The 144,179-nt window shown below is 39.8% G+C and overlaps 2 long non-coding RNA genes across 3 annotated transcripts; both read left to right on the forward strand.

Annotated features, from left to right (window-relative positions):
• The first annotated feature begins 11,670 nt into the window (after positions 1-11,670).
• On the forward strand, positions 11,671-44,110 carry LOC137501888 (uncharacterized). The gene is made up of 3 exons (XR_011018675.1): positions 11,671-11,993; positions 18,453-18,656; positions 43,736-44,110. It is a non-coding gene; the product is annotated as an uncharacterized lncRNA (long non-coding RNA).
• Positions 44,111-44,204: 94 nt separating this feature from the next.
• LOC137501887 (uncharacterized) lies at positions 44,205-101,408 on the forward strand. 2 transcript variants are annotated; one of them, XR_011018673.1, is made up of 4 exons: positions 44,205-44,278; positions 67,568-67,953; positions 68,042-68,115; positions 101,048-101,408. It is a non-coding gene; the product is annotated as an uncharacterized lncRNA (long non-coding RNA). The 2 variants fall into 2 exon arrangements; XR_011018674.1 differs by lacking the exon at positions 101,048-101,408 and adding an exon at positions 90,867-90,932.
• Positions 101,409-144,179: the final 42,771 nt, after the last annotated feature.

Below are 144,179 nucleotides of genomic sequence, written 5' to 3' on the forward strand. Positions count from 1 at the left end.
ATATAAGTATCCCCATAAAAGTAATTTACTTTTTTCACTTCATTTCACACTACTCCCCCCCCCCCTAAATGAATTTTCACGCAAAAAATACTCGTTTCTTTAATAGTAAAGGATCTTCTAAATACCAATTAGCACGACTCTAACTTCTTCAGTTTTTGATTTATGTGTCCTCATGAAAGGAATTCAACTCCTTTACACTCCCGCCCTCCAAGATGGTTTCCGCCCAAAACGCGTTTTTCTTTGTTTTTAAAGGAGATCCAAATACGAATTTTGACGTCTGTAACAACTTTAGTTTTTATTAGATGTATGTATTCTCATTCAATTAATTCGATTAATTTTTCAATTCTTTCACCCCCCCCCCCTTCATTGGATTTTCCGAGAATACGTGTTTATTTACTTTTAAAGCAGATTGAAAATATCAAATTTCACGTCTTAACATCTTCATTTTTGATATATCAGTAGCCTAATTAAAAGAATTCAACACCATTTTCAGTCACTTTTACCCCCCTCCCCTCCACCCAAGTGATATTTCCGAAAACTAAAAATACACGTTCTTTATGTTTAATAGAGAAAAAATTACCATTTTTCACTTCTGTAACATGTTAAGTTTTTTTTAGATATACTGTAAAAATTCTCATTTTAAAATTTCACCCCTTTTGAGTTCCCCTTAAGTGGAGTTTCCAAAAACAAATCACCTATATTTCTTTACATTTACAGGAAATTCCAAACACCCACTTTTTACGTCTGTAACATTATCCGTTTCCAAGATATTCTGTAGATATAGTCTTTCAAAAAATTCACCCCAATTTGTCACTCCTGTTTAACCGCCATTAATTGGATTTTCCAAAAACGAAAAAATACGTGCTTCTTTACTTTTAAAGTAGATCCCAAATACCAATTTTCAGGTCTGTAATCTCTTCAGGTTCTGAAATATAAGTAGCCTCGTTAAAGGCATTCAACCCATTATTCACCCTTTTACACCCTTCCTATTGGGATTTTCCGAAAACAAAAGAATACATGTTTCTTTTTTAAAGGAGATTCTAAATACCAATTTTTACATCTATAAACTTTAAAAGTTTTGAGATATAGATACACAAATTTTAAAAAATCACCCCCATTTCACCCCCCCCCCATTAATTGGATTTTCTAAAAACAAAAAATTTACGTGTTTCTTTTTTAAAGGAGATCCCAAACACCAATTTTCAGGTCTGTAATATCGTCAGGTTCTGAAATATAAGTAGACTCATGAAAGGCATTCGACCCTTTCTTCAACCTTTTCCACCCTTCCTATTAGGATTTTCCGAAAACAAAATATACGTGTTTCTTTATTTTTAAAGGAGATTCTAAATACCAATTTTCACATCTATGACCTTTAAAAGTTTTGAGATATAGATACACTCATTTTAAAATATTACCCCCTTTTCACCCCCTCCCTTAATTGGATTTTCCAGAAACAAAATAATACGTGTTTCTTTATTTTTAAAGGAGATCCCAAACACTGATTTTCAGGTCTGTGATATCTTCAGTTTCTGAGATATAAGTAGTCTCATTAAAGGCATTCAACTCTTTTTCCACCCCTTTTCACTCCTCCTATTGCGATTTTCCGAAAACAAAAAAATATGTGTTTCTTTACTTTTAATGAAGATTCTAAATACCAGTTTTTACATCTGCAAACTTTAAAAGTTTGGAGATATAGATTGACTCATTTTAAAAATTCACCCCCTTTTCACCCTCCCATTAATTGGATTTTCCAAAAACAAAAAAATACGTGTTTCTTTATTTTTAAATGAGATCAAAAGTACCAATTTTCAGGTCTGTAATATCTTCAGTTTCTGAGATATAAGTACCGGTATCCTGATTGAAGGCATTCAACCCATTTTTCCCCATTTTCACCCTTTTTCACCCCTCCTATTGGGGTTTTCAGAAAACAAAAAAATACGTGTATCCTTATTTTAAAAGAAGATTCTAAATACCAATTTTTACATCTGTAATCTTTGAAAGTTTTGAGATATAGATACACTCTTTTTAAAATTTCACCCCCCTTTTCACCCCCTTAGCGACGAAATATCCAAAAATCCTCTCTTAGCGAGCACCTACATCTTAATATGAATATGAATATATACCCAAAATTTCATTTCTTTATGTCCAGTAGTTTTGGCTCGGCGATGATTAATCAGTCAGTCAGTCAGGACAAGTTATTTTATATATATATAGATAAGAGAGTGAATCAAAGTGAGCAGTTAGTTTTATTCAGAAGAAGAAAAGCGATGATAATATGGATTCTTATACCCGAACTAGGAATGACTCCGCATTGCATCTGGATTGCAGTACTAAATTATCTTCTTATCTTTGTGGAGGAACACTTTCATCATCATCATGTGAATGGAGATAAGGTAAGAAGTAACCCGCAATAAGATATGTAGTTTAGTGATGTGGAAGAGGAAATAACTATTTTAAGAACATCATCATGCGTAGAAAATGTTTCCTATTTCGTTATCAAACAAATCTCGTCCCTTTTAGGAGGACATTTCAACTGCTGTACCTAGGAATTACGTAACAATGTGTTTATCATTATTACTACTGATACTGTCTCTGACTACTCAACTACTCCCTTGGTAAGTTATTCCAGTCCCTCACTCCCCTTCCTATAAATGAATATTTGCCCCAGTTTGTCCTCTTGAATTCCAACTTTATCTTCATATTGTGATCTTTCCTACTTTTATAAACGCCACTCAAACTTATTCGTCTACTAATGTCATTCCACGCCATCTCTCCGCTGACACTCGGAACATACGACTTAGTCGAGCAGCTCTTCTTCTTTCTCTCAATTCTTCCCAGCCCAAACTTTGCAACATTTTTGTAACGCTACTCTTTTGTTGGAAATCACCCAGAACAAATTGAGCTGGTTTTCTTTGGATTTTTTCCAGTTCTTGAATCAGGTAATCCTGGTGAGGGTCCCATACACTGGAACCATACTCTAGTTGGGGTCTTAACCAGAGACTTATATGCCCTCTCCTTTACATCCTTACTACAACTCCTAAACACCCTCATAACCATGTGTAGAGATCTGTACCCTTTATTTACAATCCCATTTATGTGATTACCTCAATGAAGATCTTTCCGTATATTAACACCCAGATACCTACAATGATCCCCATTACCGGGCAAGTTGGCCGTGCGCGTAGAGGCTCGCGGCTGTAAGCTTCCATCCGGGAGATAGTAGGTTCGAATCCCACTATCGGCAACCCTGAAAATGGTTTTCCGTGGTTTCCCATTTTCACATCAGGCAAATGCTGGGGCTGTACCTTAATTAAGGCCACGGCCGCTTCCTTCCAGCTCCTAGGCCTTTCCTATCCCATCGTCGCCATTAGACCTATCTGTGTCGGCGCGACGTAAAGCCCCTAGCAAAAAATTAAAAAACAATGATCCCCAAAAGGAACTTTCACCCCATCAACGCAGTAATTAAAACTGAGAGGACTTTTCCTATTTGTGAAACTCACAACCTGACTTTTAACCCCGTTTATCAACATACTATTGCCTGCTGTCCATCTCACAACATTTTCGAGGTCACGTTGCAGTTGCTCACAATCTTGTAACTTATTTATCACTCGATAGAAAATAACATCATCAGCAAAAAGCCTTACCTCCGATTCCACTCCTTTACATATATCATTTATATATATAAGAAAACATAAAGGTCAATGTCTTGGCCTTCATTCCTTGGGGCCCCAGATTCAATTCCCGGACGGACCGAGGGATTTGAATCTTTAATGTTTAACTCCTTTTTCTGGGAAAGTGGAGTTTTTACAGTTCCCAACACTCCTACAACTCACACACCACCCACAGTAACAAGCAGTTTGCCGCACACAGCGAATGCCATCCCGAAACTTATCTCGTCGGAGTTTCTGCCTTATAAGGGCTATTAATATCCGCACCGTATTATTATTATTACTACATGAAAGGTTGCGTTCCGTTCAGCTTATCCGAAGAAAATTCCCACGCACCACCACTGTACGTTGGTGCGTGCTACACGAGTGTGAGACGGTCAGGTTGGAGCGGTGTCTTCCGCCATCTGCTGAGTTGATGTTGTCTAGTTTTTTTTTTTTTTTTTTTTTTCAGGCATGTGAATGTCCGGAGTTCACTGAAGTGCGTGCATGAGAAAAAATTGTTGAAAGAGCTGGGCACGACGTTATCAGATACCGCAAGCCTGGACTAGTACACATTATGCGTTCAAAATTGTAATACTCCGCGCAAGACATGTAAACCACACAATTAAAATTATTCAACTCGGCTTTTCCATAAAATGTTGTTTAATCAACGTGTACCAGGAAAATGAATAATTACTGTAAAGTTTGGCATAGCTATGAAGTACAAAAAAAAAAAAAAAAAAAAATACATGTTTTATTTCAGGGGTTCAACATGCTGAACTCTCCCGTGAAAAGTTATGAAGCAGAATAATGCCGAATACTTTACCGTTACTGTATAGCGTCTGTTGCAAAACGTCATGTTTTTATAAACTTGAAGAAAATAGACTAACCTTCGTTTAAGGGAGCGTTCTCTCAAGCAACCATGTCGATACGGAAGTATACAAACACACCCTAGCAAAATTACTGAGTCAATTCTTATGCCATAGACTATATAGCTGTGTGTTTCAACCATTACTTGTAGACCAAAACAAGTAAATGACCGGGCGAGTTGGCCGTGCGGTTAGGGGCGCGCAGCTATGAGCTTGCATCTGGGAGATAGTGGGTTCGAACCCCACTGCCAGCAGCCCTGAAGATGATTTTCCGTGGTTTCCAATTTTCACACCAGGCAAATGCTGGGGCTGTACCTTAATTATTACCACGGCTGCTTCCTTCGCATTCCTAGGCCTTTCCTATCCCATTGTCTCCATAAAACCTATCTGTGTCGGTGCGACGTAAAACAAATAGCAAAAAAAAAAAAAAAAAAAAAAGTAAGTGGTGTCTGTCATCGGTAGGCGAGCACAGTGTGTTGCCACTTGCAACCGGTACCACTGGCTATCGTATAATCTGTAACAGTGGCGGTTGCGACCAGCAAACCGTATACACAGCTTTGAGGAGCACCCTGTGAATAGGCTAACAATTGTAAATCTTTAATCAATCAATCACTCAATCAATCAATCAATCAATCATCTGCATTTAGTACTGTTGCCCAGGGGGCAGATCCCCTGTCAATTGTTTATCTGGCATTTTTCTTAAATATTTTCAACGAACTTGGAAATTCATCGAACATTTTCCTTGATAATTTATGCCAGTCCCTTACTCCTCGTCCTATAAATGAATATTTGCCCCAACCTGTCCTCTTGAATTCCAAATTTATCTTCATACTATGATCCTTCCTACTTTTAAAAACTACACACAAGCTTATTCGTCTACTAATGTCATTCCGCGCCATCTCTCCACAACATACCACTTAGTCGAGTAGCTCGTCTCCTCTCTCTTCCCAGCCCAAAGTTTGCAACATTTTCATAACACTACTCCTTTGACGGAAATCATCCATAACAAATGGTGCTGCTTACTTTCGTTAACAAACCAGTTATTATGATAAATTAAAACAAGATTTGGCTGGTAATTGTTAATCTTTGTTGACAAACCAGTTTTGCTGAACATTTTTCAAAGCAAAACGCAAAAGAAAGGAAGAGAAAAACTGTGGCTACTGAAAGGCCGACGCCGAACCTCCTCGTGGTAGTAGGTGAGAAATAATCCCTAGATTAATGTAGGGCTTTCACAGTTCAAATGTAACTTTTGTTTCGGAAACTAATTTCTCTTACCAGGGACTCCGAAATTGTGGTATAAACCCTTTAACAAAACCAATGGTGGCTTGCGGCCCGATGCTTAATCCATGGTGTGGGGAGGGAGGCACGAACATAGGGCTTAACTACTAGTGTTCCTTGTCTTCCCTTCCAATCATTCCATCCTCACAAGGCCTCTGTTCAGTATAGCAGGTGAGGCCGCCTGGGCGAGGTACTGGTCATCCTCCCCAGTTGTATCTCCCGACCCAGAGTTTGAAGAGTTTGAGGCGGTAGAGGTGGCATCCCTCGCTGAGTCCGAGGGAGAAACCGACCCTGGAGAGTAAACAGATAAAGAAGAAGTAAATCACTCCCTCCCTCAGAAAAATGTAAATTTTAAATCTGATTGTTTGCATGTTGTTGTCAGGTGGTGGCGGTGGTGGTGGTGTGATTATTGTTTTAAGCGGAAGTACAACTAAGCAGGCATCCTCTATATAACACTAATCAGAGAGAAAACATGGAAGGGATCCGACACTTCGAAAAAAAAGGTATCGGCCAAAGGAAGACAAGGGCCACGAAGGGCGTGAAAATAAAAGACTCTCTAGGTCTCCATACGTAATACAGTCGGAGTCGGAAAAGAACAAAAGTTGACCAAGAGTGGTCGGATAGGATAGATGAAAGTGAGGAGCCTGGCACAAGTAAGTTGAAGGAATGCCAGGACTCAGTTAAGGGGCCTCTGGTCAAAGGCTCCACAGTTCAGACCCCTTGGGGCCGCTTTTAGTCACCTCTTACGACAGGCAGGGGATACTATGGGTGTTATTCTACCACCCGCACCCACAGGTGGACATTTTGTTGTCATAAAAAGAATGATAAACATTAGAATGTTATTCTAATTAGCTGAGAAGATTATCGAATCTGTCCAAGGCCAGACGTGGCGCGATTTGTTCTGATTTATTGCTTTGTTAGAGGAACCTTCTTCTACCAGGGCTTTGTGCTGACTGTACAAATCTGTTGGTTTGTACACACCTTAAATGAACATTGTCCTACTAGCTGCCTATCGGAAACACACCCTCTTCAAAAAGTAAGCTCGAAGAGAAGAGCTTCAATTAATTTACAGTTTTGCCCGGGGTTCAGTTGGACTTGCCAGACTGAAACATAAACAACAGGCTGCAGGTTCGTGGTTACTTCATCGCTCAAGGTCTGGCAGTCATTTGAATTATCGATGATGTTTCTATGAAAATATGCGCAGTGAAATCATTAATTTGAGTAACATATTCGTTCTACACATCCCTCGTTATTTTACAATGAAATAATCCTCCCGTGCAATTTAGTGAGGGAGGAACCTTTAAGATAAAATCGTCGGGGAGGGTGGGGGGGTGTGTGCTGAGATCTCTCCCTTCTCCCCTCCGGCTATTTCGCACACTGATAATCCATTCGGTCGTTAACTGCACGAGTTTGGCGTGATCGCGTCCGGGACGGTCGCTTCTGGTACGTAATGGCGTGGAGGCGCCTGAGTCAGTAACGTGGGAAGTGAAAGAGACTTGCGTCTGCGTGTGTAGGCGGGAAATGTTTGACACCCCTGCTGGAAACGAGGCGGGTTTAAATAATGAGGGCCGTTCACATTCCAGCGGGCGGACAAACCGGTCCACCGACTAACGCCGCACCTTGAATCCTTCTTCTTCTGAGGAATTTCACCTTGAACCCGACTGGCTGGATAGTTTAACACACGCACACAATCTACGCAGTACACCGTCGTCTGGAAATACACAGTAACGCATCTGTTACCGAGTTGGCCGTGCGGTTAGGGGCGCGTAGCTGTGAGCCTGAGTTCGGGAGATAGTGGGTTCGAATCCCATCGTCGGCAGCCGTTAAGATGGTTTTCACAGGTTTCGCATTTTCACATCAGACAAATGCTGGGTCTTTGCCTTGATTAAGGCGACGAGCGCCACCTTCCCAGACCTTTCCCGTCCCCGAAAACCTTCGACGTGTTTGTGCGACGTTAAACCAAAAAGTACTCAAACGTTTTCTTTCTTTCTTTCTTAACCCTGGAGTGGTCGCATGGGTTTTGTCAATATTAATGGTCGCACCGAGTCTCTCAGACCCATTTTTCTCAGAGTTTTACCATTAGATTGTTATACTTTATTTCCAATTACAGTATTGTAGGACATTATTTCGTTTATTTTAATGCAGTTTACATGACTACATTATTTACCTATCCCGTTTCTTAACCAAAAATGTATTTTAATAATTACACTGAAAAACTGATTGTTTTCTGTTAACTTGTGAAAGATAAAACATGGTAACAGTAAAATGTATTTCACATCATTTCTTTCACTTTTTCCTGCATCTACAGTACATGCATAAAGCAAAACTTTCATCTATTTTCTACACAGTCTTAATAAAACATATTTTGAGAATTTCACACTTGAACTATTGGTACAAAAATATGGATTTTTTTAGATATGTGTGAATTATGTATCATAATTCATAACATTAAAATCAAATTAGTTTTAGAAACACATCTAGGTACATAGAAACATCACTTTAATCAATTGCTATGCACATTCTGCAGATAAATTGTCCATGTTCTCCGCAAATGAAATTTTGGCCCTCGGGGCAAATGAAGGAAGTCCTCCTCTTTGTTTGTCAGGCAGAAATGACTAAGAGCATCTTCAGATTCCTCCAACATGTAACGAATCCAGGCAGAGTTAGCTTCATCCATTGTTACACGGAAGAAAAAGTGTACTAAACTAACAATGCGAAGTTTGACAAAAAAGACCAACGTTAACAGTCGCACAGGGTCTGCGAGACCCTGAACAGCCTGTACAATTAGAGTAAAAAATAACATACCCTTGGCTGTATAGTCGGGGATTTCTAAATTCGCTGGCCTGGAAGTGATCTGAAGAGATCTTATAATAATTACTCAGGCGTAACATCCCTTCTTTCTTGTATACCTTTTCCAAATAATTTTTCTGACATTTCAAAACCCTCTGATCACACCTCTACAACACATCGGTACTGAAGGTTAACTGCTGCACTACACAATAAAATAAACTTTTTTATATTTTAAGCCAGTTAAAATAAGGGTCGCACAGGTTAGAAGTTTAGGAAGTACTATACAAATCTCTTTGTCACTGGAAGAATATATATTAAAATACAATATTTGCCTGGTGAAAAAATGGGAAACCACGGAAAACCATCTTCAGGGCTGTCGACGGTTGTATTCGAATCCACTATCTCCCGAATACAAGCTCTCATCTACTCGCTCGGTGGCATCTAATTTGGCAATTGGGCCTAGCGTGAATTAATAGTGGAATGAGTTAGTTGTTCGAGGCACTTACTTAGACAAGGTTGTGTTGCTCATAGTTTACATGGATCATCCACTGAAAGCATAGAGTGGCAGGAAGGGATTAATTTACGTGGAAATGTAGTAAGCACTTTGGCCTATGACGAAGTAGAGGGAGTCTAATTAGTGTTGCTCTATCTGAAAGCTTTGAAAATCAAAGGGAACATACAGCACACAGAATGGACAGCGCCTACGTGCTTCGTGTAACTGACGCGAGCCCCAGCATTGCCGAAGTGGGACGAAAATAAGTAAATTGGGGAATACGATAATGTCATGAATATGGAAATAAGACGTAATGTTCTGAAAAATAATTGAACTAACTAGACAATATTTCGTTCACAAAATGTTGAGGGTACACACTGTCTACCCTGTCTCCCCTGACGCTACGCCCCTGCTTCATAGACACCATTACGTTTGTAGTTAAATGTACACATACATTTCAAAGGCTTAAGATGATGGCACAGCAGCCGCACAAATAAAATAATCATGTCACCGTAATGTAGAACACATATACACTACACCATAATACAATTCATGTTATCCAAATTCAGAGATGTAGATAGTACGGAGTGCAATGCCTGCGAGGCACACGTGTTGGAATAGATGACCGACCTTGAACCGGTCTTGACAATTACAGACAACAGAACAGCTAATCCGTTCTTCAACAATCCTCAGGTATGCGCACATCAGTATATAAGATGCGTGATAGAGTCAGCGCAACATTTAAATGGAATAAGAATTCCAATTTAACAATATGTAGATTCACATAAACAGTTTACAGTAGTTATCATACGAAGAGAATTCAGTTCAAGAAATAACGTAGAGAAAGATTAATGAGAAGATGAACGCAAAATTCCAGAGTACTCCAGAATGATAAATTAATTGTTATTCATGTCACAGAGGTCAATTTAGTAGAGGGGGTTTCGATTCCCACCTCAGCAATCCTCGAAGTGGTTTTCCGTGGTTTCACACTTGTGCTCCAGGCAAATGCCGGGATGGTACCTAACTGAAGGCCACGGCCGCTTCCTTCAGCTCCTAGCCACTTCCTATCCCATCGCACGCCATAATACCTATCTGTGTCGGTGCGATGTAAAGCGAGTTGTAAAGTTTGAAATGAATTAAAGATAAGAGATTGCATCCGGGAGATAGGGAGTTCGAATTCCACTGTGGCAGCCCTGAAGATGGTTTTCCGTCGTTTCCCATTTTCACACTAGGCAAATGCTGGGGCTGTACCTTAAGAAAGGCGACGGCCGCTTCCTTCCCACTCCTAGCCCTTTCCTATCCCATCGTCACCATAATCAATCACCACTCATCTGCATTCAGGGCAGTCGCCCAGGTGGCAGATTCCCTATCTGTTGTTTTCCTAGCCTTTTCCTAAATGATTTCAAAGAAATTGGAAATTTATTGAACATCTCCCTTGGTAAGTTATTCCAATCCCTAACACCCCTTCCTATAAATGAATATTTGCCGCAGTTTTTCCTCTTGAATTCCAACTTTATCTTCATATTGTGATCTTTCCTACTTTTAAAGACACCACTCAGACTTATTCATCTACTGATGTCATTCCACGCCATCTCTCTGCTGACAGCTCGGAACATACCACTTAGTCGAGCAGCTCGTCTTCTTTCTCTCAATTCTTCCCAGCCCAAACTTTGCAACATTTTTGTAACGCTACTCTTTTGTCGAAAATCACCCAGAACAAATCGAGCTGCTTTTCTTTGGATTTTTTCCACTTCTTGAATCAGGTAATCCTGGTGAGGGTCCCATACATTGGAACCATACTCTAGTTGGGGTCTTACCAGAGACTTATATGCCCTATCCTTTACATCCTTACTACAACCCCTAAACACCCTCATAACCATGTGCAGAGATCTGTACCCTTTATTTACAATCCCATTTATGTGATTACCCCAATGAAGATCTTTCCTTATATTAACACCCAGATACTTACAATGATCCCCAATAGGAACTTTCACCCCATCAACGCAGTAATTAAAACTGAGAGGACTTTTTCTATTTGTGAAACTCACAACCTGACTTTTAACCCCGTTTATCAACATACCGTTGCCTGCTGTCCATCTCACAACATTTTCGAGGTCACGTTGCAGTTGCTCACAATCTTATAACTTATTTATTACTCTATAGAGAATAACATCATCCCCAAAAAGCCTTACCTCTGATTCCACTGTCTGTGTCGGTGCGACGTAAAACAACTAGCAGAAAAAGAAAAAGATAAGAGATACGGAAGTAGACGTGATCACAGAGCTAGTTACAAATAGAGGCTTGTGGTGGCCTTTAGCAAATACACAGAGGATCGCAGACTGAATGTTGAAAGGCATTATTATTATTATTATTATTATTATTATTATTATTATTATTATTATTATTATTATTATTATTATTATTATTATTTCAAGAAAGGTTGAATTCCACTGATCCCTCCAGGTTGGCCTCTTACCGTCGTGCGTAGAGGAACCGGTTCCGACTCTACACCTCGCTGGGTCCCCCTCCACTTGGGGCAGGTGCAAAGGTGGGCAAACGCAGACCACTGGAGCCATTGCTCCGTCCAGTCGTGAGCCAGCAAGCAGTTTGCTCCTCGGTGCGCTGTTACAAGAAGTCATAAAAGTGGATTCCTTATCAACATTGAATTAATAACCTACTGTTCGCAGTATCAGAATTAATACAGGGTTGAACCAAGTAAGGGTTTCCCCTACAATGGATATAAGAAATGCAAATACCATTTTATACAAAATTAATAAATTTCATTATGATGGGGATGTGATATACAATTACCTATCATATTACTGGAAACTACGAAGATATCACGACGTAAAGCGAAGTTTTAGTACAAAATTATTAAAGAAGGAACACTTCTATGTCTCTGGGAAGAATATCTATGTAAGTACGTTTAGAAAAATATTATTTTGTTATGTGTGTGTTAACTCGAGATTCCAAGTTCGATTCTGACTGGATAGTCGTCTATTGAGGGACGGCCAACAATAATTATAACACTGTATTACTTTGATGTTTGTATTTCCTTCGACAAAATAATAATAATAATAATAATAATAATAATAATAATAATAATAATAATAATAATAATAATAATAATAATCCAGCCCAATTTTGGTCAATATATTTTTTAAGTATTTCTTTGTTTGGCAGTGCTAATTTTCTACTTCTCTCGTTGTCCAGAAGTTAGTCAAGTCTGGACGAATTGATTGTTGAACTGGTTAAACATATTAGTAGTGGAATATTACGTATAGGAGGAACATAGAATTATCAAAGTTTTGAAAGGTCTGTGTTTATTTAAAGATCTGGGTCATGTCATTTATAAATAATTTGTAAATTCCGCATAGCATTTTGTTTGTTATGACTTTTGTTTCCATAACTGACTATCTGTAGCGGTGGAACTTCGTATTATCTTTCAGTATTACTATATACGTCAGCCTCTGTGGTGTAGTGGTTAGCGTGATTAGCTGCCACCCCCGGAGGTCCGGGTTCGATTCCCGGCTCTGCCACGAAATTTGAAAAGTGGTACGAGGGGTGGAACGGGGTCCACTCAGCCTCGGGAGGTCAACTGAGTAGATGTGGGTTCGATTCCCGCCTCAGCCATCCTGGAAGTGGTTTTCCGTGGTTTCCCACTTCTCCTCCAGGCGAATGCCGGGATGGTACCTAACTTAAGGCCACGGCCGCTTCCTTCCCTCTTCCTTGCCTATCCCTTCCAATCTTCCCATCCCTCAACAAGGCCCCTGTTCAGCATAGCAGGTGAGGCCGCCTGGGCGAGGTACTGGTCATACTCCCCAGTTGTATCCCCGACCAAGAGTCTGCAGCTCCAGGACACTGCCCTAGAGGCGGTAGAGGTGGGATCCCTCGCTAAGTCCGAGGGAAAAACCGAACCTGGAGGGTAAACAGATGATGATGATGATTACTATGTACTTCAAAACTTATAATAATAATAATACTCTAAGAGTCCAGCAGCGATCTATCGTTGTTTGAACACTGAGACGTACCACCCGCTTACAACGTGGTTGTATCTCACGGATCTTTCATATTCCATGTTCAGATGTTTCCGCGCAACAAGTGTGTAAACATAATGTGTTTACTTTCCAAATAGAATACCTACATTATTGTCTACTGTGCATTTCCGTGTGATATTTTCTATGCTTACTTTCTTAGATATATGCATTGCAGATACATTGGCATATTTCATGTAGAAATTATATTTTTATAGGCTATTAATTTTTTCGACATTTGAAATTTGAAATATAATTTTTCTTATCAGTAGTAAATTCATGTATTTGTTAACGGGTGGATAGAGTTTCACGTCAATGTATTCTTAATTTGACAACTTGGCCTGTCCAAACACTATACTGTGAAATGTTCTAGATCCGTGTGATATTCTAACCCCTTCAGACTCGGCATTAATTTCAGGTGGTTTTTTTTATCATAATAATTAGAGCTCTGATTTTTTTTTGCTAGGGGCTTTACGTCACACCGACACAGATAGGTCTTATGGCGACGATGGGATAGGAAAGGCCTAGGAATTGGAAGGAAGCGGCCGTGGCCTTAATTAAGGTACAGCCCCAGCATTTGCCTGGTGTGAAAATGGGAAACCACGGAAAACCATTTTCAGGGCTGCCGATAGTGGGATTCGAACCTACTATCTCCCGGATGCAAGCTCACAGCCGCGCGCCTCTACGCGCACGGCCAACTCGCCCGGTAGAGCTCTGATTTAGAGTGAAACCTATTTAATATGGTTTGTAGAAAGCATCATCTAGCCCGTTATTGCGTAATGTAGCGAGAGTGACATAAATTCTATGGGAACTTAGTCCGACTCGTTGGCTGAACAGTCAGCGTACTGGCCTTCGGCTCAGAGGGTCAAGGATTCGATTCCCGACCGGGCCGGGGATTTTTAACCTTAATTGGTTAATTCGTACGGCACGGTGGCTGGGTGTACGTGTTGTCTTCATCATCATTTTCATCCTCATCACGACGCGTAGGTCGCCTACGGGCGTCAAATAGACAGATCTGCATCTGGCGAGCCGAACATGTCCTGCGATATCGCGGCACTAAAAGCCATACGACATTTCATTTATGGGAACTTAAAGGTCGTTTGTACAAACCTCATAGCAGAAGCGTTCGGCTACAGTATAATTGTTACTCGCCTCAGTAAGATTCCATTCTAACCTCTTACTGCCTTATTACAATATATTCTATACAATGCCATAAAGTAAGGTACAGTAATTCCATATAATGACTGAACCAGTGCCAAAATATGGTCTACCTCAGAGGCATCCAAACCTTCTTCTTGTTCTTCTTCTACAGCTTCTCGCACATCTGTTAAACACATGTCGATATGGCGATGTTTTACGGCAGGATGCCCTTCCTGACGCAAACCTTATCTTCAGGGATGTGTCCACTATTACGTGGAGTGTTGTCTGAATATTAAGTGGAGAATGTTGAGAGAAACACAAACACCCAGTTCCTGAGCCTGAAGAATTATCAGAAGTGATTAAAATCCCCTACGCCTCCCGATATCGAACCTGGGACCCTCTGAACTGATTGCCGCAACGCTGATCTTTCAGCCAACGAGGCGGACATCCAAACGTTCTTCTTATGTAGTCTGTTTCAGACAGTGAAAACCTACCGTAGCTTTTTTTATTTTTTATTTGCTAATGGCTTTACGTTGCACCGACACAGATAGGTCTTATGGCGACGATGGGATAGGAAAGGCCTAGCAGTGGGAAGGAAGCGGCCGTGGCCTTAATTAAGGTACAGCCCCAGCATTTGCCTGGCGTGAAAATGGGAAACCATGGAAAACCATCTTCAGGGCTGCCGACAGTGGCATTCGAATTCACTATCTCCCGGATGCAAGTTCACAGCCGCGCGCCTCTAACCGCACGGCCAACTCGCCCGATCGTAGCTCGTTTAGTAATATCGAAATATTATTTCATTATTAATTATTAATTGTTTAAAAAATACTATTTCATGCATAAAGATATGCATATACAGGTAGTTAAATTAATTTATTTGTTATTAATGAATTTTAATGAGCTTAAATATAATGTACACTATTTATCTATTTATTTATTTATTTATTTATTTATTTATCCTTGCAAATATTATAATATACTGTCAGTATATTAACATATTAGTAAACGTTTATATCAGTTAAAATGTTAAAAAGACAAAGTCACCTCCGTACAGGCCATGAAGGCCCTTGGAGGATAGGAAGGTAAAGGCTTCCACTATCCGCTACCTCGGCGCGTGATGGTGTAGAGTGGTTGGCTCTACGCCCGGCCGCCTTTCCCCGCAGGAATTAACCTGGTACTCATTTTTGGTGTAGGCTGAGTGAACCTCAGGGCCATATCCACCTCCGGAAGTGGAAATCTCGTTTCTTAAATTTTACGACTTCCTGACGGGGATTCGAACCCACGTCCTTCCGGGCGAACCGAGCACGCCTTTACCGCCTCGGCCAGGCAGCCCCTGTTAAAATGTTAATAACAAAGTAATATTTTATCACTGAATGTAAAGATCGATAACGTTGAGAACATTCCTTAGCACACAAAGTAAAATTATGCAGTTTCCTCAATTTTGCAGGAAGTTGAAGGGCTAAAGGGGCCGGGAGGGTTTCAAATTTTGAATCTTGGATAGCTCTAAAAAAATAAAAATTTAAAAAAAAATCGAAAATCACTTCCTGCCTAAATGCATTTCCGAAAAAAAAGGTCTTAAAATCGCTTGTTTTGTTACTCGTATTCTTTTTTTTTTTATAGAAATCCAAGCCAAATTAACTTACTTACATAATTCTTTGTGTAATGTATTCCTTGTTTCAACACTCTCAGGCGTTTTCTGATTTTTGAAAATGTCGGCACCGAGTGTAGTTATTAGGGATAAAGTGATACTCTGCATTGACTCACATTAGCGCCCGTAGTGGCAGTAAAAGGCAAAATGCTAATCTAATGGACCGTATAACCATGATTACGAAATGGATTGTATTATTTAGGAATAAATCAAGAATATGCTTAATATGTTTCATTTACCTAAAATTCGTAGCTCATATACCTAGGATGTTTTCAACATATGAGTTGCTTACCTCAAGGATTTTTTTCACTCAGCGTAAACCATTATTTTTAATTTATTTTTCTTTCCAAACATAAACTTTGGGAAGTACCGGAAAGGCAGTTAGCATCGACTGGCTCTGGTGTATCTGATGTGCAGAATATTGCGCAAAACATTTTCAGGCTTTTAAATTATCTCTGGAGACAAACACAGGATTATACACAAGAAAGGGTTCGGTACATTCCAGGGATCTGAGCCTGGCAGTAAGGGAGTTAAGAAACCGAGGAAACACACTAACTTACATAAAGTACTAGCTGATGTACCCGTGCTTCGCTACGGGATTCTCAGAAAGACTGACTTTGTGGTTTACCTAACTGAAATTCCATAGGTCATTACAAAAACGTAAGTATGAATGTAGCGATTAAAAGCAATGCTATCATATCAAATACTCGATCAAATGGAAAGCCGCACGTTTTATCACTTTTAACGAACAGTGCTGCGGTTAGATTGCGGTGCCAATCTAATAGTCCAAACTTCCAGAGCTGGGATGACCAGGCCGCAGATTGCCATGAATACACATCTGCCATTATTCTGCTAAATATGCACACTGTTCATTCCAATCAGTGCCTCAGAGTAGGGATTGAATAGCCCGAATGTTATGATGATCCAGTGTGTTACGTACCAGTAGTATCAGAAAATTTATAAACCAGAGGAATGGCATGCTAAAGAAAAAAGTTACCTAACTCCCCAGCTACTTCCCATCAATATTCAGGCAGGCTGTTACACTCTGTACGACTGGGCGAGTTGACCGTGTGGTTAGCGGTGCGCAGCTGTGAGCTTGCATCCGAGAGATAGTGGATTCGAACCCCATTGTCGGCAGCGCTGAAGATGGTATTCCGTGGTTTCCCACTTTCACACCAGTCAAATACTGGGCCTGTACCTTAATTAAGGCCTAAGGCACTCCTAGCCCTTTCCTATCCCATCATCGTCATAAAACATATCTATGTCGGTGCGACGTAAATCAAATAAAAAATACTCTGTACGCAGCAGTAATCCTATCTACCGGAGATGAGGAGCAACAGAAGACACAAAGCACATCACGACAAACAATGGTCAATGTAATGTTATTGTTGATCAATGTTATGAGCTTTCTATATTGTAGGCCTTCACATTTAGTTTTCTTTCGACTCTGTGATTTGTAAAATATTTTATGCCGTAAACTGTAGTTTCTTATTCTCCGACTTTACATACCGATTTACATTAAATACTGTTTACCCATATTCTCGTAACTCGGCGCTGATATGGACTTAGTAACAAAAATCCAAATTCATGAATATCTTTGTGATCATAGCCAGTACGGTAACAATGTATAAGACATGAATAATAGGAAATTTTATACTATATAACCTTAGTTATGTAGCATTCATCGATTACACCTATAATAAGAAATATTTGAGAATTACATTTTAGGCCTTCCCCTAAACTACCATTTCACTCAGCGTGAATAAAATAATTTACAGCCTAGACTATAGCGACTTATTTCCTGACTTTGCATACCGATTTTCATGAAGATAGGACTACTAATATAAAAAATATTTGAGAATTAAATTTTAGGCCTTCCCCTAAACTACCATTTTTCTCAGTGTGAATACAGTTATTGATAGCCTAGATTGTAGCAACTTATTTCCCAACTTTGCACACCCATTTTCTTTAAAATACGACCACTAATAACATAAATAGTTGAGAATTCAATTTTAGGTCTTCCCCTAAACTACCATTTCACTCAGCGTGAGTAAAATGATTTATAGCTTAGATTGCAGAGGCTCATCCCCCGACTTCACATACCAATTTTCATTAGACCACTAATGACATAAATAGTTGAGAATTCAATTTTAGGCTTTCCCCTAAACTACCATTTCACTCAGCGTGAGTAAAATGATTTATAGCCTAGATTGTAGAGGCTCATCCCCCGACTTCGCATACCGATTTTCATTAAATTCTCTTCAACCGTTTTCTCGTGATGCGTGTACATACATACATACAGACAGATAGACAGACAGACAGACAGACAGACAGACAGACAGACAGACAGACAGACAGACAGACAGACAGACAGACAGACAGACAGAAATTACGGAAAAGTATAAAGTGCATTTTCTTGTTACTATGGATATGACCGATACAGAAAGAACATTATTTTCAGATTCTGAGCAATGTACAGACAAAACTCTTATTTTATATATATAGATATAGAAAATAAATGAAATAATGGGGATATTTCTGTTTGTTTTATAGGTTTACAAGAGAATACAGCAAAGCGAGCAGCTAGTTTTATATAGAATAAGGAAAAGAAGAGGAAGAATAAAATTAACTACAATAATAATAGCGATTTTTATACCTGAAGTGGAAATGAGTCAGCATGGCAGCAGGAGTACACTACAATATTATCTTCTTACCTTTGTGGAGGAAGACCATTATCAGCAAGCGAATGGAGATAAGGTAAGAATAAACCAGCAATAAAGTAGTTTAATTATGTGGAAGAAAATTTAACCATTCTCATAAAAAATCATGTATAGAAAACTTTTTATAACAATGGAACTCCATAAACATTTAAATGGAAAATTCTATTTTAAATATTTTGTTACCTTGTTTCGTTTAACTGGAACATTCACTTATACAAGCTTCAGCTACTGTAGCTGGGAATGATGCTCGGCCACTGATTGATGGATGCAGTACTTTAGCACAGGCCAGAGTAAACTGTAGCTTCCACTGAAGTCTCAGTCTTGTCCACAGCTGGGGTACGGGTGGTGCTGCACGACCAGTGCGTCTGAGTTAGTGATGGGATAATCGAATACAAAGTAATAGCTTATTCGATTATTTTTCAATTATTTATTCGAATCAATGAGGCAGTCGAAAAGTGAATATTTTTTCAACCGGTTATTTCTTCAAATATTCATTCGATACTCCATTCGAATCAATGAGGCAAGTGAATTTTTCGATTCGATTATTCTTTCGGAACTTTATTCGAATGAATGAGGCAATTGAATAGTGAATGTTTTCGAAATCATCGAATTAGAAGTGACGTTAGTAAGACAATTAATTCAGTCATTTAGTTTCAACAGTTGAAAATACATTTGAAAAACAAGCGTATTTCTATTTTTCATTAGAGTTCATTTTATCACTTCCTTCAATCGATTATCGATCCGACACACTTAAACCGAAAAATTGATTCATGACGCATCCGAATATTCTGTGCGATACAAGTGTGTGATATTGGAAACTTATTCGATTTTTTATTCGATTATCTAAATAATCGGATAGAGGTTATTCGATTATTAAAAGTACTCGATTATGCCATCACTACTACTGAATGCTATGCCGAATACAAAGTATAGAAAAACATATTTAATTCATCATCATCATTTGTTTACCCTCCAGGTTCGTTTTTTCCCTCGGACTTAGCGAGGGATCCCACCTCTACCGCCTCAAGGGCAGTGTCCTGGAGCTTCAGACTCTTGGTCGGGGGATACAACTGAGGAGTATGACCAGTACCTCGCTCAGGCGGCCTCACCTGTTATGCTGAACAGGGGCCTTGTGGAGGGATGGGAATATTGGAAGGGATAGGCAAGGAAGAGGGAAGGAAGCGGCCGTGGCCTTAAGTTAGGTACCATCCCGGCATTCGCCTGGAGGTGAAGTGGGAAACCACGTAAAACCACTTCGAGGATGGCTGAGGTGGGAATCGAACCCACCTCTACTAAGTTGATCTCTCGAGGCTGAGTGGACCCCGTTCCAGCCCTCGTAACACTTTTCAAATTTCGTGGCAGAGCCGAGAATCGAACCCGGACCTCCGGGGGTGGCAGCTAATCACGCTAACCACTACACCACAGAGGCGGACACATATTTAATTCAGTAGTCAAAATTAAGGTATTGTATGGAGCGGAAATTTGGGGAAAAGATCATGGAATTGTAGTCTTAGATGTAATCGTTAGTAAATTTTCCACAATAATTATGGGATTGCCAAACTGTACTTCAAATATTGGAGTAAGAATGATGTTTGAAGGGGTGAGTCCAGTATATGCGCTGATATTGCGAAACGAATTGTGAAGTGTTGGTTGAGGCCAAAAACGGGCCGAGGTGGTGAAATTTAGGCATAGCTTATCAGCACCAAGCGAAACATCAAAACAGCAAAATTATTTAATATTATTAGAGGTATTTGGGAAAAGAAATGTAAAGAAATCTGAGAAAACTACATGTAATTAAGGAAGAGGTATCCTCGATTGTATAACTTAATTAAAATCCAGAAAATACCTCATAAAGATCTTGTTTTTGTTTGTTTGTTTGTTTGTTTGTTTGTTTGTTTGTTTATAGCACGTTCAAATCTAGCTACATGCAAAGTTTTGCATTACAATATACGAATACGGTCTCTCCAGTTGGTGTTCATCCGTGACTGGGAGAGAAGTGTATTCATTCATTCAAAAAGAAAGTGGACTAAGCAGCGAACTTGAAACTCATTCGATTATTTTATTCGATCATTAATTCAATTATGTAAACAATCGGATGCAGGTTATTCGATTATTAACAAAATTCAATTATCCCACCACTAGTCTGAGTGTTATGAAAGGTGTTGCTCGTAAGGTCAATCTTGCTCAAAACCACTGTCTGGCGTAGTGAGCAAAGCAATGGCAATCTACCTCATTCCTCATCTTGCTTAGTCATCATCATCATCATCATATGTTTACCCTCCAGGGTCGGCTTTTCCCTGGAGCTTCAGACTCTTGGTCGGGGATACAACTGGGGAGAATGACCAGTACCTCGCTCAGGCGGCTTCACCTGCTATGCTGAACAGGGGCCTTGTGGAGGGATGGGAAGATTGGAAAGGATAGGCAAGGAAGAGGGAAGGAAGCGGCCGTGGCCTTATGTTAGGTACCATCCCGGCATTCGCCTGGAGGAGAAGTGGGAAACCACGGAAAACCACTTCCAGGATGGCTGAGGTGGGAATCGAACCCACCTCTACTCAGTTGACCTCCCGAGGCTGAGTGGACATCGTTCCAGCCCTCATACCACTTTTCAAATTTCGTGGCAGAGCCGGGAATCGAACCCGGGCCTCCGGGGGTGGCAGCTAATCACGCTAACCACTACACCACAGATCTTGCTTAGTACGCCTCGTTTCGGTGCAGCCGTCGGTCTTTGCGGTTTTCTAATAAGCACATAAGCTGTGATGGTGCTTTGGGGATCCAACTGACCTCTGGGCTGATGACCTAACAGATATCAACATTTTATACATAATACAAAATGTGTTGATAATAATTGCTATTGGTATCGTCTCTGACTAGTCAGCGTCTTGGCTTTTCGTTCCTTCGTGGCCTAGATTTGTTTCCAGGCCCGGTCTAGAGATTATAATCTTTAATGATTAATTCCCATGGCTAATGAAGTGGTATTTCTGCAGTTCCCAACACTCCCACAACTCACACATCATCCACAGTACTATCCTTACCACACTAATAACCATTTGACCACTGACAGGAAATGGTGCACCCCACCCCACCTCTTCGCGGTGTCTGCCTTACAAAGGCAGTAACAGGTTACCAATGGCGACACCGAATTATTATTATTATTATTATTATTATTATTATTATTATTATTATTATTATTATTATTATTATTTCTGTTTTATTGTACTAGATAAACAATTATTATTTGCCGTAAGAATGTTCAAAATGCACAAGTAGATAAACAGAACATGTAATGCCTAAATCTTCTTATTTTGTACTTAACAGCGATTTTTGCAAACAATGACCAGAGCAAAGTACGTGCATGCACTGTCCATGCATGTTTTTTAACCAACAAGTTCCTTCTGGATTGCGTATTCTTCACTAAATATCATCGGTATTTTAAGATACGCTAAGACGCAGCCTACGTGATGTGGGTCAAGTTTGTTGATTGAAATTTGAAAGTACTAAAGACTTTCTTAGAGATCGCTGGTTCTGACCATCTTCAAAGGTTCTAGGGTTCATTAATCTCACAGATTAGAAAGTTACTCATGATATAAATAAGTGTTATTGATTTCTGAGCCTGTCTCCACAACCATGGCATTGTTCTTTCTTCGATTTCGGCCATCTGTGGGTTGCGTAAAAAAACTTCCTTATGTATCTGTTTCATTTCGTGATTTCCGGTCACTCCAGTGTTTGTTTACACATTTCAGTGTGTTCTTTTCATCTTTCTCCCTCCAGGCAGTTGCACGCTTTCTGTCTTTTTCTAAAAAAAAACCGACCTACCTAATCTTATTGTGAAATGTAGGCCTGTCTATAACCTCAACTTCGTTGGCAGTGTTGACTTGTAATTTTCATCGTTGTCCAGAACTTAGTCAAGTCTGGATGAAGTGATTGTTGAATTATATAAATATGTTACAAGTGGAGTACTGTATTGCTTATAGAAATAACATAGGCTTTTCAATATTTTAAAACATCCCTGCTTATTTAAAGCTCTGAGTCAGGTATTTATTTTTAAACAATCTGTACATTCAGGATAGCATTTTGTTTGTTATGGTATACTCGTATACATAACTGATTTTCTGTTGCTGCTGTTAACTGCGTATTGTTCCCCTATTATTGAATGTCTCAATCCTTTTAAAAATACCCCCCCCCCGAGGGAGGAGCGGTAGAATAATGCCCTTGGTATCCCCCGCCAGTCGTAAGAGACGATTGAAAGTGGCCACTTGAGAGCGCGGGTTTTTGTTTACGGAGCCCATAGTTGAGTCTCGCATTCTTTCCACTAATGCCAGGCTCCTCACTTCAATCTATCCTATCCGACATGACTTGGTCAACTCTTGATATTTCCCGACACCGACCGTATTAGAGCATTCGAAGCCTAGGGAGTCTTTCATTTTCACGCCCTTCCTGGTCCTGGTCCTTCTTTGACAGATATCTTGTTTCCCTCTGATCAGTGTTAATAGAGGATGGACCGAGCTCGATAGCTGCAGTCGCTTAAGTGCGGCCAGTATCCAGTATTCGGGAGATAGTAGGTTCGAACCCTACTGTCGGCAGCCCTGAAAATGGTTTTCCGTGCTTTCCCATTTTCACACCAGGCAAATGCTGGGGCTGTACCTTAATTAAGGCCACGGCCGCTTACTTCCCACTCCTAGCCCTTTCCTGTCCCATTGTCGCCATAAGACATACCTGTGTCGGTGCTACGTAAAGCAACTAGCAAAAAAAAAAAAAAAAAAAAAGAGGATGGTTGTCCAGCTGGACTTCCTCTTAAAACAATAATCTTTAAAACTCATATTGTGTATACGTAGAGTAACTTCTCTAATTACTGTACATGTATTGTACCAGGAAAAGTTTTTGGGTAAAGGGCATGAGTAGGACCTCAGGGAGTGGAACTTGGTTTTGAAGCCGATACAGAGTAGGATAGACTCGCAGAGCGAATAATAGATGGTTAAAATTTTTTTTTTCAAAACAATTTATTAATTCTTCACCCTGTAATATGATTATTGGACTCAAATCTGGCATTGAAATTAAAAGTTTGAACGTAATCTTCCTGAATTATGTTCATGAAAATGGAATAAATATCACTGATTCCAAAGTCTTTCATATGTGAGAATATGAGGTATTGAATTTCCACCTAAAGTCTTTCTAAACCTAAGCACACACTTGTAATTGTAAGTTGATATGAGAAATTAAATTTCTGTTAAAAGTTTTCAATTTTCAGTTTGTAAACCTTGATATATAGCACACTTGAAAAGCCTAAAGTCTTTCTGTGAGATATAAAAATGAAATTTGAAATTAAATTAATCACTTCTGAGAAATTATGAGAACTCTGAAATATTTGTTCACACGCGGCACTGAAGTTTCCACTGTTCAAAATTAATGAGAAAATTTTAGTCAGTTTGTTACTACTCACTTACTGAAAGAAATGTTGCTACAAAATGTCGAAGGATGGACATCTGGAATGTTCCGTGGAGAATCAGGGTCGGCGATGTTCCCTTAACACACCATGTTGACGTTCCCGATGAGGTGATGACGGCTGGAACTGGATCATGTAGAATTGCAGCTTGTTAGGGTGATTTTTCGCACACGAAAATTCACTTAGTGCGAGTAGTTATCACTGACACTGTCATTTACTGTTGAACACTATTTATGGCGTATGAAGAATCACAGTCCTTCCTGTATGACATACTATTTAAAGTCGTTACTGAAACGTTCATAATTACACAGTTCACACTTGAAAAGGCAAATCAAAGTTTATGATCACAGTCTTTGAACACGGTCATTAAGTCACTAAGGATTATTTTCTGCTTATCTTGTTATTATAACGTCATATTACCTCAGAAAAGTTCTTAGTTTTCATTCAAATTACTACTGTAAGTCGTATACTGATGTGGCGTAAATAAAGAAATACAGTTCAATACTCGAAAAGAAATGAGTTCTGGTGATTCTACACATTAGTTTCTGTAGAAGTTCAATATCATTTGAAGTAACCTAAGTCTACACGTAATGATATATTCTGTGAACGTTAAATATTTGATATTTGCACTTCAATAAGTTCACTCGTATTATATTCTCAAATGTCTTTAGAATTAGACTGTAGTCGCGACGCGATGTACTAAATACAGTGCGACGTCTTTTATAATTCTGTCGGCGATATAACTTCGTGTTCCGGAAATGCGACGGCAAGTACTTTCACCGTGACTGCGCGAACATACTGTACGCGGATCGGTCTCTCCTCTGTCTCACTCACACACATCTGTATACTCGTCCTTGTACTGGCTGCCTGCTGGCTAGCCTTGACATATATAGATACCAGCGCTGGGAGGGGTAGCATTTCTTGGCCATGTGACCGTGAGTGCGTAATTTCTTTTAGACTTTAAATTATTATAACTCAACAACCTTGGGATGAATTAATTCGAAATTCACAGGGATTAACTTTTATGACGTCCACTACAATTCAGCGTTTGTCCCGTTGAAATTGGTTAAGGCGTTGAAAAGCTGGCAAAAGAAAATTCTTTTCGAGAAATATCTCTAGGGGAGGTGAGCTTCGAGCGACAGGTGACGTCACTTGACTCCGCCTAGTGTACTCGTGGGGTCTGGCACATACTGGAACATTCTTTACATAGATGGTCGTACGTCGGTCGGATCTTTTATGCTGGAATAACGTTTCTTTCGATTGATATGGACCAGGACCTAGGCTTTCCTGGTACATCTTCCCCTTGGTTGGACGAAAAGAAAATACGCAGGATTTTCTTTTCCAGGCTTTACTCTTCCTGTGGTACATATTGTCATTTTATGAATTAAGTTACGAACTTCTTCTCGATATTTCTCGGGGACGGGATATGGTTTCTTCTGATAAGGGGACAAGTCATTTACATCAAGATGATATTCATAGCCAGCTATCTCTCCAGGCTTGTCATCGAATACACATGCAAATTTTTGTAGAACGTCATTTTTAGCCTCCTCCAGTTTCAATTTAATTTCCGGGTCTTCAACCACACTGGCTATTGACATTATATAGTCCGGACCTATGATGGAGTTCTCATTGAATAGGGACTCTGCATCGTCCTCACTTTGGATTCCCTTTCTACTTTCTGCTACGGCTGGCGCAACCTCGCTTACAGCGGGCTTAATAATGTCACCACCGGCTTCTTCGAAACGGGCTCCCTTCTCTTGAACTTCCAGGTCACTTCGTCCTACCAGCTGTAGTCCTACGGAATTATTCTTTAATCTTACGAGGTTGGCATCATAGTCAATGGTTCCTTTGTATTTGATCATAAAATCTGATCCAAGTATTAAGTTGAAGTTAAGACGTGATACTACCAAAAATATGTGTTCGAATGTCTGACTGTTAATTTCAAACTCTAAAAATGCCTGGGATTTACATTTAACAATTTTATCAGGAACTATCCCTCTTACTTTAATCTGAGCTGCAGGCAATTACAAAACATTGTTCTGATTTTTAAGCGAGTCTACAAGCCTATCAGAAATTAAAGAAGCTTGCGCTCCAGAATCGATGAGCGTAATCACCTGTAGGTTGCCTGTGCGTACTGTTATGACAGGTAATGAACGTGTAATAATTGGCCTTAGTGTTTGTGCGTCTTCGAATAGTAATTCGGAATCGTCAATATGCCAGTAATTGATAACAGCAGTACAATAATTTGAAATCTCGTCCTCATCGTGTTCTGTAGTTAATCTCCCTATTGCGAGATCGGCGTTTTTTTATAGCGCCTGTTGGTTCAGGATCAGGTGATCTTTGTTCTTTTGGTCCGAATTGACGTTGGTATTCCAGGGACGTAGCTCCAAGCTCATCAGGATTACGATTTCTCTCCCTGATGTATTCCCGTGTATCCTTCCATCTACTTTCGAGTTCTCGTCGTCTGGACTCACGATTTTCTTCAGGAGTGCTTTCGCGCTGTCTCCATAAATTCCTAGGTTGGTAAGGGTGTCTATCCTGATTCCTCTGACGTCTAAAATTCCGGAATCTGGTTGGGTTGGTAGGGCTTAATCTGCCTTCTTCACGTGTCCTGGGTTCCTCTCTCTCCGGCGGTTTTATTTCCGCAGAGTTCGTATTTATTTCTCGACTCCTGTTAGTTTTCGGACTAGATTGGGTATTAGCCGTATCTAACCTACGCAAAGTAGCGTCAAAATGCTCCAATGTTTTAATGTTGGCAGCGACTAGTATCTCTTGAACATGAGGCGGATATTGAAGTGTCAGGATCTGAATAAGTTCGATATCTGGCAAAGGTGGATCTAAAAACTGTAGCTTCTTTAATTGCATTAGGCAATAATCGGAATATCGGGAAGTATTGACTGAAGTATTGTATTTACTAGAGTAGAGTTGCATCTTGACAAGGTGCTGTCTTTCTGAATCCCAAAAGCGTTTAAGAAGTGCCTTTTTGAAGTCGTCATAGTTTTTAAAGTTGCTCTTAAAAGCTATGAACCATGATAAGGCTCGTCCTTCTAGAAGTTTGGATACTACTCGAAGTTTCCTATCGTCATCTACCCTATTCTCTTCCAGGTAATCATCGACATTTAACAAAAATTCTCGAGCAGTATACTCGTCACGTCCTGAAAATTTGACTGGTTTGTCATCTGGTATTTTATTAAGGGTTGTTGTGCTGTGTACTTCCCTCGACGAACCAGGAATTGTGACGTCAGTTGTATGTTCTTTGAGTTTAATTTGATTCATTTCTTCAGACAAACTTTTAATTTTAGAATTAATTGAGGAGTCTAAATTTTTTATTTCATTTCTTAAGTCAGTTTTAATGACTTGTACGTCTTTACAGAAAGCAGCTATCTGGGTATGCGTGCTGTCTAGCTGTCCTGTAATACGCTTGTCGAGTTCTCCTTGCGTGCTCTTAATTAATCCTATCTCGCTTCGTAATTTACCCACATCGTTCTTTAATGGATCTCGCAAGGTTTCCTGCACCTGAGCTAGCTTTACTTGAGTTTGTGAGATGTTACCATGGGATTCTTGAAATTCAGTCCTTAAATCTTTGAGTTCAGTGGAAAATGCTTGAACGGAAGGAAGAACATTGCTAAGATCTTTGTCTAAAGACTTGACGACCTCTGTCTTTATTTCTTCCTTGATAGACTCTAAGTTTTCAACAAACTGATCCCGCATGTTTTTCAATGTGGCTTCGACTTGTGCACTAGAATCAGTAAGTTTCTTTTCGAGGCGAGTTCCAGCTTCACGGAATCGTTGCTCGATAAGGGCACTGGATTCAGTGAGCCTTTTATTAATGACTTTATCCGCCTCAGCAAACTTAGTGTCCAAGGTCCTGTCAATTTTAGAAGTTAAGTCTTCAACCTTACTATTTGACTCAGTTAACTGCGCTTGAAGTTGAGTATTTTGTGCCTGCATTTGTTGTTGAAGTTGAGTATTTTGAGCCTGCATTTGTTGTTGAAGTTGAGCCTGCAACTGGTTATTAGACTCTACCATTTGAGTATTAATTCGATCTATTTGCGTGTTCATTTGAGCCTGCATTTGTGTTATCTGGTTATTAGACCTATCAATCTTGGCATTCTGATCGTTAATGCTAAGCCTGAGAGCTTCGATTGCTGCAAGTAAGTTATCCATGTTTCCGGAATATTCGAATAAGTCAAATACAACAAGTTCTTCGTGTTCGTAATAGTTGCAGTCGGATCCTGTGCTCACAATACAATTTATTATGACTTGAATCGAACCCTGAATGTTGCGATTATTACAGGCGCATCATCTATTATTATGGCACGGCTCCAAATCGAGCCCCACGTTGGGCGCCATCTATTATATATTCTATCCTCTCTACCAGGAAACGTTTTTGGGTAAAGGGCATGAGTAGGACCTCAGGGAGTGGAACTTGGTTTTGGAGCCGATACAGAGTAGGATAGACTCGCAGAGCGAATAATAGATGGTTAAATTTTTTTCAAAACGATTTATTAATTCTTCACCCTGCAATATGATTATTGGACTCAAATCTGGCATTGAAATTAAAAGTTTGAACGTAATCTTCCTGAATTATGTTCATGAAAATGGAATAAATATCACTGATTCCAAAGTCTTTCATATGTGAGAATATGAGGTATTGAATTTCCACCTAAAGTCTTTCTAAACCTAAGCACACACTTGTAATTGTAAGTTGATATGAGAAATTAAATTTCTGTTAAAAGTTTTCAATTTTCAGTTTGTAAACCTTGATATATAGCACACTTGAAAAGCCTAAAGTCTTTCTGTGAGATATAAAAATGAAATTTGAAATTAAATTAATCACTTCTGAGAAATTATGAGAACTCTGAAATATTTGTTCACACGCGGCACTGAAGTTTCCACTGTTCAAAATTAATGAGAAAATTTTAGTCAGTTTGTTACTACTCACTTACTGAAAGAAATGTTGCTACAAAATGTCGAAGGATGGACATCTGGAATGTTCCGTGGAGAATCAGGGTCGGCGATGTTCCCTTAACACACCATGTTGACGTTCCCGATGAGGTGATGACGGCTGGAACTGGATCATGTAGAATTGCAGCTTGTTAGGGTGATTTTTCGCACACGAAAATTCACTTAGTGCGAGTAGTTATCACTGACACTGTCATTTACTGTTGAACACTATTTATGGCGTATGAAAAATCACAGTCCTTCCTGTATGACATACTATTTAAAGTCGTTACTGAAACGTTCATAATTACACAGTTCACACTTGAAAAGGCAAATCAAAGTTTATGATCACAGTCTTTGAACACGGTCATTAAGTCACTAAGGATTATTTTCTGCTTATCTTGTTATTATAACGTCATATTACCTCAGAAAAGTTCTTAGTTTTCATTCAAATTACTACTGTAAGTCGTATACTGATGTGGCGTAAATAAAGGAATACAGTTCAATACTCGAAAAGAAATGAGTTCTGGTGATTCTACACATTAGTTTCTGTAGAAGTTCAATATCATTTGAAGTAACCTAAGTCTACACGTAATAACATATTCTGTGAACGTTAAATATTTGATATTTGCACTTCAATAAGTTCACTCGTATTATATTCTCAAATGTCTTTAGAATTAGACTGTAGTCGCGACGCGATGTACTAAATACAGTGCGACGTCTTTTATAATTCTGTCGGCGATATAACTTCGTGTTCCGGAAATGCGACGGCAAGTACTTTCACCGTGACTGCGCGAACATACTGTACGCGGATCGGTCTCTCCTCTGTCTCACTCACACACATCTGTATACTCGTCCTTGTACTGGCTGCCTGCTGGCTAGCCTTGACATATATAGATACCAGCGCTGGGAGGGGTAGCATTTCTTGGCCATGTGACCGTGAGTGCGTAATTTCTTTTAGACTTTAAATTATTATAACTCAACAACCATGGGATGAATTAATTCGAAATTCACAGGGATTAACTTTTATGACGTCCGCTACAATTCAGCGTTTGTCCCGTTGAAATTGGTTAAGGCGTTGAAAAGCTGGCAAAAGAAAATTCTTTTCGAGAAATATCTCTAGGGGAGGTGAGCTTCGAGCGACAGGTGACGTCACTTGACTCCGCCTAGTGTACTCGTGGGGTCTGGCACATACTGGAACATTCTTTACATAGATGTTCGTACGTCGGTCGGATCTTTTATGCTGGAATAACGTTTCTTTCGATTGATATGGACCAGGACCTAGGCTTTCCTGGTACAGTATGCATGATATTTCCTGCGCTTACATTCTTATGCATTGCAGATAAATTGAGATATTTTCTGTAGGAATGGAGTTTTGATATTATATTTTCGGCATTTGAAATTTGAAATATAATTTTTCATGTCAGCACAGTGTTTGACGGAAAAGATAAACAAATTTAGAAGTACCTTTGTGGATAAATTTTTATTAGTCGTAAATTAATATCTTTATTAACACGTGGAGAACGTTTCACATCAGTGCATTCTCATTTTCACATAAAATATCTTTTTAAGGGGAATCTTGCGAAATGCTGCAAACCTGTGTGAGATTCTAACCCCTTCACACTCGGAATTTTGTGTGTTATATAAGGGTCATTCAATAAGAAATGAGTCGGAGGCTATAAAATAAAAACCTGTACCGTTTTTCAAAAGTATTGCCCAGGACTTTTGAGTCACTTGTCCCACTGCGACACAAGGTGATCAATGGCAGTCTCGTAAAATTCTTGTTTCGAACGTACTCTTGACGTCGGTGACCGAGGTAAATCGTTTGCCTCTCAGAGCCTGCTTTAGCTCAAATGGTTTTTTTGTTTGTTTTGTTTTGGGTGGCGCGACTCTGCCTCCACTGGAGACTTTCTTGTTTTGACTCGGATTGGTCACCGGGAATCACTGGAGATAGGAACTCATTCCCTTCCCGGGAACAGCACAGATGATATTCAAGAGGGAGGTCCACTCGATATGTTTCCTGTGTTGGTTGTATACTGTGAGGCGCCCAATGGGCGCACTTTCAGCGAAATTTCGATCTGTCATTAATGATGGCCTGAACACTTCCGACCTCTGCAGCAGTGGCTGCTACCGTAACTCGCCGGTCTTGCATAATGAGGGCATCCACCTGCTGCACAATGTATCGGTAGTTCGGTGTGGCGCTGAGACCGTGCATCATCTGTCATCGATATCCGTCCTTCCCTGAATCGCTTGAATCACGCCTTGACCCTTGCAATGGACATGCAGTGTTCTCCGTACATTTGTGCCATTCTTCGATGAATCTTCGTTCCCCCCACTCCTTCTCTCGTCAAGAAACGGTCTGCGTTCCTTTGCTCTTCTTTTGAAGCCTCAATTTCAATGTCAGCACGACTCGGTGCAGTGGGCGATGAACGGGTGCGCGTCCTCGCTCTGTCGTCACGTGGTGTGCACCCACGTCCCTCCAGCGGCGACTTTACGACCTCAGCGCTCTTATAGGGACCGCACCTTCATCTGCAGGCAATAGCATTACGATCCTTTCAGCGGTTTTTTTAATAGCTTCCGGCTCATTTCTTGAATGGTCCTCATACATAAAGTATTTCAGGTATCATAATAAATAGCACTCGGATTTACAGTGCAACCTAATTTGGCTTCTGGGAAGTGTCGTCTAGCCCGTTCTTGCATAATGTAGCGAGAGTGACATAAATTCTGTGGCATCTTAAAAACCGTACCCCTAACGCTTATGCACACCTCATAGCAGAACCGTTGTGCGGCTACAGTACACTTGTTACTCGCCTCAGTAAGATGCCATTCTAACCTCTTACTGCCTTATCACAATATCCCCATCTTCAGGGATGGATCAACTATTGTGTGTTTCTGAGGTCGTGTGTTTTCTGAATATTAAGTGAAGAGTGTTGAGAGAAACACAAGCATCCTGAGCTAGAAGGATTAATCAGAAGCGATTTGAGTCCCCCACGCCGCCCGGTATCGAACGAGGGACCGTCTGAAACGAGGACCGCAACGCTAACCTTTCATCCAACGAGCCGAACATACAAACTTTCTTCTTATATACTCTATATCAGACAGTGAAAATCTGCCGTAGTTCGTTTAGTACTATCGACATGTAAGGTAAGGGTGTGTTCTGCCCGAAGGCAGGTCCGAACCTCCGCGGAGGTGTACCTGAGCCGGAGTTTACGTACGGTAGGGTGGCAAGTTCCTTTCCGCTCCTCCATTCCCTTACCCCCCACCAACAGCGCGTGGTAACCCATCCACTTCTCGACCACGCCCAATGTTGCTTAACTTCGGAGATCTGACGGGATCCGGTGTTTCAACACGGCTACGGCCGTTGGCACTATCGACATGTAATTAATTAATTAACCAAACTAGGGGCTGCCTGGCCAAGTCAGTAAACGCTTGCTCGGTTCGCCCAGAAGGACGTGAGTTCGAATCCTCGTCAGGAAGTCGTAAAAACTTAAAAACAGAAATTTTCACTTCCGTAGGTTCATATCGCCCTGAGGTTCACTCAGCCTACACCGAAAATGAGTACCAGGTTAATTCCTAGGGGAAAAGGCGGTCGGGCATAGAGCTAATCACTCTTCCCCAACAAGTGCCAAGGTTACGGATAGTGTAAGTCTTTACCTTTCACACCTCCAAGGGCCTTCTTGGCCTGTATGGAGATGACTTTGCTTTTTCCTTATCCAAAATATTAATTCATGTATAAATATATGCTGTGAATGTATTTATTTATATTTTTCAGTTACAACTACAGCGAATATAAGATACTATCAGTTAAAGTAAATTATTTGCTATTAATGAATTTTAATGGGCTTAAATATAATACACACTATTTATGTATTTATGTATGTATGCATTTTTTAATGTTGAAACTATTTCTTAGCAGACTAAGGGTCCCCACACTACGAAAAACTAAAATTAAGCAGTTTTCTCAATTGTGCCGAACGTTGAAGGGTTAAAGGTGCCGGAAAGGTTTCGAATTTTGAGTCTTGGATAGCTCCATCAAACTTAAAAACTCCGTGCGAATAGGGGCGCGCAGCTGTGAGCTGGCATACGGGATATAGTAGGTTCGAACCCCATTGTCGGCAGCCCTGAAGAGGGTTTTCCGTGGTTTCCCATTTTTCACACCAGGCAAATGCTGGGGCTCTTCCCTAATTAAAGCCACGGCCGCTTCCTTCCCATTCCTAGTCCTATCCCATCCTCGCCATAAGACTTCTCTGTGTCGGTAAAACAAATAGCAAAATTGAAAAGCAAATTACGAAAATCATTTCCGACTAAATGCAGTTCCGAAAAAGGCATAAAGTAGCTTGTTTTTCCTCGTCTTCTTTTTTATTGAAATCCTAGCCAAGTTAAGTTATGTACATATTTATTTCTGTAATGTCTCCCTTGGTTCAATACCCTCAGGCGTTTTCTGATATTTTGAAAAATGTGCACAAGGAATATAGTTATTAGGGCTTAATTGAAACTGTGCATTGAATTAAATTAGCACTCGTAGTGGTAGAAAAAAGGCAAAATGATAATCTAATCGACCAGATAACGATGATTAAGAAAAAGATTTACATATTTAGGAACAAATAAAGAATATATTCTCACACATTATTATATTTTATGTACCTAAACTTCGTAGCTCACACCCTAGGATGTTTGCTTCTTGAAAGGCTAGAACTGTGGAACTTTTCACTTAACGTAAACAATTATTTTTATTTATTTGCAAACACAAACGTTGGGATATACCGGAGTAGGTAAGATGTGATGACTCTGGACCACCTCAGCCTCTGCGCCAACTGCGGGCTCTAGCGCGCGCCCCCTGCGACCCTGCGAGGGCCTCTCACTGGCCAGGGGGGCGAGGCGCGTGTGGAATGTACCTCCCTGCACAGGCGTCTTGCTGGCAAGGCTACACACAAGTGTGGAATGTTGTTCCTTGCGGTGGCTTTCTACTGCTAAGCCTATATATATATTATATATACATATATGTGTGTGTGTGTGTGTGTGTGTGAGAGAGAGAGAGAGAGAGAGAGAGAGAGAGAGAGAGAGAGAGAGAGATGGGTAACGACACTTGGTATGGTGCTTGTTTCTGTATTCTTTACAGAAGGCTTCTGTGAGAACAAGCACGCTAACTATGTTTTACTAACCCTACTCTCCTAGTAGGGATAAAAACTCTATTGAGTGTCATTAAGTGGTTAGTTTAAACAAAATTATTGTTTTTCTAACCTATTTACTTATAATAATTTATGACTTTGATTAGCTCTCAAATCGTTCATGTTGGTATCAGGAAGGGCATCCAGCCGTAAATCTTCACGTTAGATAATCGCATTGTCTACTAAATTTCAATTTACATTTTCCCCCTACTAACTTACTCATAAATATTTTATGTGAATGACTGTAATCCATGAAATATCACTGTACTACTTGTCACATATAGATAATTATTTTACTCAGATAAAGTCTGAAATCGGAGGTTGATTAAGAAATACTGTTATTACTAGCGCGAAATACGTATACTTATAATACATACCAGTACGGAATGAAAATAGGTCGCCATTTCGTTACATTTCGCTGCGTGCGTCGTCGTCTGTTTGAACTCTTCGAGGTCAAACACCCATACATGGGAGTGCTATGTCTGTGATTTCTTTTTATCTTTGTCCAAGATGTCTAGCACGAGTATTTTGTTGAAAAAGAAAATTGCATGATCTCTGAACAAATGAATCAGTTAGGGGGGCACGTGAAGTGCTAAGTCATAAAAATTATATCGAATATATATGTTTAGCACGGAAGACGAAATAATAAATCGTTTAATGAATCAGTAAGGGCACATGAAGTGACCGCTAGTCAAATGACATAGAATGAGAAAAAAGCAATAAAACGACACCAAAGAACTTCGGTGAACGAAGACATCAAACACGACAGTGATCGAAGAACAAAACACGAACGCGCTGCCACGTAGCAGAAATACTAGTTTAAAGCAGTAAAATAAAGCATGTATTCTCTAAAATAATATATTACGAACTATTCCTTAATCAACCTCCGATTTGAGACTTTATGTGAGTGAAAGCTACAATTTGTCGCACCGAGACAGGTAGGTCTTATGACGATAGGAAAAAAATTCTGGGGGGGAAGGAATTAAGGCTACAGCATTTGCTTGGTGAAAAACAAGAAACACGTGTATGCATATAGGTTAGGAAGAATTATTCAAGCAACTCGCATAATATGTAGAACATCACACTGTTTTATTTACTTGTTAGTTCAAAATACACTGACTGACAGAGCAAATGCAACACCAAGAAGGAGTAGTCAGAACTTTATGCCAATTGCAGGGTAGACTGACGTCACTGAGGTATGCTCATGATGTGAAATGCGCCGCTGTGCTGCGCACGTAGCGAACGATAAATGGGACACGGCGTTGGCGAATGGCCCACTTCGTACCGTGATTTCTCAGCCGACAGTCATTGTAGAACGTGTTGTCGTGTGCCACAGGATACGTGTATAGCTAAGAATGCCAGGCCGCCGTCAACGGAGGCATTTCCAGCAGACAGACGACTTTACGAGGGGTATGGTGATCGGGCTGAGAAGGGCAGATTGGTCGCTTCGTCAAATCGCAGCCGATACCCATAGGGATGTGTCCACGGTGCAGCGCCTGTGGCGAAGATGGTTGGCGCAGGGACATGTGGCACGTGCGAGGGGTCCAGGCGCAGCCAGAGTGACGTCAGCACGCGAGGATCGGCGCATCCGCCGCCAAACGGTGGCTGCCCCGCACGCCACGTCAACCGCCATTCTTCAGCATGTGCAAGACACCCTGGCTGTTCCAATATCGACCAGAACAATTTCCCGTCGATTGGTTGAAGGAGGCCTGCACTCCCGGCGTCCGCTCAGAAGACTACCATTGACTCCACAGCATAGACGTGCACGCCTGGCATGGTGCCGGGCTAGAGCGACTTGGTTGAGGGAATGGCGGAACGTCGTGTTCTCCGATGAGTCACGCTTCTGTTCTGTCAGTGACAGTCACCGCAGACGAGTGTGGCGTCGGCGTGGAGAAAGGTCAAATCCGGCAGTAATTGTGGAGCGCCCTACCGCTAGACAACGCGGCATCATGGTTTGGGGCGCTATTGCGTATGATTCCACGTCACCTCTAGTGCGTATTCAAGGCACGTTAAATGCCCACCGCTACGTGCAGCATGTGCTGCGGCCGGTGGCACTCCCGTACCTTCAGGGGCTGCCCAATGCTCTGTTTCAGCAGGATAATGCCCGCCCACACACTGCTCGCATCTCCCAACAGGCTCTACGAGGTGTACAGATGCTTCCGTGGCCAGCGTACTCTCCGGATCTCTCACCAATCGAACACGTGTGGGATCTCATTGGACGCCGTTTGCAAACTCTGCCCCAGCCTCGTACGGACGACCAACTGTGGCAAATGGTTGACAGAGAATGGAGAACCATCCCTCAGGACACCATCCGCACTCTTATTGACTCTGTACCTCGACGTGTTTCTGCGTGCATCGCCGCTCGCGGTGGTCCTACATCCTACTGAGTCGATGCCGTGCGCATTGTGTAACCTGCATATCGGTTTGAAATAAACATGAATTATTCGTCCGTGCCGTCTCTGTTTTTTCCCCAACTTTCATCCCTTTCGAACCACTCCTTCTTGGTGTTGCATTTGCTCTGTCAGTCAGTGTACATTTCTAAATTCTATCTAACATGCCTTACAGTCCTTAATCATTGGATTCTGACCGTCAAAATCAGCAACATCTTCTCCACGATGTTTATAGTGACGATCGCAACGGCGACAGACAGCTATTTCGAGTAATTCTTTTGTGTAGAAAGGAAGTTTCTCCCATGCGACATCTACATCCTCAGCGGCTTATGTTGAGAGAAACCCAGATGGTAAATAGTTAATTAGATGTCGTGGCATTCGAAGTAAGCTGCCATGTGTGTAGTATGATGTAATAGCCTCACTTACTAAAGAGAAATATATAGTACTTATCGCGTCAGGTTTAATATTTGGTGTACAAACTTCACATTTACACTGGAGATTACTGTTAACTTCAGGGTTTTTCTTCTCGCCAAACTCATTCTTTACTTGTCGCTCCATGTTCACCGACACACACACACACACACACACACACACACACTGATGCCAACGGTGACGATACTTTCCTATTTATTCACACACGTTTTTTTAGTAATAGGCTACAGTTGACATGACGTCACACTGACATGTCGTATGGTGCGGATAGCTTTAAGGAAAACCCCCTCACCAGTAGCCTAGTGTGAAAATAGGGAACTACAGAAAATGATTTTATGACTGGCAACGGGGAGAATCGAACTTACTCTCTTCTGGATAGCTAACTAAAGATGTGAGCGAATTCGCTTGTTATATATACATTTTTAATGCTAGGTGTAAGGTACTCCCACATAATATTACCAGACACGAGTTTATTGTATGTAAGAATAATATTTCGTACACATATGTTTTAAATAGAAAGGGCAGAAATTTCGTTTCGTTGTGAATATCAAACCCGGATGTTTTCTGCAAGCAGCGTTCCCCTAAACCTGTCAAAGGCCTACCTCCTTCGCGGTCATTGCTGGTCATGGTCGAGCCTTGACCGCGGACTTATCCCCTCAGGCTACGAATAAGGAAACATGAACTGAAGTGTTTACACGGGTACACAGGTTACTAGCAGATGTTGAACCCAAGGAGGGTTTTTTAGAAAGTAGTTTTTCAAATTACATGTCCCCGGTAGAACGGATATATATCCCTTTTAGACCGTGTACGCACAATTTTGCGGGTTCGTATTTTATTTATGTCTGAGCTTATTTGACGTTTTCTTGGCGCTAGACCGGACTGCAGTGATTGTGCGGGACTCGTAGCATGTACTTCAGTTGTTTTTATTTAGCGCATGGCCACCAGAGGGCAGGAATAAGAGTTTAAAAATGCAGTTCATTGGCAAGGTGGCGAGAAGCAGTAAAGCCTAAAGTAAATATTTATTTATTGCATTCATATTAATCTAGAAGCTTAATTGAATATCAGGATGTAATCCATGAAGTGTGTAAATTGTTTAGGAAACGAAACATTGTGAACTTATAACATCGTACGTAATATTATGAGGTTTTGAATGTTGATGGGCTAGGTTTTCCTACAGGCAATGTATGCGGGAGTGCTGAGTGCTGCCACAGAAAGCAATGTGGAAGTAGAATTTGTATTCTACGTGAGAAATGTAATGTATGTATGTATGTATGTTGGGTAGTCAGCCCAAAGGCTGGTTTGATCCTCTGTAGCTCCGCCAACAGCTGTCATAAACAGCCTAGGCGTCACTGAAGAGGCGTACTAGGGAAATGAGGAGTGAGGTAGTTTCCCGTTGCTTTCCTCACCGAGCCAGCCGTTGCTATTACATATCAGTCTGCCAAGCCCACTGAAATGCAGGGACTGGATGCATAAGGAATGGTATTACTAGCATCACTCGTACCTCAGTCACTTTTATATTGTCAAAGCCAAGGATGAGACTGAGACAGGTCAATGAAAATAACAAATTTGATATAGCCCATACCAGAAGACATAGTGCACTGTAAACACTACATCTCGCCAGCAAAGGCATAATGTAATGTATAAGATTTTATGTATAAGATTTTAATTATTTTAAATCGTACCACACTGTAAAATAGAACATCTGATCATGTACATGTGTATATTCACATGTGCTGATCTGATGTTTTTAAATTTTTTCTTTTTTGTAAGTAGTGAATTAAGTCATAACACGCAGAATTTTGTGAGTGCTGTTTTTCAGACGATAGTTCTTATTTTATAAAATAAACTGTAAACACATGTATTTGAGAGCATTTTAGTAAATTTTTGACGTACAAACATAAATTCACACCTCCAGTTTTCTTTTAGGTCTGACGAAAATGTGCTGCCGCCGAAAGGGCTGTAAAAGCAAAACTCTTCCTCAATGTAGAAAATATAATGTATACTTGTGTTCGAACAAAGATTTTAATTGTTGCACACTGTAAAATAGAACATCTGATCATGTACATATGTATATTCACATGCACTGAGGTAATTTTTCATTTTTTGTAAGTAGTAAATTAAGTCCTGACACGGACAATTGTGTGAGTGCTTTTCCTCAGATGTTCATTTTAATTTGTAGAATAAACTAAAAATATATGTATTTAAGAGCATTTTAGTCGGTTTTTAACGTACAAACAAAACTTCACACCGCCAGTTTTCTTTTAGGTCTGAAAGGGAGTGCGATAGTAGATTAAAAACAAGAGTTCTGGACCAGCGGCAGCCACTGCGCATGCCCGTGCACTTCCTCTCCCCCTGAAGGGGCCTCTCACTTGCTAAGGCACATGCGGAGGGCGCCTCTCGCTGTCAAGGCTACACACAAGTGTGGAATGTCGCTCCTTGCCGTAGCTTTCTACTGCTATGCCTAGGTGGGTGGGCGTGATAGGTAACATCACTTGTTATAGTGCGTAATTGAGTATCTTTTACTGAAAGGTATGTCCACCTCCGTAGCGTAACGGTTAGTGTTATTAGCTGCCGTCCTCGGGGGCCCGGGTTCGATTCCCGGTACTGCCAGAAATTTAGGAATGGCAGGAGGGCTGGTATGTGGTTGGAATGGTACGTGCAGCTCACCTCCAATGGGGGTGTGCCTAAAAAGAGCTGCACCGCCTCAGGATGAGGACACGAGTTTACTTACTTACTGAAAGGTATAGTAAGAGCAAAACAAGTTTATTATTAACCTTACTCTTCTAGTAGAGATTTAAAAAGAACCTCTATTGAGTGTAATTAACTGCTTAGTTCAATTACCAAAAAAAATTCTACCCTACTTGCCTATGTGATTACCTCTTAAATTGATTATGTTGGTGACAGGAAAGACATTTAGACATAAATAATCATGTTAGATATAATCACATTGTTTACTACATTTATATATATATTTTTTGCAGAGGTCTTTTACTTGCTAGGGCACATGTAGGAAATGTTAACTACACTTACCCAGAGGTATTTATGTAAGAGGTAAATATTTCTTGAAAGGCAAGGTCCTGTGAGTAGATTTGCTTCTAAAAGTTACTTGCTGGAGTTCCTCTTACTGCTCAAGGTTACTTGCTGGCGAAAGATGAACAGGATGTGAGTTTTTTTGTAAAAAAGAATCGGCCCTCTCCTCCTCCCTACTGTGAGTAAGGTGTGTTTTTAGTGTGGTTGTTGCTACGCAAGATTTGCTTTGCTGTCTGTTGAAGGTTACCTCTATCATGAAAGGTGAAACAGGATGTTCATGCCAGGTTGTAATTTTAAGTGAAGGTCACTAACGACTCTAGCCAACTGGTGAGCAGTGAAGGTTGAGACAAAAAGTGCTTAGTTTAATAAAATCATTTTTTTTCCTTCGACTACTTACCTTTTAATTATTTTTCGACAGAAAACACATCTAGCTGTAAAATCTTGACGTTAGACACACACACACACACTGTTTACTAACCTTACATCAATAAATGTTATCTATGAAATATCACTGTACTAGTTAAAAACTAATTTAAAAAAACTCGGATAAAGTATGAAATCGGAGGTTGATTAAGACATTCCGTTGTTACGAATGCGTTAGTATGAATTTTTACATACGGAATAAAACAAAAACATCTCGCCATTTTTGTTGGATACGTCGGCAACTGTTTGTACTCTCCGAAGTCAAACAGCCCATACATGAGAGTGTCATGTCGGTGATTTCTTATTATCTTTGTCCAAGATGGCTAATACAAAAAATGCATTATGATCTCTGAACTAATAAATTAGTTAGGCTAACACATGATGTGCTATCTCATCAAAAATTATATCGAATATATATGTTTAGCACGGAAGATGAAATAATAAATCGTCTAATGAATCAGTTAGGGGCACGTGAATTCACCGCAAAGAACAGCAAAGAACTTCAGTGAACAAAGACATCAAACACGACAGTGTTTTAACAAAACAAAAGAACGTGCTGCCACGTAGCCGAAATATTGGTGGAAAAACTGTAAAGCATGGTTTCTTTTAAAATAAAATATTACGAATTATTTCTTTTAATCAACCTCTGAATTGAGACAGTGTGTGAGTGAAAGCTATAATTTGTCACACCTACACAGGTTGGTGATTTGATGATAGAAAAATTAAATCTGGTAAAGGATTCAAGGTTATAGCATTTGGTTGGTGTAAAAACAAAAAAATATGTGTATGCATATATAGGTTAGGATGAATTATTCAAGCAACTCGAATAATAAGTGGAACATCACACTGTTTTATTTACCTGTTAGTTCAAAATACACTGACTGACAGTGACAATGCAACACCAAGGAGGAGTGGTTCGAAAGGGATGAAAGTTGGGGGAAAACAAGAGACGGCACGGACGAATAATTGATGTTTATTTCAAACCGATATGCAGGTTACACAATGCGCACGGCGTCGACTTAGTAGGATGTAGGACCACCGCGAGCGGCGATGCACGCAGAAACACGTCGAGGTACAGAGTCAATAAGAGTGCGGATGGTGTCCTGAGGGATGGTTCTCCATTCTCTGTCAACCATTTGCCACAGTTGGTCGTCCGTACGAGGCTGGGGCAGAGTTTGCAAACGGCGTCCAATTAGATCCCACACATGTTCGATTGGTGAGAGATCCGGAGAGTACGCTGGCCACGGAAGCATCTGTAGACCTCGTAGAGCCTGTTGGGAGATGCGAGCAGTGTGTGGGCGGGCATTATCCTGCTGAAACAGAGCATTGGGCAGCCCCTGAAGGTACGGGAGTACCACCGGCCGCAGCACATGCTGCACGTAGCGGTGGGCATTTAACGTGCCTTGAATACGCACTAGAGGTGACGTGGAATCATACGCAATAGCGCGCCAAACCATGATGCCGCGTTGTCTACCGGTAGGGCGCTCCACAGTTACTGCCGGATTTGACCTTTCTCCACGCTGACGCCACACTCGTCTGCGGTGACTATCACTGACAGAACAGAAGCGTGACTCATTGGAGAACACGACGTTCCGCCATTCCCTCATCCAAGTCGCTCTAGCCCGGCACCATGCCAGGCGTGCACGTCTATACTGTGGAGTCAATGGTAGTCTTCTGAGCGGACGCCGGGAGTGCAGGCCTCCTTCAACCAATCGACGGGAAGTTGTTCTGGTCGATATTGGAACAGCCAGGGTGTCTTGCACATGCTGAAGAATGGCGGTTGACGTGGCGTGCGGGGCTGCCACCGCTTGGCGGTGGATGCGCCGATCCTCGCGTGCTGACGTCACTCGGGCTGCGCCTGGACCCCTCGCACGTGCCACATGTCCCTGCGCCAACCATCTTCGCCACAGGCGCTGCACCGTGGACACATCCCTATGGGTATCGGCTGCGATTTGACGAAGTGACCAACCTGCCCTTCTCAGCCCGATCACCATACCCCTCGTAAAGTCGTCTGTCTGCCGTTGACGGCGGCCTGGCATTCTTAGCTATACACGTGTCGTGTGGCACACGACAACACGTTCTACAATGACTGTCGGCTGAGAAATAACGGTACGAAGTGGGCCATTCGCGAACGCCGTGTCCCATTTATCGTTCGCAACGTGCGCAGCACAGCGGCGCATTTCACATCATGAGCATACCTCAGTGACGTCAGTCTACCCTGCAATTGGCATAAAGTTCTGACCACTCCTTCTTGGTGTTGCATTTGCTCTGTCAGTCAGTGTACATGATTAAATTCTTTCTTACATGCTTCACAGTCTTTAATCGTTGGACTCGGTCCGTCAAAACAATCAACTTCATCCTGTCTTCTGTAGCAATAATGTCTGACACATGGGCTGCAGACTGCTATTTCCAGTTTTGCTTTTACATAGTAGGGTAGTTTCTCCCATGCTTCATCTAAATCTTTAGCGGCATATGTTGAGAGAAACCCAGATGGTACATAGAGAATTAGATGTTGTGGCATTCGAAGTAAACTGCCATGTGTATAGTATGATGTAATAGCCTCACTTACTAGTAAGAAATATATTGTACGTAAAGGATCAGGTTTAATATTTGGTGTACAAAGTTCACATTTACACTGGATGTTACTGTTACGGTTTCTCTTCTCACCAAACTCATTCTTTATTTGTCGCTCCATGACTGATGACACGCACACACTGTTGCCAACAAAGACAATACCTTAATATTTATTCACACACTTTTTTAAATAGTGTGCTACAGTTAACATTACGTCACACTGACATGGCGTATAGTCCAGTTAACTTTAAGGTACACTTCCCTTAGCAGTTGCCTAGTGTGAAAATAGCGAACTAGAGAGAATAATTTTATGATTGCCAACGAGGAGGATCGAACTTGCACTCTTCTAGATGTGAGCGAATTCACTTGTTTTATATAAAAATTGTAATGCTAGGTGGAAGATAATCTCACATTATATTACCAGACGCGACTTTATTGTGTGTAAAATTATTATTTTGTAGACATATGTTTGAAGCAGAACATTGCTTTGTAGTGTATATCCATCCCGGATGTTTCCTGCAAGCAGCTTTCACATAAACCTGTTAACGCCTTACTTCTTTCACGGCCATTGCTGGTCATGGCCGTGCTTTGACCACGGTTTCGTCAAGGCTACAAAAAAGGAAGCGTAAACTGAAGTCCGGGACGCCACGCAGCTTACTAGCAGATGTTGTATCTAAGCAGGTTTTTTTTAAACTAGTTTTTTTTCAAATTACAGGTCGCCGTTAGAACGGGCGAATCGCTTGCTGTAGGTGCGTTACAGTTACAAACACCTTTTGAAATGCCATCTGTACAACAAACTCTCTACGAGAAGCTTCTAGCGCTGCGGGAAGTAGTTAGAGTGCAAGAAATGTGTGAAATAAACAATATATTGGAAGTACAGGGCACATTTGAAAGAGCGATTGTTAATAGAATACGACAATTGACTAACGAAGAGTTTCGGCTCTTCGTTAGGGTGCATACTCGTATTCTTTTACGACGCGAAAGTCCGAACTTTCATCTATTGTTCGTTCACAATTTCAGCTTTTTTCCTGCAACGCTATGATAGCTGAGCTAAGAGAGCTAATGGACGATCACGGAAGTGATGGAGATATTTTTGGTGAGTTTTAACTTTTTTTAATTTCAAGACTTCGTCTATTGTAGGATTGCGAAAGATTTTAATTTTACATTAACTTTTTCTTTCCATATTGTAGATGAATAAGAAGCAAGCGAGCCTGGAGGAGGAGGAGGAGGAGAATTTAATTTATTTGAACCGTTATAGGTGAGTGCAAAAATATATTTTATTTATCTTGCTTTCTTTCTGCTCTTAGACAGATAACCTAATTAAAGATAATTTTTACGTCGCACTAACACAGATACGTAAAGGAGTAGGAAAAAGGAGGGAGTTTAATATTTTATTAAAAAAATTATAAGAGGTTATCTTTAGTTAAATTTTGTTTAATATAATTTATTAAGATACATGTTACACAAATGCTTCGAATTAATTATGCAGAGTTGAGGTGAAAATATCTTCTTGCTTGAGGTAATGTCCAACGTTGTCATCATCAAAACAAACAGCACCGTTTCTTGAGCAAGGGAAGTCTGCAACAATAGAGAGAGGACACTAGAAGATGGTAAATCTATCAGACATTAGAGCAAAAAATTAAAAATATATTATACTAGCGTACTTACTGTTGATTTTTTTTAGAATACATATTCCTTCGGAATCCATGACTTATGCGTGGCGTCGAATCCTAGCCACGATACGAAAACCTTGTCGTTCTTTCTTCTTAAAATTTTACCAATGAGGTATATTTTAGGATGTTTTGTCTTCTGCAGTACTTGTTCATAGAACGCAACATATATTGGTCTATTTTGATAGTCGTAAAGCAAGTAAGTTCTCGGTGATGTTTCTTTTACTTTTCTTAGAGTAAATAATTCATTACTCCAATTAGGAGTATAGCCCTTTGTAAAATATCGCTTAATTTTACTTATTCGTACTGTGTCACCTACTTTAAATTTTGGTGGATAAGGAGAATTCTTTTTCTTCATTTCCCGTGATTTGTACACAGTAGCAAGTTGTTGTAGATTATTTGTGACGTCTATAGGTTTCATACCAATCGTACGATGTTTTCGATTATTATATTCATCTAGTAGTTTTGGTAGCATGCGAAGCCAATGGTATGATCCACACGCCGAGAATTTCCTCCACATTCACTGATTCAGTGTTCGATTGAAGCGTTCAACTACGCTTGCCTTCAAGCTGCTCCCTGTCGAATAATGTTTAATTTACTTATTGTAATCCACTGTTGAAAAATCTTATTATAAAATTTTTTTCCCCTGTCAGTTTGCAGATGTTTTGGATAGCGTTTACATTTTGAATAGATGCGTTCCATATTCTCCACTACTTCGTTTCCTGTTTTTGTTTTAAGTGGAACAGCCCAGGCATACTTTGAATAAACATCAATAACAGTTAACATGTATTTATATCAACTATTAACTTTCGAAAACAGAGACATATCAACAAGATCCGCTTGATGTAAATCATCTCTTCCGAGGCTAATAACGCTCCGTCTTTCAAAATTCTTTCGCACTGGAGCGTGGAGTTCTTTCGCTATTTCTTCTCTGATTTTGTTCATAAAGTATGGGTAAAAAATTCGTTCTGTGTCGTCTATTCGTTTCTTGAATCGCAGTCGATCTATAGCCAGTTGTTGCCAGTTGCTTCTTCTGTCTTCAAATCCAATTTCATAGATTACTGAAATATCCTTTGAGAATCTAACCGCTTTAAATATATTTGCGAACGGAAGTTCGTCCCACCGCGCAGTGTTCATTTATTCGATGTACCTCGACTTTCGAAGTTCTTCTTTGATTGACAAGATTTCGTTTTCGTGTGACGAATGACCAGCACTTCTAGATGCTATTAACTTTTCAGTCTCTCCACTAGATTGTTTGGATCATTCCAATGAACTAATTCGATCTTCTTTCTTTGTTCATTTTTCCACTTAGCTACTTTTGTTCCTCTTCCTGTACGTTTGTATTTGTGTACACTTACAAATTTTGGTGTGATCCTTCCTTTTTTCACTTTTACATCTTCTACTAATGGCTTGATAATTTTTTGATATTTGAGCGATTTCGTGCCTCTCATTGGCTTGCCTGCGTCATACTGTTTCCTGTGCATGTTAGTGTAATTTAATATATGACTGTAATCTGTCTGATCCTTATCATCATACAACTGTGCGTCCGGATCTTTCTGAAATATTAATTCAAGGAGACCTTCAGTTAAAGGATAGTTAAAATGGTCAATTATAAGATTGTTATCGCGAAACAGTACTTTTTTACTCCCTAAATAGTGTTCTCCATGAACTACTCGAACCCCGAATATACTATCAACTTTGTGTCTCAATTGTGGGTTAAGATAATTTTGCAGGAGAGTTGTAACCTTTCTGTCCAGAGCTTCTTCTTCTTCTTCTGATTATTCTTCTTCTTCATCACTTATATAACTATTTAATTTTCGATTTTTCTTTGCATTTAATCCATTCGAGTTAACTGTAAGCTGCTGTAGTTTATTTAATGGTGCAGTTATTGGTTTAAATGTTTCTTCTAACTTTAGTTGGTTTAAAGCCATATCTGCTTTAAGAGAGTTATATTTTTTTACATCTATTCTTAATTTTGCTAGTTTATCCTTTACACGACATTTTTCCACTATGTTCGCCTGCATTTTTAAAACTGAAGTGTAACGTCTATTGTTTTACTCATATATAGTATATTCAAAGAGTATATGGAGCGGAAGATCGTTAGTATTCCATTGTTCTGGATTTTTTAGGCGGAATTGAATTTCATCACCTTCCTTTACAGCAATTGGTGTACCTACTTCTAATTCGATTGGATTGTTCACGTGATTAATCATCGCATATACCAGAGAACCACGTGAAACTGTTAACGGTGTAAGTGTACCCGTGTAGGGAAGCTTAAACATAAGTCGACAGTTTTGTAGCATATATATTGGTGACTGATTTGGCGGTAGACTGTTAATTTGAAAAAGAGCTTTTCTTGGTTGTTTGTGCAGTTCCTTTTTCATCACTTCAAACTCTTCTTTTGCAGTAACAAACGTTTCTAAATACTGTTTGTTAACAACATCTTGCGCGTGGATAGGTGAATCAACATTTGTAATTCGTTTGTTCTTCATATTTAATTCTCCGTTAGATTCTACTGGTAGAGAATTTTTCTGAAGTTTAGATATGACAAGTTTTAACTCGTCAACTTCTCTCCGCGCAGCTGCATACTGTTCTACAGAGATTTTATTTCCAACATCTTCCTCATTTAACGGATTATGTACGTTAGTAATTCGCTTATTTTCCATACCCAAAGTACCACCCACATCAACGTTTAGTTTCTGTTGATTGCTTATTTCATTCTTCAGTTTTTCGAGTTATTCACGCGCTGCTGAATGTGTTTCTAGGTATGCTTTATTAATCGCATCCGTCGAATGAATAGGTTTGCCGATGTTTGTTACTCGTTTATTTTGCATATCTATCGATCCATCGTCATACAGTTGTAGCAGTCTACCTTTTGTATGCTTTTCTAAAAATAAAAGCGAAATTGCATCTTGTTCCTCTTCAGGATCTGCCACACCCGATATTCTCTTGTTGTTCATGTTGAGGTTATTGTCAGTTACAGGAAGGTGATCATCCACAATATCACGTAAAAGAGAATCAACATATTCTATGCGTGCAGAAACGTCGTTAACTCGTTTCTCTAAATTTCTCTGCGCATGGTTAGTGTGCGTACGCATTGTGTCAAGCGAAACTGCTTCGTTTCCATTCATCGCTGGAGCTATTCCTTTCAGCCTTTTGTTCTTAAAATCAACTGCATCCTCTTCTAGTTCACATATGTCATGTATTTCATTTTTAAGATCTAAAATGTCACGTTGTATTTCTTCTTTATTAATACTGTTCTTAACGGTTTTTAACACATTATTTTTATTACAAGCATCCTCCATGTTTATAGGATTGCCGACGTTCTTTAAACGTTTACCATGAATACTTAAGTTTCCGTCAGATGTTGATGTTACGTAATTTGTATTAACCATCATTTTTTCATCAACATATGATTTAGTAGCAATATCATGTCGTGATGATGGTCGCGTTACATACACGTTACTGGTTCAGTTGTTTGATGCCATCGTGATGTTCTTTCTCTACTCAACAATTCGAAAATGAGTTCGTTAATGTATACACTGTCGTATTTATATCACAAAAAATATATCGAATCCATTTCGATATCGACCTTTGCTTATTTCGCTATCCTTATCGATAACGAGAAAGCTGAATTTCGACTGCGACCAACAACGATAACATAAATCAGTGAACTGGTTGTAACTCATATCGGTGTTCACGTGATCGTCGTAGACATGACGAAGATTTCTTGCATCTTGTTTAAACAGAATAATGAAATTAGGTTGTCTCTAATAAGTTATTTGGGAATGCAGGAATAGGTCTGACATAAGTAAAAAACATCCACGATATGGTGTCGACCTCTACTAAAGTAGTCTTTCATGTGCTGCTGTTTGTCGCTTGCTACATCGTCAAAAATAAAAACGGAATTTCTTTGAGCTTTTTCTGGCGGTATTACTTGCTCACGATCAGAGTAAAACTCACATTTTATTTCTTTAATAGATTTTAAAAGCTTCTATAGCTCAATATATTTCTTCTGCGACAATGATTTTGAGTAAACACACACATTCTCAAAACGTAACCCGTTCGGTTGCAATAACAAATTAATCATTACATTAGTCTTCCCTGCATTCGATCGACCGCATGATACCGCGTATTGTGTCCGGCAACAGTTTACTATGTTTATTTTTCTTTCTTACTGAACGTTTTGTGTCGTTCAGATTTGCAACAGGTAAAGATATCGATTGTTTTATTGCCTTTACCATCACTTTCTTTTAATGATAATAATTTTCAACGATCGAGTGCACAGGAGCAACACGTACAGTGGATTTCTTTTTTATCAAAATTATTGTTGATTACTAAATAAACTCGAACTTTTTTACCTTCTGTTTTACTTATCTAGTTCCAAAATGGTTCGTGCATCACACTACACGTAGTATTAAGAAGTGCTGGAACAGCTGTCCTGTTATAGTGATCTAATAATATGTTGCCAACTTCACAACCCCTCATATACCGACAAGAAGGTGACCATTTTCTGTGTTCATCATCTTTATCCCACGAAAATAATTCGATTCCGCAAAAAATACATTTAACTGCGTCTAGGTATCCCGTGAAGTACAATCCAGCTTTAGCTAAACTTACGGGGTCTATCCACGGTACACGCCATCTAGCGAAAGTCCTTATCCGATCTACCTCAGATTTAAAATTTAACGGACGAGGAATGTACGCCATGTCGCTGTAAAATGAGGAGAGCATAAAAATATCTCTCTTATTTATATATATATCTTTCTACCTTTCAAAAAAAAGAATAAAAATAAACTTACATACATTTTTAGTACTCAACAGTTGCACATCGTGTAAAAATGTAATTCGTATATAATAACACACTTGTTAGCAAGAGCTCTTATTTGAGTATGCTGCGTCGAAGACGCAACGTTGTAGCAGCTCCATGTAAACGAGTAGGGAAAGGAGGAATAATAGGCAAAGTTCTTAATAAAGATAAAGATAATTTACCAGTAGAATTGCACATACCGGGTTATGAATTCTGTGGACCTGGGACAAAGTTAGAAAAACGACTTAAGCGTGGTGATCAAGGAACAAATCTATTAGATAAGGCATGTAAAGAACACGATATCGCTTACGCTACATACAAAGACCAGAACAGAAGGAAAGAAGCAGATGAAATCTTAGCCTCTAAGGCTTGGTCTCGTGTAAACTCTCAGGACGCATCATTAGGAGAAAGAGCAGCTGCACTAGCTGTTACGGGTATTATGAAAGCGAAAACTAAAGTAGGTGGCGGTAGACGAAGAAGAAAATCAAAACATCGAAGAGAACGAGTAAAACCGAAAAAAAGACAGCATGCTGTAAAAAAAAGAAAGGTGGTTTTCTTCCACTCCTTCCGATACTTGCAGCCTTGTCGGGCTTGGGCGGTCTAGAAAGTGGAGCTGCGGGCATAGCATCGGCTGTAAACAAGGCGAAAGCCGCACAGGAAGAATTAAAAGAAATGAAGCGACACAATAGAATGCTAGAAGCGATGCGTGGGAAAGGGCTTTCTACTCGAAACAAAGGAAAGGGCATTTACGTAAATCCTCCAGCATACAAAAGATAATGGAAGGCCTGCCGAATAGAGCATTAACTAACATAGATCTATATCGTTACGCATTTCGTTTCAAAATTCCCTACTTCAGAGGGGTGTTTATGCGAGATACGTTACCGAAAATTTATCGCAAAAATGAGAGTAGTACTTTGAATTTAGATCCGATAAGTAAATCTGGTTCGCACTGGGTTGCGTTCAGTAAACGAGGTGCGTATGCCTACTACTTCGATAGTTTTGGTAATTTACGTCCTCCTAAAGAGGTATTAGAATATTTAAGAAACTGTTACATTCGATATAATTTTCATTCTTATCAAACTTTTAATTCATCAATTTGTGGTCATCTGCGTTTACTATTTTTATACTGTATAAATAAAGCACGACCTTAGTATTTGTGTTCAGTGTGCACGATGCCGTATGAAAGACGGATTACACTCGAGGGTAGATGCTCTAAGATTGATGTAGTATTAGAAACTCCGATTTATTTGAATAGAGCTTCTTTCTATGAAATAGGTCTTGCCGCACTATTTACATCTTATAGTATTCGAAATGTCACTATTAAAAATAATAAGTTTGCTATATATTTGAATGGTAAAAAAATTATTTTGAGTGTGGCAGAAGGCATTTATGAATTCGAAGATCTCGTTGCAAAAATAGAAAGTTTGCTAACTATTAAAAATGTGAAACTATTTCTGCAAGAGTACACTCCAAAACTTAGTTTTTTTATCTCGACTACTAACAACAAACCTACTATGCATTCTCCGTTTGACATTGATTTCAATGTACCGAACAGTGTTGGTACTAGCTTAGTTTATCTGTTAAATGTATATGAGAAATATGCTAACCATGAATCACAGGTGAATGAAATAGGTAACGTGATCGTTAATAGCACAAATAACCAGATTGGTATTAAATTGAAGGGAGACAAAACACCTGTACTCACATTACTGGAAGGTAGTTACACTTTTTCGGAAATAGGAGCTCTAGTTCAAGAAGCAATAATTAACAACTTTCCTATTCTCGAAGAGGAGAATGACCCTCTAGATGGAGATAGTAAACTTATTACTATTACTTATGAAAAGACCTATCTTCGCTGTAAAATGTCCTCCAACCTAGACGTAGACTTTGATGTTTCCGATTCAATTGCTGATTTGTTAGGATTTTCACGTCGAAAATATGATGCTAATAAATTACATATTTCAGGGGAGATTATTAAAATTAATAACATGAACTCGATTCGTGTATGTTGTAATCTCGTGTTAGGTTCCTGTTCCTACCTCAACGGTAAACAAACACATTCGTTATACAATTTTAAACCGCTTGTTCCAGCAGGCTATCCTATCGTAGTTCAACCGCCAACTATAAGCTTCTTACCGGTAAACACTAGTGTTATTCAACATATATCCGTCGTACTCGAAGATCAGTTCGAAAACCCAATCGACTTACAAAATGAGGATGTAACAGTAGAGTTAATTATTCGTCCAGTAAAAATACAGTAATCATATATAACATAAAGCGTACACTTATGTACTATCATTCGAGTAAGGAACAGTTGAACAACAACATCATGGTAGTAATTTACAACAACCAGTCAAAAAACCGAGGATTAAAAGAGGAAGCAGCTAGAGTAGTAAAATATAGAGTAAAGATAAAAAAACAATCTCATCGTGTACGCGACAATAAAAAATTAACCGCAAACAATAAAGACTTTTTACAATCGCTAGGGTACCGACTACTATAAGTTCTATTTCTCCTACGGAAAATACTTTACTCTCTTTTCGTGTGTAATCAAGGTAACATTAATCTCTTTTCGTGTGTAATCACTTTACAATGCTACCGACTGCCACAGGATAAAGCATATAAATTCTAATTCTCTACCAAAAACTACTTTAGTCTCTTTTTGTGTACAATCACGCTAACATCAAGGAGAAATATGTTCAACGTAACGGACAAAGTTATATTTGACAACAGAGTTGCCAGGCGGGAAGTAAGGAGCTATCATCCATATGCGGGCACGAAATATGAAAACAACGATGAAATTCGAGTTCCTGTACACAACCAAGAACATATCGTTTTACCCTCTGAAGCTGATGTTCACATCGAAGGTGAAATAGTTAGATCAAGCGCAGATAATGCACCTTCAGCTACAGCCGCTCCGGATCAAAACTTTGCAGCAAATCTCTTCGATGAAATTCGTATTGAATTGAATGGGAAAGAGATTGAAAGAACTCGACGTGTAGGCACGACTGGCGCTATAAAAACTTTCGCCTCTTATTCTAAAAATGAAATGTTAGCGCTGCAAAAAGCTGGCTATTTTCCATCAATTTCTACACCACCAAACGAAGCTAATATTGCCCACGCAACTACAAAGCTGTTCCATGCAATTATCCCACTGCGTCTTCTTTGCGGATTATTTGAAGACTACAGGAAACCATTCATAAACTGTAAACTTGAATTTATCTTTATTCGTTCTAGAGATGACAAATGTGCACTGTCTTCAGCCAACGCGGAAGATACAGGTAAGGTCATAGTACGAAAAATGTGTATAAAGCTACCAACTCTAATACTGTCCGACGAAGAAGAAGTTAAACGCATAAAGTTAATCCAAAAATATCCTTCTATTCCTGTAGCATTTCGATCGTGGAGTTATCACGAGTTACCTCCTATTCCAAATTCAACGAAAATTAATTGGACTGTTATGACTACGTCACAAATAGAAAAACCGAGAGTTTTTATGCTTGCTTTCCAAACCGATTGTAAGAAAATGAATGCTTCTTCTTCTCTGTTCGATCACTGTAATATTCGATCCGTTGCCGTATTCTTAAATTCAAACTTTTATCCCTATGAAAAGGCTGTAGCTAATTTTAACAATGGCGACTACAGTGAATTGTATGATATGTTCATCAAGTTTCGTAATGCGTACTATCAGCTTGATGATAATCGTTCCGAACCGAACATATCACGAAGTGAATTTCAGTCGCATTGTCCTATTGTTATTAATTGCATGGAACAGGTTGAATCGATAAAATCTTCTTCTATAGATGTTCGCGTTGAAATTGAAACAAATGAACCTATTCCAGCCAACACTACTCTGCAATGCATTATTATTCATGATCGCATAATAAATTATAAACCACTAACGAATAAAGTATTTTTCTTCTAATAATCTTGCGCGAATTTTTCTTCCTTTTTTTCTTTCTAATAGTGTATATAAACGAGAGAGTGAAGATTCTCTGCTTCATTTCTTCGATATCAAGCACACCATGAGTGCAAAACCCAGAGAAGTGATAGTTGACATTCAGAGGTTAGCTACTGGAGGTTACGAGATAGCCTGTTGTAATATAGATTCGTCTACAAATGTGTTATCTACTGCTCTATTAGGTATGAGTGTACCTAATTTAGATTTCACGCTTACGTCGTTTTTCAATCTTCTCAGTGAACAACAATACCAATATCTGGTTGTGTGCAACTGTGTTAATGAGTTACGTCTATTAGCACTGCGAGAGTATCCTCGTACATGCATAATTGACTTGAACACTATAGAGGGTGTACCTGATTTAAGAACAATGCGTAACGAGTGTTTCCCCTGTTGACTGTCCGCGCCATTTACCACATGTTGCAAGACATTCAGGCAGCTGTGCTATGTTCAACGTTCACGCAGTTCATAGTTGGTTAAAATCGTCAGATGGTGTGATGAGAATAGTGTGTTCAGTGATAAACAAATTTAAGAAAGAAGGTGTGAGCGGATTCAATAAATTTGAGTGGGCTTTCTTCCCTGAAAACATATTATCTATTTACGAACAACATCAGTTAAGTGCGCTCTGGCAGTATCTACCAGATCATCTGAAGGCGAACTTACACCAGGCTTGTCAGGATTCAGGAGCTAACAACAACGACATCGTCCGAGCTTGATATCAGCTACTAATACATCAATTATTAAGGTGAAAAAATAGATATAATAGCATCCTTTTTCCTTGCTTGTTTTTTCGGTTTTATTCAGCTACTAACTAATTCATTTTTTCTCCTCTGCAGGTCTCTCCTCATAGTGGCAACAACAACAACGTCCGAGCTTGATATTAGTTACTATTTCATCAATTATTAAGGTAAAGAAAAAATATTAGTTTCCTTTTTCTTGCTTGCTTTTTCTGTTTTATGCTGCTATCAACTAATTTTTCTTTCTTTGTTTCCCCCTCTGCAGGTCTCTCCTCTGGTGGCGGTCGAAGATTCAGTCTCTGCAGATCTCTCCTCGTGGTTGCAGTTAGAAATTCAATCAAAAGTTTATATTTTAAAAAACCTCTGTAGTTTCCTATTCAATAAACTTGATTGTAAAAAAGAAATATGTTCTCTTTTTTTCATTCTCCTACTCCTACTTTAGTTAGAGTACAAGGAATAAAAGGAGAGGCTGCGCAGGATAGTTGAAAGAAAATAAACTTTTTGATCATCTAGTGTAGAGTTTTTATTTTTTCGAAAAAGAAAAAAGATTAAATAAGGGTTTACAATGCACTTTAATATATAAATGATAGAAAGTTAACTTACAGTACAATAGTAGTTTAACTTACAGTACAATAGTATACAATGTACTTAAACAGCGAGTGAAATTCTATAAGATTACTTTTTTCCTAATTAAATAAATATAATAGTATACAATGTACTTTAAAAGTATAAATACAGTACAATACATTGAATAAAAGAAACAGCGAGTGAAATGTTTATCTAGTTTGAAATTCTATAAGATTACATTTTCTTCTTTAATTAATTACTGAATGAAACAAAAGTTTCTAAAATAAAATGATTAAAGTAATCACAGGAGCTTCTCCTCTTATTACTTAATATTCACCTTCAGAGAAAATGACATTATTTTTCATACAGAAGGGTAAACTAATGACAAAGTGGAGGAGGTGCTCACAAAAAAAGCAAACCTACTTTGCAAGATAGCTATACATTAGTTATACTTCTTTTCTCTTCAAGACTGTAATGTCCAAATGGTAATGTATTAATTTTGTTATCTGTGATGTACCTTTTGTCATCATTAGCTGTGAGTGCTAGTTTATATTGACGAACCGTGAACACAGAATGAGAATTGGAAGTAATGCACACTTGTAGTTTGGTCACTTGTTCACCTTCATGCAGACAACGTCTATACTGATCAATTGTAAGGTGATCGACAACATTTTTTGACACCCTTAGCTTTACATGTAGGTTTCTCTTTTTCACACAACTTAATAGCATACATCTTTGGTCGCAAACCTACAAATTCTTCAACAATACTTCCACCGTTTTCATCCTTCATCAAACCTATTTCACCTGAATTTTTTCTTTCAATTTGGGAGGGATTATTTTCATCATAATTTCCTGTATCAAACAAAACTGAATTTTCCTTCATAAACTCATATATATCAAATGAAAAATTGTATATCAAACTGTCGGTGTCAATGTATAGTAGTTGTGAGTTTGAATCTGTGTTTCTCAAAATAACGTTGTAGTGAAAATCGTTCATTTTCATTTTTGACAAATCTAAAATATTAGCACCGAGGTAAACCGGTTGATTGTGAAGAATTTGAAGTTTCTTCATTTCGATAACCATACACTGTTCGTCTACTATAATACGACGTTTGAAGTTTGCTCTTGAGATCAACGTACCTGCACCAGAACGACCCTCCCACTGTGTGACCCATCTGACGTCGCGCAGCTTCCTTACGTTCATTAATGAACGACCAAAAATTGCGTTATTCATTAATTTATAGAAACTTTTCTCGAACTCATTTTTTGCTAACTTTCGTTTCTCTGTGTTCAAATCAATGTAGCATTTTAACCATGCACTCTGATTAAACTGAATCGCTCTGTAAATGCGAGCTACTTTCATAACTAACACTGTTTTAATAGCCTATAATGAAGAACATACCGTTCCTTGTTGTAAAGAGTGCTCATTAGTTTCGTAGATTTTTCAGGAATCAATGGATAATCGGCATGTTTATCATGAAGTTCTGGCGGGTAGATTAAATCAACTTCTACCATAAACCCAACATCTGCTTCATCTCCTACATTCATAATGTCTAAATTCTCAACGTTTTCGACCCATTGAAAGCCGCCCGTTGGAAGAAACTGTTGCATAGCGAATCAATACAAATTGTTCACGTCAAAGTACATTATGTATGATTCCGGTTTGGACTCATCGTATGTTAACATGTACTTGTTATTTGCTACTGCATGCCGCGTAACGCATTGCACATTACCACCGCGTATGGAGCGTTCGAGAAACTGCAGCATGTCGACATCTTGAAGTAATTCTAGCTGGACAGCTGTTATTTTCTTCATAGCACTCCATACCATAGACGGTACCGTGTATAAATGAGCGGCATCAATACCATATGTCTCTTTTCCACTCAATCTAAAGTTTTCAAATACATCGGCCAAAAGTAATGTATCGATTTTCAAGTAAAGATCAGAATATTCACCCAACGATTTACAGTTAAACTTATTCCAAATAAGCTGAGCAAACGCGTAGTTTTCTTCCGAAACAGTTTCACCCTTTAAAGAGCTAAAGAATGAACTCCTTTACGGTAAACTAGTGTCGTCTAACACCTCCATAATAGTAACATATTCGTATGGAAATAACCCTTTCTGAGAAGCGAGTTTAAACTGTAAATCATCGGTGAAATACCGTCTCGTTACAAGCTTTGACTCGTCACTAAGTAATAGGGACATTTTGTCCAGCGAAAAAGGAATAAAGTTGTAAGTGTCTATAAATCTTAGTTCAACACATTGTCTTTGGTTATAACGTATAAAGTTTGAAAATCCTTTGTATCGTCCCATGTTCACTGCTAATAGTTTAATGATGTTCGTTCTGAGATTTCTCACAACATCCCCTCCCTTCCTATGCAGTTCTCTAATTATGAAATGACCATCATAGGCTGTCAAATTATGGAATGCTACCGGCAAGATAGAAATTTTACGATACTGTAAGTTACACAATTGATGTGCAGATCCCCTGTAAACACCCGTTAAATGACAATGATCGCGAACTTTAATTTCATTATCTGCTATTTCCTTCTCACATATGTGACCTAATGTAGACGAGGGAAATTCATTTTCTTGCCCAACAGTTAATGCTAACTATGGTTTCGTTTCAAAATAATAGGGCGCAAGCGTGTCCACCAAGTTATACATCTCATCTACCAACCATTTTACACAATCACTACCTCGATAGAGTTTGAAAGAGCACAAATCTCTGTCAAAACTACAGTGTAAATAATATGCTACGCTGTATGGCACATGTTCGTGAATTGGAGTTGAATGTGAGGTGTTATCACTTGGAAAACAAGTAGACACAGGTTTCAGTATGCATTCTGTGTCAGCATACACAATAAAAGGCACTGTCTCTTTAACCTTATACTCGGTAAAGTACACTAGCCGTCCCCTATCCGAATTCATTATACTTTAGCCCACCGGAAATTGTATACAGTTATTAGTATGCAAAGCTAATTTTTCCTTATTAGAAAAGTAAGACAAACACCGTCTGCAAATATAAATTCTATTATGGTTCTTCGTAAGAGATGAGTGCACAAGACGTGGAAGATTCTTAATCAAACAAAAGTGATACTTCTCACTGTCGCCAATCTGAAGCATTAGAAGATCTACGATCTTTTCACACGTTTTATGTGAAATGTACAAAGGTACAAGAGTAAACGCTTTTTTGTCATCATTCCGTCCTATGCACACCCAGTTATTCTCGTCATACTGCGCTCCGAATACATTCACGGAGATTTCGTTTTGATCTTCAAATTTTCTCATGTATCTCATTTCCATCGGGATTGGTATGTCTTTTAAATTTAAAATTGCATTATAATGTGGATAAGAAGAAATGCGATCTACATGATGTTTAGCTGGAACTAAGCCAACAACTACACTCCACGCAAAGCAAGCATCTCGTGTGTTCTGCAGATGGATAACTGCTTTCTTGTTTCGAATTGCTGTAGGCAACGTTAGACTAGTTGGCGACTTGCCCACGTGAAAACCTACATTTTTATTAATGTTTATCCGCAATTCGCGAATTTGTAGCAGAGACCATCCCGAATCACGAGCCTCGAACTCTGATAATTTTTTCAGAATCGGTTTCGTTACATGTTCGTTGTACCATTCTCTTAAATTAGTAGCTTCAGTAATTTCAGCGTTCCTTGAATGAAAATAATTGTTATCGATTTTATCGTGAAGGACATGTTGTGTGCAGAGAACGGTATTTATTTTTAATGCTTGTGTCTTAAGTGCTTCCTTCACGTATTTATTAAACCACACGTAAGATTTATCTAGGAACTCTTCGGGGAGTAAGAAATCATTGTTAACATTTACCATCGCTAGTGTGTACACTCTGCGCCGAAAAGCTTCCTCGATTTGTTTACACTGGAAAGCAGACAAATCTTCTATCTGAAAAGTTAGTCCATTAACAGCGCGAGCGTGAAAATAAATTTCTAACATCTGATTACGCATTTCCTCTAGCTCGTTAAGATTTTCAATCAGCTTGAACTGAGCTTCTTCTCGCTCCTCGCTAGGTTCGAACCGATATGAAATTAGTATTGATCCATTTACCTCCCTCATAAACTGGCGAATGCGTTCAAACGCTCTATCAAAATGAGCTTGCATTCTTCCCGCATCTTCATCTGTCTGTAAATTAATGTCTAGTTTTCTACGATTGCTCGAAGGATACTCCATGACTACAAAAAAATTACGTTTTGGTGCTAAATTTTTCTGCGTTCTCAAGACAAGTCCAGCAGTTGCTGTAGCAACGACTTATCAAGAATGTACAATTCGTCATTACACAGTATAACCATCCAGCTAGGTCACTCCCTGCTACATCAAGTGAACAGTGTACAGCTTCGCTTGGAAACTCGTCCTGAAGCTTCCCTAACAATGTATTCCGGTAATAGGAAATTTTATTCGATTCTTGTGAAGAAAAGGAAAATTCAATTTTATAAATTTCTTCGAATGTATTATACCCTAGAAATAGTAAAAAAAATTTCATTACTTGAAAATTCACTCAAAAGAAATCGCACTACAGCAGCTGTCACTTCCTGCTGGCTTTCATAAGCTTTACTCAGGTTCGTCACATATACTGTATAATTAAAAAGAGAACCCCCTCTGTTCCATAGTTCAATACAATTAGCACTCACTTCTTGTTGTTGTTGTGCGCTCAGTTGTCCCGCTTCATCTTCAACAGGCTGTGAAGTAGCGACCACATCCTCCTCACGATGAACTTGCAGACGACAACTCTGTAAGCTTGGATATGCTTGATGTTCAGTTCCTGGTTTAATCTCAACTTTCTTTCACTTCATCATAGCAACACCTCGGACCTGAAAAGAAGCAGCACATACTATTTTCAATTAACAAAACAATTATTCAAATACGGCAAAAAAGTTACATTAAGAACGAAAATACTCTCTGCATACTTACTTAGTTAAAATAGATGTCGTAACTGTTGACATTCTACTGTAGGAAGCACACTTGATGGTAGCCCCTCTCCATGCCTTTGTACATCATTTTCAAGTTGTTTTTAAATAATTTATTTCTTCTATTTCTTCTGCTGTAAGTTTTGAGAATTGCGCCGGCAGGAAAACACTCACAGTCTCCTCATCTTCCCCTTCTATATCAACGATTATTTTCCTCCCAAATCTTGTTTCTACCGCTCTCAGCGCTTTAACCTTAAATGGATGGTTAAGTTGCAACTCACTTAACTTTCTATTATGAAATTGTGGTGCCTTTGCAATTTTGTTTAATTTCATTAACATATCCATTCTGTTGAAGCTGCTATATCTTTTTAAAATTAACAAACTAAATAAACTTACACTTACTGAAGAGGAAAGAATAGTAGTAGTAGTAGTAGTAGTAGTAGTAGTAGAGAACTCTTCCAACTAGATGATAGTTTTCATGTTGTGCTCTGCTCCTTAAATACTCCCTGCCACCACCTTCACTCCTCACCAGTAGGCTGGACTTGTCACTAGTTCACCTTCACTCAAAATTACAACCTACAATAAACATCCTGTTCGTGATGGAGATAACCTTCAACAAGTTAGAAAGCGGATCTTGCTTAGTAACAGCTGCACTGTAGCACTCCTTAGTGTTTCCCCCTCACCCACAGTAAGAGAGGAGTGAGGGATCATTTTTTTACATAAACTAACATCTTGTTCAGCTTTCACCAGCAAGTGACCTATTAAAGCAAATCCAGTTGCCACATAGTTACTGTACCTTGCCCACAAGAGTAACCTTTCAAGAAAATTAATTACCTCTTACATAAAGACCTCTGAGTGTGTTGTCCTCATTCTACATGTGGTTGACCCCCTTAGCCAGTGAAAGCTACTCCAGCAAGTTACCTGTTAAAGCAAATCCAGTCACAGCACCTTGCCCCACACCTTTCAAGAATTAATTACCTCTTACATAAAGACCTCCCAGTATGTGTAGTTAACATTCCACACACGCCTTAGCAAGTGAGAGGCCCTTTCAGGGGGAGAGGAAGCGCACGGGCATGCGCAGTGGCTGCCGCTGGTCCAGAACTCTTCTCTCGCAGCGCTGGTCCAGAACTCTTGAATTTACTCTACTCATATGCATTGCAGATAAATTGAGATATTTCCTGTAGGAATGGTGTTTTGATATTATATTTTCGGCATTTGAAATTTGAAATATAATTTTCCATGTCAGCACAGTGTTTGAAAGAAAATATAAACATATTTAGAAGTACCTTTGTGGATACATTTTTATTAGTAGTAAATTAATATCTTTATTAACACGTGGAGAACGTTTCACTTAAGATAAGTGCATTCTCATTTTCACATAAAATATCCTTTTTAAGAGAAATCTTGCGAAATGCTGCAAACCGGTGTGAGATTCTAACCCCTTCACACTCGGAATTTTGTGTGTTATATAAGGGTCATTTAATAAGAAATGAGTCGGAGGCTATAAAAGAAAAACCTGTACCGTTTTTTTCAAAAGTATTGCCCAGGACTTTTGAGTCACTTGTCCCACTGCGACACAAGGTGATGAATGGCAGTCTCGTAAAATTAATGTTTCGAACGTACTCTTGACGTCGGTGTCTGAGGCAAATCGTTTGCCTCTCAGAGCCTGCTTAACTCAAATGTTTTTTTTTGTTTTGTTTTGGGTGGCGCGACCCTGCTTCCACTGGAGACTTTGTTGTTTTGACTCGGATTGGTCACCGGGAATCACTGGAGTTAGGAACTCATTCCCTTCCCGGGAACAGCACAGATGATATTCAAGAGGGAGGTCCACTCGATATGTTTCCTGTGTTGGTTGTATACTGTGAGGCGCCCATAGTGCGCACTTTCAGCGAAATTTCGATCTGTTATTAATGATGGCCTGAACACTTCCGACCTCTGCAGCAGTGGCTGCTACCGTAACTCGCCGCTCTTGCATAATGAGGGCATCCACCTGCTGCACAATGTATCGGTATTACGGTGTGGCGCTCCAGACCGTGCATCATCTGTCATCGATATCCGTGCTTCCCTGAATCGCTTGAGTCACGCCTTGACCCTTGCAATGGACATGCAGTGTTCTCCGTACATTTGTGCCATTCTTCGATGAATCCTCGTTCCCCCACTCCTTCTCTTGTCAAGAAACGGTCTGCGTTCCTTTGCTCTTCTTTTGAAGCCTCAATTTCATTGTCAGCACGACTCGGTGCAGTGGACGATGAACGGGTGCGCGTCCTCGCTCTGTCGTCACGTGGTCTGCACCCACGTCCCTCCAGCGGCGACTTTACAACCTCAGCGCTCTTATAGGGACCGCACCTTCATCTGCAGGCAATAGCATTACGATCCTTTCAGCGGTTTTTTTAATAGCTTCCGGCTCATTTCTTGAATGGTCCTCATACATAAAGTATTTCAGGTATCATAATAAATAGCACTCGGATTTACAGTGCAACCTAATTTGACTTCTGGGAAGTGTCGTCTAGCCCGTTCTTGCATAATGTAGCGAGAGTGACATAAATTCTATGGCATCTTAAAAACCGTACCCCTAACGCTTATGCACACCTCATAGCAGAACCGTTGTGCGGCTACAGTACACTTGTTACTCGCCTCAGTAAGATGCCATTCTAACCTCTTACTGCCTTATCACAATATCCCTATCTTCAGGGATGGATCCACTATTGTGTGTTTCCGAGGTCGTGTGTTTTCTGAATATTAAGTGGAGAGTGTTGAGAGAAACACAAGCACCCTGAGCTAGAAGGATTAATCAGAAGTGATTTGAGTCCCCTACGCCGCCCGGTATCGAACGAGGGACCGTCTGAAACGAGGACCGCAACGCTAACCTTTCATCCAACGAGCCGAACATCCAAACTTTCTTCTTATGTACTCTATATCAGACAGTGAAAATCTGCCGTAGTTCGTTTAGTACTATCGACATGTAAGGTAAGGGTGTGTTCTGCCCGAAGGCAGGTCCGAACCTCCGCAGAGGTGTACCTGAGCTGGAGTTTACGTACGGTAGGGTGGCAAGTTCCTTTCCGCTCCTTCATTCCCTTACCCCCCACCAACAGCGCGTGGCAACCCATCCACTTCTCGACCACGCCCAATGTTGCTTAACTTCGGAGATTGGACGGGATCCGGTGTTTCAACACGGCTACGGCCGTTGGCACTATCGACATGTAATTAATTAATTAACCAAACTAGGGGCTGCCTGGCCAAGTCAGTAAACGCTTGCTCGGTCCGCCCAGAAGGACGTGAGTTCGAATCCTCGTCAGGAAGTCGTAAAAACTTAAAAACAGAAATTTTCACTTCCGTAGGTTCATATCGCCCTGAGGTTCACTCAGCCTACACCGAAAATGAGTACCAGGTTAATTCCTAGGGGAAAAGGCGGTCGGGCATAGAGCTAATCACTCTTCCCCAACAAGTGCCAAGGTTACGGATAGTGTAAGTATTTACCTTTCACCCCTCCAAGGGCCTTCTTGGCCTGTATGGAGATGACTTTGCTTTTTCCTTATCCAAAATATTAATTCATGTATAAATATATGCTGTGAATGTATTTATTTATATTTTTCAGTTACAAATACAGCAAATATAAGATACTAGCAGTTAAAGTAAATTATTTGCTATTAATGAATTTTAATGGGCTTAAATATAATACACACTATTTATGTATTTATGTATGTATGCATTTTTTAATGTTGATACTATTTCTTAGCAGCCTAAGTGTCCCCACACTACGAAAAACTAAAATTAAGCAGTTTTCTCAATTGTGCCGAACGTTGAAGGGTTAAAGGGGCCCGAAAGGTTTCGATTTTGAGTCTTGGATAGCTCTATCAAACTTAAAAACTCCGTGCGAATAGGGGCGCGCAGCTGTGAGCTGGCATACGGGATATAGTAGGTTCGAACCCCATTGTCGGCAGCCCTGAAGAGGGTTTTCCGTGGTTTCCCATTTTTCACACCACGCAAATGCTGGGGCTGTTCCCTAATTAAAGCCACGGCCGCTTCCTTCCCGTTCCTAGTCCTATCCCATCCTCGCCATAAGACTTCTCTGTGTCGGTAAAACAAATAGCAAAATTAAAAAACAAATTACGAAAATCATTTCCGACTAAATGCAGTTCCGAAAAAGGCATAAAGTAGCTTGTTTTTCCTCGTCTTTTTTTATCCTAGCCAAGTTAAGTTATGTACATATTTATTTCTGTAATGTCTCCCTTGGTTCAATACCCTCAGGCGTTTTCTAATATTTTGAAAAATGTGCACAAGGAATATAGTTATTAGGGCTTAATTTAAATCTAATTGATAATCTAATCTAAAAGACCAGATAACGATGATTAAGAAAAAGATTTACATATTTAGGAACAAATAATGAATATATTCTCATACACTATTATATTTTATGTACCTAAACTTCGTAGCTCACACCCTAGGATGTTTGCTTCTTGAAAGGCTAGAACTGTGGATCTTTTCACTTAACGTAAACAATTATTTTTATTTATTTACAAACATAAACGTTGGTATGTACCAGAGTAGGTAAGATGTGATGACTCGGGACCACCTCAGCCTCTGCGCCAGCTGCGGGCTCTAGCGCGCGCCCCCTGAGAGGGCCACTCACTGGCCAGGGGGCGAGGCGCGTGTGGAATGTACCTCCCTGCACAGGCCTCTTGGTGGCAAGGCTACACAGTACACACAAGTGTGGAATGTTGATCCTTGCGGCGGCTTTCTACTGCTAAGCCTATGTGTGTTTGTGTGTGTGTGTGTGATGGGTAACGACACTTGTTATGATGCTTGATTTTGTATTCTTTACTGAAGGCTTCTGTGAGGACAAGCACGCTAACTATGTTTTACTAACCCTATTCTCCTAGTAGGGATAAAAACTCTATTGAGTGTCATTAAGTGGTTAGTTTAAACAAAATTATTGTTTTTCTAACCTATTTACTTATAATAATTTATGACTTTGATTAGCTCTCAAATCGTTCATGTTAGTGTCAGGAAGGGCATCCAGCCGTAAATCTTCACGTTAGATAATCGCATTGTCTACTAAATTTCAATTTACTTTTCCCCCTACTAACTTACTTATAAATATTTTATGTGAATGACTGTAATCCATGAAATATCACTGTACTACTTGTCACATATAGATAATTATTTTACTCAGATAAAGTCTGAAATCGGAGGTTGATTAAGAAATACCGTTATTACTAGCGCGAAATACGTATACTTATTATACATACCGGTACGGAATGAAAATAGGTCGCAATTTTGTTTTTCGCTGCGTGCGTCGTCGTCTGTTCGAACTCTTCGAGGCCAAACACCCAAACATGGGAGTGCTATGTCTGTGATTTTTTATTATCTTTGTCCAAGATGTCTAGCACGAGTATTTTGTTGAAAAAGAAAACTGCATGATCTCTGAACAAATGAATCAGTTAGGGGGCACATGAAGTGCTAACTCATCAAAAATTATATCGAATATATATGTTTAGCACGGAAGACGAAATAATAAATCGTTTAATGAATCAGTTAGGGCACATGGAGTGACCGCTAGTCAAATGACATAGAATGAGAAAAAAGCAATAAAACGACGCCAAAGAACTTCGGTGAACAAAGACATCAAACACGACAGTGTTCGACAAAAAACACGAACGCGCTGTCACGTAGCAGAAATACTGGTTGTAAAGCAGGAAAATAAGCATGTATTCTCTAAAATAATAGATTACGAATTATTCCTTAATCAACCTCCTATTTGAGACTTTATGTAAGTAAAAACTGCAATTCGTCGCACCGACACAGGTAGGTCTTATGACGATAGGAAAAAAGTTCTGGGGGGGGGGGGTAAGGAATTGAGGCTACAGCATTTGCCTGGTGAAAAAACAAGAAACACGTGTATACATAAAGTTTAGGAAGAATTATTCAAGCAACTCGAATAATATGTAGAACATCCCACTGTTTTATTTTGCTTGTTAGTTCAAAATACATTTCTAAATTATTTCTTACATGCCTCACAGTCCTTAATCATTGGATTCGGACCGTCAAAATCAACATCATCTCCACGATGATTATAGTGACGTTCACAACGGCGACAGACAGCTATTTCAAGTAATGCTTTTGTGTAGAAGGGAAGTTTCTTCCATGCGACATCTACATCCTTACCGGCATATGTTGAGAGAAACCCAGATGGTAAATAGTTAATTAGATGTTGTGGCATTCGAAGTAAACTGCCATGTGTATGGTATGATGTAATAGCCTCTCTTACTAGTGAGAAATATATAGTACGTAACGCGTCAGGTTTAATATTTGGTGTACAAACTTCACATTTACACTGGAGATTACTGTTAACTTCAGGGTTTTTGTCTCGCCAAACTCATTCTTTACTTGTCGCTCCATGATCGTGGACACACACACACTGATGCCATCGGTGACGATACCTTCCTATTTATTCACACACGTTTTAATAGTAGGCTACAATTGGCATAAGTCACACTGACATGTCGTATGGTGCGGATAGCTTTAAGGTACACCCCTCTTAGCAATTGCCTAGTGTGAAAATAGGGAACTACAGAGATTTATTTTAGGGCTGCCAACGGGGGGATCGAACGTACTCTCTTATGGATAGCTGACTAAAGATGTAAGCAAATTCGCTTGTTATATATAATTTTTTTAATGCTAGGTGTAAGATAATCTCACTTAATATTACCAGACACGAGTTAAATGTGTGTAAAAATATTATTTCGTACACATATGTTTTAAATGGAACGCTCAGACATTTCAGTTCGTCGTGAATATGAAACCCGGATGTTATCTGCAAATAGCTTTCCCCTAAACCGGTCAAAGCCCTACCTCTTTCACGGTCAATGCTGGTCATGGTCGAGCCTTGACCGCAGATTCATCCCCTCAGGCTACGAATAAGGAAACGTGAACTGAAGTGTTTACACGGGCGCACAGGTTACTAGCAGATGTTGAACCCGAGCAGGTTTTTTTAGAAAGTAGTTTTTCAAATTACATGTCCCCGTTAGAACAGATACATACAGTGCGATTCGCTTGCTGAAAGTACGACAAAGTTTCTACCGCAACAGTGCAAACAAGATATCCAGTGTGCAGAGAGGTCTCTTCAACAAACTGATAGCGCTGTAGGAGATGCTAAGATTGAAAGAAGAGTGTGAGTTGAGAAATATTAGGGAACTGGAGGGCGCGTTTGAACGCGCAGTATTAAATAAAATAATTTTCTAACGAAGAGTTCTACCTGTTCGTTAGTTTATGCTCGCATGTTATATCTGAGCGTGAGAGTCCTCACTTTCCGCTCTTCTTTCTCCACGGTTTTGGTTACTTCTCCTGTAGCGCTATCTTAAGGGGAGACGTAGGCAGAACTACAGTCACATGTTTGATTACACATATCTTTCACAATTCAGACGATAGTTCTTATTTTATAAAATAAACTGTAAACACATGCATTTGAGAGCATTTTAGTAAATTTTTGACGTACAAACATAAATTCACACCTCCAGTTTTCTTTTAGGTCTGACGAAAATGTGCTGCCATCGAAAGGGCTGTAAAAGCAAAACTCTTCGTCAGTGTAGAAAATATAATATATACTTGTGTTCGAACAAAGATTTTAATTGTTGCACACTGTAAAATAGAACATCTGATCATGTACATATGTATATTCACATGCACTGAGGTAATTTTTCATTTTTGTAAGTAGTGAATTAAGTCCTGACACGGACAATTGTGTGAGTGCTTTTCCTCAGATGTTCATTTTAATTTGTAGAATAAACTAAAAATATATGTATTTAAGAGCATTTTAGTCGTTTTTAACGTACAAACAAAAATTCACACCGCCATTTTTCTTTTAGGTCTGAAAGGGAGTGCGATTCGCATGAAGAAAGCACGACAAAGTTTCAAAAGCAACGAAACGAGGAAGATGTCGACTGTTCAGCATAGTCTCTTCGAGAAACCTGTAGCGCTGCGGGAGGTAATAAGATTACAAGAGCAGTGTGAGTTGAGAAATATTATGGAAGCGGAGGGCTCGTTTGAACGCACAGTATCAAATAACATAAGGAATTTCCTAACGAAGAGTTCAAGCTGTTCGTTAGTCTGTACACTTATGTTATTTCTGAGAGTGAGATTCCTCACTTTCAGCTCTTCTTTCTCCACGCCTTCTGTTACTTCTTCTGTAGCGCTATATTAATGAAGCTAGGGGAGATAATAGATTCGTATCGAAGTGACGAAGATGTAATTGGTGAGTTTAACTTTTTTAATTTCAAAAAAACATCTATTTGAGGATCGGGAATGATTTAATTCTACATTAAATTTTCCTTTCGATATAGTGGAAGAAGAAGTGGGAGAGCAAGCAGAAGCAGAATGAGGAGGAGGAGAATTTAATTTATTCGAACCCTTGTAGGTGAGTGTATATATCTTTTATTTTATCTTGTTTTCTTCTTTTCAGCTCTTAGGAAGACAAACTAATCTAGGAGAATTTATTTACGTCGCACTAACACAGATACGTAAAGGAGTAGGAAGAAAACGAGCGTAGCTCTATGTGTCTTTCTTCTTAGGAAAGAAAGAAAGAAAGAAAGAAATAAGAAGGGAGTATAATTACATACATTATCATTATAGACCCTTATGCCTTTCAGCGTTCAGTCTGCAAGCATCTGTGAATGTAATAACGTCGCCACAATCCTCGATTTGCAACTAGTGTTGCGATCTCATTTAGTTCTTATCTTTAAATCGTTAGAAACCGAGTCTAACCATCGTCGTCTTGGTCTATCTCTACTTCTCTTACCCCCATAATAGAGTCCATTATTCTCCTAGGAAACCTATCCTCCTCCATTCGCCTCTCATGACCCCAACACCGAAGCCGGTTTAAGCGTACAGCTTCATCCATCGAGTTCATTCCTAAGTTAGACCTTATCTCCTCATTCCGAGTACCTTCCTGCCATTGTTCCCACCTGTATGTACCAGCAATCATTCTTGCTACTTTCATGTCTGTTACTTCCAACTTATGAATAAGATATCCCGGGTCCACCCAGCTTTCGCTCCCGTTAAGCAAAGTTGGTCTGAGAACAGACCGATGTAAAGATAGTTTCGTCTGGGAGCTGACTTCCTTCTTACAGAATACTGTTGATCGCAACTGCGAGCTCACTGCATTAGCTTTACGACACTTTGATTCAATCTCACTTACTATATTACCATCCTGGGAGAACACACAACCTAAATGCTTGAAATTATCGACCTGTTCTAGCTTTGTATCACCGATCTGACATTCAATTCTGCTGAATTTCTTACCTACTGACATCAATTTTGTCTTCAGGAGGCTAATTTTCATACCATACTCATTGCACCTATTTTCAAGTTCCAAGATATTACACTGCAGGCTTTCGGCACAGTCTGCCATTAAGACTAAGTCGTCAGCATAGGCCAGACTGCTTACTACATTTCCACGTAACTGAATCCCTCCCTGCCGTTTTATACCTTTCAGCAGATGATTCATGTAAACTACGAACAGCAAAGGTGAAAGATTACAGCCTTGTCTAACCCCTGTAAGTACCCTGAACCAAGAACTCATTTTACCATCAGTTCTCATTGAAGCCCAATTTCAACATAAATGCCTTGGATTGATTTTAATAATCTACCTTTAATTCCATAGTCGCCCAGTATGGCGAACATCTTTTCCCCCGGTACCCTGCCATATTATTTCTCTAGATCTACAAAACATAAACACAACTGCCTATTCCTTTCGTAGCATTTTTCAATTACCTGGCGCATACTGAACATCTGATACTGATATCCTCTCTGTGGTCTGAAACCACACTGGTTTTCATCCAACTTCCTCTCAACGACTGATCGCACCCTCCCTTCCAAGATGCTAGTGAATACTTTGCCTGGTATACCAATCAAGGAGATACCTCGATAGTTGTTGCAATCCTTCCTGTTCCCTTGTCCTACTCGTTGGCTGAACGGTCAGCGTACTGGCTTTCGGTTCAGAGGGTCCCGAGTTCGATTCCCGGCCGGGTCGGGGATTTTAACCTTAATTGGTTGATTCCAATGGCCCGGGGGCTGGGTGTATGTGTTGTCTTCATCATCATTTCATCCTCATCACGACGCGCAGGTCGCCAACAGGCGTCGAATAGAAAGACCTGCACCTGGCGAGCCGAACCCGTCCTGGGATATCCCGGCACTAAAAGCCATACGACATTTCATTTTTTTCCTGTTCCCTTGCTTATAGATAGGTGCAATTACTGCTTTTGTCCAATCTGAAGGTACCTTACCAATACTCCATGCTAATTTTACTACTCTATGAAGCCATTTCATCCCTGCCTTCCCACTATACTTCACCATTTCAGGTCTAATTTCATCTATTCCTGCTGCCTTATGAAAATGGAGTTTATTTACCACCCTTTCCACTGCCTCAAGCATAATTTCACCAGCATTATTTTCCTCCTCCCCATGAGCTTGGCCCTTCGCAACACCACCAGGATAATTTCCTTTTACATTGAGAAGATGTTCAAAATATTCCCTCCACCTCTCCAGTGATTCCATGGGATCTATTATGAGTTCACCTGAGTTACTCAATACACTGTTCATTTCCTTTTTCCCCTCCCTTCCTAAGATTCTTTATTACTGTCCAGAAAGGTTTCCCTGCTGCTTGACCTAGCCTTTCCAGGTTATTACCAAAATCTTCCCATGACTTCTTTTTGGATTCAACAACTATTTGTTTCGCTCTGTTTCTTTCATCCACGTACAAATCCCTGTCTGCCTCGGCCCTTGTTTGGAGCCATTTCTGATAAGCCTTCTTTGTACGTTTACAAGCTGCTCTCAATTCATCATTCCACCAAGATGTTCGCCTTTCGCCATCTTTACACACAGTTGTTCCTAGGCAATCCCCTGCTGTTTCTACTACAGCATCCTTGTATGCCACCCATTCACTTTCTCTATCCTAAACCTGCTTACTGTCTACTGTTCGAAACTTCTCACCAATCATATCCATGTACTTCTGTCTAATTTCCTCGTCCTGGAGATTTTCTACCCTTATTCGTTTGCAGACAGATTTCACTTTCTCTACCCTAGGCCTAGAGATTCTTAGTTCACTACAGATCAGATAGTGGTCTGTATCATCGAAAAATCCGCGGAAAACTCGTACAGTCCTAACAGATTTCCTGAAGTCGAAGTCTGTTAAGATATAGTCTATTATGGATCTGGTAGCCCTGGCCTCCCATGTGTAGCTGTGAATAGCCTTATGCTTGAAGAATATATTCGTAACAGCTAAACCCATACTAGCACAGAAGTCCAGAAAACGCTTCCCATTCCCAAATATTCCATATCTTCCCCACATTTACCAATCACCCTTTCGTATCCTTCAGTTCTATCTCCAACTCTCGCATTGAAATCGCCCATTAGCACTATTCTATCCTTGCTGTTGACCCTGACCACGATGTCACTCAATGCTTCATAAAACTTGTCAACTTCATCCTCATCTGCACCCTCACATGGTGAATACATTGAGACAGTTCTCGTCCTAATTCCTCCATCTGACAAATCTACCCACATCATTCGCTCATTTACGTGCCTAACAGAAACTATGTTCCGTGCAATGGTATTCCTGATAAAGAGCCCTACCCCAGACTCTGCCCTTCCCTTTCTAACACCCGTCAAATACACTTTATAATCTCCTATCTCTTCCTCGTTGTCTTCCCTTACTCGAATATCACTTACTCCTAGCACATCCAGATGCATATTCTTTGCTGACTCAGCCAGTTCTACTTTCTTTCTTCCATAAGCTCCATTAATATTGATAGCTCCCCATCGAATTCCATTTCGTTCACCAATTTGTTTCCAAGGAGTCCCTCGCCTGTCAAATGGGAGTGGGACTCCGATACTCCCACAGGTCCGAGGCTTGCTTAAAATGTTCTGTGCTCGGTAAATTCATGAAGCAGGATGCTACCCTACTTGCACACAGTATAATTTTAGGAGAAACAAATATAAGGGTATCTTCAGTTAAATTTGTTTAATATAATTTTTAAGATACATGTTTCATAAATGTTTCGAATAAAGTATGCATAGTTGAGGCGAAAAATATTTTCTTGCTTGAGGTAATGTCCAACGTTGTCATCAACAAAACAAACACCACTGTTTCTTGATTGAGTGAAGTCTGCAACAATAGAGAGAGGTCACTAAAAGAAGGTAAACCTATTACACATTAGAGTAGAAATTGTATATATATATTATACTAGCGTACTTACCGCCGATTATTTTAGAATACATATTCCTTCGGAATCCAAGAATTATGAGTGGTGTCGAAACCTAGCCAGGATACTAACACTTTGTTGCCCTTTCTGCGTAAAACTGTATCAATGAGGTATGTTTTAGGATGTTTTGTCTTCTTCAGTTCTTGTTCATAGTGCTCCATATATTGGTTTATTTTGATAGCCGTGAAGCAAGTAAGTTCTCGGTAATGTTTCTTTTACTTTTCTTACAGTAAATAATTCATTACTCCAATTAGGAGTATAGCCCTTTGTAAAATATCGCTTAATTTTACTTTTTCTTACTTTGTCACCCACTTTAACTTTTGGTGGGTAAGAAGACTTCTTTTTCTTCATTTCTCGTAATTTGTACACAGTTGCAAGTTGTTGTGGATCATTTGTGACTATAGGTTTCATACCAATCGTACGATGTTTTCGATTATTGTATTCGTCTAATAGTTTTGGTAGCATGGGAAGCCAGTGGTAAGATCCACATGCAGAGAATTTCCGCCACATCCACTGCTTCAGTGTTCGATTGAACCGTTCAACTACGCTTGGCTTCAAGCTGCTCCCTAACGAATAGTGTTTATTTTTTTTCTAATCCACTGTTGAAAAATCTTATTATAAAATTCTTTTCCTCTGCCCGTTTGAAGATGTTTCGGATAATGTTTACATTTTGAATAGATGCGTTCCAGATTTTCTACTACTTCGTTTCCCGTTTTTTAAGTGGAACTGCCCATGCATACTTTGAATAAACATCAATTATAGTTAACATGTATTTATATTCACTATTAACTTTCGAAAACAGAGACGTATCAACAAGATCAGCCTGGTGCAAATCATCCTTTGCCCAGCTAATAACACTCCGTCGTTCAAAATTCTTTCGCAGTGGAGCGTGGAGTTCTTTCGCTATTCCTTCTCTGATTTTGTTCATAAAGTATGGGTAAAAGAATTCGTTCTGTGTCGTCTATTCTGTTCTTGAATCGGGGTCGGTCTGTAGCTAGTTGTTGCCAGTTGCTCCTTCTGTCTTCAATTCAATTTCATAGATTACTGAAATATCCGTAGAGAATCTAAGCACTTTATATATATTTGCGAACGGAAGTTCGTCCCACCGCGTAGTGTTCATTTATACGATAAACCCCGATTTTTGAAGTTCTTCGATTGACAAGATTTCGTTTTCGTGTGACGAATGACCTGCACTTCTAGATGCTATTAACTTTTTCAGTCTCTCCACTAGATTGTTTGGATCATTCCATTGAGCTAATTCGATCTTCTTTCTTTGTTCATTTTTCCACTTAGCTACTTTTGATCTTCTTCCTGTACGTTTGTATTTGTGTACACTTACAAATTTTGGTGTGCTCCCGCCTTTTTTCACTTTTTGCATCTTCTACTAATGGCTTGATAATTTTTTGAAATTTGAGCGATTTCGTGCCTCTCATTTGCTTGCCTGCGTCGTACTGTTTTCTGCGCACGTTAGTGTAATTTAATATATGACTGTAAGCTGACAGATCATTATCATCATACGAGTTTGCGTCTGGATCTTTCTGAAATAGTAATTCAAGGAGACCTTCGGTTAAAGGATAGTTGTAATTGTCAATTATGAGATTGTTATCGCGAAACAGTACTTTTTACTCCCTAAATATTGTTCTCCATGAACTAGTCGTATCCCAAATATTCTATCAACTTTGTGTCTTAATTGTGGGTTAAGATAATTTTGCTGGAGCGTCAATTCCTTTCCTTCGAGAGCTGCTTCTTCAGATTCTTCTTCATCAATTATATAACTGTTTAATTTTCGATTTTTCTTTGCATTTAATCCATTCGAGTTAACTGTAAGCAGCTGCAGTTTAGTTAATGGTTCAGTTATTGGTTTAAATGTCTCTTGTAACTTTAATTGGTTTAATGCCATATCTGCTTTAAGAGAGTAATATTTTTACATCTTTTCTTAATATGGCTATTTTACACGACTTTTTGCCATCATGTTCGCCTGTATTTTTAACTGAAGTGTAACGTCCGTTGTTTTACTCATATATGGTATATTCAAAGAGTTTATGGAGCGGAAGATCGTTAGTATTCCATTGCTCTGGATTTTTAGGCGGAATTGAATTTTATCACCTTCCTTTACAGCAATTGGTGCACCTACTTCTAATTCGATTGGATTGTTCACATGATTAATCATCGCATATACCAGTGAACTACGTGAAACTGTTAACGATGTTAGTGTGCCTGTGTAGGGAAGTTTATACATAAGACGACAGTTTGGTAGCATATATATCGGTGACTGACTTGATGGTAGACTATTTACTTGAAAAAGAGCTTTTCTTTGTTTATTGTGCAGTTCCTTTTTCATCACTTCAAACTCTTCTTTTGCAGTAGCAAACGTTTCTAAATACTGTTTGTTAACAACATCTTGCTCGTGGATAGGAGAATCAACTTTTGTATTTCGTTTATTCTTCATATTTAATTCTCCGTTAGATTCTACTGGTAGATAATTTTCCTGAAGTTTGGATAACTCAAGTTTTAACTCGTCAACTTCTCTCCGCGCAGCCGCATATTGTTCTACAAGATTTTATTTGCAACATCTTTCTCATTTAACGGATTATGCATGTTAGTAATTCGCTTATTTTCCATACTCAACGTGCCACCCACATCAATGTTTAGTTTCAGTTGATTGCTTATTTCATTCTTCAGTTTTTCGAGTTCTTCTCGCGCTGCTGTATGTTTTTCCAGGTATGCTTTATTAATCGCATCCGTCGAATGAATAGGTTTGCCGATGTTTGTTACTCGTTTATTTTGCATATCTATTGATCCATCGTCATTCAGTTGATGTAGCCTACCATTTGTATGCTTTTTTAAAAATAAATGTGATATTGCATCTTGTTCCTCTTCAGGATCTGCTACACCCGATATTCTCTTGTTGTTCGTGTTGAGGTTATTGTCAGTCGAAGGAAGGTGATCTTCTACGATATCACGTATAAGTGAGTCAACATATTCTATGCGTGCTGAAACGTACTTAACTCGTTTCTCCAAATTTCTCTGCACATTGTTAGTGTGCGTACGCATTGTGTCAAGCGAAACTGCTTCGTTTCCATTCATCGCTGGAGCTATTCCTTTCACCAGTTTGTTCTTAAAATCAACTGTATCCTCTTCTAGTTCACATATGTCACGTATTTAGTTTTTAAGATCTAAAATGTCATGTCGTGACAGACAGGATTGAGCTATTAGGTGAGCTCTTAGGAAAAGTCAGATTGGTTGGAAGGTTGGTTGGATCGTTCCCGAGCGGTTGGAACGTATAAGGTTGGGAAGTTTCAACTAAGGTGCAGATTAGGAGGAAGACGAAGTGGATTCCCACGAAGTTAATATATTCTGATACTGAAGGTTGACTACAATATGTACACTATGTACAATATAAAATAAAGACTTATGTTGGCAAGTCTTGAGCGAGAAGTCTGTCTACTAGTCGTCCGTCGAAGTATATAATACTTATTATTATTATTACTGATTGCGTAATTGTCCTACCGACCGGCAGGGATTCTGCTGACAACTGGTCCGCGAAGTGAATAGTAGAAGCCCTGAATAATGGCTTCCTTGCCTTTATATAGCCTCCGGGGCCAACGCCCAATGTTCTAGAAGTTTGTCGTAACCTGCGTATGTGACTGCCTCACTTTCCGTGATTCTGGCCAATCAGAGCCCGTATCCAAGAGACCTTTCTAGTATATTCTACTGCGTCTATGCGGCTGAACCATGCCCTGTCAACATGAGTCACTTCCTGTATGACAAACTTCTCTGCTACTCAAGATTTCCTAACATGTACGAAACATGATTTCCACTCTTAACTGACTATTCAGTTCCATGAATATAATTATTTTACATCTTTTAATTATTATCAGGTACGCCCATTAGGTATGCTTATACCTGACTCCTAGCCTCTTATGACAGGCTAATTCCTAATACATCAGGTACAGCTATTCCTCCTACGTTCCCTGGGTTCGATCCTCGGAGGGAATAGCAGTCCTGGGTTCAAGTCCCTGGGAGGACACGACACCTCCCTCCCCTAGGGAGAAATGAATGCAAACATCTCTTGCATTCATTTCGCTACTCTCAAACTGTATTCTTTACAGCTTATGAATTACAACCTTTTGGAGCTTACTCTCCTACTAGTGGGACTACGCTGTGCCAATATCTCTTCCGGTAACACCCTTGATTCCGGTGTTTCTATTAATTCTAACTCTGATTGCAAATCAGGCTTACTGGGGGCCCTTCCAGTAGCCCTGTGTTGCTTAAATTGGACGGTAATGTCTTCGTCCGATACCCTTGCCTTACTGTTGGCAGTAATTACATTTTGATAGATACAGAGATTGGGGCAGCGTTCCTTGTAGTCCTCAATACACTTGGGTTTATACTTACAACTTTTACAACAGCCACAGCAACAACACAATATTACTATCATTATGGTTAAAACACTCCAAGTTACAATTTGGTATACACTTATATATCTTAATGCTATATTATGCTTGAGTTCAGTCTCTTGCTGCTGCACTAAGCGTTCGACCTCGCTTACTTTCTGGCTTGTCCATTTCAGATCGTTTACATGATTTAATAAGTTACCTACAGTCACTTTGTTTAACTCAGGAATCTCACTGAGTTTTATATTACTATAACTTGATTCACAACAATCATATTCCAACGCAATTTCTGGTATAATGTCCTTTTTCATGGTGGAGTTTATACTCCCTGAACTTTGTATCTTACTATCTACAGAATACACAGTACACAAATCCATGAAACTTATTATACCTAGACCATGTAATTTTACATCACTAGTAGACTCTTTACAAATGCATGTCACTTGGGTTTCATTAGGGGATATGTAAATGTATTTATTATCATTCACAGGAATCCAAGTGAGCTCGAAAATTGGCAATACCCTCTTTTCACAATCTTCGGGAAGGTGATTTACACCTGTTAACAAACTGATTATACAAGGTCTCTTGGTAATTACATTTCTTAGAGGAAAATTATATTTACACAACCTTTGATTGTCCTCTATTAATTTGCACTCTTGCACTTGTTCCTTACCTAGTTGTGCGTATGTTTGCTTCTCTTTGTCTAAGATTACATACTCTTTTTCTTCCTGTAGGTATACAAAGTGGTTGGGGTTGTTCTTTATTTTCGTAGGGAAGGGAACACATTTATACAGGGAATATTTAATTCCGTTTGTCAATGGAAGCTTTAAAATATATACCAAAGAGTCTTTTGTTAGGTACACGCTCACTGTTGAAATTTGATATGTGAGATACCCATAACTTTCTCTTATCTCTATTGGCAGGTCATAACCTTTGGGAAATTCCCCTTGTACCTTCTTGTAAGCCTTTAAAATATCATCTGGACTAAGTATTCGTACTTGTACTAGTCCTAACCGAGCATTTATAATACTTATCTAAAATTATCTGATAGTGCTCATGCAGCTGAAGTAACACACCTTGCAATTCAATCAGGTGTTTATTTAACAATAATTGCAATTCCGAATGTCGGAAAGCCTCTGAAATTTGCTTAGTTGCTCACAATTTCCACTGAAATTATCTCATTCACGGTAATATCATTCCGTGTGTTAATAACACTAACATGCCAAATAGTGTCCTAGTTATGGTATCTACTACGTGGATTAATTCACGTTTATTCCGCCTGTCTTTCATGTCTGACATCTATCCCTTTGAAAATGTCCTATTGTATCCCTTATCCCAAAATGAGGAAAGCAACGGAAGCTCTCTCATGCTTCTTGCTCTAGCGCACCTCTCCGATGGCATTTAGGCCGTCTACAGTAATTACGGTGGACCCTTCGAGGATCCAATCAGCCTTCGGGCTGAATACTCAACACATCTACACGAACCCATCTATTACATGTCAATTCCTTCCTTGATATAGTGCACGATATTGTGTCCGATTTAGGTCCTCATGGTTACGATATACGATTCAGATAACCGATTTAATTTTACTAATCACTGCCGCGTACAGTTCTGTTTCTCTCTTGTTTTCGAAGTACACGCCTGCTGGCTCGCTGGATGGGTTATCTCTAAGTCTAACGGTGCTGCCTTATCAATATCAAAGTCGTTGCCTCTGACCGCTTACTGGACCTCATGCATGCTTGGCCGTGCTGGCTCGCAAGTCAATACATCTTATCTTCTGGCAATGCTGACATAACATTGTCTTACGCTTGTCTTACGTTTACGTTAGATAATCACAACACTAAGGTGTTAACACAACAGGTCATCACTATTCATTTCCGAATGACATTCGAGTAACTCTACAGGGATTACTGTCTATACTGACCGCACTCTGGCTCGCGGAGCCAGGGGTCTCGGGTTCGGTTCTATCCTATGAGTATGGTATTCAACTCATTTTTCATCTCACGGTAATCTTCGGTATCATGAGTTCTGAGTTCGCAAAAACCTTTTCCAATATGCTATTGGATGCAGATTATGGTTCTTCTTACCTGGCTTATCCATAAGCATTTAGGTAACTACCCGCCTTACGGGGTCTTCTCAAGGGGTGACTCCCGGCCAAAGGGTGGCTCACCTTCTGCCTTCAACATCCTCTGATAGGAGACATAGCGTTGCCGGCCCAGGGTAACGGCTATGTAATTTGAAGGTCAGAATTTTACCTTGAGGATAACGTCTTATGGGACATACATTCCCCAGTTATTCGCTGTGCGCAGAGTGGCACAGAGTAACCGTGCATGGAGCTTGCAGAGTGGCATATGATGCCTTGGTATGGATTCATTATAATTCATGCCCCTAGTATGACTTTCCTGTCTAACAACAAGACCTGGTTGTAGTTCACAATCTCTCTTTGGGTGGTTTTCTGCGCTTGCAGATATCACACCTCCTTGAGTAGCCACCGGCTCAATGGTGACATACCCCAGGTGGAATCCGTCCCAAGGGATTCACACCTCCCATAGGGCGCCCACACTTGTGCTAAGACAAAATGCAAGGCCGCTCCCTATGAGGATCCATTTGTCGCCTCCTACGACAAGCTGGATCGGCTGTGGTGCTATTCTGGTATACAGGACTACTTATGTTGATCTCCGGCGCCACACGGGGTTTTTCCGTGTGCCTTACTACAGGACTCATTCTATTCCTTCCTTCGTGAGAGCATTACCGTGTATTTGACCGTATTGTTTAATTTCTTAACACCGATTTGTGACTCTGTGACTGTACCTATTCGCAATTTCCTACCTTTCATATTAGTGATTTTTGTGTAGCCTTTTCTCTATCCTGCCCGTTCAATAAAATACTATGCTGCGTATTAGCAATGTTCCTATTAACTCTGAACTAAATTGTAAGCCTTCTGCTTTCACTACATGAGTGAGCCTTGTGCTCAGCTCAAGACCTCGTGGGTCAAGTTTGGCGAGGGTTGACATCTAGACTCACAGCCTCGCCACTGTGGTCTTTCTGACGGGTACTGAGGATCGTGCACTGTTTGACATCCCGTACCAATAATCCTTGGTTCTGGAATTTCTAGGTTAAATTTCTAACATCGGTATCCCTAATTTGGCACGTGACTTGACAGGGTATTTCATACTAACCTTATCAGCAGTCATCGAAAGTTCACAATGCCGTTGAGGTAAAGGGAGTGTGTTTACCGCGGCCGAAATCAGAACCAAATACAACTATTTATGCCCGCTTCTAATCAATATAGAGCTTCAATCTATTTTTATGAAGAGTGGTTCGTTTTCCTCGCTTATTCAGCTCCAGTGTGCAGTTCACACCATTTACCTTTATGACCTTATAGGGGCCTTGATATGGTGGCGATAATTTTGATTTGCTACGCCCTCGTCTTAGAGCATCATTACGGAGCAATACTAGGTCTCCTTCCTTAAAGGAAACTTCGTTCTGTGATTCATCGTACCTACACTTCTCTTGCTCTTTACTCTTAATTAGAGTTTTCCTGGCTATTTCGTGACTCTCCTGGAGTCGTTGTGTTAATTCTTCTACCACATTCTGATATTCATTGTAAGTTGGCTCAGGTTTTCTCTGTAGTACGCCTGGAATATTGGCCTTTCTTCCGAATATCAATTCAAATGGTGTGTAACCAGTGCTAGTATGTTTGGTAGTATTATACACAAACATAGCCATTGGGAGATACTTATCCCAGTCATTCTGAGAGCTACACACATAATGTCTCAGAAATTCACCTAGCACTCTATGTGACCTTTCTAAACTTCCGTTTGATTGTGGACGGAAAGCGGCTGTGTGTACCTTCTTAATCCGTAGGGTTCGACACAGTTTCTTAAACATGTCCGCCATGAAATTCGCACCTTGATCTGTTAAGATCGTTCCTGGTATTCCAAAAATACTGATCACACTATTTATCAGTGTTCTGGCTACTGTTTCTGTGGTCTGATCTGGCATTGCACTCACGACCAGGTACTTTGATAACTGGTCCTGACAGGTGAGTATATATCGATTTCCGGCCTCTGTTAAGTCTAGAGGGCCTACGATATCTAATGAGACCTTATCAAACACTGTCGCTGGAGTGTCTGTTATTACCATTGGGGCTCTCACTTCTGGCCCGGTAATCTTATTCTTTTGGCACGAAGGACATGAACGAATATAGTTTTCTATGTCCTTGTGCATCCCATCCCACTGGATGTGGTCTTTCACCCTAGCATACGTTCTGGTAATGCCTTGGTGACCTCCGACCAGCGAAGCATGCGCTTCTTCGATTATGTCCCGTTTTTCCTGCTCTGTTAGCTCAGCCTTCGATTTGCTTATAGCAGGCGTTCCTACCTCATTCTCAGGCTCTGTCACCTCTACCGAAGCGTCCTCGGATTCAGAGCTGAGTCTGTCTGTCTGCTTACTTTCCCCGTTCGACCTCATGTTAGGAGTCGACGTCCTTTCATTACTTCGTTCCCCATTGCCTGCCATGTCTGGCTCTTGGCCTTCAGAGCTAACTATTCTCACTTCCTGTTCAGAGGTAGCAGGAATTCTACTCAGAGCATCTGCGTTGCAATTACGCTTGCCCTCCTTATACACGATATCAAAATCGTATTCGGCTAACTTAAGCCTGAATTTCAATAGCCTAGAGGATGGGTCTCGTACACTGAAAACCCACTTTAACGGTTTGTGGTCGGTCACAACTGTGAAGTGACGTCCAAACAAATAAGGACGAAAATATTTCACACCGAATACAATGGCCAATGCTTCTCTTTCCGTGGTACTGTAGTTTCTTTCTGCTTTATTTAGTGTCCTACTAGCATACGCCACCGGTAAATCCTTGCCTAGCGGACCCTGAGACAGTATAGCACCTAGCGCTTCCCCACTTGCGTCTGTGGTTAAAATGAATGGCTTCTCAAAGTAAGGGTACTGTAAAACTGGTTTTTCAATGAGTTTCTGCTTCAGTACCTGGAACGCATGTTCCTGCTGTTCTGTCCACACATACGGTACGTCCTTCTTTAGGAGTTCGTACAGTGGCTTCGCTATCTTACTATAATTAGGTATGAACCTGCGGTAATAACCTGACAACCCTAAAAATCCCTTCAATTGTTTCGTAGTAGTGGGTTGTGGAAAATCCCTCACTGCTTGGGTTTTCCTCTCATCGGGTTGGACTCCGTCCTTCGTAATGACGTGACCTAGGAATGTGACTTCAGTTCGTAAGAACTCGCACTTGTCTGGTCCTAATTTTAAGTTGGCTTCTCTTAGCCGTTCCAATACGTCTCGTAGCTTCTGGTTATGGTCATCTATCGAGCTACCATACACGATGACGTCATCTAAATAACAGAGGCACTTTATGCCTTCTAGGCCTGTTAATACGGTTTTCATTAACCGCGTGAACGTCGCGGGACTGTCCTTGAGCCCCATGGGCATTCTTAAGTACTCGTAATGCCTCCCTAGTGCAGAGAATGCGGTCTTTTCTCTGTCTTCTGGCTTCAACATGACCTGATGATAACCATGCGCCAAATCCATGGTGGAAAAGTATCGGGCCTTTCCTAAAGCATCTAATATCTCCGTAATTAACGGAAGCGGGTATGCTGTACCGATTGTAATGCGGTTGAGCTCACGAAAATCAACTACCAGACGGTACTTTTGCTTCCCAGAGGCGTCCATTTTCTTGGGGATCAAAAGTATGGGCGAGGACCATGGAGAAGTAGAAGGAGCTATAATTTGATCATTTAACATTTTATCGATTTGTCTACCTATCTCCTCTTTCTGGGCTTCAGGCAATCTATATTGCCGTAAATGTATGGGAGGTTGATCCGCGGGTGTCGGAATGGCATGTTGCAGCACATCCGTGTGCGTTAACTTATCACCTTCCAAGTAAAACACATCTTGGTAGGCGGTACAGATCGCACATATCTCTTCGCGATCTTTAGGCGCTAAGTGGTCTAAACGCAACTGCTCTCGCAATCTTTGAGCCCTAGATTTGGTGACGGGAGACCTGATCTCCACTTGTTCACCACTGACATTATTATTATTATTACTACTGCCATTCCTCGAGTGCTCTTGCGTTCCGCTGCTTGTTCTAGATAAGGCGGCTCGCTCAACCGTATTTACTACAGTGGGTGATTCAGCTGTCTCTTTCCCTACAGCATGAAGTTCTACCACTGGACTCAATAATCTCCAAGCCTTATCAGTAGTGTTCAACATACTGACAATAGCCGTGTAATCTTCCGACTTGGTCAAGCACTCTGCTAAGTAAACGCCCGGTCTTACTTCTTGCTTTTCAACAAGGCCTTCGGCATTATTCTTATCTACTTCGATAGCCACTATCTTTTCGGTTCGGGGTTCCAAAGTGACCCATACGGCTTCTCGTGCACCAAAGGGATATTTCTTTCCTGCTATTAGCGCATAACCGTCCTGGTAATTTAATATGCTATTATGCAGGATATCCTTCCCAATGATCCCATCTTGCTTCAGATTGAAATCATTGTCTACCAGGTGGAAATCTAGGATTTTTCCTCCTATCGGGATTCGAACTTCCCCTTTCGTGAATACTACGTCTCCACTGATGCCTTTCAGCTGGAGGATCTCCTTTCGATTCACGAAAACGTCCTTAGGTGCACACTTTTCCTTAATGAGAGATACATCACTACCTGTATCTATTAAAAATCTAGTAGGGATCTTCTGACCGGCTAAATCTATTAAGATTGAGCCTTCTGTCTTAACTAATTCTGTTGTGGCGGGACTTGATACCTTCGGGGTTGTCACAGCAGTCCCTTGCTCGTGACCCCTTATTAGTTTAACGTGTCCCGGGTATTGAACCAACAGTCTTTGCTATCATGAGACCATCGCTTACATATTTTACACCGTGTCTTATTAAGACTATTCGGCTTGTCTTGGGTGTTTTGTGTTACACCAGCCTGAGTTACAACCTTACGACCCTTTCCTTGAGGGCTTACTTGTGCCTCTTGGCTTTGCTTGCCCCTTCCTTGAGGGCTGACTTGAGCCTTTCGGCTTTGCTTGGTGGTACATTGCCACCGTAAATGGCCTTGCCTCCCACAGGCATAACACCGCTTACGAGTGCGTCCACGGTCCTTATTTCGTCGTGGGCACTCGGGCCTCTTATGGCCCACTTCATTGCACTCATAGCATCGTATGACGGGCTCAGATGGCCCCTTACGATTTCCTGCTCCCTGCGCATGCTGGGATTGTACCCTGATTGGTACTTTCGTAGACCTGACTATCCTTACTTCCCCGGTAGTAGGTTTCTCTTGGTCTCTTAGTTTCCTTCTACATTCTCGCTCCTTGTGGCCTAGCCTTTTGCAGTACGTGCACTTAGGAGCCGGTGTATCAGACTTGGTTCTTGGCCGTTCGCACTCTTTTGCGATATGGCCCTCTTGCTTACAGTTGAAGCAAGTTACCAATACGTTTCGGGATTTGCCTTGCTTATTTCCCGTTGCCTGAGGTCGCCCTAAATTGCCCTTAAAGCTGCCCTTTGTAGGCACTACCTGCCAACCTTCCTTACGAGGGGTTCTAACCGGTTGTGGCTTGTACAGGGCTTCACGCTCTTCCTGAGAGAGCAGTACTGCCTCTTCCTGCCTGGCTGTACTTACAGCCTCTTCGAACGTTCTAGGATCTCTGTCTTGCACCTTGTGCTGGATCCTCCTATTTCGGAGCCCTTGAGTGAAACCGGCTATTGCTATTTTAACTATAATTCGGCGCTGATATTCGCGGCCTTCTATCGGTTCTTCCTCTAAGATCGCGTTTCTGAACATGACTACTATTTCTTCGACCTCGTGAGCCCATTCCGCCACGGAATTCTTAGTCCCTTGCTTGGACTGAAATAGTTTGCATAAATATAGTTCAAACGTACCTTGTTTGCCATAGTATTCCCATAACGCGTTCTTTGCGTTTCTCCAATTTATGATATCCCCCCGTGATAGTAACTTCTCGCGAGCTGGACCCGTTATCTTCGTTAGGATGTATTTAAAGAATAATCCTTTCTCATTGGGTCTTACCATGCAATGTGCGGCTTCTACGTTTGCAATAAATTCGCGGAGGCGTTCCGGCTTACTGCCGTCAAATTCATGACCGATTAACTTATGGCCTTCTGATGCCGATATAAACAATCGTTCCTCTGCATGCACACTACCCGTATCCGAACCTGCGTCACTGACATTATCTACCAGGTTACCCGTTACATTTGACTCTGCCATTAGTGAAGAGAAAATTATAAGCACTCACCCTTAAGGTTGATCGGTGCTGAAGATGGGCTGGATCCTCGGTCTCTGGACGCTGTCTGCTACCGCGCGCTGGGCTGGCTCAGTAGGCTGCTGTCGTGCTGCTGGCACCTCTCACTGGAACGGAACTCTGCTGGGCCGTTACTTCTTTCTTGAGCTAAGCCTCTTCTGCGGGGCTTTCAAATAATTTGTCTCCTTCTCTGCTGAGGTTGTCTGCTTCCCACACCACACCTGACACCAAAAATTTTTTGTCTTCTGTCGTGACAGACAGGATTGAGCTATTAGGTGAGCTCTTAGGAAAAGTCAGATTGGTTGGAAGGTTGGTTGGATCGTTCCCGAGCGGTTGGAACGTATAAGGTTGGGAAGTTTCAACTAAGGTGCAGATTAGGAGGAAGACGAAGTGGATTCCCACGAAGTTAATATATTCTGATACTGAAGGTTGACTACAATATGTACACTATGTACAATATAAAATAAAGACTTATGTTGGCAAGTCTTGAGCGAGAAGTCTGTCTACTAGTCGTCCGTCGAAGTATATAATACTTATTATTATTATTACTGATTGCGTAATTGTCCTACCGACCGGCAGGGATTCTGCTGACAACTGGTCCGCGAAGTGAATAGTAGAAGCCCTGAATAATGGCTTCCTTGCCTTTATATAGCCTCCGGGGCCAACGCCCAATGTTCTAGAAGTTTGTCGTAACCTGCGTATGTGACTGCCTCACTTTCCGTGATTCTGGCCAATCAGAGCCCGTATCCAAGAGACCTTTCTAGTATATTCTACTGCGTCTATGCGGCTGAACCATGCCCTGTCAACATGAGTCACTTCCTGTATGACAAACTTCTCTGCTACTCAAGATTTCCTAACATGTACGAAACATGATTTCCACTCTTAACTGACTATTCAGTTCCATGAATATAATTATTTTACATCTTTTAATTATTATCAGGTACGCCCATTAGGTATGCTTATACCTGACTCCTAGCCTCTTATGACAGGCTAATTCCTAATACATCAGGTACAGCTATTCCTCCTACGTTCCCTGGGTTCGATCCTCGGAGGGAATAGCAGTCCTGGGTTCAAGTCCCTGGGAGGACACGACAGTCACGCTGTATTTCTTCTTTTTTAATACTGTCCTTGACGGTTCTTAACACATAATTTTTTATTACAAGCATCTTCCATGTTTATAGGATTGCCGGCGTTCTTTAACCGTTTACCATGAATACTTAAGTTTCTGTTAGATGTTGATGTTACGCAATTTGTATTAATTAAATTTTTTCATCCACATATGATTTAGTGGATATATCATGTCGTGATGATGGTCGCCTTACATACACGTAACTAGTTCTGCTGTTTGATGCCATCGTGATGTTCTTTCTCTACTCAACAATTTGAAAGTGAGTTCGTTAATGCATACACTGTAGTATTTACATCTCATAAAATATATCGAATCCATATCGATATCGACCATTGCTTATTTCGCTATCCTTATCAATAACGAGAAACTTGAATTTCGACTGCGACCAACAACGATAACATAAATCAGTGAACGGGTTGTAACTCATATCGGTGTTCACGTGATCATCGTAAACAGGACGAAGATTTCTTGCATCTTGTTTAAACAGAATAATAAAATTATCATTGTCTCTAATAAGATGTTTGAGTATGCAGAAATAAGTTTGACGTAAGTAAAAAACATCCACGATATAGTGTCGACCTCTACTAAAGTAGTCTTTCATGTGCTGCTGTTTGTCGCTTGCTACATCGTCAAAAATAAAAACGGATTTTCTTAGAGCTTTTTCTGGCCGTATTACTTGCTCATGATTAGAGTAAAACTCGCTTTTTATTTCTTTAATAGATTTTAATAGCTTCTCTAGTTCAATATATTTCTTATGCGACAAAGATTTTGAGTAAACATATTCTCAAATCGTAACCCTTTGGTTGCAATAACAAATTAATCATAACATTAGTCTTCCCTGCATTCGATGGACCGCATATGATACCGCGTATTGTGTCCGGCAACAGTTTACTATGTTTATTTTCTGTCTTATTGAACGTTTTGTTTCGTTCAGATTCGTCACAGGTAAAGATAACGATTGTTTTCTTGCCTTTACCATCACTCTCTTTTGATAATAATTTTCAACAATCGAGTGCACAGGAGCAACACGTAGAGTGGTTTTTTAAATCAAAGTTATTGTTGATTACTAAATAAACACCAAGTTTTTACCTTCTGCTTCACTTACCTAGTTCCAATATGGTTTGTGCATCACATTACAATCAGTATTAAGAAGTGCTGGAACAGCAGTTGTGTTATAGAGATCTAGTGATATGTTGCCAGCTTCACAAACCCTCATATACCGACACGAAGGTGACCTTTTTCTGTGTTCTGTTAACGGATCGTCATCTTTTTTCCCACGAAAATAATTCGATTCCGCAAAAAATACATTTAACTGCGTCTAGGTATCCCGTGTAGTAGAATCCAGCTTTAGCTAAACTTACGGGGCCTATACACGGTACACGCCATCTAGCGAAAGTCCTTATCCGATCTACCTCAAATTTTAAATTTAACGGACGAGGAATGTACGCCATGATGCAGTAAAATGAGGAGAGCAGAAAAATATCTCTCTTATATATATAGCTTACCTACCTTCTAAAAAGAAAAAAATCTGAACTTAAATACAATTTAGTATGCAACAGTTGCACGTCGTGTAAAATGTAATTCGTATATAATAACACACATGCTAGCAGGAGCTCCCATTTGAGTGTGCTGCGTCGAAGACGCAACGTTGTTCCAGCTCCATGTCAACGAGCAGGGAAAGGAGGAATAATAGGCAAAGTTCCTAATAAAGCTATAGATAATTTACCAGTAGAATTGCACATACCGGGTTATGAATTTTGATGACCTGGGACAAAGTAAGAAAAGCGAATTAAGCGTGGTGATGAAGGAATAAATCTATTAGATAAGGCATGTAAAGAACACGATATCGTTTATGCTATATACAAAGATCAGAACAGAAGGAAAGAAGCAGATGAAATCTTAGCCTCTAAGGCTTGATCTCGTGTAAATTCTCAGGACGCATCATTGGGAGGAAGAGCAGCTGCACTAGCAGTTACGGGTATTATGAAAGCGAAAACTAAAGTAGGCGGGGGTAGACGAGGAAGAGAATCAAAACATCGAAGAGAACTTTTAAAACCGAAAAAAGACAGCGTGCCGTAAAAAACGAAAGGTGGTTTTCTTCCACTCCTTCCGATACTTGAAACCTTGTCGGGCTTGGACGGTCTAGCAAGTGGAGCTGCGGGCATAGTATCGGCTGTAAACAATGCGATAGCCGCACAGGAAGAATTAAAAGAAATGAAGCGACACAATTGAATGCTAGAAGCAATGCGTGGGAAAGGGCTTTCTGCTCGACACAAAGGAAAGGGCATTTACTTAAATCCTCCAGCATACAAAATATAATGAAAGACCTGCCGAATAGAGCATTAACTAACATAGATCTATATCGTTATGCATTTCGTTTGAAAATTCCCTACTTCAGAGGTGTGTTTAGGAGAGATACGTTACCGAAAATTTCTCGTCAAAATGAGTTGTATTTTGAATTTAGATCCGATAAGTAAATCTTGTTCGCACTGGGTTGCGTTCAGTAAACGAGGTGTATATGTGTACTACTTCGATAGTTTTGGTAATTTACGTCCCCCTAAAGAGGTATTAGAATATTTAAATAATTGTTACATTCGGTATAATATTAATTCTTATTACAACTTTTAATTCACCAATTTGTGGACATTTGTGTTTACTATTTTATACTGTATAAATAAAGCACGACCTTAGGATTTGTTTTCAGTGTTCACGATGCCTTATGAAAGACGGATCACACTGGAGGGTAGAGACTCGAAGATTGATGTAGTATTAGAAACCCCGATTCACTTGAATAGATCTTCCTTCTATGAAATAGGACTTGCCGCACTATTTACATCTAATAGTATTCTAAATGTCACTAGTAAAAGTAATAGGCTTGCTATATATTTGAATAATATAAACATCATTTTAAGTGTAGCAGAATGTACAGTATTTATGAATTCGAAGATCTCGTTGCAAAAATAGAATGTTTGCTATCTATTAAAATGTGAAACTATTTCTGCAAGGGTACACTCCAAATCTTAGTTTTTATCTCAACTAGTAACAACAAACCTACTATGCCTTCTCTGTTTGGCGTTGATTTCAATGTACCAAACAGCGTTGGTACTAGCTTATGTTATCTGTTAAATGTATATGAGAAATATGCTAACCATGAATCACAGCTGAATGAAATAGGTAACGTGAGCGTTAATAGCACAAATAAGCTGATTGATATTAAAATGAAGGGAGAAAGAACAACTGTAATCACATTACCTGCAGGTAGTTACACTTTTTCAGAAATAGGAGCTCTAGTTCAAGAAGCAATAATTAACAACTTCCCTATTCTCGAAGAGGTGAATGACTCTCTAGAGGGAGATAGTAAACTTATTACTATTACTTATCGAGAGACCTATCTTCGCTGTAAAATGTCTTCAAACCTAGACGTAGACTTTGACGTTTCCGACTCAATTGCAGATTTGTTAGGATTCTCACGTCAGAAATATGAAGCTAATACATTACATATATCAGGGGGGCTTATTAAAATTAATAACGTAAACTCGATTTGCGTATGTTGTAATCTCGTGTTGGGTTCCGGTTCCTATATCAACGGTAAACAAACGTTATACAGTTTTAAACCGCTTGTCCCAGCAGTCCATCCTATTGTAGTTCAACCGTCAACTATAAGCTTCTTACCGGTAAACACTAGTGTTATTCAACATAGTTCTGCCGTACTCGAAGATCAGTTCGAAAACCCAATCTACTTACAAAATGAGGATGTAACAGTAGAGTTACTTATTCGTCCAGTTAAAATACAGTAATCGTATATAACACAAAGCGTACACTTGCGTACCATCATTCGAGTAAGGAACAGTTGAACAACATCATGGTAGCGAGGATTAAAAGAGGAAGCAGACAGAAGAGTAAAATATAGAGTCAAGCTAAAAGTAATCTCATCGTGTAGGCTACAAGAAAAGATTAACCGCAAACAAGAATTTTTTTTGCAGTCGCTAGGCTACCGACTAATATAAATTCTATTTCTCCTACAGAAATTACTTTATTCTCTTTTCGTGTGTAATCAAGGTAACATCAAGAAGAAATGTGATTAACGGAACAGTTAGAATCGTTAAAATCTTCCTCTGTAGATGGTCGCATTGAAATTGAAACAAACGAACCTATTCCAGCCAACACTACTCTGCATTGCATTATTATTCATAATCGCATAATAAATTATAAACCTCTAACGAATGAAAAAATTTCCTTCGAATAACCTTGCGCGAGTTTTTCTTCCTTTTTTCCTAACTGTGTATATATGAAAGAGAGAGAAGATTCTCTGCTTCAATTATTCGATATCGGACACACCATGAGAGCATAACCTAGAGGAGTGATAGTTGAAATTCAGAAATTACCTACTGGAGGTTACGAGATAGCCTGTTGTAATAGATTCGTCTACAAATGTGTTATCTACAGCTATATTAGGTACGAGTGTACCTAATTTAGATTTCACGCTTACGTCGCTCTTCAGTCTTCTCAATGATCAACAATACTAATATCTGGTTGTGTATAACTGTGTTCATTAATTACGTCTAATGGCACTGCAAGAGTATCCTCGTTCATGCATAATTGACTTGAATACTATAGAAGGTGTGGCCGATTTAAGGATAATGCGTAACGGGTGTTTCCCTGTTGACTGTCCGCGTCATTTACCACATGTTGCAAGACATTCAGGCAGCTGTGCTATGTTCAACGTTCACGCAGTTCGTAGTTGGTTAAAATCATTAGATGGTCTGATGAGAATAGTGTGTTCAATAATAAACAAATTCAAGAAAGAAGGTGTGAGCAGATTCAATAAATTTGAGTGGGCTTTCTTCCCTGAAAACTTATTAACTATGTGCGAACAACATCAGTTAAGTGCGCTCTGGCAGTATCTACCAGATCATCTGAAGACGAACTTACACCATGCTTGTCAGGATTCAACAACGACAACAACGTCCAAGCTTAATATCAGCTACTAATTCAACAATTATTAAGGTGAAGAAAAATAGATGATGGTTTCCTTTTTCTTGCTTTCTTTTTCTGTTTTATTCTGCTATCAACTAATTATCTTTTTTCTCCTCTGCAGGTCTCTCCTCGCGGTGGCAATTATGAAGATTCTGTCAAAAATGTATTTCAAAAATTCTGTAGTTTTCTCTTACAATAAATTAGAATGTAATTTAAAAAGAAATATATACGTTTTTTCATTCTCCTACTCCTACTTTAGTCAGAGTACAAGGAATAAAAGAGAGGTGGCGTAGGAACTAATGGGGCAGGATAGTTGAAAGAAAACTTCTTAACAACTTTTGATCATCTACTTTGGCTTTTATTTTTCGAAAAAAGAAAGAAAAATATTATATAAAGGTTTACAATGCACTTTAATATATAAAGAAAGTAGACATACAGTACAATTGTTTAAAATAAAGAAAAAATTTAGGGTTTACAGTGCACTTTAAAAGAGAAAGTATAAATAGAGTACAATACATTGAATAAAAGAAACAAAAAGCTTAATGTTTATCTAGTTCGAAATTCTATAAGAATACAATTTTCTCTAAAATGAAAAAGATTGATAAATTAAATACAGAAGAAAGAACAAAATTCTACAATAAAAAAATTGATAAATTAAATACAGAAGAAACAAAAGCTTCTCCTGCTATTACTTGATAAGCACCTACATAGTAAATTACATTATTTTTATGATAAATGAATTACAGAAGAAACAAGAGCTTCTCCTGCTATTACTTGATAATCACCTACAGAGTAAATTACATTATTTTTACACATATTTCATACACAAAAAAGGGAGCCTACTATGCAAGATAGCTCCCACAAAAATGGCTGCTATACATTGGTTATAATTTGTTAATTTAAGATTTTCTCTGCAAGACTGTAATGTCCAAATGGTAATGTATTAATTTTGTTGTCTGTGATGTACCTTTTGTCATCATTACCTGTGAGTGATAGTTTATTTTGACGAACCGTGAACACAGAATGAGAAGTAGAAGTGATGCGCACTTGTAGTTTGGTCACGCACTCACCTTCATACAGACAACGTCTATACTGATCAATTGTGAGGTGATCGACAACATTCTTGACACCTTTAGCTTTACAAGTAGGTTTCCCTTTTTCACACAACTTAATAGCATACATCTTTGGTCGCAAACCTACAAATTCTTCAACGATACTTCCACCGTTTTCATCCTTTATTAAGCCTATTTCACCTGAAAGTTTTCTTTCAATTTGGAAAGGATTATTTGCCTCATCGTTTCCTGTGTCAAAAACTGAATTTTCGTTCACAAACTCGTATATATCAAATAAAAAATTGTATATCAAACTGTCGGTGTCAGTGTATAGTAGTTGTGAGTTTGAATCACTGTTTCTCAAAATAACGTTGTAGTGAAAATCGTTCATTTTCATTTTTGACAATTCTAAAATTGTAGTATCGAGGTAAACCGGTTGATTGTGAAGAATTTGAAGTTTCTTCATTTCGATAATCATACACTGTTCGTCCATTATGATACGGCGTTTGAAGTTTGCTCTTGAGATCAACGTACGAGAAACAAAACGACCGTCCCACTGTGTGACCCATTTGATTTTGCGCAGCTTCCTTACGTTCATTAATTGACGACCAAAGTTTGCGTTATTCATTAATTTATAGAAACTTTTCTCGAACTCATTGTTTGCTAACTTTCGTTTTTCTGTGTTCAAATCAGTGTAGCATTTTAACCATGCACTCTGATTAAATTGAATCGCTCTGTAAAAGCGAGCTACTTACATAGCTAATTTTACACACTGTTTTAATAGTCTGTAATGAAGAACATACCGTTCCTTGTTGTAAAGGGTGCTCATTACTTTCGTAGATTTTTCAGGGCACAAAGAATAATCGGCATGTTTATCATGAAGTTCTGGGGGATAGGTTAAATCAACCTCTACCATAAACCCTACATCTGCTTCATTTTCTAGATTCATAATGTCTAAATTCTCGTCCGACTCGTTGGCTGAATGGTCAGCGTACTGACCTTCGGTTCAGAGGGTCCCGGGTTCGATTCCCGGCCGGGTCGTGGATTTTAATCGCTTCTGATTAATTCTTCTGGCTCGGGGACTGGGTGTTTGTATCCGTCCCAACACTGTCCTCTTCATATTCACACAACACACTACACTACCAACCACCACAGAAACACGCAATAGTGATTACATCCATTCATATAGGGTTGGCGTCAGGAAGGGCATCCGGCCGTAAAACAGGGCCAAATCCACATGTGCGACACAGATCGCACCCGCGACCCCACAGGTGTGGGAAAAGCGGTAGGAAAAGAAGAAGAAGAAGATAATGTCTAAATTCTCGACGTTCTTTACCCACTGAAAGCCGCTGGTTGGAAGAAATTGTTGCATTGCGAATCCATACAAATTGTTCACGTCAAAGTACATTGTGTATGATTCCGGTTTGGACTCATCGTATGTTAACATGTACTTGTTATTTGCTACTGCATGCCGTGTAACGCATTGCACATTGCCACCGCGTATAAAGCGTTCGAGAAACTGCAGCATGACAACATCTTGAAGTAATTCTAACGGGACAGCTGTTATTTTTTTCATAGCACTTCAGGCCATAGACGTTGCCGTGTATAAATGAGCTGCATCAATACCATGTGTCTCTTTTCCACTCAATCTAAAATTTTCAAATACATCAGCCAAGAGTAAAGTAACAATTTTCAAGTAAAGATCGGAATATTCACCCAACGTGGAGGTGAGCAAACGCGTAGTTTTCTTCCGACACAGTTTCAAAGAGCTAACAAATGAACTCCTTGGCGGCAAACTAATGTCGTCTAACACCTCCATACTACCGATATATTCGTATGGAAATATCCCTTTCCGAGAAGCAAGTTTAAACTGTAAATCATCGGTGAAATACCGTCTCGTTACAAGCTTTGAGTCCTCACTAAGTAATAGTGTCATTTTGTCCAGCGAAAAAGGAATTAAGTTGTATGTGTCTATAAATCTTAGTTCAACACATTGTCTTTGGTTATAACGTATAAAGTTTGAAAATCCCTTGTATCGCTCCATGTTCACTGCTAACAGTTTAATGTTTTCTCCGAGATTTGTCACAACATCCCCTCTTTTCCTATGCAGTTCTCTGATTATAAAATGACCATCATAGGTAGTCAAATTATGGAATGCTACCGGCAAGGTAGAAATTCTGCGATACTGTAAGTTACACGATTGATGTGCTGATCACCTGTAGACACCCGTTAAATGACAATGATCGTGAACTTTAGTTTCATTATCTACGATTTCCTTCTCACATATGTGACATAATGTAGACGAGAGGAAATTGTTTTCTTGCTCAACAGTGAATGGTAACATCGGTTTCCTTTCAAAATAATACGTCGCAAGCGTGTCCACTAAGTTATACATCTCATCTACGAACCATTTAACACAATCACTACCTAGATAGAGTTTGAAAGAGCACAAATCTCTGTCAAAACTACAGTGTAAATAATACGCTACGCTGTATGGTACATGTTCGTGCATAGGAGTTGAATGCGACGTGTTTTAATTTGCAAACCAAGTAGACACAGGTTTCAGTATGCATTCCGTGTCAGCATACACAATAAAAAGCACTGTCTCTTTAACCTTATACTCTGTAAAGTAAACTAGTCGTTCCTTATCTGAAAGCATTATAGTTTTTGCCACCGGAAATTGTTTAGTCATTACTGTGCAGAGGTAATTTTTCCTCATTTTGGAAGTAAGACGAACATCGCCAGCAAATATAAATTCTATTCTGACGCTTCGTAAGAGATGAGCGCACAAGACGTGCAAGATTCTTAATTAAACAGTAGTTATACTTCTCACTGTCGCCAATCTGAAGCATTAGTAGATCTACTTTCTTTTCACACGTTTTATGTGAAACGTGCAAAGGTACAACTCTTTATTGGCTTCTTTCTGTCCTATGCACACCCAATTGTTCTCGTCGTACTGCGCTCCGAGTACATTCACGGAGATTTCGTTTTGATCTTCACATTTTCTCATGTATCTCATTTCCATCGGGATTGGTATGTCTTTTAAATTTAGAACTAAATTATAATGTGTATAAGAAGAAATTCGATCCACATGATGTTTAGCTGGAACTAAGCCAGCAACGACACTCCATGCAAAACAAGCATCCCGTGTGTTCTGCAGATTAATAACTGCTTTCTTGTTTCTAATTGCTAAAGGCAACGTTAGACTACTCGGCGACTTGCCCGCGTGAAAACCAACATTTTTATTAATGTTTATCCGCAATTCACGAATTCGTAGCCGAGACCAACCCGAATCACGAGCCTCGAACTCTGTCAATTTTTTCATAATCGGTACATAATATAATATTTATTTTCTACTGTGCTATACCATTACTTAAGTGTTATGTCTGCATTTATCTTACTGTGCCTAGCTATAAGTTCTTCTCTTCGTTTTAGGTTCAACAATTTTTCTCGTTTCTTTAGCCTTTATTTTTTGTTTTTGTTATGTTGTGTCTCTAATTATGTTAGTTTTTAATTTTTTCCTCTATATTTATCGTTAGATGTTTTTTCGTCATTATTCTTCCACTTTTCTTTATGCTTGCCTTGTGCTACTCTATTGTAAATATGTATTTCATTGCGGAACTCTATAATTCGGCTTCTCGCTGTTTTGGTTTCCCAAATAAGTAAATAAATTAGTACCTTCGGTAACATCTGTATTCCTTGAATGAATATAATTGTTAGCGATTTTATCGTGAAGAACATGTTGTCTGCAGAGAACGGTATTTACTTTTAATGTTTGTGTGTTAAGTGGTTTCATTACATATTTATTAAAGCACACGTAAGATTTATCTAGGAACTCTTCGGGAAGTAAGAAATCATTTTTTACATTTACCACCGCTATTGTGTACACTCTGCGACGTAAGGCTTCCTCAATTTGCTAACACTGGAAAGCAGACAGATCCTCTATCTGAAAAGTTAGCCCATTAACAGTTCGAGCATGTAAATAAATGACCAACATCCGATTATGCAATTCCTCTAGCACGTTAAGATTTTCAATCAGCTCGAACTGAGCATCATCTTCTCGCTCCTCGCTAGGTTCGAACTTACATGAAATTACTATTGATCCATTTACCTCCCTCATAAACTCACGAATGCGTTCAAACGCTCTATCAAAATGAGCTTGCATTCTTCCCTCATCTTCATCCGTCTCTAAATTAATGTCTAATTTTCTACGTTTTCTCGAAGGAAACTCCATGACTAAGAATGTGGCCACAAATTTGGTTCTGGTGCTAAATATTTCTGCGTTCTCAAGACAAGTCCAACAGTTGCTGTAGCAACGACTTATCAAGAATGTACAATCCGTCATCACACGGTATAACCATCGAGCTAGCTTACTCCCTACTACATCTAGTAGCTTCGCTTAGATACTCGTCCTGAAGCTTCCCTAACAATGTATTCCGGTAATAGGAAATTTTATTCGATTCTTGTGATGAAAAGGAAAATTCAATCTTGTAAATTTCTTCGAATGTGTTATACCCAACAAATAGTAAAAATGTTCATTACTTGAGAACTCGGTCAGGAGAAATCCCACTACAGCAGCTGTCACCTCCTGCTGGCTTTCATATGCTTTACTCAGGTTCGTCACATATACTGTAAAATTAAAGAGTGCACACCCTCTATTCCATAGTTCAATACAATTACCAGACAGTTCTTGTTCTTGTTCTGTGCTCAGTTGTCCCGCTTCATCTTGATCAGGCTGTGCACATGCGACGACTTCCTACTCTCGATGTACTTGCAATCGTTGACTCTTTATGGTTGGAAATGCTTGATTTTCGGATCCAGCCTTAATCTCCACTTCTTCCACTTCATCATAGCAACTCGGACCTGAAAAGGAGAAGCACATACTATTTTCAATTAACAAAAAAATTATACAACTAAGGTAAAATAGCAGTTACATGTAAGAATGCAAAGACCTTCTGCATACTTACTTAGTTAAAATAACTGCCGTAACTGTCGGTATTCTACTGTAGGAAGCACACTTGATGGTGGCCCCTCTCCATGCCTTTATACATCATTTTCAGGTTTAGAAAAATGTCTTCTAATTCTTCTCCAGAAAATTGCGCTGGCAGGAAAGCTCTCACACGGTCTCCTCATCTTCCCCCTTAATATCGGCTATTACTTTCCTACCGAACTTCTCTCCGCTCTTTAACCATAAATGGATGGTTAATTTGCAACTTGCTTAGTTTTCTGTTATGAAACGGTGGTGCCTTCGCTATCTTATTTAATTTCATTAGCATATCCATTGTGTTGAAATTGCTATTTCTTTTACAATTAACAAACTAAATAAACCTAAACTCACTTACTGAAGAGGAAGGAAAAGCAGTAGCAGTAGTAGAGAAGTTCTCTTTCAACTAGATGATAGCATGTCGTGCTGTGCTCCTTAAATACTCCCTGCCACCACCTTCACTCCTCACCACTTGGGTGGAGTCGTCTCTGGTTCACCTTCACTCAAAATTACAACCTGGCATAAACATCCTGTTCACCTTTCGTGATAGAGATAACCTTCAACAAGCTGCAAAGCAGATCTTGCCTAGTAACAGCTGCACTGCCCCAATTCTTATTTTTCCCCCACCCACAGTAGCGGAGGAGGAGGGTTGGCTTCAGTAAAGAACAAGTTGCTTTTTTTACATAAACTAACATCCTGTTCACCTTTCACCAGCAAGTGACCTTTTAAAGCAAATCCAGTTGCCACATAGTCACTGCACCTTGCCCACAACAGTAGCCTTCAAGAAACAATTGCCTCTTACACAAAGACCTCTGAGTGTGTAGTTATCATTCCACACATGCCTAGCCCCCTTGGCCAGTGAGAGGCGCCCCAGCAAGTGACCTAGTGAAGCAAATCCAGTCACTGTCCCATGGTCAGTGCACCTTGCCCACACCAGTAAACTTCAAGAAATAATTGCCTCTTACATAAAGACCTCTGGGTATGTGAAGTTCACATTCCACACGCGCCTCGCCCCCCTGGCCAGTAAGAGGCCCCTAAATGAGGTACGCGTGCGCGCTGGCGCCGAGGCTGAGGTGGTCCAGACCCATCACATCTTACCTACTCATAAACATAAATTATGTTCCTGAGAGCCTCTGATAATTGTTCGTTTAACCATAAATTTATTCTTCTCTTCCAAATTTTCCGAAATATTCTCTGTCGAATTATCTGCCTTAATACCTGCCTTTCGTTTTTATCACCTCCTCTAAATTCTCCCTTTTTAAAGACTAAGAAATCTGCTTCAAAAATGAGTTCAATTTTATAACAGTGTGGTACATTTGTATTTCGGTTTTAACTGTGACTGAACTTTTATTATAAATTTACGTGTTTTGTTAAATATTAAGGTAATTCCATTTTCTGATCTTCATAATTTTGGTTCGTTATTGAGTCTATTCGCCTGTTATATTTCCCTAGGAACTTGCATTTATTCACTCCACTGATACTACCGTATCTTACGTTTAGTATACTAGGAACATTATTAATATTCATGTATTATTATTATTATTATTATTATTATTATTATTATTATTATTATTATTATTATTATTATTATTATTATTATTATTATTATTATTATTATTATTATGGAATGCCAACTTTCGAGCTCGATTGTTACTGAATTCAGAATTTTCATCTCAATAATGATGTAGTGTCAGGAAGGGTACCCGGCCATAAAACCCCAACCAAAACCAAAATGACCGCTCGAGTTGGCCGTGCGGTTAGGGGAACGCAACTGCGAGCTTCTATTCGGGATGTAGTGGGTTCGAACCATACTGTCGGTAGCCCTGAAGATGGTTCTCGATAGTTTCCCATTTTCACACGATGCAAATGCTAGGCTAATACCTTCCTTAATTAAGGCCACGCTCACTTCCTTCCCACTCCTAGCCTTTTCCTGTCCCATCGTCGCCGTAAGACCTATCTGTGTCGGTGAGACGTAAAACAAATTGTAAAAAAAGAAAAAGCTACGTGGCTCCAGTGACCCCAGAAATAAATGAGGTGAACTCAAGAAAGGTTACTCCTAACGAAAAAAGACTAAGGGGTACATAAATATTATTATTATTATTATTATTATTATTATTATTATTATTATTATTATTATTATTATTATTATTATTATTATCGTTTCGACGAGATATGAACCTCCTTAATCCTACTGTTTTCTTCGTCGAGCTTTAATATTTGCCCAGTATTGTCTGATTTGTTCCCGACGTTGTTGCCTTCAATCACTACAGATCTTCATTTACGACAGTCGCCCAGGTGGCAGATTCTCTATCTGTTGTTTTCCTAGCCTTTTCTTAAATGATTTCGAAGAAATTGGAAATTTATTGAACATCTTCTTTGGTACATTATTCCAATCCCTAACTCCCCTTCCTATAATTGAATATTTTCCCCAATTTGTCCTCTTGAATTCCAGCTTTACCTTCATATTGTGATCTTTCCTACTTTTAAAGACAACACTCAAACTTATTCGTCTACTGATCTCATTTCACACCATCTCTCCACTGATAGCTCAGAACATACCACTTGGTCGAGCACCTCTTTTCCTTTCTCCGAAGTCTTCCCAGCCCAAACTTTGCAACATTTTTGTAACGCTACTCCTTTGTCGGGGATCACCCAGAACAAATTGAGCTGCCTTTCTTTGGATTTTTTCCAGTTCTTGAATCAAGTAATCCTGGTGAGGGTCCCATACGGTGGGACCATACTCTAGTTGGGGTCCTACCAGAGACTTATGTGTCCTCTCCTTTATATCCTTACTACAACCCCTAAATATCCTCATAACCATGTGCAGAAATCTGTACCCTATATTTACAATCATATTCATGTGATTACCGCAATGAAGATATTTTCTTATATTAAAACCTAGGTCCTTACAATGATCTCCGAAAGGAAATTTACCCCATCAACGCAGCAATTAAAACTGAGAGGACTCTTTCTATTTTTGAAAGTCATGACCCGATTTTAACACCGTTTATCATTATACCATTGCCTACTGTCCATTTTACAACCTTATCGAGGTCATTTTTCAGTGGCTCACAATCTTGTAACTTATTTATTACTCTGTACAGAATAAGATCATCTGCAAGAAGCCTAATCTCTGATTCCATTTCTTTACACATATCATTGATATATATAAGAGAATACAAAGGTCCAATAATACTGCCTTGAGGAATTCTCCTCTTAATTATTACAGGAGTAGGCAACTTTTAGGGATTCTGAATCACTTCAGCCTCTGCGCCAGCATTCGGGGCACTGGCAAGGCTATGCGTGTGCGGAATGTTAACTACACATCGGGATCTTTACTTATGTAAGAGGCAATTATTTCTTGAAGGTTATTACGGTCGAGGTGCAGTGACCATGGGGCGACTTGATTTGCTTTAAAGTTTACTTGCTGATGACAGATGACAGCTTATACAAGAAGTGAGTAGTTCTTTACTGAAGGCCCCCTACTGTGGGTAAGGGAAAACAAACAAGGAGAGGTGCAGTGCGGGTGTTAATAGGCAAGATCTGCTTCACAGCTGGTTGAAGGTTATCTATACGCAAAAGGTGAACAGGATGATTATGGGAAGTTGTAATTTTGAGTGAAGGCTAACCGGCAATAACTCCACCCAACTGGTGAGGAATGAAGGTGGTGGCACGGAGTATTTAAGGAACAGAGCACGGCATGCTAACTATCATCTAGTGGGAAGAGAACATCTCTACTACATTTCTTTCTTCTTCAGTAAGTGAGTTTATGTTTATTTAGCTTGTTATTTCTAAGAAAGCAATACTTTCTCAAAGTAGTGGATATGACTCTGAAATTTAATAAAAAAAAGCAAAGGCACCTCATTTTCATAACAGAAAATTAAGCTAGATGCAAATTAACCATACCTTTAACGTTAAAGAACTGAGAGCAGTGAAAACACGTTTCGGAGGGAAAATAATAGCCGATATTGAGGGTGAAGTTGAGGAGATGGTGAATGTTTTCCTACCAGCTCAATTTGCAAAAAAGTATCTGGAGAAGAATTCTGAGAAATAAATTTATTAAAAAATAATTTGAAAATGATGTATAAAGGCAGGGAGGCGGGGCGTCATCGAGTGTGCTTCCTACAGTAGAATATCAACAACTTCAACATTTATTTCAACTAAGTAATTATGAAGTTCTTTATTCTTTCTCAGATATAACTTAATTTTCCCTTATTTGCATGACTGTTTTATTAATTTAAAATATTATGTGCTGCTTCTTTTCAGGTCTGTGTTGCTATGATGAAGTGGAAGAAAGTGAAGATTGAGGATGGATCCGAATATCAAGTATATTCTACCATATAGGGTCGACGATTGCAATTACATCGAGGGGAAGAAGCCGATGCAAGTGCACAGCGTGATCAAGGTGAAGCAGGACAACTGAGCGCAGAACAACAGCAAGAACTGTCTGGTAGTTGTATAGGACTATGGAACAGAGGGTGTGCTCTCTTTAATTTCACAGTGTATGTGATGAACCTTAGTAAAGCATATGAAAGCCAGCAGGAGGTAACAGCTGCTGTAGTGCGATTTCTCTTCACCGAATTTTCGAGTAATGAACATTTTTTACTGTTTGTTGGTAACAACACATTTGAAGAAATGTAGAAAATAGAATTTTCCTCTTCCTCACAAGAATCGACTAAAATTTCTTATTACCGGAATACGTTGTTAAGTAAGCTTCGGGACGAGTTTCCAAGCGAAGCTGTTCACTATTCGCTAGATGTAGTAGGGAGTGAGCTAGCTTCATGGTTATACTGTGTGATGACTGATTGTACATTCTTGATAAGTCGTTGCTACAGCAACTGTTGGACTTGTATTGAGAACGCAGAAAACCTTAGCACCAGAACCTAATTTGTGACCACATTTTAATCATGGGGTTTCCTTCGAACAAACGTAGAAAGTTAGAAATTAATTTACAGACGGATGAAGATGAGGGAAGAATGCAAGCTCATTTTGATAGAGCGTTTAACGCATTCGTGAGTTTATGAAGGAGGTAAATGGATCCCTATTAATTTCGTATAAGTTCGAACCTAGCGAGGAGCGAGAGGACGCTGCTCAGCTAGAGCTGATTGAAAATCTTAACGAGCGGGATAAATTGCGTAATCAGATTTTTGAAATTTACACGCTCGCAGTATTAATGGGCTAACCCTTCCGGTAGAAGACCTGTCTGCTTTACAGTTTAAGCAAATTGAGGAAGCCTTTCGTCGTAGAGTGTATACACTAGCTGTGGTAAATGTTAAAAAATGATTTCTTACTTCCCGAAGCGCTCCTAGATAAATCTTGTATGTGAAGAAAGCACTTAATGCACAAGCATTGAAAGTAAATACTGTTCACTGCACTCAACATGTTCTTCATGATAAAATTGCTAACAGTTATTTTCATACTAGGAATGCAGAAATTCACGAATGTACAAATTTAAGAGAGTGGTACAACGAGCATGTAACTGAACCGATTCTGAAAAGTTTACAGGGTTCGAGTCTCGTGATTCGGGTTGGTCTCTGCTACGAATTTGTGAATTGCGGATAAACATTAATAAATATGTTGGTTTTCACGTGGGAAAGTCGCAGACTAGTCTAACATTTCCTTCAGCAATTAGAAACAAGAAGGCAGTTATTAATATACAGAACACACGGGATGCTTGCTTTGCATAGGGTGTGGTTGCTGCCTTAGTTCCAGCTAAATATAATGTGAATCGCATTTCTTCTTATCCACATAAATTAATTTTAAATTTAAAAGACATGCCAGTCCCGATAGGAATGTGATATATATGTGAAAATTTGAAGATCAAAACGATATCTCTGTGAATGTATTTGGTGCACAGTACGATGAAATGAACTGGGTGTGCATAGGAAAGAAATAAGTTAATAAAGAGTTTACCCTTGTTCCTTTGTACGTTTCACACAAAAATTGTGAAAATAAAGTAGATCTACTAACGCTTCAGATTGGTGACAGTGAGAAGTATCACTTCTGTTTAATTAACAATCTTTCACGTCTTGTTCGCTTATCTCTTGCGAAGTCTAAGAATAAAATTTTTATATGCAGACGATATTTGTCTTACTTCCATAATGAGGATAAATTAGATTTGTACAGCAATGACTGTAAACAACTCCCGGTGGCAAGAAGTATAATGCATTCGGATAGTGGACGAATTGTTAACTTTACAGAGTGTAAGGTTGTTGGCACGGTACTTGTGTGCCAATACCGTGGTCACTTGATTTTGGGGAGAGATTTTGGATGAGGCTAAGCCCCTCACTGCAACGAACCCAACATGTGTGCTTCTTTTGTCGAGTCTACGGGTGGAGGTTATACGGTGGGAACGGTGTGGAGAGGGGTTGAGCAGAGGGAGAGACAGGAGGGGATGCTGTGGAAAACGATGTGCAGGGGGATCAGGGTAGTGGTGAGAGCAGCACTGTACAATCAAATAAAATAAAACCTCGAGGGAGTGTGTGCAAAATAATAATTGTACAAATGCTAGGGACAATCACAAGGACGCGTCCTTGTCTTGAGGTAGTTCAGCTAGCTTCTGGCACATGTTCTATTAGATAAGAAATATGATAATCAATTTCCAAACAACCTACTTATGTCCTCTCACATTTTACAAGAACGTCAAGATCATCAATGTTGTTTTCCCTGATAATAAGTCGTAACAAGGATAGAAAATTTGAAGTTTGATCAAATACATCAAAATCACTTTTATAATTCATAAAATATACCGGTAGGTAATATTGGATGGGTCTGACTCACCTCAACTCAGCCTCTGCGCAAGCGCGGGCGCCCCGGCAGAGACGGTGCCAGCAAGGCCATGTGTGTGTGGAATGTGCCACACCTGTTCTGTTCCTTGTTTTGTATTCTTTACTGAAGGCTAATGTGAGAGCGAGCAGGCTAACCGTGCTTCACCCCCTCCTACTGAGTGAAACTAAGCGGTCAGTTCTTACAATTGTTCATTTACAGATTGTTTACCTACTTACCTATTATCATTTACGAGCGTTTATTTTATCTTGATTATATCTCCAATTTTTATGTTGGTGTCAAGAAGGGCATCCAGCCGTAAATCATTAAGTTGGATAATTGCATTTTCAACGTATTTTTCTACAGTTTGTTTTTACGTCACACCGATACTGATGGGTCTTATGGCGATAGGAAACGCACAGGAAGGAAGCGACCATGGGGCCCCAGGTAAGGTACAGCCTCAGCATTTGCCTGGTAAAAAACTGGACGTGTATGCATGAAAGGTTGGAAGAATTATTATATTCAAGCTAGTCCAATATTATGCTGAACATCACATTATCTTATTTACTTTTTTGTTCAAAACACATTTCTAAATTTCTTCTTACGCGGCTCGCATTCCTTAATCATTGGATTCGGACCAACACAATCAACTCCACTATCTCCTCGATGATTGTAGTGAGGCTGGCAACGACGACATGCGGCAACCTCGAGTAAAGCCTTTGTGTAGAACGGCAGTTTTTCCCAAGCAAAATCTACGCCGTGAACAGCATACGTTGAGAGAAACCAGATGGTAAATAGTTAATTAGATGTTGTGGCATTCAAAGTAAGCTACCATGTGTGTAATAGGATGAAATAGCATCACTTACTAGTGAGAAATATATAATACTTAACGCGTCTATCATAACGTTCCGCATACATACTTCACATTTACAACTGTGTTTGGTGATAATTTCTGCGGTTTTTTCTCCCAAACTCATTTTTTACTTGTTGATGTTCCATAATCTTCAACAGTTTGTAAACACACACTGATAGCAACAATGACGATACTTTCCTATTTATTCACACACTTTTTTAATGGTAGATTCATTAGGCTTTACGTCACACCGACACTGACAGGTCTTATGGTGACGATAGGAGAGGAGATGCAGTCGTAGCCTTAAGGTACACCCCTTAGCATTTGCCTGGTGTGAAAATAGGAAACCACAGAGAACTATTTTAGGGCTGGCAACAGTGAGGTTCGAACCTACTCTCTTCTGGATGTCTGGATGGTGTGAACGAATTCGCTTGTTGTTATGTATATGTTAATGGTAGGTGTGAGATTATATTATGTAATATTAGCAGACGCGAGTTTATTGTGTGTAAAAATTATCTAGTTCACATATGTGGAAACAGAACGCTAGAGAGTTAGTTCGCTTCGTCTCGAAAATCAAGCCAGATGTTGTGCAGCGAGCTGCCCAACCCGTTTAAGGTCAGCGTCTTTCGCGGGAATGCAGGTTAGGTGCGAATCTTGACCGCGGCTCTAACCCCTCAGTTTACGTAAAACGAAATGTTACTGGGGCTGTGAACTGGGTAGTTGAGATGTTGAATCCGCCAGAACCGGGCGAGTTGGCCGTGCGGTTAGGAGCGCGCGGCTGTGAGCTTGCATCCGGGAGATAGTGGGTTTGAATCCCACTGTCGGCAGCCCTGAAGTTGGTTTTCCGTGGTTTCCCATTTTCACACCAGGAAAATGCTGGGGCTGTACCTTTATTAAGGCCACGGCCGTTTCCTTCCAACTCCTAGGCTTTTCCTAACCATTCGTCGCCATAAGACCTATCTGTGTCGTTGCGACGTAAAACCATGAGCAAAAAAATTGCAACCGCCAGGTTTTGTAAACTAGTTCTTTTTTACATGTCCCCGTTAGAACTATATATAAAGTGAAATTACAACAATGTTTTCTCTGCACACAGGTTTGTACCATGACCGACGGATGAAAATCTGTCTTCGAGAAGCGGTTGGCATTGCAGAAGATTTTGCATCTTAAAGAGGAGTAGAGATCTGGAACATCATCGAAGTGGAGGGCGCATTCGAATGCTCTCTGATAAATCGTATGAGGTGGTATTCTAATGAAGAATACCACCTCTTCGTTAATACTGTACTTATAATTATTATTTCAGAGCGTGAGAGTCCACACTTCGTACTCAACAATTAATTCTTCTTCTTCTCTTCCTCGAAGGGCTTCAATACTCTCCCCGAGTTTTATTAATATGGCACTGCTGGAGAAATAATTTAAGCTTTTCAAAAAGAAGAGTGCGAAATGAATTTTCCCTTTCCTCACAAGAATCGACTAAAATTTCTTATTACCCGAATGCATTGTTAACTACAATAAGTTTCAAGATGAGTTTCCAAACGAAGCTGTTCACTGTTCACTATATATAGTACTCAGTGAGCTAGCTCGATGGTTATACTGTGCGATGACTGATTGTACTTTCATGATAAGTCGTTGCTACAGCAACTGTTGGACTTGTCTTGAGAATTGAGAAAAATTTAGCACCACAACGCAATTTGTGACCACATTTTATTCATGGAGATCCCTTCGAGCAAACGTAGAAAATTAGACATGAATTTAGAGAAGGATGCAAGCTCATTTTGATAAGCTTTTGAACGCATTCGTGAGTTTATGAGAGAGAAATTGATCCCTACTAATTTCGTATTAGTTTGAACCTAGCGAGAGGAAGCTGCTCAGATAGAGCTGATTGAAAATAAGGTAAAGTAAAGTAAGGTAATGAAATCCTACCTACCAACCTACCAACTGGCAAGCTAAAGCTCATAAAAATACAAATGGAAAAAACTAGGCAAAAAAACAACAACAATATTGCAAGTGAAACTTAGGAAAAACGTTAACAAATCTTTGGTACAAAAACTAGTTATGTTAATGAATCGAAAATAAAGGTTTGTACACACAGCTTGTGCACCAAATAACTTAGTGTAACCAATTTGACAGTAATAAAATTGTTTAATGATAAAATTACACTCGTTCACAAAACTTGGAATTTCACAAGGTAGATTTGAAATATTTAATAAATACTGAGGCGTGAACGTTTGAATATTAAAATCTTCACAATCAACAGGTTCACTGTTTTCTTCATTTTCCACACATGTATGCCAATCTTCTAATATTTCTCGTTGCAAATGCAATGGTAAATACTCTTCAATAATATGCCAATGTTTACGATACAACAGTCTTAATTTTGTTTTACTCAAATTACGTAAAGATTGCATCGTGACTGTAGACAATGATAAAAATTAATGCTCGGGTGTACACTTCCAAACCTAATTTAACTTCACATCATCTTTTGTTGCACTATTTTCAGTAACAATATGTTTCCTTTTAAACAGAAATTTCGCATTTTAAAACCATATTCAAATTATATATGTACAAAGGATTTTCATTTGTATTTAATATGTTTCCTCGATAATAAAACAGTAAAATGTATAAGATTGTGTGTCAAGAGAATTATTTTTCCTCAATCCAGATAATACCTAATTATTTCATACCTAAGTCTAGGCAATGTGCGTGTGATGGACTTAGACGACACGCTGTGTTCAGTAAGTAACTTAATGATTGGATCCCAGGAGTTCTTGCGTTCTTAGTCAGTTGAAAGCAGGCCTTTAATTTTTAATTTTATCGAGTCACAGTACAACAGAACATGTTACAACCGTTCTAAAGTCACATTTAAAATGAAACGAGATTTTAATTTATTTTACTATTGCTCGGAATAATTATACAGATTTAACAAAGGTTTCGGAAATATATATATTTTTTTGCTAGGGCCTTTACGTCGCACCGACACACATAGGTCTTATGGCGACGATGGGATGGGAAAGGCCTAGGAGTTGGAAGGAAGCGGCCGTGGCCTTAATTATGGTACAGCCCCAGCATTTTTCTGGTGTGAAAATGGGAAACCACGGAAAACCATCTTCAGGGCTGCCCATAGTGGGATTCGAACCTACTATCTCCCGGATGCAAGCTTACAGCCGCGCGCCTCTACGCGAACGGCCAACTCGCCTGGTAGATATATTTTATAAGAATTGTACAGTAGATAAAGTATTATTTCTGTTTCTACCACTTGTTTAGTGGATGATGAAAATGAAAACCTACAACCTGTTTTCCAGTCATTGACCGGGTCAGGTATGTAATGAAATGAATCATATATAGGCTATTAGTACGATGGGGTCGCAACTCCCAAGTGATTTCTTAATGACTGATAGATGCTATGAAATGTGAACGGAGAGTGTTGCTGGAATGAAAGATGACAAGGAAAACCGGAGTACCCGGAGAAAAACCTGTCCCATCTCCGCTTTGCCCAGCACAAATCTCACATGGAGTGACTGGGGTTTGAACCACCGTATCCAGCCGTGAGAGGCCGACGCACTGCCGTCTGAGCCACGGAGTCTACTTGGTGGATGATACTCCTAGTAATTTCAATAATGATTATGATATATTCATCGAAATAAATGGAATTTTATAACCTACTGGCAAAAAAATAGCTGCCAAAATTTAACGGAACGAGCCATAATATTGCTATGGGAGTTAGCGACACTACTAAAATGCCGTCATTAAATAATGATGTTTTACGAGAAATATTTTTGTATACAGATACACAAAGTAAATTAACTTTTTGCATGCCATGTGAACGTTTTCGAAATATACTAATGACAGATACATTTGGGAAAAACTTTTCAACTGATTTAGAAATTCCAAACCAAACCAAACCCCATGGCACTACAGCCCTTGAAGGGCCTTGGCCTACCAAGCGACCGCTGCTCAGCCCGAAGGCCTGCAGATTACGAGGTGACGTGTGGTCAGCACGACAAATCCTCTCGGCCGTTATTCTTGGCTTTCTAGACCGGGGCCGCTATCTCACCGTCAAATAGCTCCTCAATTCTAATCACGTAGGCTGAGTGGACCTCGAACCAGCCCTCAGGTCCAGGTAAAAATCCCTGACCTGGCCGGGAATCGAACCCGGGGCCTCCGGGTAAGAGGCAGGCACGCTACCCCTACACCACGGGGCCGGCGATTTAGAAATTACTGTCGCTATATTTTCAGCGTCAGTACATTCACCTTGTGTAAAATATACTAAAAATATCGAAGTCAATCTTACAGAGAAAAAAATACAACCACGTTATCGGAATCACAATTTAAATGAATAATAGGTGAAAAATCTCTTCTTAATTCTCAATCCTAAGATTGGTTGGCAGCAATTCGTCTTCTCCACTCTTCTCTGTAATCCGCTAATCTCTTCATTTCCACATATGAGCCTGTTCCTAAGTCATCTCTGATTTGTCTTGCATATTGCAGTCTAGGTCTTCCTCTTCCTCTTTTACCTTGAATCATTCCTTCCATGACATTAACTATGAAACCATTGTGCCTATAGAGATGGCCAATTAATTGGTCTCTTCTTTTCCTTATTGTTGCTAAAAGGATCTTTTTTCATCTATTCGTCGAAGAACATCTTCATTTGTGAGTTTTGCTGTCCATGAGATCTTTTCCATCCTCCTCCAGCACCACATCTCAAATGCTTCCAGACGTTTCTTATCACATGCACTAATAATCCACGTTTCTGAGCCATACAAGGCCACACTCTATACATAGCACTTAATAAATGTCTTCTTAGTCTCCACATTTAAATTCCTTGATGTAAGTAGTATCCTTTTCTTGTAATAATCAATCTTTGCTTGGGCAATTCTGCTCTTTATGTCGACTGAACTTTTGCCATCTGGAGTGATTTTACTTCCTAAATAGGTAAAGACATTAACTTGCCTTAGTGGTATATCACTAATTCTGATGTCGACTGCAATATGTTGGCGGTTGCATACCATAATTTCGGTCTTTTTTTGTATTAATTTTCATGTTATATTTATCTCTCATTATCTTATTCATTTTTATTAACGCACTATGTAGTTTCTCTTCGTTCTCCTCTATGACAGCTATGTCATCAGCAAATCCTATCATTTTGATTTCTAATCCATTTATCTTTATCCCTTCCATTTCCTCTTTACATTCCTCAATGCCTTTCTCAGTATACAGGTTGAACAGCAATGGTGACAAATTACATCCCTGTCGTACTCCTTTCTTTATATAAGCCTCCCATACTTCACCATTTATGTTTATGATGCCTCTTTGATTGTTATAGAGTTCATATACTATTCATCTATCTCTAAAATCTAAACCAACACTAGTCATAATCTTCATTAACATATTCCAGTTCACGTTATCAAAAGCTTTTTCTAAATCGACGAATGCAATAAACAAAGGTTTTCTTACGTCTAGCATTTTGTCTATAACCTGTCGTAACGTTAGAATAGCTTCTCGTGTGCCTCTGTTTCGTCTGAAACCAAACTGACCTTCAGCCAAATGTGGTTCATTTTTATTGCTTATTCGGTTATATATTATTATTGTCAATATTTTTGACATGTGCGACAATAGACTCAAGGTGCGATGTTCTTCACATTTTAGAGTTCCAGGTTCCTTTGGTATAGGGATTATGAGAGACTTTTTAAAATCTTCTGGAATTTCTCCGGTTTCATATATTTCCGTGATCAGTTTAAAAATATAGCCGTGTGTTTCATCATCCAGTCTCTGTATCATTTCTCCAGTTAGTTCATCGCATCCTGGCGCTTTATTAGGTTTCAATTCTTTCACAGCCTTAAGGTATTCTTCTTTTGTTAAAGAGGGTCCCAGTTGATCACTTGTAATGTTGTCTTTATTTTCAAGGTCATTTATGTCAGTAGGATCTTCATATAATATTTCTGTATATCGCTTCCATCTTTCTCCTACTTCTTTACTCTCAGACAACAGTTTCCCATTTTCACTTAATATGCTTTACTACGGCCAGTGACTGTTCTGAATTGTTTCTTAATCAATTCATAAGGAGTTTCCACGTTTCCTTTCTCCATTCTTTCTTCTATTTCTTTGCATTGTCTCATTATTTATTCTTCTTTAGCCTTCCTTGCTTCTCTGTTGAGTAGGTTTCGAAGTCTTTTATAGTTTCTGATTCCTTCTTCACTCTTTGAGTTTTTAAATTTCCTCCTTTCCTCTATAAGTTCAAGGACGTAATCTGTAACCCATGGTTCTCGTGCTTGTTTCGTCGTTTTCCCTATTACCTGATTTGCAGCTTCTATGATAGTGTTTAAGGCCCATCCATTTCTCATTTATTGTACCATTGGGTATTTCTGCGACGTTCTGTTTTACCAGTGTTTGATAGTTTTCCTTGATTCTGTCTTGTTTTAGTTTCCTGACATTATATCTGCAAATAACCATGAAAAAATACCACACATTACATTCTAATGCTAATGATCTCACAAAGTTTTGAAAACTGTTTTGAAATTCACAGTAAAATACATTTTGTACACAAGTCCACAAGCAACACAACATCACAGTAGTTAAAATTTGGATGTATCAATGTTTAAACCAATCTTATTTTTAAGTTGAGAGGTAATACGTGAATCTTAAGGGGATGAAGTGATGAATGAACTTTCCTGCATACATTAGTGATATGCTCATCACAGTTTAAAGTTTCATTTACCCCTGTGGGTGGAGAACGGGTACGAAGAATATACACACGGTATCCCCTGAGTGTAGTAAGAGGCGACTAAAAGAGTAACACTCCCTGAGGGTGGGGCCGCTGTTGTAGAACACACCCGCGGTATCCCTGCCTATCGTAAGAGATGACTAAAAGGGGTGACCTTGGTTCGGGCGTGGATTGCGGCTTGGTATCATATATTGGACCCCTTGTGGATGGGAGGGGCTTAATACATTCACAGGTAATTCTTGCCTGTCGCAGAAGGCGACTAAAAGGTTTATGTGCCAATCGGTCCCTTCCTTTTCTTGAGGGTAGTAGACCGATTCAAATGTTTTTATGTGCGTGCTGTTCGGACGTGTGCGACTACGCCCGAATGCCCGCTCGTGACCCCACAGGAAGCCTGCGGGTGCGAGCACCATGTACCCGTGTTGTACTATCCGCCTGAAAACACAGGTCCCCGCACAGCCAAATGCCAGAAGCACATATTACTATTGTTTTTTTTCTCTATGGTTCCACGCTTAGAGGACCCGCAAAAAGAACCGTGCATCGCAGGCTATATGTAGCCAGAGAATGGCAATAACAGCAGAGTGTTCCGAGTAACAAGAACACAACAGTGAACTCAAGAGATGTGGGACAAAATACAGAAACAGCTTGCCGTGCAGACTGAACCGCCGAAGAAAAAAAAGATATTAGACAGCAAGTGGGAATGGTTGAGAGGGACGAAGAAATTCGTGCAACTAAAATGCCTGAACTCCATTTCCTTGTGAAAAAAAATCAAAGAACGACATCCGTATTTTTTTTCGTATTCAATTTACAAATGAACGCAAGACGGAGATTATTTTTTAAATAAAGAAGAATTGTTGCAAAAGTATCGTGAATTGAAAGAAGTGGACCCTGCTGCAAAGTGGAAGAATTAAAAAAATTGAACCGCACTGCCCCGTAGAGCGCTAACACGTGGCAAAGTATGCAAAACAGTAAAAAAAATTAGTGCATGACGCTCTTCCAAAACGCGTGTATAGAAACGAAGGTGCTATTGTTAGCCTCGACAAGAGCTCAGGACCAGGAACGCATTATGTAGCGTATGCAAAACGAGAACATAGTGTACGCTATTTTGACAATTTTGGAAACCTTCATCCATTCCCTCTTTTGGGAGAAGTGCAAAGATAATGTACGACGTTGATCGTGTGCAACGCCTCAACTCTTCTGAATGTGGACGTCTTTGTCTTAGGTTTTTATATGAAGCCAAGCGCTGACGACAGCGCGTTTTCTAGAACATTCATGGTAAGGGGAAAAGGAGCGAAATCAACAGCATAGTTTAATATACCTATCCAACTAGGACATCAACCCTACGAACTATACTAGACTTAACTAAAGTTGGCGTCTGACAGGTAAGGTTGGAGGGAGGAGCACTGCACGTGCCATTTCAGGATGTTGCCACATTCCAGCATTCCTTTCTACATGCTCTTACCCCTCGCTTCCGGCTCACTTGTTCCCTCCTTCATTCTGACCGCTGTGATCTGTTGTAGACTACCTGGCCAGGCGGTGTCGTCCCACTTGCGATCACGCTTATACAAATAATCAGGTTCTTATCAGTGACAATGACAGGTTTGGCAACTCCCAGCAAGACGAGCTGCCCTGAAGTTTTATCTCCATGGCAACCGCAGTCACCCCACCCTCGTTTCCATGGCAACCACACAGCCACTCCCTTTATCCCGCTTCGGCAGGCAGTAAACGGACCTCCCTCTAAGAAATGTCACACGCCAACTCTTATTAATAGCAGTATAGGCTTTATTGCATTCAAAGCACACAACAAAATATACAAAGTTCACGAGGGAAAAAATAACTTTTACTACGACGAATATGTATTAACGTTTCCTCCAGGAACCTACTCCGTAGATGATATTAAAGACAGAGTTCAAGAGGTACTGGTCCGGCAATTTGAAAATGACGATATTATCAGTAAGAAACGATACTTTGATCATACGGTGGGACTAGTGGCGCTACAACGGTTGAGAGCAAAGTTCAGGGTCATCTAGCATCTCTAACCTATGAGAGGGTCAGCAGCTGCTCACGTGACTGGCCCTGGCCAATGGGGAGGCAGCGCGGGAAAATTTAGCTGGTAATGCTGAGGATAGGGGCGTGTTTGTGTGCTCCCGCAATGCACAAGATGTGGGGGCTGTTACTAGGGCGTTGGCTGTCGGTTCCCCCCAAGTTGACATCTTGAGCCGAAGCCGTGGTTCACATTTTCGTTGGCTGTCAGTCCCCACCTAGTCGCTACCTTGTTTAAAGTACATCACGCTTATTGATCCAAAAATTGAAGGTGCTATTAAAACCGAGCCATTTGACGTACAGTTTATTACCACGCCGACGGAAAACACCTTCTACTATACAATGATTAGGGTATCTGGTTATCTGCAACTCTTCGGCATAGAATCCTCCCTCGATGATCATGGAGCAAATAGGTAACCGGGTTGGTGAGCTTGATCCTCTTGATTTGAAAAATTCTCTACTCCAATTCGGTGTGTATCCTTTGGCGAAGACGTTCTTCTGCTTGCTGATGCGAACAAAATCACCTTTTTGAAAACGATGACGTTGAAGATCGGCTATTTTGATTACGTGATGAATCGTATCTAAGCGGGGCATATTCTTGATGACAAGGCGAGGCTTTGTGCCGATGGTACGATGCGGAGCTTCGTTCTAACGGGACGCTAGTTTAGGTAGAAGTTCGATCCAATGATCCTGAACGGTAAATTCTCGCCACATCAGTGTTTTGAGAACGCGATTTAATCGTTCTTCTACACTTGCTTTGGGGTTGCAACGGATGAACGCCAAATGTCTTGAGGTAACAAGAAAACTCCTCACATTTTAGAAATGATTTCTCGATACTTGTAGCTCTTATTAGCATTGGCAGCTTTTGAACGCTCATAATTACTCAAAAAGGCTTCTGTAGCAACAAGAATAGGTTAATATATCTGAAAATCGGCGTTAGAAATTATATCCATGTCGGAGATTCGGTAAAACAAGTGTTCAAGGAGACCCTTGGTAGGTTTGTAGGTCACCTCCTTTACCACAAACCTCTTGTCATCAATCTTGTGTTAGCATTAGCAATTCGTAAATGACCCTCCTCGTAGCGAATGCCGTAGATGGTGTCAGTTTTTCTCGTAAAGATTTTCTCTATGCAGGGAACGGTGAGTGGTCCGTAGCTGTCTTGAAGAAATTCCTTTAACTGCGCATGGTACTCGGATGTAGATAAGACGTCAGACAAGCTTAGCTGGAGTTGTTTTCAAGTAGTGGGTGTTTCGGCAATGATGTCCGTGGGCAAAAACCCAACTTGCTAGCATCTTCGGTGATGTAAAGACGTCGTCCTCTTCTTGCTTCCCGAGTTGAGATGTTTGTGTGGCGACAAAGCTTGTAGTAGGTGGAGACGTAGTTTTAAAATGTTCCTGTTATGGTGTACCGAGCTTCGTTTTGAAAAAGAAATCTGAGTCTGCGCGAACACGTTTGAGCGCCTTAAATTTACGCCGAATATTGTGCGGTCTGTAAAACTTACACGGATGCTTAAAAACATATGAAATGGTCAAAACCTCGGCGGTACTGACGTGATGAACATCATTTTCCTTATCGATAACTAAAACGCCGTGACGTTGTGATGACCAACACGTGGCGCATGTTGAGCTCATTTTTGCGGAAAACCACAATCATATTGGTGTTGTCACGTATAAACTATTTGGGGATACTGGAATAGGTTTGGCATAGAGTCTGCATATTTATGTCGTCCCATACTAAGGTAGGTTTGAAAAACGTCTTGTTGTTCAGAAGACACATCGTCAAATATCATGAGGAAATTGGGAAACACGACATCCGGACACACGATTTGTTCACGTGCCTGGAATGGAAAGTCGCTCATACCCGGTTTGACAAGACTTTGCACGGCAAAATGTAAAAAAGACATACAGTGGCTGATAGAGCAACTTTGCAAAGATGTTTATAATTTGAAGTCGTACACCATTAGTGGAGGTAATGAATGTGGTCTTGCCACGGCCCGATGTACCAGCGATGGTGCAACGAATAGTGGAGGGAAATAATGATCCGTAACGGCGTAGCGTGATTGTGACGGAAGATGTGACGCTACTTTGTTCACAGGTAACGTGTCTTGCTGTTTTATAATCTTCATGCTGACAGCGTGTCCTGTAGACAAGGTGAATAATATATAGCTCGAAGGAAGAGTGCTATTTACCAGTAGCAACCTGGATGCGTTTGGAAGTGCACGGCTAGCGAAGTCTCTGGTGAGACCCCAACTAGAGTATGGTTGCAGTGTATGGGACCCTTACCAGGATTACTTGATTCATGAACTGGAAAAAATCCAAAGAAAAGCAGCTCGATTTGTTCTGGGCGATTTCCGATAAAAGAGTAGCGTTACAAAAATGTTGGGAAGACTTGGGAGAAAGGAGACGAGCTGCTCGACTAAGTGGTATGTTCCGAGCTGTCAGTGGAGAGATGGCGAGGGAGGACATCAGTAGACGAATAAGTTTGGATGGTGTCTTTAAAAGTAGGAAAGATCACAATATGAAGATAAAGTTGGAATTCAAGAGGACAAATTGGGGCAAATATTCGTTTATAGGAAGGGGAGTTAGGGATTGGAATAATTTAGCAAGGGAGATGTTCAATAAATTTCCAATTTCCTTGCAATCATTTAAGAAAAGGCTAGGAAAACAACAGATAAGGAATCTGCCACCTGGGCGACTGCCCTAAATGCAGATCAGTAGTGATTGATTGATTGATTGATTGATTGATTGATTGATTGATTGATTGATTGATTGATTGATTGATTGATTGATTGATTGATTGATTGATTGATTGATTGATTGATTGATTGATTGAAGAAGACGCGTGTCACATGCCGTTGAGGATCCTAAGCAAGATACTGATCTCGAGAACGAGCGCTATGTAGATGCAGTCGTATTACAGCGTACCAAGGAATTAGATTACGATTTGAAAGCGTTTAACGAATATACAAGGTCCTACATTGCCCAGATGTGTTTTCAAAAAATATGTTGATTATTTCCGCTTAAAACGAATTAAAGGATAGTATGATGCTCAAACGAAACGAGTAATGAGGTTGGCCGATCCTGCGAATCCGTAGGACGTGTGCACGAAAATCAAGCTAAACGAATGGTTCCTCCCACCGAGGATAATGATCCGAGCACTAAAAGGTATGTTGATGGGAGAGTGGTCGCGCTGATGAATATTATTCCCACCCTCTCTAATGCTCGTAACCAAGGGATAACAAACCTTGCAGATCCAGTCAACGATGATGATGCATGTACTAAACGCTTTGTTTCTACTGAAGCCGAGAACACTTGGTCCATTGGGGACAACGTACTTGAAATGAAACAATGAAGAAGTATATCAAATGTAGCGGATCCTGTAAACCCCATCATGTGGCAACAGGATATCTCTGCATATTAAATCCTTGCCTACAATTTTTATTCTGCAGGTAACGAATAAGTCAGTCTCGGATTCAATAACACATATGTGTTAACCTCTGGTCACACAAACCAACCTTTCATCTTACACTATCGGAAGAGGAGAAGAGTGAGGGAAAAGTAATAAATGATTTCCCGCTGTATACTGTGCTCGAGTATTCGGCGGTGATACCACAGATGAACGATTGAAGCAAAGTCGAGCCACTCAGTTGATAAAAAGATGCTGCCGAGGGAAGTTGTGTCCGGAATGGATAAACACCGTTATCCCAGCGTCGTGAGGAGGAAAAATAAGGCAGTAGGATGGCAAGCAGCCGTGAAGACAGTGAGACAAGCTTTTCGAAGAGAAACCAATCCACTGTTAGCCATCACCAAGACGCTGCGAACAACAAGAGCAAAAGTCAGTCCTAGGAGCAAAGTTGTGTTTCACAAGCGTGCTCGAGTTATTCCTGTACCGAAACGTGGAGGATTCCTATCGGCACTGTTTGCAGTACTAGCGGCTCTAGGTTCATTGTTCGCGGGAGCCTCGGCAATAGTGAAAAACGTAAAATCGGTCCAGGGAGCCAAAGAACAACTGAAAGAGAGTAAGCGACATTCCAGAAGAACAGGTCTATACCGCCGATCTAACAGTCCAAAGCTCCAGAGCTGGAATGACCAAGCCGCAGACAGCAGTGATTCGTGAACACTCTTCGTCTTTTTTCGGCTGGGAGAGGGTCGAATAGTGGAGACTCCCAGGGCAAAAACTATGCCCGTTTACTAATATGTTTCCTAGGAGTGCCCGATGAGTCGGAAAATATCAGTTCACTAAACTGGCTGCGGAAAAATCTATCTGACATGGAGGCAAATTGTTCCTCCAAGCCAAGGGAGAAACCCCCTCTTCAATGATAATTTCGAAAAAAATCAATGTAGAATTTAATAAAAGTGAAAAGGAAGAAGCTTTTCTTAAGAAACGGTTCTTTTCAGGGATGAATTTTGAGTTATTTAGTGAATTGTGGGGCTATAATTTGGAATAGGCCTAAATTGTTACTCTAGACCAGATCACACTACTACTACTACTACTACTACTACTACTACTACTACTACTACTACTAAGTCTCTGCCTTAAGTATGCACACTGCTCATTCAAAACAGCTCGTCAGAATAGGGATCGAATAACTGGAATACCGTGCTATGAAGAACCAGTGTGTTACGTACCAGCTGTATCAGAAAATGTATGAACCAGAGGAATGGCATGCTAAAGAAGAAAGTTTTCCAACTCCCTGGCTATTTCCCGCCAGTATTCAGTCAGGCTATTATACTCTGTACGCAGCAGTAATCCCATCTCCCGGGGGTTGAGAGACAGCATAAGAGACAAATAACATCACAACAAACAATGGTCAATGTAATATTATTGTTGGTTAGTGTTATACGCTTTCGATATTGTAGGCCTTCACATTTAGTTTTCTTCCGACTCTGAAATACCACTCATGATAGTCGGTACGGTAAAACTGAATAAAACATAAATGATCGGAAATTGTATTCTCTGTAACTTTTGTTATCTAGTACTTTTCGATAGGACCAAACCATAGGTATTTAAAAATTAAATTTTAGGTGCTTTCCCCTAAACTACAATTTCATCCAGGGTGAATAAAATTGTTTATAGCTTAGACTGTAGTTTCTTATTCCCCGACTCTATATACCGATTTTCATTAAATTCTGTTAACCCATTTTCTCGTGGCTGGGCGTCGATATTGACTTACCAACAAAAATACAAATTCATGAATATCTGTGTTATCATAGTCCGTACGGTAAAAATATATGAAATAAATGGTCGGAAATTTAATTCTATATAACTTTAGTTATGTAGTATTTATCGGTATGACCATTAATAATATAAATATTTGAGAATTAAATTTTAAGCCTTCCTTTAAACTATCATTTGATTCTGCGTGAATACAACAATTTATAGCCTAGATTGTAGTGTTGTAGTGCCTCATTCTCCGACTTTATATACCAGCTTTTAATGAGATAGGACCACTAATGACGTAAATATTTAAGAATTAAATGTTAGGCCTTCCCCTAAACTACCATTGCACTCAGCAAGACCAAAGTGATTTATAGCCTAGATTGTAGCGACTTATCCCCTGACTTTGCATACCAATTTTTAATTAAGATAGGACTAGTAATAACATAAATATTTGAAAATGAATTTTAGCCCTTCCCCTAAACTACCATTTCAATCAGCGTGAATAAAATTATTTATAGCTTAGATTGTAGCAAGTTATTCCCCGAATTTGCATACCGATTTTTATTAAATTCTCTTTAGCCGTTTTCTAGTGATGCGTGTACATACATACAGACAGACAGACAGACTGACAGACTGACAGGAATTACGGAAAAGTAAAAAGTGCATTTTCTTGTTACTTTGGACATGACCGATACAGAAATTACATTCTTTTCAAATTCTGAGCAATGTACAGACAAAACTCTTATTTTATATACAGTATATGTAGAGAGATGATTATTATTTCTTAATCCGTTTACTGTCTAGGATTGGTCTTTCCCTCGGACTCAGTGAGCAATCCCACCTATACCGGACAGTGTCCTGTACCGTGAGACTTTAGATCGGGGATACAACAGGGCAGGAGGATCAGTACCTCCGGTGGCCTCACCTGCTCTGCTAAACAGGGACCTTGTGGAAGTTGGCAAGATTGGAAGGGATAGACAAGGAAGACGGAAGTAAGCAGTCGTCGTCGTAAGTTAGGTACCATCCCGGCATTTGCATGGAGGAGAAGTGGAAAACCACGGAAAACCACTTCGAGGATGACTGAGGTGGGAATGGAAATCCCTCTACTCAGCTGACCTCCCGAGGCTGAGTACATCCCATTCCAGCCTTCGTAGCACTTGCAATTTCGTGGTAGTGTCGGGAATCGAAACCGGGCCTTCGGGTGACAGCTAATCACACTAACCACTACACTACAGAGGCGGACATTATTATTATTATTATTATTATTATTATTATTATTATTATTATTATTATTATTATTATTATTATTATTATTATTATTATTATTACATGAAAGGTTGCGTTCCGTTTAACTTATCCCAAGAAAATTCCCTTGCTTCTCCACTGTTCGTTGGTGCATGCTACACCAGCATGTGGCTGTCAGGCTAGCGCGGTGTCTTTCGCCATCTGCTGAGTTGATGCTGTCTAGTTCTTATTTTTTAATTTTTTTTTTGTTCTCAGCCACCAGAAGCGCAGGGATGTCAAGATTACGAAATGATGGGTTATTGGACGTGTGTGGGAGAAAGCTGTTGCCAGTGCTACCCACGACGTTATCGGATACCACAAGCTTGGAGGAGTGTACGTTACGCGTTCATAACTATGGTACTCCATATATTACAAGTAGAACGTACATAATGAAACGTATTCAACGCGGAATTTGCGTAAAATGTGCTCAACACCATGTTGCGTAATCAAACTTGTAACTTTTTAATGATAATAATAAATAAAATCATGAATAAAAATATATATAAATAAAATTACTCAAAAAGTTCATAAAATTAATAAACATAATTAATCGAAATGTCCGTAGTATGGGCGCCAGAGTTCACCAGAATGGATCCCTCGAATTTAGATAAGAGCATGATAAACTGTATATCCCAGGGCGTGTACATAATGCTGCGTACTGGTACATCTGCTGCAGGCCTTACCTAACCTCCTGAAAACGACTAATTAGGTAGGAACTGCACCTAGGTTCATCAATAACAGTGATTATAAATAGCTAACTATATTCTTAACAAAATCCGTGCATGAGCACCTCATCAACACACAAAATTATACATATAATACACACATAAAATATTGCTGGAAGACTCCATATTTACAATAACAGCAATAATGAAAACAGTGGGAAAACGAAAGCGAGAACTAAGCTACCATTTGTAGATAGTCCGATGAACAATGCACATGTATGAAGATAAATACCCTTCACTGTCTCTATATCAATTCGACTTACCGATTCTCATAATCGGCAGTTATCACATCACACAGATACTGTACCTTGTACTACTGTATTCACATATTTTAACACTTGTTGTAAAGATATATAGACACGTCTGTCGATCCTCAACATAAATTATGGAAAGTCTGAGGTAGCTTTCACCAACATATAATGCTAGGCCGCCACAAGTGCTACAATACTTAATGCGCAAGCACTCTCCACAATCATCCACTTTCCACGAACATAACAAGACTACGCTCCACGAACGTTTGAAGTCCAGTCCATTGCAGACGTGTCACTCCAGTACCGTGTATCAGCACTACTTCCTTCCCGTACAGTGCGTCAGTTGTAGGTCTCTTATACCGTGTCACTGGTTGTAGTTATCTTCCTTCTCGTTCCTTTACAATCACCTCGGTTGCCGCCGTATGATCAACCTTTATAGACATCAACATCCCCCTCCTCTCAGATGATACGTCTGGATTGGTCCTTGCCCACCAATCATGAGTGATCTCAAGTCAAGACCCAGCCCTGAACTCATACTTGGTCTCAAGACAATAACAAACGCTCGGGTATATCATATGAGTCATACGAACTTCCCTAATACAACAAGCTCATCTCATCAGGCTGGGATATATACATGACTCAACCAAATTACCAGAGTTATTAAAGCAATGTTTTCCCACTCGTGCAAAACAAATTACTCATACCTACATATGTGGATATCTTCCAGCTTACCAATATAAATGGCAAAATATACAAATGAAATACTGATAATAATAATAATAATAATAATAATAATAATAATAATAATAATAATAAATCGAATACTGATAATAATATCTCTAACTTCTACATATAATTCGGGGGTGTGATATATGTACTATCACAAACTGTACCAGAAAAATAAATAGTTAGTTAAAAGATTGCTATAAGCAATGAAGTACAAGAAACATACACTTTTTATTTCTGGGTTTTAACATGCTCAACTCTACTGTGAACAATTATGAAGCAGAATAATGCCAAATACTTTGCCGGTACTATATAGCGTCTGTTGCAAAACGTCGTGTTTTTACAAACTTAAACAAAATAGAATAGCCTCCGATTAAGGGAGCATTCCTTCAGCCAACCATGTCGATACAAAAGTACACAAACACACACTAGCAAATTACTGATTCAATTCTTATGCCATAGACTATATAGCTGTGTGTTTCAGTAATTACTTGTAGACCAAAACACGTTACTGGAGTCTGTCATCGATAGGCGAGCACAGTGTCTTGCCACTTGTGACCGGTACCGCTAGCGATCGTATAATCTGTAACAGTGGAGGTTGCGACCAGCAAACCGTATACACAGCTTTGAGAACACCTGTATATAGGCTAGCAATTGTAAATCTTCAATCAATCAATCAATCAATGGCCTATATTTAGGACCGTCTCCCAGGTGGCAGATTCCCTATCAGTTGTTTATCAGGCTTTCTCTTAAATATTTTCAACGAACTTGGAAATTTATCGAACTTTTCCCTTGATTATTTATTTCAATCCCTTAACCCTCGTCCTATAAATTGATATTTGCCTCAATTCGTCCTCTTGATTTCCAACATTATTTTCATATTATGTTCATTCCTACTTTTAATAACTCTACCCAAGCTTATTCTTCTACATGCCAAGTCACCAATGACAGCTCGAAACATACCTCATACTCGAGCAGCTCGTCTCCTTACTCCCAAGTCTTCCCAGCCCAAAGCGTGCAACATTTTCATAACACTACTCCTTTGTCGGACATCATCCATAACAAATCATGCTGCTTTCCTTCGTTAGCAAATCACTTATTCTCATAAATTAAAACAAAGTTTTACCGGGTGAGTTGGCCGTGCGCGTAGAGGCGCGCGGCTGTGAGCTTGCATCCGGGAGCTAGTAGGTTCGAATCCCACTATCTGCAGCCCTGAAAATGGTTTTCCGTGGTTTCCCATTTCCACACCAGGCAAATGCTGGGGCTGTACCTTAATTAAGGCCACGGCCGCTTCCTTCCAACTCCTAGGCCTTTCCTATCCGATCGTCGCCATAAGACCTGTGTCGGCGCGACGTAAAGCACCTAGCAAAAAGAAAAGTTTGGCTTGCAACTCTTAATCTTTGTTGACAAACCAGTTTTCCTGAACATTTTTCAAAACAAAACGCAAAGAAGAGAAAAAACTGTGGCTACTAAAAGCCTGACCTCCAAGTTCCTCGTGGTAATAGCTGAGAAATAATCTCTAGACTAGCATGGGGCTCCGACAGTTCCAATGTTAATTTTGTTTCGGAAGCTAATTACTGTTATCAGGGAATCCGGTACAGTCGCTTCTGCTACGTAACCACGTCCAGACGCTGTACCATTCTGTTAATTATAATAATGGATATTTAACGCTGATAAAATAATGCGCAGCAGGACGCTAACTGCAAAGGCGTGATACTATACCAAGCGCGGGAACTGAAGAGGATTCCCGAGGCAAGGCGTGGTCGTGTGTGACGAAGAAAGAATATGTGAGGAAGAAAGAAAGAGAGATGGGATTTTGTCTGGGGGAGAGACCTGCCATCTTAACAGAGATTTTCAGCGGGAACAGACAGGCTCACCACATTACGGAAATTGAGTCGTAATTCCTGTATTTGAAGGTTTTACAGGAAAGTGAAAGGATGGAAATCAGTGCCAGAATTTTACGAAGCCATAGGTACATCTAAGTCTATTAATACATAATCGAATAAATAACTACGTGGGAGGCCGACTGCCGTGAGAAAATATTTCGAGGCCACATGCCAATCTCAAGTTGTTTCCCGGGACTTCCCAGCGCGTCGCGTGGGTTCCTGGATTCTATAAGAGCAGAGAAAGGTGGAAGGAGGTATTCAGTCCATGATAAGATCGCTGTCCATGCGCGTCGCGTCTCTGCTGATATTAGCGCCAAAAACCTTTGTCTAAGACAAAGATTGTGACTAATAAGTGTTGTGGCGATAATTTGATTCAGTAGCTTCGAGATTTGTAAAATTCCCGGTAGCAATTTAAGTAAATGACAATATGTAGACGTGTGCGGTGAGACCGCGAGTGTTTAAGTATGTGACGCAAAGAGTACTACCTGTGTAGACTTTCATTATGAGGCAATGAGAGAGGAGTGGCGACGGGCGAAAAAATAAAAAATAAAATACCAATAACAATAAGCAAGGATAGTTGGTTTTATTCCGGTCAGATGTAGAAGACTAGATTAGTGAAGCAGGAATAGTAAAGTCTGTTTCGAGATTCCAGGTATCCAGGCCTGATTCCCATGTCAAAGGGAATAAATAGATCGGGAGGTGGTGTGCTGTGAATAAACTGCGTATTTCATTTTAGTGAAGAGCGGTGAGGTGTGCAGGAGACTGGTGTTACGAACTGCCGTCCACGACCCCAAGAAGACGACCAACGGGCCACCCAGGCGGAAGAAGACATCACGAACATGGCACACTGGAAGACTGGACCTTAGGGATCGATTTGGGACAGCGCTGCCGCCATGACTGCTTAAGCATTCGCAGTCAACCTGGACGGTGAGGAAGAGGTCTCCAAGATGATAGATGAGTGAACAACAATTAATATATATGTGTAGGGTTGGGGGGTTGTTATGCAGAAATATGGTGATTAATTTGTAAAGAGTAAGGGATATGATTACGGCCCATTAGGCCATTTATTGAGATGTTTTCTTTATATATCCTAGGGTAAGGCATATACATTTATTTTATAGAAGGCATGGATTAAGGTAGCTTATGTGATAGCATTGCGGTGTACATAGTCGTAGGGAAGCTTAATTACGAACTTAGATCAATGTTTCTTAGTGCCTAGCATCAGACGATAGCTGCTTGTAATCATGGGTTATTTATGATAGTGTACCATTTCTCTATATTGGGAAGGGAATCTGTCTGCATAACGTAGAGCATGTTGCCCGGATTGAAATGTTTTACTTCATGTTCGTATTGTGTTTGATCAACTGTGTGTGGAATGAAACTACACCGTTGGCTATGTCACGAATATCTGCGACCCCTCATACTCTGCCTAGTAAAGGTTTGAACCCTAGACTTGAGGGTTAATAGGAACACGTCGCATTGGGTTGACGGCGAGGTTGATGTGTATAACAGAGTGTAATACTCCATATGGTATAATCGAGACCCAGGGTGGTCTGTCAGGGGTGTTGGACAGTTAAAGAAATGTATGTGATTCCTCACTCATTATGTGGCGATCTTCGTCATGTGTAGAAAAAAGGTTGAAGCAAGAGCAGAGCTCTGCACGCTTGGAAACTAGGCTATGTTTTTATTTTTGTTTGTTGTGAGGGTGCGTTTAACGGCCAAGTCTTGGAGGTCGTTTCCCCTGCCTGCACAGCAGGGAGCCTCGCCGCCATTTTTAAATGGACGGTGGTGTGAGGAATTCTTTCTCGCAGGCGAGACAGGCATGCGACGGCGGTTTCATTCATTCATTCTTTCTTTCTCTCTTACTTTCTTTATTTTGTTTGTTAATTGTGGTGCGTTAGGTAGAAACTGAGCACTAAGAAAACTAGCTTAATCAGTACATTTTGTATATAACGTTTGTTTATGAACCTAGGTGCGCATCCATTGGATATGTCATGCGAGATAGGAAAGGATATGCCTGTAGTCGTAGATTTAAACTTATTATTTTGTTGTATGCAGTTCCCGAATATGTGTGGGGACCTTTTAGTGGCTTTATTTCTGCAGGACAATTTCTCACCCTGGCATCATATACTTTATTTGTAGGCACAGCGATGCTGTTCCGTGTAAGGACACATTTGTTTCCTTGGTTCACTTATCGTCTTCCGCACGACATCAACCAGCTAGTGTATATTTTTTTATGTTTATCTTTGGATTTATGATGTGAGCCTTTGGGGCATCCATTTTAGCACTATTAGTGCAATCAATTGTAATATAAAAGAAAATAAAATGTTGGTTTAAGAATACACAACTTTGGCTCAAAATGTTAGTAAATGCGTTTGTGTTCCTCATTTCGTAAGCATACGTATAGAACAATTATTTTTATCTCCCTACTCTCGTTCGCAAGAACCCTGTAAACGACCTTTTCCTGCCGACTGCAGTTGGGCTGGCGCATTCATCAAATAACAGGTAAGAAGGTAAGATCGACCATGCAGTGTTGTTTATGCCCTATAGGGTACAACGCCTGACCAAATATGATAATACCAGACAGCTTGTAGTTCAGCGAGAAAGTCGATAGTGCTGCTACCTACATGGCTCGGTGTGACCAATTCTTCAATAACATATTGTGACCGTCAGGCCACAAATGAGTGAACAGGTGTTGGTGCGGCTTGTGTCTGCTTGTCGGCGAGATGGGGTGCGCGCGACCTTGGCAGGGGCGAGAACGAGTTTTTTTCGTGCAGAGAGCGGCCGACTGGCTAACGGAATAAAAATAAAAAAATGAAGGTTGGTGACTGGAAGAAGGAGGCCAGCGCGTGTCACTTGTAATTGCGAGGAATGACATGAATGAAATATTCGTAATATCTTTGGTGGCGACGTGCATAATTACGGAAGGCTCAAGGACTAATGTAAAATAAACTGGATAAAAGAATAGCACATTTGGAGGATATAAATTAAAAACTGAAATTTTGGAATAATTTGCACGACCTTGTGGCTAAGATGGTGATGAAGTTGTAGATTCGTACAGGAAAAGAATTTAGCCCCTCAATTGACTTTACTTCCGTGTATGTGCACCAGACATGACATTTAAGTCATGTGATACGAATACTCGTTCTCACACACCCTCTGGCGTGTCTTGGACTATCACCTTCAGTCGCTCGGCGTGGAACGTCGCTTCACTCCTGTGCTCTACACGTCTGAAAATTGGATATAATTTAGAACAGTGCTGTGATCAGACGTCGAATGTGCAGACATTAATCCCTTAAAGTACGTGTCATTTCTAAAATACTGTTACGTGTGTGCTTGGAGCCTACTCTAAAACATTTTGTGTAAGTTTCAGCTGTCTTACGAGTGGACGCGGAAGACGTGGACGTGAATAAATTCCAGAAGAGGACGGAATCTCACTTCATGGATTATCAGTGCTTCACCATGAGGTTCTAAACCTTTGACCATCGTTGGCGGCGCCGGGATGCAGATTCTTTCTTCCTGGCATGGCTGATTGAGAACCCAGACTTCCAGACATGAAGATTCATCTATAAGTTAAGTCGATTACGTCTCATTTATATCTGTTCTATGTAGTTTTGTTCTATCCTTTCTTTTTCTCAGTAAGCTATTTTGACACTTTTTATGGCAGTTTATTTGCTCGAATACGTCATAAAACTGACACATGTGACTATTTAATGACCATGTGGCCATGAATTTGACAGTGAGGGTTCTGATAGAGTTATCCATGTGTTATCGACACCATCTTTGCTTATTGAGTAAATTTCGTCACGAATATGAATTAGCTTATGTTTGATGGATTTAATGGTAGGATATTTCGTCCGTATTTTCTATATTTTCCTTGTATTTGAAACTTCTACTTGTACCTCGTGTCTGAGACAACGTGTCATCGGGATATTGAGTCCGAATTCTATGTGCGAATTTAATGTGGACATGTGCATTGGAAGCATGTGATAATTAATTGGATGTAATTAATCATCGAGACACTTTTAAGTGGATATTATGTATTTGTAGGACGATGGTAGGTCCTGATATTTCACGGCTACATATTTGAGATTAAGACGCGACAAATTAAAGTCGTCATTGTGGTACAGTGTACGTATAGAGTATATGGAATCAGTGGCATGAATCTTCGCGAAACTGAGCTTTTCACATGTTTATTGATTATTCGCGATAAATGCAGTGTAGCCTAATATTAGTGTCTTCAGATGAAGAAAATGAAAATCCATGTTTATCGATGTACTTTTAATTCGTGGGAATATCCCAAATTTTCTCAAGTAATCCAGTAATTTCAGTCTCAAGGTACAGATGAATGTTCGAGAAGGCCTTAGGTCTAAAGAACAAGTCTTCGACGAAATATCTAAATAATGTCTGATTTGTGATTATACCAGCTCACTCGTTGATGTAATTTTTACTCTCATGTGATAACTCAATCTTGCTGTAACTCAATAAATTTGTTAATAGGAGAGTAAAACGGTTGATCGACACTCGTCGACATGTACATAATGTAGATATTTTCTTCTTAGTACTCACAGTCTTCTTACCAACTTTCGTAGTTAGCTGTAGGAGTAGTGATTTATTTAGTATTTAGAGGGTTATTTTTTTATGTGTTCTATTCTGAAACATGTGACACTGATATTATCGATTGGTAGTGGACAGGATCTCCACATGGATGGTATTATCCCCATTTATTTACGTTTGCAAGCCCAGGAGGCGTTTATTTAGTTTAATCATTGGTCAAATACTTAACGTTCAATGTAAATTCTCACGAAAGGAAATGTGAGACGACGTGAACAGGTATATCCGACGTCTCGGATTAACTTAGAGAAAACCAAGGCAAATTCAACTTTTCATTTTTGTTAAGATAACGACTATAAATTTTATTATTTTGTCATAAGTGTTAACTTTTTGAATCTTGGTTATTTTCTTTATTAAATTCGTTCTTACAATTACTGCATTTTTTCCAGATTATCGATGAAGGCTTGGCCCAGACCTCATTTTTCTGAATGAAAATTTTTAATTCAACTTTAAACAAATAACTTAATAACTTTGACGACGATAAAAAAAATTTTACAATGTAAATACTCTGTTAGAATGTCAGGGAAACAACTGCCGTGTACCATCCCATTTGTGTGTGTGCCTAGGTTTGTTACATCAAGAGCCAGATAAAATTCCTTAACGTAACGATCATAATCATAATCATAGATTTCAGGATGGCCAATACTGCATTTAATTGAATAAAAGTGTCATATTTGTTTTCTACTTGGAACGCACTCATTTGATGAACCCTATGATAATCCTGCCACATTCATTTATTTTATAAGCCTACAGCCACCGAACTGAGCACCCCTGGGGTGTCTCGTGTTCGATGACTGACTAGGACGGGCACAATATTGCCATGTGTATGATTCTTGGCGCACTGGAGTGTTATTTATAATGCATCAGTGTTTGTCACTAAATAATCTTACATTGCAGTTATATTCCAAAACAAGTGTTCTACGCTGAACAAATTAACGAACAATATAATGGCATGGGAACTGATAAGGACCCCAAGTATTAGAAAAAGTAATGACCTCGCATCTATGCTGAGGTTACATTCTTTGCCCCTTATAATATGAAATAAATAAAATACTCTACCGAAATGTTAGTGGAACGTAACACCAATAACATTTTCAAATATGGAACTCTAGTACACCCAAACTTGTGGGGTCGACATTATTAAATAGTACCATAAATTTCACAACTGAAAGCTTGTGGGCCTGTAGCGTAATAGTTATCGCGGTAGTCTTCAAACTGAAAATTGAACGCCATGAGTTTCGAATTCAGTCGGCTCTTTTTACTGTATGAAAATAATAATAATAATAATAATAATAATAATAATAATAATAATAATAATAATAATAATAATAATAATAATATAGTAATAATAATTTTCTTTACGAAGCACTAACTACTTTCACAGTTTTGGAATACACCGACGTGCCGGAACACCGTCCCGCAGGAATTCTTTTACGTGGCAGTAAATCTACCGACACGAGGCTGACGTATTTCAGCACCTTCAAATACCAGGGGACTGAGCCAGGATCAAACCTGCCAAATTCGTATCAGAAGGCCAGCGCCTCAACCGTCTGAGCCACTCAGCCCGGCGTAAGAAAATTATTTCAGTGTATTATTCGCATAGGCTTCAGCACATGTCCAATTTAATACGCATGTAGGATAATTCTTCACGCATAAATATGTGAAAGAGACTTAGGAAATTTTGAAAACTTCTTCCATGTCAGGAACATCGTAGTTCACTCACGTAACCCCAATATGTAATATATATCAGGTGGCTCTCGAACGCCGTACTTTCTACTTATAAATGCCCCGCATGCACAAATGATGAATGGGATGTCTACCAACTGATTTTCACAGGGGAACTACTGCCAGCGGTCAGGTTACGTCAGAATATGAAGATATAAGAAACGGAGTGTCGCTCGCAGCATGTTACTCAGCGCTACAGGTCTAATGCACCCCTTGCATTAGTAAACACCTTTTTCGACCGCATAGTTCTAGGCTGGTGTATGGTACAGCCGCACTATACTTGCTGTCTGCATATCGGCAATGGCTAGTGTGATCAGCAGCGGTGAATACATAGACATTATTTTAAGCTGGACAACCTGGTCGGAGTGCAACAGAAGCTCCAAACAGACGTACGCCTTCTACACACATATTTCGCCGAACAGTATTAGTGTTTGTTCCATACAATCAACTCTTTTATCGAGTTGAATGTCTACACGTGTATAAATTAATAAGTTATTAGATTTCATTTACTGCACCTTTGGCGTGTCTACAAACAGTAGCAGCGGTTACGGGGTGGGGTGAGGAGGGACAGTCGCTCCCACCCCCAATTTGTAGAGTAAATATTACATTTTATGCCACTCTAGCCAGCTGGGACTAGGAATTAATTTTTTTAAAAGCTATTTGTACAAGCCTTGTTGTCTAATATGCTAAATCTTTCCTTTATTGTATATGCAGACAGCAAATATAGTGCGGCTGTACCATACACCAGCCTAGAACTATGCGGTCGAAAACGATGTTTACTAATGCAAGGGGTGCATTAGACCAGTAGCGCTGAGTAACATGCTGCGAGCGACACTCCGTTTCTTATCTCTTCATATTCTGACGTAACATGACCGCTGGCAGTAGTTCCCCTGTGAAAATCAGTTGGTAGACATTCCATTCATCATTAGTGTATGCGGGGCATTTATGAGTAGAAAGTACGGCGTTCGAGAGCCACCTGGCATTTATACACACAGATTATGTACATCTAGGTTAAGCAGCAGGCAAACCTTCCTGGACAGTAATAAATCATCTTAGGAAGGGAGGGAAAAAGGAAATGAACAGTGTTTTGGGTAATTCAGGTGAACTCATAATAGATCGCAGGGAATCACTTGAGAGGCGGAGGGAATATTTTGAAAATATTCTCAACGTTAAAAGGAAATCTTCCTTGTGGTGTTGCGAACAGTCAAGCTCATGGGGAGGAAGAAACTGATGTTGGTGAAATTACGCTTGAGGAAGTGGAAAGGATGGTAAATAAACTCCAGTCAAAAATCAGCAGGAATAGATGAAATTAGACTTGAAATGGTGAAGTATAGTGGGAAGGCAGGGATGAAATGGCTTCGTAGAATAGTAAGATTAGCATGGAGTGGTGGTAAGGTACCTTCAGATTGACAAAAGCAGTAATTGCACCTATCTATACGCAAGGGAACAGGAAGGATTGCAACAACTATCAAGGTATCTCATCGATTAGTATACCAGGCAAAGTATTCACTGCCATCTTAGAAGGGAGGGTGCGATCAGTAGTGGAGAGGATGTTGGATGAAAACCAGTGTGGCTTCAGACCACAGAGGGGCTGTCAGGATCAGATTTTCAGTGTGCGCCAGGTAATTGAGAAATGCTACGAGAGGAATAGGCAGTTGGTGTTTATGTTTCGTAGATCTAAAGAAAGCATATGACAGGGTACCTAGGGAAAAGATTTTCGCCATACTGGAGAACTATGGAATTAAAGGTAGATTATTAAAATCAATCAAAGGCATTTATGTTGACAATTGGGTTGCAATGAGAATTGATGGTAGAATGAGTTCTAGGTTCAGGGTGCTTTCAGGGGTTAGACAAGGCTGTAATCTTTCACCTTTGCTGTTCGTAGTTTACATGGATCATCTGCTGAAAGGTATAAAGTGGCAGGGAAGGTTTCAGTTTGGCTGAAATATGGTAAGCAGTCTGGGGTCCTTGTGGCAGTTTGTGCCGAAAGTCTGCAGTCTAATATGTTGGAACTAGAAAATAGGTGCAGTGAGTATGGTATGAAAATTAGCCTTTCGAAGACCAAATTGACGTCAGCAGGTAACAAAATTCAACAGAATTGAATATCAAATTGGTGATACAAAGCTAGAACAGGTAGATAATTTCAAGTATTTAGGTTATGTGTTCTCCTAAGATGGCAATATATTAAGTGAGATTGAATCAAGGTGTAGTAAAACTAATGCAGTAATCTCGCAGTTGCGATCAACAGCTCCCGGACGATACTATCTCTACATCGGTCTGTTTTCGGACCAGCTTTGCTTTACGGGAGCGAAAGCTGGGTGGACTCAGGATATCTTATTCATAAGTTAGTAGTAACAGATATGAAAGTAGCGACAATGATTGCTGGTACAAACAGGTGGGAACAATGGCAGGAGGTTACTCGGATTGAGGAGATAAAGGCTAAGTTAGGAATGAACTCGATGGATAAAGCTGTAAGCATAAACCAGCTTCAGTGGTGGCGTCATGTGAGGCGAAAGGAGAAGGATAGGTTACCTAGGAGAATAATCGCCTCTGTTGTGGAGGGTAAGAGAAGTAGAGGGAGTCCAAAATGACGATCGTTAGGCTCGGTTTCTAACGAATTAAATATAAGAGCTATAGAACTAACTTAGGCCACAGCACTAGTTGCAAATAGAGGATTGTGGCAACGTTTAGTAAGTTCACAGAGGCTTGCAGACTGGACGCTGTAAGGCATAACGGTCTATAATGATAATGTATATATGTATTTCTGTCTTCCGGGGTAAAACAGAATGTTCAAAGTACGTCAAAAGCGAGATAGCAGCGTGTGGTGAGTTCCTCTGTAGAGTTCGGGAAGAAGAATAAGAAATAATGGACCAAAACTCCTGTTCCTTAATTACAGTTTCTCTTTCCCGAAATCTTAATACATCATCGATATTTTTAAGGTATCTGCCCCCTCTGGCACTTTGGCTGAATGGTCAGCGCTTTGTGACTCTTTCTTTTGGTGATACCTTCATTCTTCGGAGTTTTGGTCCTCTTCCATTTCCCTTCTGAGAGGATACTTGGTCAGTTATACTTCCTCTTAAAACAATAATCACCACCACAGAATGCTCAGCGCACGGGCCTTCTTTTCAGAGGGCTTGGTACGACTCCCGGCTGAGTCGGAGATTTTAATCGCGTATGTTAATTCGTGTAGATCGGGGGCTACGGGTTTGTGTTCGTATTCATACGCATCTTCAAATTCATACAACATATCACACGAAAAACAACCACAGATACACGCAGCAGTGAATATATATCCCTCCACATAGGGTTGGTGTTAGGAAAGGCATCCGGCCGGAAAACTAGGCTAAGTCTTCACAAAGAGCTGCCCCAGATAACTGGCAAAAGTCTAGAATGAAGAGAAAAGAGTAGTAGGTAAATATTCTTCCCAGAGGCTGGGTGGAACCTCAAACAAATTCTGATTTTAATTTTTAAGACATAGCGTAAGGCACGGCTAACATAACGCTCGTTTGGAGGTTTATGAAGGAGGAATATCGTATTTAAAATTTTAATTCTTAATTATTATGATTGTACAATTATTTTAACAAAAATATTTCCAATGTGTGTAAGATGCATTCCTCTCAACTGTAGCATAGACAAGTGTGCAGTTCCTGGGCTTGTCACACCTGCACGCTAGATGTCATCACCGTCGCACTCCGCTCAATGCTGTTGAAATAGAGCTGTCCGGTAGTATGTTTGTCCAACCCTTGTCCCGTTTCCCTACGGGGTCGGGTATGAGGTGAGATGAATTTGTCGTGGCGGTAGTATACTGTATTAAATAATTTGGCCCGACTCGGTAACGTGGGAAGTGGAAGCCGACTCTGAAAGAGACTTGCGTCTGCGTGTGCATCCATTTATAGGGCGGGCACTGACTTTACCGCGGGGAATGTTTGACACCCTTACTGGAAACGAGACGGGTTTAAATAATGAGGGCCCGGCGGACAAACCGGTCCACCGATTAGAGCCGCACCTTCAACCCGACTGGCTGGATTGTTTACCAAACAGTCTCACAGTATCACACAGAATAGAAAAAAAACCAGTAAAGCATCTGTTTCTTACAGAGCGAGTTGGCCATGCGGTTAGGGCCGCTTAACGGTGAGTCTGAGTTCGGGAGATAGTGGGCTCGAATTCCACCGTCGGCAGCCCTTGAGATTGTTTTCCGTGGTTTCCCATTTTCACACCAGACAAATGCTGGGTGCTGTACCTTAATTAAGGCGACGAACGCTACTTTTCCAAACCTTCCCCATGCCTCCGTTCCCGAAAAACTTCGACGTGTTGGTGGGACGTTAAATCAAAAATTCTGAAACGTTTTCTTCCTTTCGATCTTCCTTCCTTACTTTCTTTCTTTCTTTCTTAAGCCATTTACCTTCCAGCGTTGGTTCTTCCCTTGAACTCAGCGAGGGATCCCCCACCTCTACCGCCTCAAGCGCAATGTCCTGGGCTTGAGTCTTTGAGTTGGGGATACAACTGGGGAGGACGACCAATATCTCGCCCAGGCGGATTCACCTGCTATGCTGAATGGGGTCCTTGTAGTGGGATGGGAAGTTAGCAAGGGATAGATACGGAAGAAGGAAAGAAGTGGGTGGCCTTAAGTTAGGTACCATCCCAGCATTTGCTTGGAGAACATGTGGGGGAAACCACGGAAAACACTTCGAGGATGGCTGAGGTGGGAATCGAATCCCCTCTACTCAGTTGACCTCGTGAGGCTAAGTGGACCCCGTTCCAGCCCTCGTACTACATTTCAAATATCTTGGTCGAGCCGGGAATTGAACCCGGGTCTCTGGGGGTTGGCAGTTAATTCCACTAACCATTACACCATAGAGGCGGACATTTATTTATTTATTTATTTATTTTATTTATTTATTTATTTATTTATTTATTTATTTACTAGCAAGATACCCGTGCTTCGCTACGGTATTATACTGAAATTTATAATTGAATGCTAATTGTTTTAGATATATAATCCGCCGAAATTCGCGAGCTGACTCGTTTTCTGCAAGAATCCGCCAAAATTCGCGATCTGACTCGTTTTCTAATAGATTACGGTATATTTCCTCACATTTTTCAATCTTTCTTTCCAGCAATCGATTTCGTACTTCCCGGGCTAGGTCCAGATATTCCACCCCGTCAGTTGGGTCCCTAAATCTTTGCCATCTTTTCCTATAAGCGTTTTTAATATGGATCAAATCCTTCAGGAGATCCGGCGTGGTGTCGTCTTAGGTGCCTTGGCGGTACTGAACCCGCGGCCGGACTGCATTCTTAGTCATTACCCGTCCAGGACCATTTTCCAGGGGGGTCCGCACATTTGACAACGGTCCAGAACATTATTATTATTATTATTATTATTATTATTATTATTATTATTATTATTATTATTATTATTATTATTATTATTATTATTATTAAAAGATGTTCTGAACCCCACAGCAAGCTGCAAGATCGCTACTTGGCGGTAAATTACATCTGCTGCCAGTGTCATTGTTACAATGTGACCAGCACCATCGTCGCGCGTAGGCAAGTGTGCGGGATTTCTGGCGATACCAATGACATACTTCCGTGCATTGTTGACCTTATTATAGAGGTGAACAATTTGACGGTCCATCTCATTCCTATCGTTTATTTCAAATGTGTTTAAATTTTTATTTACATGCCAGGAGGATCTACTGTAATCTAAGAACGTTCTCCGAAGGAAAAGATGGCTGTTGAAAACCAGCCCAGAAAGATTAAAAATGATCGGTTTATGATCAGAATAAGTACATAGAAACTATATAGCCTGTTTCCAGTCATTCGACAGGGTCAGGAATGGAATGAATAAAGCCCCATCTAGCAGCGACAATAGGAATTGTGCCGGCTGCCGAAGCACACCTCTGGGGCAATGATCGTTGAATGACAAATGAAATGAAATATTGGACAGTGTTGCTGGAATGAATGATGAGAGAGAAAATCGAAGTATCCGGAGAAAAACCTGTCCCGCCTCCGTTTTGTCCAGCACGAATGTCACATGGAGTGACCGGGATTTGAACCACGGAACCCAGCTGCGAGAGGCCGGCGCGCTGCCGCCTGAGCAACGGAGGCTCCTTAAGTACATTATGAACAGTAAAATCAATTGATCTCACCTCCTTTTACACCCCACCGCCGTTAAGTTTATTTACACCCCCCCCCCAAAAAAAATAGAAGACGTGTTTCTTTATGTTTAAAAGATATTCCAAACACCAATGTTCACATCTGTTACATTCAGTTTTGAGATATAAGTATCCCCATAAAAATAATTCACTTTATTTTCACTTCCTTTCACACTCCCCTCCCCCCACCCCGTAAGTGAATTTTCCGGCAAAATATACTTGTTTCCTTAATAGTAAAGGATCTTCTAAATAGTAATTATCACGACTCTAACTTCTTCAGTTTTTGATTTATGTGTCTTCATGAAAGGAATTCAACTCCTTTTCACTCCCGCCCCCCAAACGCGTTTTTCTTTGTTTAAGGAGATTTTCACGTCCGTAACAACTTTAGTTTCTATTAGATGTATGTATTCTCATACAATTAATTCAATTAATTTTTCAATTCTTTCACCCCCCCTCCTTCATTGGATTTTCCGAGAATACGTGTTTCTTTACTTTTAAAGCAGATTCCAAAGCAGATTTCACGTCTGTAATATCTTCATTTTTGAGATATCAGTAGCCTAATTAAAAGAATTCAACACCATTTTCAGTCACTTCCACCCAAGTGGTATTTCCGAAAGCTGAAAATACACGTTTCTTTATTTTTAATAGAGATAAAAATACCATTTTTCACTTCTGTAACATGTTAAGTTTTTGAGATATACTGTAGAAATTCGCTTTTTAAAATTTCACCCCTTTTTATTTCCCCTTACGTGGAGTTTCCGAAAACAAATCACCTATCTTTCTTTACATTTACAGGAGATTCCAAATACCCACTTTTTACGTCTATAACATTTTACGTTTCTCAGATATTCTGTAGATATAGTCTTTCAAAAAATTCACCCCAGTTTGTCACTCCTGTTTAACCCCCATTAATTGGATTTTCCGAAAACAAAAAAAAAAATACGTGTTTCCTTATTTTTAAAGGAGCTCCCATATACAAATTTTCTGTTCCGTAATATTTTCAGTTTCTGAGATATATGTATCCTCATTAAAGGCATTCATCCCATTATTCACCCATTTACACCCCTCCTATTGGGATTTAAAGAAAGCAAAAAATACGTGTTCTTGTATTTTTAAAGAAGATTCTAAATACCATTTTTTTACATCTGTAAACTTTTAAAGTTTTAAGATGTAGACACACTCATTTTAAAAATTCACCCCCCTTTTCACCCTCCATTATTTGGATTTTCCAAAATAAAAAAAATACCTGTTTCTTTATTTTTAAAGTAAATCCCAAATACCAATTTTCAGGTCTGTAATATCTTCAGGTTCTGAAATATAAGTAGCCTCATTAAAGGCATTCAACCGCTTTTTCACCCTTTTCCACCCTTCCAATTGGGATTTTCCGAAAACAAAAAAATACGTGTTTCTTTATTTTTAAAGGAGGTTCTAAATGCCAATTTTTACATCTTTAAACTTTAAAAGTTTTGAGATATAGATAGACTCATTTTAAAAATTCACCCCCTTTTCACACCCCCCATTAATTGGATTTTCGAAAAACAAAAAATATGTATTTCTTTATTTTTAAAGGAGATCCTAAACACCAATTTTCAGGTCTGTAATATCTTCAGTTTCTGAGATATAAGTATCCTCATGAAAGTCATTCAACCACGTTTTCACCCCTTTTCACCCCTCCTATTGGGATTTTCCGAAAACAAAAAAATACGTGTTTCTTTGTTTTTAATGAAGATTCTAAGTACCAATTTTTACATCTGTAAACTTTAAGAGTTTTGAGATATAGATGCACCCATTTTAAAAATTCACCCCCTTTTCACCCTCCCATTAATTGGATTTCCCCCAAACAAAAAAATACGTGTTTCTTTATTTTTAAAAGAGATCAAAAGTACCAATTTTCATGTCTGTAATATCTTCAGTTTCTGAGATATAAGTACCGGTATCCCGATTAAAGGCATTCAACCCCTTTTTCACCCTTTTGTGCCCCTCCTATTGGGATTGTCTCAAAACAAAAAAATACGTGTTTCCTTATTTTTTAAGAAGATTCTAAATACCAATTTTCACATCTGTAAACTTTTAAAGTTTTGAGATATAGACACACTCATTTTAAAATTTCACCCCCCTTTTCACCCCCTTAGCGACGGAATATCCAAAAATCCTCTCTTAGCGAGCACCTACATCTTAATATGAATATATCTCCAAAATTTCATTTCTTTATGTCCAGTAGTTTGGGCTCGGCGATGATGAATCAGTCAGTCAGTCAGTCAGTCAGTCAGGACAAGCTACTTTATATATATAGATTTATTTATTTATTTATTTATTTATTTATTTTATTTTATTTTATTTTATTTATTTATTTATTTATTTGGAAACTGTCTCCCATTGAGACAGTGTCATCGGACTCAGTATATACTCAAATTATGTTTTACAATTAATCATATGCATTTTTTCATTTGTTTAACTATATGATGGACTAAAATTTGACACGATTTCTTCAGCACTTGTGTGACAATATTACATTGTACAGACTGATGTTATCCGAATTTCTTCCGAAAAGATTCAAAGAATGAACGAATAACACCACGAGACCTTACTAAAAGTATTTTTTCTTGTGAATGTTTCAGATTTCTTTACAATTCGTTTTCGTTTTACGTCGCACAATGACAGAGAGGTCTAATGGCGACGATGGGGTAGGAAAGGGCTAGGAGTGGGAAAGAAGTGACGTGGCCTTAATTAAGGTACAGCCCCAGCATTTGCCTAGTGTGAACGTGGGAAACCACGGAAAACCATCTTCAGGTCTGCCGACAGTGGGGTGCGAACCCACTATCTCCCTAATGCAGATGATAGCTACATGAACCAAACTATGCGGCCACTTTCTCGATAAATACACGATTTTTTCTCGTATATATTCTTTGTTTAAAAAGAGGAATTACTCACATTGTACGATCAAATTATAACTTATGTTTAATTCCAACAGTTGATGGACAAAGCATAGCAGAAGGTGGAAACAGTCAGTTTTGAAGAAAAGTATAAATTGATATAAACCGGCTGGTTTCCAAAATGATCCTATTTCCGTCTGATAGCAGACAGGAAGACGTGATTTCCTCCTGAATGTGAAGAAACTCTGGGAGATCCACTTTCCATCACAGCAGACGTTGGAAATGATCGTCTTCCCGTAAACACAGCTGTCACTAAACAGTTCAGAGGAATAGGTACGAGGTCACCAACACAACATGTTTCCTCTTGCCTCCCAAACTAGAAGAGCATTCATTCTCCAAGATGCCCAATAAAAAAATTATGAAACCATTCCAGTAACTCAAAAGTGTATCAAGGAAGGTATTTCTGGTTCAGAAAACAACAGGAAAAGAAAGAGGCCGTTAAGACCAATAATTCAGGAAAAGACAACTGTAATTTCGGGAGGAAAAAATTATGAAATTCACCTTCACTAGCAGATGTTCTGCTTATAAAACGGTGGCGTGACATTGCTGCTAGAAGAAGATGTGAACACAAGAATATTGGACTTTTGGTTTAAAATGGGGAATAATTAACACACACGCACGTGTGGTGTATATGAAGAGGGGACGGTTGCGACAAACACCCAGTCCCCAAGCCATTGGAATTACGTATAGGTACTTAACATCCCCGACCTTGTCGGGGATCAAACACAGGCTCCTCCGATCCGAATGTGGCGGGCAATGAAATGCACGGCATTTCAATTCATTATTATTATTATTATTATTATTATTATTATTATTATTATTATTATTGAATGGAAATAGTGATTATACCTATCTGTAAGCAAGGGAACAGGAAGGATTGCAACAACTATCGCGGTGTTTACTGGCATTTTAGAAGGGAGTGTGCGATCACTTTCTGAGACTAAGTTGGATGAAAGCCAGTGTGGTTTGAGACTATAGGGGCAGTAGCGGCGATTAAGAACGCACAGGTTAGAATTTTAGGAAGTACTATAAAAATCTCTTTGTCACTGGAATAATATATATGTAAACACAATATTTACTTACATTTTCTTGTCACGAGGGAAACGGAACAAAGACCGCGAATCCTTCTGCACTTCATAATTATTGCCTCCAAACACAACACACATGCTCCCACTCATGCTGAGAGGAGATATAATAAATGACACACTCTAGTATTTAGTTACGTTAACTTACTTCAAACGCATAAATAACACCAAAAACTTCACAAACTAATACACGTGCTCTTAACACAGAATGAGTAACTACAGGTCACACCGCTAGACAGAGCTCTAACCGTTGTCCCTCGATATCTCGCAGACTGCCCTGTATTGTCTCTACTGTATTTTTGGAAAGGTAGTGGCCGTGGTCTCAACTAAGGTTCAGCACCAGTATTTGCCTGGTGCGAAAATGGAAAACCACGGAAAACCATCTTCAGGGCTGTCGGCGGTTGTATTCGAACCCACTATCTCCCGAATGCAAGCTCACAGCTACTCGCACAGTGGCATCTAGGTTGACAATTGGGCTCAGCGAGAATTAATAGTGGAATGAGTTTCTTGTTCGAGGCACTGAAAGCATACAGTGGCAGGAAGGGATTCAGTTAGGTGGAAATGTAGTAAGCACATTGGCCTGTGTCGAAGTAGAGGGAGTCTAAGACGACGATTGAACTGAGTTTCCCACCTCTCCTCCAGGCAAATGCCGGGATGGTACCTAACTTAAAGCCACGGCCGCTTCCTTCACGCTTCTAGCCATTTCCTATCCAATCGTGCCGGTGTGACGCAAAGCAAACTGTTAGAAACTATAAGTAACTCGTATTCTTTTCCGACCCCGACGTTATTAGAGCACTCGAGGCCTAGGGAGTTCTTCATTTTCACGCCCTTCGTGGCCTTTGTCTTCCTTTGGCCGATGCCTTCATTTTTCGAAGTGTCGGATCCCTCCAGTTTTTTCTCTCTGATTAGCGTTAATAGAGGATGGTTGCCTAGTTGAACTTCTTCTTAAAACAATAATCACCACCACCACCACCACCTTTCATATAGTGTGCTGTCACTAACAAGTAGCTCTCATTTTTAATTGAAGGCCACCCATCCATTGTCAATACAACCGCTTCTGCAGACGACATTGCAAGCATAACACAAGCCTGCGAACTGTTGAAAGTTTTCAAAGATTGTACTGAGAAAATGAGCAGTGAAAGACTGGTCACTGCGTCAAAAGTTATACTCCTCATTCGGTCATTGAAAAGATGGTGTTGCAGATTTGCCAATAACTCTGAAATTCGTGGTGATGTGAAACAGATGGCCGAGAAGTTAGTGGAAGAGCTAAATCGTCGTACTTAAAGCACTCTAGGAGAGACGATCCCAGCTTCAGGTCTTTAAAAATGATATAAAGTCCGTTCATTTTGATTTATTATTTAATTAGTCTATTCCGCAAGTGCAGTTTGTTTAATTAATTAAGTGTTGTGTATGAGATGAACACTCCTGCAAGGAAGATACTCTTTCGGCTGTGGATTCAGCGCACGTTTTACTTCCAGATTCACAAGGCATTTTATTTGCATGTCTGCTGTGCTCACTCTGACGGATTGTCAGTGTCTTCGTATATATCTTTAATGGTGTAATAACACAGTTGGCAGGTAGGATGGGGCTAGGAGTAAAGGACGAAATGAATGACGTAGCTAGTCAGAGGACGGAAGAGAGAGAGTGAGCGAGCTACAGACAAATCGAATGAGTTGTGAATGATATGAAGTTTGAGAAATGTGAATGATATGAAGAGCGAGAATTGTGAAGTGTTTGAACTACCAGTTCATTGACATTGAGTGGTTAGTTCACACTTCATAAGAGTGAAGCGTTCATTTTGAACGACTCATTCATGAGCTGCAATCTGATATACAGAAGCATGCCGCTCGAGGTGAGTCGAGGGGAGAAGGGCGTACCGCTAAAAGGCTGCAATGTCGGTCTCCGATGCCTTGCACTCAGAATTACGAGCGACGTGTTTTCTCATTGCTTTCAAGTTTTGTAAATCCAACATTGTGTCAGGTGCGCACATTATAATGTGCTTTAAGATTTCCATTTGATGTTTGGACTCCACCGATAGCCTTGGTAGCCCTCAGTATATGCCACTGGTTTTTAATGATTTAAAGATAAGTGGTAAGGAAGTAGACGTGATCACAGGGCTAGTTACAAACAGAGGCTTGTGGTGGCCTTCAGTAAATACACACAGGGTCGCAGACTGAATGCTGAAAAGCATTACTATCATCATCATCATCATCACCATTTCACGAAAGGTTGAGTACGCTTCAGGATACCGGAAGAAATTCCCACGCTTCGACACTGATCGTCTCATCTTTCTCCATCTGTTGAGTTGGAAGATGCCCTTGGATGCTGTCTAGAACTGTCATATCCAGATGCGTAGTGCGGAAGGAACAAAAAATGCCGGAGAGCATCTGGACCGTTACTTAAAGGAAGGGCGGAAACACTGCTCACTTTAGTCGTGAGCGAGCAAGCAGTCTGCTACTCGGTGTGCAGTTACAACAGGTCATGAAAGTGGATTCTTTATCAACATTGAATGAATAACCTAGTGTTCGCAGTATCAGAATTAATACAGTTTTGAGCCAAGTAAGGGTTTCCCTTACAATGGATATAAGAAGTACAAATAACATTTTATACAAAATTAATGCATTTCATTATGATGGGGATGCGATATACAATTACCTGTCATATTACTGGATATTAAGTGGATATCACGACTTAAAGAGAAATTTTAATACAAAAATGTTGAAGAAGGAAGATTTCTATGTCTCTGGGAAGAATATCTATGTAAGTACGTTTAGGAAAATATGATTTTGTTGTTATGTGTATGATTCCAAGTTCGATTTTGACTGTGTAAATCCTCTTTTAAGGGACGGCCAACAATTACAGCACTGTATGTCCCTCGACAAAATTAAAATAATAATAATAATAATAATAATAATAATAATAATAATAATAATAATAATAATAATTCATCCTAATTTCGAACAATATATTTCTTAAGTACCGGTATTTGTTTGTTTGGCAGTGCTAATTTTCTATTTCTCTAGCTCTCCAGAACTGGTTAAACATATTATTAGTGGAATATTACATAGAGGAAGAAAATAGGATTATCAAAGTTTTGAAAGGTGAAAGGTCTGTGTTTTTAAAGCTCTCAGTCATGTCATTATTTAATAATAATATTTTATTGCAGCCAATGGCCAAAAGATATTTACATTAATACACAACATTAGTCATCTCTGCAGAAGGCTATCATCGATTCGCGCCGACAAGTACAGCTCATGGCATGATATCGTTCACAGCTCTTACCACAACGTTCACATACACAGTCCGTGTCTGGTTGATGGAATTTCTTAGTTTTACACAGCTTATAACGAAATCCGTGTATTGCAAAGCGTTTAATCAAGTGTCTGAGCTCATATCCTCCTGCTTGCCAGTCTTTGTAAACCATTGCGTCCGTCGAGTAAAATTCGCTCCATATGTCTCTCTTCTTTGCTCGTAATTTCTCTATGAACTGTAGATATGTTGGTGTAGTTGGTAGCGGTAGGTGACAACGTACATCTTCTACATAGAAAGGTCATTATTTATAAACAATTTGTAAATTCCGCATAACTTGTTTGTTATGGCTTTTGGTTTCCATAACTGGCTTTCTGTAGCTGTGGAACTTCGTATCATCTTTCACTTTTACTATATATTTTAATCCTTAACATGATAATAGTAAATAAATAAATAATAATACACTAACCAGCAGCAATCTATCGTTGCTTGAACACTGAGACTTACTACCCGCATACAGGGTGGTTGTACCTCACAGATCTTCCGTGTTCAGATGTTTCCGCGCAACAAGTGTTATGTTTACTATCAAAGTAAAAAGAAAAGTAAAGCAAAGTCATCTCCGTACAGGCCATGACGGCCCCTGAAGAGGTGGAAGGTAAACGCGTCCACCATCCGTAACCTCCATACTTGGTGGGGAAGAGTGGTTAGCCCTACGCCCGGGCTCCTTTGCCCCCAGGAGTTACAATGGTACTCATTTTTGGTGTAGGCTGAGTGAAGCTCAGGGCCATGTGCACCTCCTGAAGTGGAAAATTCGTTTCGTAAAATTTACGACTTCCTGAAGGGGAATCGAACCCACGGCCTTCCGGGCGAACCGAGCACGCCTTAAACGCCTCGGCCAGGCAACCCTTACTATCAAGGTAGAATACCTAAATTCTTATCTTCTGTGCATTTCTACGCGAACATTTCTTTAGATATATGCATTGCCGGTAATTTGGGATATTTATGTAGGAAGTGAATTTTGATATTAGTTTGTCGGCATTAGGAATCTGGAATGTAATTTTTCATTTCAACCGAGTCTTTGAAAGAAAAGGAAAACATATATAGAAGACAGTGTCCTTGTAGATAAATCTTTATCAGTAGTAAATTCTTATGCTTATTAACGCATGGATAGAATTTCACGACAATGAATTCTTAATTTCGCATAAAGTAGCCTTTCTAATCGGTAT

This window comes from Anabrus simplex, chromosome 8, assembly GCF_040414725.1.
Source record: "Anabrus simplex isolate iqAnaSimp1 chromosome 8, ASM4041472v1, whole genome shotgun sequence".
Lineage (NCBI taxonomy): Eukaryota > Metazoa > Arthropoda > Insecta > Orthoptera > Tettigoniidae > Anabrus > Anabrus simplex.